General features: G+C 38.5%; 1 protein-coding gene and 1 long non-coding RNA gene across 2 annotated transcripts; both read left to right on the forward strand.

Moving 5' to 3' along the window:
• The first annotated feature begins 4,900 nt into the window (after positions 1-4,900).
• Positions 4,901-80,386, forward strand: ACVR1C (activin A receptor type 1C). The gene is made up of 9 exons (XM_040644727.1): positions 4,901-5,235; positions 44,133-44,363; positions 65,568-65,807; positions 70,370-70,600; positions 73,127-73,294; positions 74,645-74,801; positions 76,565-76,689; positions 78,859-78,989; positions 80,222-80,386. Exons 1-9 carry the CDS (start codon positions 5,163-5,165, stop codon positions 80,345-80,347), a joined length of 1,482 nt encoding a protein of 493 aa, XP_040500661.1. The 5' UTR covers positions 4,901-5,162; the 3' UTR covers positions 80,348-80,386.
• Positions 80,387-97,716: 17,330 nt separating this feature from the next.
• LOC121106046 lies at positions 97,717-118,150 on the forward strand. Its single transcript, XR_005838745.1, has 4 exons — positions 97,717-97,879; positions 116,145-116,253; positions 117,184-117,280; positions 117,744-118,150. It is a non-coding gene; the product is annotated as an uncharacterized LOC121106046 (long non-coding RNA).
• Positions 118,151-144,179: the final 26,029 nt, after the last annotated feature.

Genomic DNA, 144,179 nt, shown 5'->3' on the forward strand with positions numbered 1-144,179 from the left:
TATAAAGGGATCATGATATGAAAATGCCTGAGAACCAGCAGGCTAAAGAATTTAGCCTTGATTCTATATGCAAGGGTAATCATTAAAGATTTGAGGGCAGGGGAAAACATAAGCGGAGTCATGTTAATAGAAAGTTATTCTGATGGCAGTCTCGAGGATACCTGATTATGGAGATAACATGAAGTTGTGGAGGTGATTTAGTTAGTGATTTTAACAACTCAGGTAATGAAGATGCTAGGGGCCTGAACTTTGGAAATAACGGTGTGAACAACAATGGACAACACAAAAGGAAAACAAATGTGATTTTATTATTGACTGAACATGGGTCGCTATTGAAGAGAGGAAAGGAGTAAAAGATAACTGGTTTTGGAACTATATGTTTGGAAGAAAGGTCTTGCTTCTCCTACCATTTTAAGTGGAGGAAAAATGACAGTGCCTTGACATCTGATGAAGATTCATGAGGTAAGCACTGACGAATAAAAATATGATGGAAGCCACATACGTAATTCTAGATTTCCTACTAGCTTCATTAAAAGGCAAAAGGGGGAAATTAATTTTAATAATATATTCCATTTAACCCAATATATCCAAAATACTATCATGCCAACATGTAATTCACTTTTAAAATTATTGAGACATTTGGGGGTATTAAGTCTTTGAAGTCTTGTGTATATCTTATACTCACAGTGCCTGTGAGACCCGACTAGTCATACTTCAGGTACTCATGAGCCACAAGTGGTTAGTGACTATCACCTTCAACACAGCAGCTTTAGACTACTCTTCTGCTTGAGTCAAGGTCGTCAGAACATCAATGCTGATTTGGCTGGGATTGAAATAACTGTACTGGTTTTTCATTTGTTTGTTTTTGTTTTTTGGGGTTTTTTTTTTTAGTTATTTACTCAGGAAGGGATGGATTTGTACTAAGTCCTATAACTCTCTCACCTCCTTGTCACCTCACTCCAGTAGAGTATAATTATGGCCCCTTTCTAAGGAAATGCACCAAGTAATAGTGGTCTGCTTACTTGGACCTGAATCTCTGACCTGCATTTTACTGACAGAACCCGTACTGAATGCAGCTAATCAGCCCAGCACACTGACATTGGTCAGTGGAAGGGAAAACTGAGGCAAAGTTTGAGTTATGTGGAAAGACCATATGAATAGTATTAGAAGGATAAGGAAAATCAGTGAAAGGGTGCAGCCATTTTGGAAGGTGGTGAAAACAGATAATGTAAGTACTTAAAGACTTTAAGCTTTTAGCAGTGACAGTAGAGCAAAGAAACTGTTTGATGCCCCATTATCATGTCCACAGAGGTGCCATTATTTTTCTTCTTTATGAGACCTGAGCTATCCCATGAGGTAGACGGGTTGAAGGTACATACCGTAGAACCTTAAGGAAGGTCTTAAAACACATGACTATTTTCATAGAATGGGATGAACAATCAAAAGGAGAAGGAGGAGAATAGAAATGAAGCTGGGGTTCCCTAATAGAAAGCTTTCTGGGATTACAAGAGGAGATGAGTGGAAATGAGTGTGTCATAGGCTTCTTCAGAGAGAATATGAGTTTAGAGAAGGAAAAATGCAGTAAAATGAGAGCAGATTAGACCTTGATAGTATATAGCAAATTATCGTAGTATGCCTCCTCACCATATGCTCATTCCATGATAAGTTCATGTTCCAAGATGAAATGAAAAATTAAGATGCATGGCATTGGAGATTCTAGAAAGGATAACAAAAAAAGAAACATGTATGATAAAAAAAATCCCAAACAGCCATACCCAACAAGTAGCCATTTTCAAGGTTCAACTATTATATACATTTGTTTGCCTTATTAATTTGGAATTTTAGTCTGCAAATGTATCAAGTCGTTATAATTTAAAGTTCCTATACTTGTTTCCCTTGGTTATGTAAGATTTATCCAACCAAAGTCTATTTTTCTGGTGGGTTATGAACTCCTTGATTATTGCTGTTGTTTTCTTTTGATTATGAGAATCCAGGAGTCATGATGTAATGTTGCTATGGTAATGAATATGTACAAATAGATGATTAAGGGTGGGGGGGAAGGTTACATCTTGAGAAACACATTTGCATATAAATTCTTTCCAGTGAATTAAAAAAAAACCTCACACATGATTTTTTTCTGTTATGTACAGAAAATATAAAAGATGTGTTACATTATATCATATCTTCAACAATGCATTGTGTTGCTTATATTAAATGACAGGAGTCACTCAATATCCTCCAAAGAGTATTTTCTTAATAATAGTTCATACAAAAAGGTATTGGATTAAGACTGGATTAATTTCTTTAGGGGGGGTTGTGTGTGTGTGAATAAAGTATACTCTTTTAAGTAAAAAATGGGACACTTACAAGGATTCAGTTCTTTTCCTCGTTGCCACAAAGGTGGAGTTAAGGACTCAAGCATATCAGAAATACTTATAATTACCTAAGAATATACTTTGCCAGGTATTGGGCTTCGATACATTTACAGTGACTAACTCCTTACTTCAAAGCTTCTATAGTATTGATGCTGGAAGAAGAACATGTACAAGAGAACAGAGGGAAATGGTATTTGAAGATGAAATTTAAAATTCTTCTACAAATTAAGTACTTAGCTTTTGACATACTAACCTTTGTGTGTGTGCGTGTATGTCACAGAACTTTGTGCCAAGAATTCAAAAGATCATGATTCTTTTATTGGCTGGCCATATGTTGACTGGCAAGGCACCCAACAACTCTTTTTTTTTTTTTTTTTTTTTTTTTTAAATACTGTGCCTAAGACCAACGTGAAGATCCTTGCCATTAGGTGAGGATTCATTAGACCAGCACTGCCCAATAGATATATAATGCAAGCATATGTAATTTAAAATTTTTTAGTAAGCACATTAAAAAGTGAAAAAAATAGGTGAAATTAACTTTAGTAATATATTTAGCCCAACACTTCCAAAATATTATCATTTCAACATAAAGGACATAAAAGTTATCAATGACATATTTCACATTCTATCTTGTACTAAGTCTTTGAGATGCAGCATGTATTCGATACTATAGCACATGTCCGTCTGGATTAGACACATTTCAAGTGCTCACTACCTACATACGTGGCTAGCAGTACCATAGCATGTGGCTACTGGATACCATAGCAGTCAGCGCACCATTAGGCAGAGGACAGTGTTGAGTTTGTTTAGAATATTAAAATCATTCAATATTGGACTTCTTCGGTAATAACCTTGCATTTTTTTAGGAGATGAGAGCTTTCTGACGTGCAGGGATGTTGCTTACTGTATTCAAGAGACAAAGTTATTATTGAAAGTAAATACCTGACAGTATAATGCCTGATGTTAACGGTGCTTTCACAGTCACTTCTCACCCCCCAGTCATGGTTCCGAGGAATAGGGATGAAGTTCCATGTACTTTTGAGGAAGCAGGTGCAGACACTAAATCCTGTTCTTTCAGCTCCAAATCTCATGATTCAATGGTAGATCACAATGTAGGGTTCAGTTATCAAATAATGAGCCAGCCAAGTCAGCCAAAATATAATGTGTCCTAGCATTTTCTTGTCTTTTTTTTTTTTTTTTTAAGCATCTGTTTTGTGGGTGTCTGGAAGGGTTCAGTCTTGTCCCACATCTCCATTTTTTTTTTTTTTTTTTTTTTTGCTTGGATCCAGAATAAAATTAGAACAAAGTCTTTTTACACTTAGGAATGTTTTGATTCATCCAAGGTGGCGATGGTGGGGGTGAGAACCCCAGGACTGTCACCAAATCCAACAAACATCCCACCCCCACTACTGTGATCTTTTGATGGTGAAATCAATTAGATACATTATTTCACCATAGGACTTTCATAGACCTCAGAAAGAACACTCTATTTAGAGCTGAGGTGGGTGAGGAAGCAAGTAATACCTCTTACTCTCAAGCAATTAATTTATATGACAATCAATTTTCAAGAAGCCCCCCATCAGTGGCAATAATACCAATATTGGCTTTTGGACTTTGTGTGTTGTTCAGGTTAAAATAATCCCATTCACTTTAACGTATAGGCTACATATATGAACTGAATTTGGGCTAATTTCTCTTAATTGGTAACATCGCCCATATATTTTCAATCACAGCCCACATGGGAAGCTCACTCATTTGATAAGGGGGCTCCAGGAATTAAATTCAAGCAAGTTTCCAATACATTACTTTAAATCACTCTTCGCCTTCCCTTAATCCATGAGTACGATTCCCCTCTTCCAGCCCATATTTCCATTGCTGAAATTGTTGCAAGGTATCTTCCATAGGACATAGGACGGGTCCTTTGCCTCCAAACCTGGCAGATGACCACATCGCCTGGCGCAGGTCGTCCAGCTTTGGTCGCCATTCCTGGGAGGGCCGGGAGGGTCACTGGAGGCATCAGGTAAGAAAGCTTATTATTAAGCTCCAACTATGGGTAGCCAAGACAGTCGGGGAATTGGTTATTTCCAGGGCTGAACAGAGAGGGCGCCCTTCCACAGACGCGTGCACAGCCAGGACATGGTGGTGGGACGAGCCCCGCAGGAATACCTGGGGGTGTCTCAAGGTTCAGTCTAGTTAGAAAACCTTTAGGCCACTGGACTACAAACGAATGTCAAGAGATCTGGACGAGTGAATCTTCTGTAGGAGACAGTACAGCGACCACCAGGAAGCAACTGCGGCAGGGTTTAAGTTTTCCTAAAGCCTCAGTGGGGCTTTCCCTCGCGTCCCGACCCTTTTACCAGCTCTCGGGTCCTGGGGGTTCCGCGCCACGCAGCCCTCTCTCTTGCCCCCAGCTCCGGGCGCTCTCATCGCCTGGCCTTCGGGGCGCCTTCGCCCGCCTGGCCAGCAGCGCCAGGCCCCGGGCGGCTGCGAGAGGGCGCAGGGGGCGGAGGCGCGGCGGGGGCGGGCTCTGTCCCCCCCCACCCCCCTTTCAGCCGGCTGCTGGGGCCGGTGGCAGGAACGCCGCGCACCGCCAGCCGCGGGGGGCGAGGGATGGGGGAGGCACAAGAAGGGGGTGCCCGCATGGATTAGAGCCAACCGCGCTCTTCAAAAGGGTGACGGGGCTGTGCTTCCCTCCCGCGTCCCGGGAACTTCAAAGCGGCCCGCGCTGCTCCGACCGCCTATCTCCGCTCTGGGACCTCGCAGCCCCGGCGCGGCCGCCTGGTGGCCATGACCCGAGCGCTGTGCGCGGCGCTCCGCCAGGCTCTCCTGCTGCTCGCCACCGCCGCCGCGCTCTCGACAGGTACGACGGGCGCTCCTTCTCCAGCGCAGGCGAGGGTGGGAGTCGGAGGCGGTCTGCGGGTGGGCACGCGGGTGGGGTAGAAGGTGCTGCGAGCACGCTGACTTTCCACTGGGCGGAGTGGGAAGCGCCAGTTGGATTGAGGGGGCGCGGGCTAGGGTGCAGCGTGGGCACTTGACGTCTGGTAGCCATAGGATTAGACAGGTGTGTTGGGGACGAAGCCACCAGGAGGAGCGAAAAAGCGACAGGGACGTGGGGGGTATGGGTAGTGGGGGTGAGGTGGGTGACAAATTTGGGGGCAGTTTGCAGCGGAGGGAGTAGGAGAGTGTGTTTGTGGGTGTGCGCAGGGCTGGGGAGTTGAGTGGCACCACGAGTTCACGCTGCAGGGGCTTCGGGCACTCTCTGTAGTGGGCTCGGGAGAGCTGAGCAAAGATTGTGGCATGGTGGTGGCGGAAAGGTGGGGAATGGTGGTGGCGATTCGGTCTGAGTTTTAGGAGGCGAGGGATATCTCAGAAGCCGCTGGTGCCAAGCTATGTAGGCGAGAGAGGGAGCTTAAATCTGCGTGGTTTGCAACGCACATTGCTTTCGAGGTACGATCTTTTTACTAAGAGTTGCAGGGGAAAAGAATTCTGGCAAGCGCCCCAGCGTTTTTAACAGGTCTGTGCCTCGATAGGCTAAATAGAGCCCTCGGCCCAAGCTAGAAACCAAACATTTCTTATAATGTTTACTAGAAACTGGGGCAAATGCATCTTCGGTAAAATCATAGTGTGCTATGATGGAAAACCCTTTAGTTCTAAAACTGTTTTCGTTATAACATTATCTTAGGATATGGAGAGCAGCAGCAGATTCCTTGCTAACTCATTCTTTAAACATTTCAATCAGACGTTTAAGACATTTGCATACAAAAACCTGGTGTTTTTCCATAGAGCTGTACTTTGTCCGAAGCTGATTTTTATGCATTTTTGTTTTCCCAGATGACAATCTGTTTGACATTAATAGCTATACTCCAGGGTGGTAGTTTTCCTTTTAGTGACATGTGCAGGGGAATGTTTTGAATAGTATGATTGCTGTCATGTGCAGATTTCGTGTTTCAGATGGCCTGAGAGAATCACTAAACACAATATTGAAATGAAAATTGATTATTGGAAGTGATTAATTTATACAATCTGAGGATTAAAGCATTTTAGTTATCTTTGGAAAAGCACAGCCTTTGAGGAAAGCCATTACTCAGAGACTGTCCAGAGGATAGGGGATAAAGTGAAATATTTGCATTCAGAGTTAGTAAATTCATCAATGGGAAGAAAACTGACAATGGGAAAGCATAAGAAATGAGCGGAAACTCCACTAACTCGGAATACTGAAAGTACTCTTGATGAATTTAATAGAATTTCCAAAAAGATGAAAAAAGAATTAAACAGCCTTCTAGATATCAGTTTTGATTAGGCACCTGTGAAATTGCCTCCATGGGCTGTCTGTACAACCCTTTTTATTTTAGGGAGCTAATAACTTTGCTGCAGACATTTAAAAAATACTCAATTATTTTTTATCTAGCTTGAAAGTTGTGTTTTGTTATATGTCAGAATCTTGCAAAAATTTCAGAGACCCTGGGCATAGCAGTATAGGAAAACATGCCAGGCTATGCTCTTTAAAAAGCATGGAAACTTTTGACATTGAAATGTACAAAAAAGAAAAGAAAAATAGATCATCCGTTCATATTTGATTTTTCCCTCAGAATATGAAGGCTAAGAAAAATGACTGATGTGGAAATAATGTGTCAATATAGTAGAGAAGTACTTATCAAAATTGAACTTTTACAATAAACTTTTCTGGGTCAAATGCAATCACTTTCAAATCTCTTTTAAGAACATTATCCCTCTTTGTGTCCCACAGAAACAATGTCTATTGCTGTCTACTTTCTTGAATCTTAACTTTTATACCCATCTTTGATTATTTGGTAGAGGGAATCAAGGTAGTTTATTTCTTTATTTCGTGTTTTAAATTGTTTTTCTCACCTGGTTACCTATATCATTTTTTATCTAGTCACTTTTATAAATTACATTGTTCATCATAATGGTCAATTTTGAAAATGTAGAAGTCGCTGCCGCCACTATGACATAGCTGGGTGACAGAAAACACCGCCTTCCAATCTGACCCTGCTGAGCACCAGGCCTAGGACTTTCAATATCTGAAGACATCGATAAACCAATAATCCCTTTTTGCTTTGGCTGTTATTCCACAGCATCTCTGTCACCTAAGGCATGTCATGCATTAGCAGTAGAGTAGAAACCATTGCTCCTGGAGGAGAATCTCAGAGGGTAACCGCTGATGGAAAAAAAATGAGAAAATATTTATTGGGCCGGGCTGGCTAAAAAATTAGGCTGCTCGGAGTTACTCTATTTATCTAGTTTCTGGGTTCCTTGTTATTTGGGAAGAAAGACCTGACATGACCTCACATTTATCAGATATACTAAACAAAGAGTTGGCACAAAATATCCTGGAGTTCTGAAGTTTGAAGCTGTGATTGGGATATTAAATGGATTTACACACTGTGCATTCTCTATTAATTTTATGAAACTCCTTGGTCTTCTGGTTGGGAATGGATTATTAAGAGCCTGGAAATCTACCAAAAAAAAAAAAGGAGTCCCAGGGGGTGTCTGGGTGGCTCAGTCAGTTAAGTGTCTGCCTTTGGCTCAGGTGGGATCGAGGCACACCCCCCCACCGACATCGGGCTCGCTGCTGAGCGAGGAGCCTGCTTCTGCTTCTCCCTCTCCCTCTACAGCTCTCCCTGCTTGTGTGCTCTCTCAAATAAATAAATAAAATCTTTTTTTAAAAAAAAAAGAGTTTGGAAAACTAGCTGCTGTTGCTCTAAAAGTGGAAAGGTAACCATTTCATTTAATAACCAGGGTGGGGGTTTCAGATAGGGAGTTGTTTTCACTGCACATTTTAAGGTGTGTTGGAAGTGAAAGTGAAAGCCTTGGGCTGGTTGAGTGTACAAATGCAGTAGATGTTGCCACATTTGCCCTTCTTTAAGCAGGGTCATTTATTGGTTGGTTGACACACATGTGACAAGAGGCAAATGGTTCCAAGGAAGAGACTTCTCTGGCCCCGGAGACACTCAGCGCTGAAGTCCTTGGGGGGCATACTTCTTAATTAACTGTAGTGCCCCAACCTGTTATCTAGCCTCAAGTTTACAGAAGTATCAATCAACTAGAGTTCCTCTGATTTTCTATAATCCTACACAAATACATGTAAGGTGTGAGAGAGCAATAGTGGATGATTCCAAATTTTTGATTCGAGCCCTGGAGGAATAGTACCCTTATGTGCGGTCAGGCTGACGACCACAGGAGGAGCGGGTCTGACCCTGGTTGGGGGGTTGGGTGGGGATGGTGGCCCAGAGCTGGAGCTCAGTTTCGGTGTGGAGAGCTTCAAATGCCTAGTACACACCAAAGTGGAGATACCAAGTAATTGGTTGCTTGGGCCTGGGGTTCTGGGCACAAGTCTAGACTAACGCTAAAAAATTGAGAATCAAATTAATTGCTGTTTGATTCCGATTTAACTGGCTGTTTTGTACTTTTACCTGGCAACCCATATAAAAGAAATATTGTGATGAGCTAAACTGCTCATGTTGCCGGTCTGCCCGGTTCTTAGATTAGAAAGAGAAGCATAGACCTCATTTCTAGTCCTTGTCTCTTACCACTTGTATTCTAGCCCGGCTGCCGTCCCCGTATGCGTTTCTGAATCGTCACTTCCAGCACTTTTCAGCCATGCATTGCATGGCTCCAGTGTTTCCGGGTGAACAGAGAGAGACAGCCTTTCCTAATCTTACGTGGGTTCTTGACTTGAAAGGGTTGTGAAAAAGATTATAACTCTCTAGACTCCTTGGAAATGATTGGTAGGTGAAAGCAGTTGGTTTTGCCCAAATTTACTATTTTCTGAATGTGATTGTTATTTTCAAATGCATTTTTAGAGTATTTGCCTTTTGAATAAGCATCCCTATGTTTCTTTTTAGGGGAAATGCTTCCAGGCAGTAGCCAAGATGCAGTTCATTGTATTTTTCTTGGCAGTACTTGTATCTCTTACTGTAAATAAGAGAAGTTTGGGGGAGTAGAGAATGGACAGAGTCAGAGCTGGGGAGGCGGTGTCCCTCACAGGACCTGTTCATCTGAGACAGACTGAGGTTTTAGAGCAGGTTCCTAAGAGAGTGATTGCAAGTCCTTTGGGACACGGGCAGGGATACATTAATTTCAACTATGGACTCTTTAGTTCTTGCTCTTAGCTAAGTCTTGGCCAGCTACCAAATTATTAGTATTGGCTTCATTTTGAGATTTGTAGAGGACAGTGACCTATAAATGCGCAACTCTATGCAAAGATCATTAACAAGCTCAAACAGGTATGTTCACATGTATATAAAGAGTTTATTTTAACTAATAAAATGAGAGTTAATTTCTAAATGTAAATGGAAAACAGAACTGAACAGCGAAAAAAAGGATAAATTCTAAGCACAAAGAATGTACTGTGTATTATTTCTTATCACTTACATCTGTGAAGCCACCTCTGGATTTTTCATTGCTTTGACCTTCTCTACCTTTAAATTTCATGGCTGATTGTCAGAGCTCAAGTTTTATCCTTACATTGTTTAAGAAACTGGGATGATAAAGGGATATATTTATAAGTGAAGCAGAATTTCCACTTTTCCGGAGAAGCAGGAATACCTAAATACTGTCCTGTCTCAGCTGTGCCTCTCTTCAGTCCAAGAGGGATCCCTCGGTGATATCCAGAAAAGAGAGGCAAAATAAAGCAAAGTCACTGTTCTTTTGCTTACCTGGTACTTTGTCCCCAAATTGCACGACAGAACTCTAACCTACTCCTCTTTTCAAAACTTGTAACAATTAAACAGCCTAAGGATAAAGGGGAGGAGGCTGTGATACATCAGAATTCTGGATCCTGACACTGATTGAAAGGCTGCGTGATGCCTGCCAAGCGAAGCCAAGATGGTGGAGTGGGGGACCTCTTTCTCCATTACCTCACTTTGGTCCAGCCCTCGTGGTGGCTCTGACAAGTTTCAGGCAATAACGTCAGGGGCTACTGCTCAGGTACGAAAAGGTGGAGAGTCTTTGGAGAGAGGTGGCTGGTTCTCTTCTACGAGGAAGCAGGTCCTGCCCTTCCCACATTTGTTCCCTCTGTAGAAGACGGGACTGTGGTCATGAACCTGGTGCCTTTCACATTCTTTAAAAGCTACATCCCTAAGGCACATGGGCCTCTTGATTCCCTGGAATGGGGACAGTAAAACCACTACTCCTTACACTTAGAAATCAAGTAAAAAGTAAAAGGGAGGGAGGAGATGAGTAGGAGTGTGAAACAGGCATGAAGACTTTATTTCCATAGAAGCCAACACCCCTATTTCTGAGGGGATGCTCCCTTGCCTTGTCCTGTGGCTCTTGCATTCACTTGTTCTGATTGGCCAACGAGAATCATAAGGTTCTACTCTGTCCTCATTATTTACTTTTTGTCCTCCAGAATAATTTCCCTTTTCTGTTGTTCTCTTCTGTTTTGTAGAGTAGGTATGTGAATATACTGTTTCTTTGGAACTGTTTTAAATTAATCCCCTCAAGAATTCATGGGTGAATCATTCAGTATGACTCAAGAGCTTGGCTTATTATTTTTTAAAACAATTTAAATTTGCCAGTGACTTAAGGATCCCAAATTAGATCAATCTACTTTTTCATTAAACTTTTCACATCAAGAAAATGATTAGGATACTTTAGTTTTGGAAGTGAGACACATATATTTTCTTCTAATTTGTTTTATCATCCTTATCTCATTATAAGGTACAATGATTGAGAAAGACGCCATATCTCTGTATGTTGATTGAGTTCCTTTTAAATTTTTCGTTTAATGACATGATTGACTGAGATAAGTACTCCGTGGTCAAAAACAGGATTAGAAATAAATCTAACCCATTATGGTCCAGACAATGAGGATTTTAATGCAAAATGTTTAGTTTCATAAATGCATGCTTATCCAAGAGATGTTAACTCAGAGGGTGGTAATCCAGATTAACACAGCTTTAAGGAACCAGATTGTTTTAAAACAGAGCCAAAATATATTAAAGAGTATTAATGGATCACATCTCATAATTTTATCTGATGACATTTTTCTGGCCTGCTCCCCTAGAAGTGTGTTTATTTCTTCTCTCCATCCCCATTATTGCTCTTCAAGAGTAAAGATCTGCTCTATGAATATTTGCCAGCTCTAATAATCAGAGTGAGACTTTGTTCTCACTCAAATTCCACCCATAATCTGTAGTGTATATTTCCAGGAAATAGATAATACATTGTACATTTGAAACACTAAATAAAGAATAAGTATATGATTAGCAGAACATTTCTTACAGGATAATAAATGCGTAATTAAATGAATGCCTCTTTCTTTTTTAATTGTTTTCCTACAGCTATTCTCTAGCTGTATATTAACTATATTAAAAGGTATTACTTTTTGCACAGAGGAGAAAGTTGACTTCATTAAGACAAATGGACTTCTTTAAAAGAATGAGATTTATTGTGCCAAATAAAGATGAAGATGCTCTTTTAGAATTGCTTTTACTGTACTCTGGTTTAGATATTGCCATTATCATAAAGTTTTTCCTAATATTTCTTTATTATGTTTTTAATATCTATAGGATTTATAGTGCTGTCTCCTCTTATATCCCTGACATTGGAAATTCGAATTTTCTTTCTTTTTACCTTGATCGGTGTAGTTGGAAGTTTATCAGTTTTATTGAATTCTTTCAAATAAATAGCTTTTGGTTTTATTGATTTTCAGAGTTTTTTTTCTTTAGTTGTTTTCTACTCTTATCTTCATATTTCCTTCCTCTACTTACTTTGAGTTTAATTTATTCTTTTTTATTCTAGCTTCTTAAGTTGGTACTTTAGATCAACAGTGGGTAAACATTTTCTTAAAGAATCAGATAATACATATTTTAGGCTTGTGGGCCAAACAGTCACTTGCAATTACTTGTTTCAGCCATTTTCATATAAAAGCAACCATAGACAATGCATAAACAAATAGGTGTTGCTTTATTTACAAATGGGCCAGCTAATGGGCCATAGTTTGATGACCTTTTCTTAAATCATTCATTTAAGACCTTTCTTCTTTTCTAATACAGGCATTTAAAACTTCAAGTTTTCTTCTTGGCAGCTCCTTCAGCTCATCCATAAATTGTGCTATGTTGTATTTTAATTTTCAGTGAGTTCAGAATATTTTCTAGTTTTCTTATGATTTTCTGGGACTTGTGGGTTATTTAGATGTCTGTTTAATTTCCAAATATTTGGGGAATTTTCAGGTTGTTTTTTATTGACTTCTAATTTAAATCTACTGGGAGTGAAAGAACATAATCTGTATGATTTTAATTTTTCTGAATTTATCTTTTTGTTTTAGAGCCTAGCATGTGACTGACCTGGTAAATGTACTACATGTTCTTGAAAATAACATATATTCTGCTATTGTTGAGTGGAGTGTTCTATAGATGTTATTTAGGTCAAGTTGTTTCACAGTGTTATTCAAGGCTTCTATATCATTACTGATTTTCGGTCTCCTTGTTTTATCAAATACCAAGAGAGGATTGTTGATATCTCCCATATACATGTGAATTTGTCTGCTCCTGTTTTTAGTTTGTCTGATTTTTGCTTCATGCATTTGAAAATTTTGTCAGTGGGTACATATACATTAAGATTGTTATGTCCTCTTAATGAATGTTTATCATTAGGAAATCTCCCACTTTACCCCTAGTGTTATTTATTCTTTAGACACATCTCTCTTTATCACTGGTAATCTTTGCTTTATTTAAAGTTTACTCTGTTAACATTAATATAGCCATCCCAGCTTTCTTATGCTTAATACTTGTACATCTCTTTTTTTTTTAATGATTTTTTATTATATTATGTTAGTCACCATACAGTATATCCCCGGTTTCCGATGTAAGGCTCGATGATTCATTAGTTGCGTATAACACCCAGCGCACCATGCAATTCGTGCCCTCCTTACTACCCATCACCGGTCTATCCCATTCCCCCACCCCCTCCCCTCTGAGGCCCTCAGTTTGTTTCTCATAGTCCATAGTGTCCCATGCTTCATTCCCCCTTCTGATTACCCCCCCTTTCTTTATCCCTTTCTTCCCCTACCGATCATCCTAGTTCTTATGTTCCATAGATGAGAGAAATCATATGATAGTTGTCTTTCTCTGCTTGACTTAGTTCACTTAGCATTATCTCCTCCAGTGCCGTCCATGTTGTAGAATATATTTGCAAATGACACTACAGATAAAGGACTGGTATCCAAGATCTACAAAGAACTTCTCAAACTCAATACACGAGAAACTAATAAACAAATCAAAAAATGGGCAGAAGATATGAACATCTCTTTTAATATAGCTACTCCTGCTTTCTTTTGCTGAGTGCCTGCATATCATAGATTTCCCATCCTCTTATTCTAAACTTTTATTGCATATATATATACACACACACACACACACACACATATGTATATGTATATATACTTACGTGTATACACACACACACACACACAAATATATATATTTAAATTGGGCTTCTTGAAGAGAGCATATGGTTAGGTTCTGCTTTTTTATTCAGGCTTACACACTTGTCTTTTAACTGGAAAATTTAGACCATGTACATTCAATGTATTTATCAATATGGTTTTGTTTAAATCTGTCATCTTGTTGTTTTTATGTCTCTCCCTTATTTCTTTCTATTTTTGTCCTTCTTTGTTTTAATTGACAAAAGTTGCTATTCTGTATTATTTCCACTATCGCTTTATAAGCTACATCTCTTTGTATTATTTTAGTTATTGTTCCAAGCTTTATAATATCCATCTTTATCACAGTTTAATATAAACACCTTATTATCATATTCTTCCATTTTCCTCTTCTTGCCCTTTGTGTTATTAATTTCACGTGTTTTACTTCTAAATATTTTATAGACCTTGAAAAAAAATAGTTCTTATTTTGGCTTAAGTACTTAATTACCTTTAAATGAATTTAAAAAATGAATGTAGGAATTTGCATTTACCCACATATTTATGATTTCTGTTCATCACTCTTCATTATTCTGTATAGATGTGAATTTACATCTGGTGTCTTTTTCCTTTAGCCCGAAGAACATTCCTTGTAGTTCAGTTCTTGTGACAATAAATTCTAATGCATTTTTATTTTCTGGAAAAGATTTATTTCAAAAGTGTTTTTCCTCAACATTTTATTAAACTTTTCATCAATTGACTACCTCACACCGGTCAGAATGGCTAAAATTAACTCAGGAAACAATAGACATTGGCAAGGATGTGGAGAAAGGGGAACCCTCTTACACTGTTGTTGAGAATGAAAACTGGTGCAGCCACTCTGGAAAACAGTATGGAGTTTCCTCAAAAGAATAAAGTAGAACTACCCTATGACCAGCAATTGCACTACTAGGTATTTATCCAAAGGATATGTAGTGATTCAGAAGGGAACCTGCACCCGAGTGTTTATAGCAGCAATGTCCACAATAGCCAAACAATGGAAAGAGCCCAGATGTTCATCAACAGATGAATGGATAAAGAAGGTGGTATATGTGTGTGTGTGTGTGTGTGTGTGTGTGTGTGTGTGTAGGAATATTACTCAGCCATCAAAAATAATGAAATCTTGCCATTTGCAATGACGTGGATGGAACTAGAGGGTATTATGCTAAGCAAATTATGTCAGTCAGAGAAAGACAAATACCATATGATCTCACTCATATGTGGAATATAAGAGACAAAACAGGTGAACATAGGGGAAGGGAAGGAAAAATAAAATAAGATGAAAACAGAGAGGGAGGCAAACTATAAGAGACTTAACAATGGGGAACAAGCAGGGTTTTTGGAGGGGAGGTGGTTGGGGGGATTGGGTAATTGGGTGATGGGCTAAGGAGGGTACTTGATGTAGTGAGAACTAGGTGTTATATGCAACTGATGAATCACTAAATTCTATCTCTGAAACTAATAATAATAATAAAAAAGAAAAATTTTTTAATCAACTGGAATTGAAAGAAATTTAGTTACCATCCATCCATATATCCACCAACTAGATCATACCCTTGTGCTCGCTTTATCACATATATATCCATTTATCTATTCCTCTATTCATCAAAAATATATTATTTTTTATGTGTTTCTAAATAAGCTACAAATATTAGGACACTACCCTCTAAATACTTCTGTATGCATATTACACAAGTGCAACATTTGCTAACATTTTTCTCTTTTCGTGAAATATTTAAATATAATAACATTCACAAATCTTACATGTGAATTCATGGTGTTTTGAGAAATTCATTCCCTTAATCTTTTCAAGATGTTAATAATAAACATCACCACAATAAGTTTCCTCATGTTCTACCCAGTCATTCCTTAGTGCGTATTTTATCCACCATAGATTAATTTTGACTGTTGAGTGTATTGCTTTGTAAATGCCAATTAGGTAAAATTTGTTGATCGTATTGTTCACATCATCTATATTTTTACCGGGAGGGGTGTTAAAAATCTCCAACTATACTTGTGGATTTATCTTTCTCTCCCTTTAGTTCTGTCAGTTTTTATTTCATATATTTTGAAACTCTTTTATTAGATTTACACACATTTACAGTTGTCATGTCTTCCTGATGCAATGACCAATTATTATGAAATATCCCACTTCATCTCAGTAATAGTTTTGTTTTCATGTCTATTCTGTGCAATATTATATATAACTACACCAACTTTTTTATGCTTCATATTTGCATGTTTGTTTTCCCCATACTTTTACTTACACCCTATCTGTCTTTATCTTGGATGTGCAACTTTTGTACATAGCATATAGTTGGTTCTTGATTTTTGTCCTTAAACTATATAATAAACATCTGCCTTTAATTCAGGTGGGTAGGCCATTAACATTTAGTGTAATTATTGGTATGGATTCAAGCCTACCATGTTGCTGTTTGTCTCTCTTTTTATTGTTTCTGTTTCCTCTTTTTTTTTTTTTTTTGCCTTTTTTTGGGGGGGCTAGTCACTTTTTTTGAGTATTCTGTTTCATTTCCTTTTTGATTTCTTAACACTCTCTTTTAAAAATTATTTTTTTAGTAGTTGTTCTAGGTTTACATGTATTTTTTCTTAATTTAATGTTCATTATGAGTCAATATTGTACTGTTTCATACATCACTTTACACGTAACATTTCATTTTGCTGACTTCATGTCCCTTTTTATCCCATGACACCTCCTTTACATCTTCAGTGTAAAGACCTTATAATTGTATGATTACATTTATCAGTTGTGTAATTATATTGATATAAACCAAACATAATGAGACACACAAATAATCAAAGAAATAACTTGACTTGCAAGAGACAGGGCACTCATGATTTAGGTATGATGCAGATGTTAGAGCTATCATATAGGGATTTAAAATAATCGTGATTAAAAACTGTAGAAGAAAAGGTGGAAAATACACATGAAAATATGTGGCATTTTAACAGAAAGAGAATGCAAGAAAATGTCAAATGGAAACGCTAGTTATGAAAGCATGAGATAAAGAATATTCTTGATATGCTCGTCAGTAGATTCAGCACAGCCAAAGAAAGAATCATAAACTTGAAGATAGACCAATAGAAATTACCTTATAATTGTGTAATTACAGTATTACAGAGTCATTACACTAAAATGGGAAGTGTCAGGAGATAAAAAGGAAAGAGTGAAAACGCCCAAAACAGAGCATCCAAGAAGTGTGAGACAATATGAAGTGGTATAACATATGTGTAAATGGAATCCTAGATGGAAAAGGGACAAAATGGGATAGAAGAAATAGTTGAAGTGATGTATTGGTTAATAATTTTCCAAATACAATGAAAGACATCAAATCATAGAGGCTCATAGAAGCCCAAGCAGGTTAAATATCTCTTTTCCTAAACCCCACACTGTTAGACACATCATATATGAATTGATAAAATTCAGATAAAAGTGTAAATCTTGAAAGCAGTCCAAATAAAATAGACCTATTATGAGGAATAAAGTTAAGAATTACAGCAGGCTTCTCATCAGAAACTGCAAACAAGAGAACAATAAAGTGACAATTTAAAGTGCACAAGTATAAAGCAACCAAGTGTTCCATACCGCATGAAGTTACGTTTTTTTTTTTTAAAGATTTTTATTTATTTATTTATTAGAGAGAGAGTGTACAAATGGGGGGAGCAGAGTGAGAGGGAGAAGCAGACTCCCTACTCAGCCAAGGAGTCTGACACAGGGCTCAATCCCAGGACCCTGAGATCATGACCTGCACTGAAGTCAGATGCTTAACTGATTGAGCCACCCAGGCACCCCTGAAGTTATCTTTTAAAATAAAGGTGAAATGAAGACATTTTCAATAAATAAAAATTGAGAATTACATTACTCCTAGACCTGTACAACAAGAAATGTTAAAGGAACATTTTCAGACAGAAAGTATACAGTATCACAGACTTAAATGCATACAGAGAAATAAATATTTCTGAAAATAGGTAAAATGAACATAAATATAAAATATATTTTCCTTAACTTTAATCACTCTAAAATAGCATTGACTTTCTAAAGCAAAAATAATAGCAATGCTTTTTGAGTGTATAGCATAGATATAGATAAAATGTATGATAGCCTTAGCACAAAGGATGGGAAGGAGGAATTGAGAATATGCAATTGTTAATTTTTTTACATTACATTTGAAGGATTATAGTATTATTTGAAGTTATTCTATGATTAAAGATGTGTATTGTACATCCAAGAGCAACCCCTAAAATATTAAATTATAAATGCATAAATAAGAATATAATAAAGTACATAAAATGGAAGAAAAAATTTTAATCCAAAAACATGATAAAATGGCAAAGGTGCACCAAAGGTGGAACAAATAGAAAGGAACCTGTAAAATGGTAGATTTCAATTCAACCATATCAGTACTTACATTAAATGTAAGTCATTTGAATACACCAATTAAAAAACTGAGATTATAACTCTAACTATATGCTGGCTATAAGAAACTCACTTTCAATATAAAAGATGCACTTTAACTATAAAGACACAAATAGTTAAAAGTAAAGTTATAAGAAAAAGTTATACCATGGAAACACTGATCATAAGAAAGCTGGAGTGATAGATTAATAACAGACGAAGTAGACTTTAGAAAATAGAATGTTGCAGGGGATATTCTATAGTGATTAAGGGATTACTTCATCAGAAAGATATGATTATCTTAAATGCGTATGTACTTAATCATAGAGCTTCAAATGCATGAAACAGCAATTGATAGAACTGGAAGAGGAAACAGACAAGTATATAATTATATTTTGAGTCTTCAACACTTCTCTCTCATAACTGGTAGAATAAGTGGGCCAAAAATTAGTAAGAATATATAAGATTTGAGAAACGCTTTAAACCAGCTTGACTTAATTGACATTTATCTAACATCCCAACTAACTACAACAGAATATACATTCCGTAGAATGTTAATCAAGATAAACTATAATGTAGGCCATAGAAGAAACCTAATACGTTTTAAAAAATTTAGAGTACGCTGAGTATTTTCTCTGAACATAGTGGAAAGAAACTAGAAATCAACAGCAGCTTATCTGGAAAATTACCAAATATTTCAAAATTAAGCAACAAATGTCTAAATACTCATGGATGTAAGTAGAAGCAAAAAATATATATATATATATATGTATACATGTATATGTATATATGTGTGTATATACTATATATAATATGTATATATATAGTACATATATACATATAGTATATACATATTATTTTTAATTGAAAGAAAATGAAACTATAACACAACAAAAATGGATTTAAGTAGAAGCAAAATATATATATTTTATATATATATATATATAATATATATATACTGTGTATAGTAAAATACTATATATAGTATATATATTATTTTTAATTAAAAGAAAATGAAACTATAACACAACAAAAATTGTGGAATACATCTAAAGCAGTGATTAGAATGAAATTTATAGGAATAGCAAATGAACTCAAAGCAAATAGAAGGAATAAAATAATAAAGGTAAGAGAAATCAATGAAGTTGAAAATAGGAAAACATTAAAGAATACCAAGAATACCAAAATATTTTTTTGGGAGGGAGTTAAGATGACGGAGGAGTAGGGGACCCCTTTTTCAGCTGGTCCCCTGAGTCAAGTTGGATAGGTACCAGACCAGCCTGAACACCCACGAAATCAGCCTGAGACGCAGGAAGATACATCTGGATCTCTACAAATGACCATCTCCAGTGCTGAGTATTGAGGTACAAAGCGGGGAGCCGTGAAACCTCGCACAGATATCGGAAGATAAACAGAAGGGGGAGGGAGCCGCCGTGTTCGGGCGCCGGGAAGCAGTAGCCACCTGAGCGGGGGAGTGGGTGGGCTCGCAGACGGCACCCGCAAGAGAGCAGACTGAGACCGTGAGCCGGGGAGTGCACGCCACCAGACTGAAACGGAGCTCCGGTGCGCTCACTGGAACCAGACTGAGACTGGGAGCTCCGGGAGTGCACAGGGGGCGGCTGGCGGTGTTACAAACGCAAAGGACAGAGATGCGCTGGCCCTGGAAGTGAGGGCTGGGACGCCGGGGGTGGGGTGCACATCCTGGGACGCTGCAGAGTTGAGCAGCACCAACAGAAACAGAGTTAAAGTGGCCAGAACATCAGTGAAGAGCGGTCCGCGATCCCTCTGTTCTGAGACAGAGGCTGAGATTCGGCCACTGCTGCTCTGACTCTCAGAAGAGGCACAACAAACCGCCAGAGAACAAAAGCCTGGAAATACGGGCTCACAGGGTGTGAATCCCCATCCCCCCTTGCAGGGGACGCGGAGACTTTACCCAAACAGGGTTGCTTGAGTATCAGCGCGGCAGGCCCCTCCCCCAGAAGGCAGGCTGAAAAATCAAGAAGCCCACATCCCTAAGATCCCTATAAAACAAGGGCGCACGGCCTGGGTCCCGGTCAATAATCTGGGCTCTGGACAACCCCGCAACTTCTCCTCATCAGAATGACGAGAAGGAGAAATCCCCCCTGGCAAAGAAAAGGCAATGAGTCTGTGGCCTTTGCCACAGAACTAATGGATATGGATATAACCAACTTATCAGAAATGGAATTCAGAGTAACAATGGTAAAGATGATATGCAGACTTGAAAAAAGTATTAACGAAAATGTTAATGAGAATATAGAATCTCTAAGGGCGGAAATGAGAGCGAATCTGGCAGAAATTAAAAATTCTATGAGCCAAATGCAGTCAAAACTAGAGGCTCTGATGGACAGGGTGAATGAGGCAGAAGAACGTGTCAGCAAATTGGAGGATGGGTTAGTAGAAGAGAAAGCTAAAATAGAATCTGGACTCAAAAAAATCCATGCTCAAGAATGTAAGTTACAGGAGATTACTGACTCAATGAAACCTTCCAATGTCAGAATCATCAGCATCCCCGAGGGGATGGAGAAAAACAGAGGTCTAGAAGAGATATTTGAACAAATTGTAGCTGAAAACTTCCCTAATCTAGCAAGGGAAACAAACATTTGTGTCCAAGAGGCAGAGAGGACCCCTCCCAAGCTCAACCATGACAAACCTACGCCACGTCATGTCGTAGTGCAATTCGCAAATATTAGATCCAAGGATACAGTATTGAAAGCTGCTAGGGCAAAGAAATTTCTCACGTACCAAGGCAAAGGTATGAGAATTACGTCAGACCTGTCTACACAGACCTGGAATTAGAGAAAGGGTTGGGGAGGCATTTTTAAAGCTCTTTCAGAGAAAAACATGCAGCCAAGGATCATTTATCTGGCAAGGCTGTCATTCAGAATTGATGGAGAAATAAAGACCTTCCAGAATCACCAGTCATTGACCAATTTCGTAACCATGAAACCAGCCCTACAGGAGATATTAAGGGGGGGTTCTATAAAGGTAAAAAGGCCCCAAGAGTGTAACAGAACAGAAAGTCACAATCTACAGAAACAAAGACTTTACTGGCAACATGACATCATTAAAATCATATCTCTCAATAATCAGTGTCAATGTAAATGGCCTAAATGCTCCCATAAATGCCACAGGGTTGCAGATTGGATAAAAAGACACGACCGATCCATTTGCTGTCTACAAGAGTAGACTCATTTGAACCTAAAGATACATTCAGACTGAAAGTAAATGGATGGAATACCATCTTTCACGCCAATGGACCTCAAAAGAAAGCTGGGGTAGCAATTCTCATATCAAACAGATTGGATTTTAAACTAAAGACTATAGTTAGAGACACAGAAGGACACTATATTATTCTTAAAGGATGTATCCAACAAATGGATATGACAATTATAAATATATATGCCCCCAACAGGGGAGCAGCAAGATACACAAGGCAACTCTTAACCAGAATAAAAAGACATATAGATAAAAATACGTTAATAGTACGGGACCTCAACACTCCACTATCAGAAATAGACAGAGCACCCATGCAGAAAATCAACAAAGAAACAAGGGCTTTGAATGCCATACTCGACGAGTTGGACCTCATAGATATATATAGACACTACACCCCAGAACCAAAGAATACTCATTCTATTCTAATGCCCATGGAACAGTCTCAAGAATAGACCATGTTCTGGGTCACAAAACAGGTCTCAACCGATACCAAAAGACTGAAATTATTCCCTGCATATTCTCAGACCACAACGCTTTGAAATTGGAACTCAACCACAAGGAAAAATTTGGAAGAAACGCAAACACTTGGAGACTAAGAACCATCCTGCTCAAGAATGATTCGATAAACCAGGAAATCAAAAATCAATTTAAACAATTTATGGAGACCAACGAGAATGAAAACACAATGGTCCAAACCCTATGGGATACTGCAAAAGCAGTCCTAAGAGGGAAATACATAGCCATCCAAGCCTCACTCAAAATCTAAAATGCAGTTTTTATATTCTCACCTCAAGGAGCTGGAACAGCAACAGAGGGACAGGCCTAATCCATGCACGAGGAAGCAGTTGACCAAGATTAGAGCAGAAATCAATGAATTAGAAACCAGGAGTAGAGTACAGCAGATCAACAGAACTAGAAGCTGGTTCTTTGAGAGAATTAATAAAATTGACAGACCACTGGCAAGACTTATCCAAAGGAATAGAGAAAGGACCCAAATTAATAAAATTATGAATGAAAAAGGAGAGGTCACAACCAACACCAATGAAATTGGAAGGATTATTAGAAACTTTTATCAACAGCTTTATGCCAATAAATTAAGCAATCTGGAAGAGATGGAGGACTTCCTGGAAACCTATAAACTACCAAGACTGAAACAGGAATTAAGCAATCTGGAAGAGATGGAGGACTTCCTGGAAACCTATAAACTACCAAGACTGAAACAGGAAGAAATTGATTTTTTAAACAGGCCAATTAATTATGAAGAGATTGAAGCAGTGATTAAAAACCTCCCAAAAAAACAAAACTCCAGGCCCGGATGGTTTTCCTGGGGAATTCTACCAAACATTCAAAGAAGAAATAATACCTATTCTCCTAAAGCTATTTCAAAAAATAGAAACAGAAGGAAAGTTACCAAACACCTTCTATGAGGCCAATGTTACCTTGATCCCCAAACCAGGCAAAGACTCCATCAAAAAGGAGAATTACAGACCGATTTCCCTATGAATATGGATGCCAAAATCCTCAACAAGATCCTGGCTAATAGAATCCAACAGTACATTGAAAGGATTATCCATCATGACCAAGTGGGATTCATGCCTGGGATACAAGGGTGGTTCAACTTTCGCAAATCAATCAGTGTCTTAGAGATTATCCAGAAGGAAAAATTCAAAAATCATATGACTCTCTCAATAGATGCAGAGAAAGCATTTGACAAAATACAGCATCCTTTCCTAATTAAAACCCTTCAGAGTGTAGGGATAGAGGGTACATTCCTCAATCTCATAAAAACCATCTATGAAAAGCCTACAGCAAATATCATTCTCAATGGGGAAAAGCTGGAAGCCTTTCCCTTAAGATCAGGAACACGACAAGGATGCCCACTCTCGCCACTATTATTCAACATAGTACTAGAAGTCCTTGCAACAGCAATCAGACAACAAAAAGGGATAAAAGGTATCCAAATCGGCAAAGAAGAAGTCAAACTGTCTCTTTCGCAGATGACATAATACTCTATATGGAAAACCCAAAAGAATCCACTCCCAAACTATTAGAAGTTATAGAGCCATTCAGTAATGTGGCAGGATACAAAAATCAATGCTCAGAAATTAGTTCCATTTCTATACATGAATAATGAGACTATAGAAAGAGAAATTAGGGAATCCATCCCATTTACAATAGCACCAAAAACCATACGTTACCTTGGAATTAACTTAACCAGAGACGTAAAGGATCTATATTCTAGAAATATAAATCACTCTTGAAAGACATTGAGGAAGACACAAAAAGATGGAAAAATATTCCATGCTCATGGATTGGAAGAATTAACATAGTTAAAATGTCCATGCTACCCAGAGCAATCTACACTTTCAATGCTATCCCGATCAAAATACCGAGGACATTTTTCAAAGAACTGGAACAAATAGTCCTTAAATTTGTATGGAAACAGAAAAGGCCCCGAATCTCCAAGGAACTGTTGAAAAGGAAAAACAAAGCTGGGGGCATCACAATGCCAGATTTCGAGCTGTACTACAAAGCTGTGATCACAAAGACAGCATGGTACTGGCACAAAAACAGACACATAGACCAATGGAACAGAATAGAGAACCCAGAAATGGACCCTCGGCTCTTTGGGCAACTAATCTTTGATAAAGCAGGAAAAAACATCCGGAGGAAAAAAGACAGTCTCTTCAATAAATGGTGCTGGGAAAATTGGACAGCTACATGCAAAAGAATGAAACTTGACCACTCTCTCACACCATACACAAAAATAAACTCCAAATGGATGAAAGACCTCGATGTGAGACAGGAATCCATCAAAATTCTAGAGGAGAACATAGGCAGCAACCTCTACGACATCGGCCAAAGCAACCTTTTTCATGACACATCCCCAAAGGCAAGAGAAACAAAAGATAAAATGAATTTATGGGACTTCATCAAGATTAAAAGTTTCTGCACATCCAAGGAAACAGTCAGAAAAACTAAGAGGCAGCCCACGGAATGGGAGAAGATATTTGCAAATGACACTACAGATAAAGGACTGGTATCCAAGATCTACAAAGAACTTCTCAAACTCAATACACGAGAAACAAATAAATCAAAAAATGGGCAGAAGATATGAACAGACACTTTTCCAATGAAGACATACAAATGGCTAACAGACACATGAAAAAATGTTCAAAATCATTAGCCATCAGGGAAATTCAAATCAAAACCACACTGAGATACCACCTTACGCCAGTTAGAATGGCAAAAATAGACAAGGCAAGAAACAACAATTGTTGGAGAGGATGTGGAGAAAGGGGATCCCTCCTACATTGTTGGTGGGAATGAAAGTTGGTACAGCCACTCTGGAAAACAGTGTGGAGTTCCCTTAAAAAGTTAAAAATTGAGCTACCCTATGATCCAGCCATTGCACTACTGGGTATTTACCCCAAAGATACAGACGTAGTGAAGAGAAGGGCCATATGCACCCCAATGTTCATAGCAGCATTGTCCACAATAGCTAAATCGTGGAAGGAACCAAGATGCCCTTCAACAGATGACTGGATTAAGAAGTTGTGGTCCATATACAATGGAATATTACTCAGCTATCAGAAAGAACGATTTCTCAACATTTGCTGCAACATGGACGGCACTGGAGGAGATAATGCTAAGTGAAATAAGTCAAGCAGAGAAAGACAATTAGCATATGATTTTTCTCATCTATGGTATATAAGAACTAGGAAGATCGGTAGGGGAAGAAAGGGATAAAGAAAGGGGGGATAATCAGAAGGGGGAATGAAGCATGAGAGACTTTGGACTATGAGAAACAAACTGAGGGCTTCAGAGGGGAGGGGGGTAGGGGAATGGGATAGAGTGGTGATGGGTAGTAAGGAGGGCACGTACTGCATGGTGCACTGGGTGTTATACACAACTAATGAATCATCAAACTTTACATCAGAAACCAGGGGTATACTGTATGGTGACTAACATAATATAATAAAAAAACATTAAAATAAAAAAAATTTAAGATCAATAAAATTGATTCACCTCTAGCTAGATTTACCAAGGAAAAGAGGAACAACTCAAATTACCAATGTCAAAAGTGAAAGAGGGGATGTCATTACACATCCTACATACATAAAAATTAAACATTAGGAAATATTTCAGAACATCTTTATGCCCACATTTAGAAAACTTAGGAAATGAACAAATACCTTGTAAAGTACAACTACCAAAGTCCCCTCAAGAAGTAATAGATACCCTGGATATTTTCTATTAAAGAAGGCTCTAATCGCAGATGGCTTTACTAGTGAATTCTTTTTTTTTTTAAAGATTATTTATTTATTTATTTGACAGAGATAGAGACAGCCATTGAGAGAGGGAACAGAAGCAGGGGGAGTGGGAGAGGAAGAAGCTGACTCATAGTGGAGGAGCCTGGTGTGGGGCGTGATCCCAGCATTCTGGGATCACGCCCTGAGCCGAAGGCAGACGCTTAACCGCTGTGCCACCCAGGCGCCCCTTTACTGGTGAATTCTGTCAAAAAAAATTTAGGAAGAGGACACCTGTCTGACACAACTAGTAGAGCATACAACTCTTAATCTCAGGGTCAGAAGTTCAAGTCTCACAACGGGTATAGAGCTTACTTTTTATTTATTTATTTTTAAGATTTTATTTATTTATTTGACAGAGAGACAGCCAGCGAGAGAGGGAACACAAGCAGGGGGAGTGGGAGAGGAAGAAGCAGGCTCTTAGCAGAGGAGCCTGATGTGGGGCTCGATCCCTGAACGCTGGGATCACGCCCTGAGCCGAAGGCAGCCGCTTAACGACTGTGCCACCCAGGCACCCCAAGAGCTTACTTTTTAAAAAATTAAGAAATAATGTCTTGTCTACACAAACTCTTTCAGAATATAGAACTGGAGGGATACTTATTGTTTCATGTTATAAGATCAGCATTGCTCTGAGACTAAAACTAGGAAAAGACATCTTATTGAAAGAAAACTACCGACTTATATCTGTCATAGAGATGCAAAAATCCTCAATAAAATATTATCAAATCAAATCTAACAGTATAAACAGAATATTACAGGATACTACATCATGATCAAGTGGAGTTTATTTTGGAGAATGCAAGGCTGGTTCAACATTCAAAAATCTAATATTCCTATTTACTATTTCAGTGGACTAAAGAAGAAAAAAACATATGATAGTATCAATATATGCATAAAATTGATGTCAGTACTCAACATCTTCAATAAAAACTCGCTAAACTAAGAATAGAAGTGAAATTCCTTAACATGATAAAGAGCTTCTTCAGAAAACTTACAGCTAACATCACACTTACCTATAAAAGACTGGATGTTTCTCACTACAAATGAAAATAAGGCAAAGATATCTGCTCTTACCAATTCTGATCAATGCTGCATTGAAAGTCCTAACCAACGCATTAAGAGAAATGTATAAAAGCCATACGGTTTGGATAGGAATAAGTAAAATTTTCTCTATTCACAGATGATTTGGTTTTATATAGAGAAAATGCCAAAGAATCTCCAAAAAAGGAATTAGAACTGATAAATTCTAGTTCAAACTCAAGGTTGCAAAATATACATTAATACACAAAATCAGTTTTTTTAATGTATACTAGCAATGAAAAATTAGAAATTGACAAAAAAAAGGGAGCCATTTACAATAGCACCTAAAAACCCATGAAATACTTAGGTGAAAATCTAACAAGATACATGGAAAGTCTGTTGAAAGCTATAAAACACGTTTGAAAGAATTTAGGCAATACCTGAATAAATGGGATGATATACCACCTTCACAGAATCAAAGTCACAATGCTGTTAATATGGTAGTTATCCACCAATTTGGTTTATAGACTCAGTGTAATTCCAGTCAATGTTCCAGTTAAAATTCCATCAGGAATTTTTGCAGAATTCACCAAGCTGTTTTTAAAATTTATGTGGAAAGGTAAAGGAACTAGAATAACCAAGTCAATTTTGAAAAAGAAGATCAAAGTTGTCATATTTACAGTAACTTATTAGAAAGCTTATAAATCTACAGTGATTAAGACTGTCTTATTGGCAAAAGGAGAGGCACATTGATTAATGGAATAGAATACAGAGACCAGAAATAAACCCATACATATATAGCCAATTGATTTTTTTTTTTTTACAAAGGTACAAAGACAATGCTATGGTGAAAAGATAGTCTTTTCGACAAATGATGATGGAATAATTAGACATTCATACTCAAAAAAGGAAAGAAAGAAAAGTACCTCAAAACATGCCTTGCATGTGTACAAGTATTAAAATTGATCATGGACCTAAAAATAAAATCTAAAACTATAGAAACTTCTAAAAGAAAACATAAAAGAAAATCTTTTGATCTTGGTTTAAGCAATATTTCTTAACTGTGACCACCAAAGCACAATCCATAAAAGAAAATAGTGATAAATTAGATTTCGCCAAAATGGAAAACTTACATTTTTTTTTGAAAGATGCTGTTAAGAGGATGAAAAGACAAGCCACAGCCTGGGAGATAGTATTTGCATGACACATATTTAATAAACACTTGAGTCAGAATTTATAAAGAATTCTCAAACTCAATAATAAGAAAGCAACCTAGTAAGAAGGGGGTAAAAGAGTTGAACAGAAATAAACACATCAAAACTGCCCAGTGTCATTAGTCACTGCGGGAATCCTTATTAAACCACAGCAACATGCCACCGCGTATCTATTCGAATGGTTAAAACAAACAAACAAACAACAACCAAAAAAGCTCAAGAAAACAAAGATGACAGTATGCAGTGTTTGTAAGAATATAAGTAACTGGACTCTCATCCATTCATTACTGGTGAATATACAGTGGGATAGCCACTTTAGAAAAAACACTCCAGCAATTTTATATAAAGTTAAACATACATTTTATATAAAATATAGTAATTTCACTTCCAGATACTTAGCAAAGAGAAATGAAACTTATTTCCGACAAAGATCTGTATATTAATGTTTATTGCAAGCTTATTGCTCATTAGCAAGAACTGGGGCGGGGGGGGGGTGGCGGAAACCCACATGGCTTTAACTTGTAAATGGATAAACAAACTTTACGTCCATTCAGGGAATACTGATGTGTGCAACAGTATGAATGAAGGCCTTAAGAAGTGAATGAAAGAAACCAGAATCAAAAGCCTGCATTCATTTGACATTCTGGAGAAGGCAAACATCAGGAACAGAAAGTATCCTTGCTTGCCAGGGGCTGAAGTGGCAGGAGGAGTTGTCTAAAAGAGAGTCTGAGAAAATCTGGGTGGAGGGGTGATTGAACTGCAGTTGTCAAAACCCATAAAACTGTACAGTAAAAAGGATGAATGTTACTGTATGTAAATTCAGTCTTCATAAACTTGCTTCTCCTCCTCAGATTGGAGAGCACGTCTGAGAACTAAGAAATCTTGTATAAATCAAGTAGTCAACCGATAATGTTTCAAATTGGTTAATTAAGAACAGCAGTGTATTTTTAGAGTTAATGTCCTATGCTAAATGTCCTGGAGAACAACAACAAAAATAGTTAAAAGTGCCTTTGTGAAGTGAGACTGGGGAGAAGTGGGATAGATGCTATTTTAATTCTTCCTATACTATTTTTTTTTTTTTTACCATATGCACTGATACGGTTATACGAACAGAAGATATTTTAAAATTACAAATAATTGATTTGATTTTGTTGTATAAAAAAGGGATTTCTGTTAAAATGTTTTTTTTTGTGTATCATCCTCAGTCTGTAAAATGGCATAAAGTAGATAGAAATGAAATCGAATTAGGATAAATTAGACTGTGTTTAATTCATTAGCCTGGAGTAGTAGTGATTTCTTCCCTGGGCAAAGGAAATTGCAACTAAGGGACATCGTCCATACCTAGATAAAGCCCACTGTAAAGATAGCATTACTCACCTGCTCTTTTAGGTGAAAGCATTTGGTTCGACTTGAAAAGTCATTTGTCACCTACAAGGGAGCACTTATGGGCTGATTGGGCTCTTTTTGTGGGCTTCCTGTAGCATTAAACTTGCTTATGGAGAATTTTGTTTGCATCAGCAGTCTCTACACGGGCTCATGAATGCATTAACAAACCCCATTTTGCTGACTTAGATGAGAGGTACCCCTTGTTCAGTACAGTGCCATGCACACAGTGGGCAGTCAGTATTTTCTTGATTGTCTTCTGCACAGTTAGGGAAAGTCACTAAGGGTGTTCTGACCCTCTTCCGAGACAGAGTTAAAGATGAGGGGTAAAATTATGGAAAGATCGTCAGGCTAGCGAGTCTGTTGGTTTACATTTCAGGATCAGGTAAGTTTCCAGCGTCAAGTGGGAGTCCTCCTGTAATAATCATGTACCTGAATTTTCAGAGACAACCCTGCTTTCAGATATGCTAGCCTATTTTCAGACCACAAATTCCAGTGTTTGGTCTGGAAAATAGAGTTGCTGTAAGCTGTGGGGTAACGTGGCAGTGGGCATGTGGGTGTTCACCAGGCTTCACCGTCAGTTGTATTTTAAAGGCCTATGCAGAACTGCTGATGGACGATATCCCTATGATTCCCAAATCAAATCCCTGTGAATGAAATACTTCTACAGAGTAAGACAGGATTTTAACCAAATACGATAATCTTAGTGTCGTAGTATTAATATGTGTTCATTATAGGAAATTCAAGAAAAGTGTTGAAAAATGTAAAAACCATTTTTAGTTTTTAGCTCGGAGGAAATCACTATTAATATTTAGATGTATTTCTTTCTAGTCTTTATTTCTGTGCAATGTATGTAAATTGAGATCATACCCTATATGGTTCTACTTTTCGTTTAATATTTACAGTGAGCAATTTCCATTCCCTTTAAGTATTATTAAAAACAGGACATTATGACATCATATATCTTGTCAAAATTTACTTACACATTTTGATTTAGGGAGGTTTTAATTATTTCCAATTTTTACTTTTGTGAATAATAACTGCAACGGAAATTTAATATAAAATTTTGTTTTCCTTCTATTTTATAAAGAGGAAGTGGAAATACAACCACAAAGAATATAAACATTTTTAGGACTCCTGAGACAAACATTTCAGATCGTACTCCCTAAAGTTTGTGCCAAGTGGTGCTCTACCAGCTATGAATAAAGATGAAATCCCACTGACAAGCCCTTGCCAGTTTTGTGTGTTATAATTTACAAGATCATTTATCTGATAAATGGAAATAATGTATTGTCATTTACTTTGTTCATTTTTCCATTGACATATCTGTCCTTCCCAGATTTATTTGTCAGACCCAAGAAATAATTGATTGAGAAGGGAAAAAAATTAACGTAGTAACCAATATGAGAATGAACATTCTAGATACTTCCACTCTTTGATTATGCTCAGATGCCAAAGACTTTTTTTTTTTAAACAAAAATTTTTTATTTTGTTTTGGAGCTGCCAATTTTATCACCTTGAAGTTGTGGTATTACTACCAAAAAGAAAGTTAAAGCCAGAAATGGTTGTCAAAACACTGAGAGTTATTTTTAGGGCTGTGTGGTTTGGGCCTTGAATGTTGAGCTCTAAATATAGCTTATAATTTGTAGTAGCAGGAGCTTAATTTTTAGTTTTTGTTTTTAAACATCTGCTGTGCATGAAATGTTTTATCTAAACTATCTCTTAATCACATAAAAACGCTGTGAGATAGGGATTATTATCCATGTTTCACCAGTGCAGAGTCCTATTTAGAGAGGCGTAATAACTTCGCAGGCCGTGAGGTGGGACGAGCAGTGACTCCGGATTTCAGCTCCGGGGAGAGTCTTCCGATACACAGGATCCTTGCTGAAGTCTGTTGACAGTAAACTCAAATGAACAGAACTACAAAGAGAAGCTTTTTCTTTGTTTCTTTGCTGTAGTTTTGTGTTGTTGTATTGTTTTATACTTGCTTAACATAAGAGAAGCAGCAAAAATGAGACAAGACAACGTGCCTTAGACTTCCCTTTTGTTCTGGCTAATATGAATTCTTTGAGACTTCTCTGAGGTCCTCTAATTTCTTATTGTATTGCTTCACTTTTATGTCTTGAAATATAATTGTATAGCTGCAATAAACACAGTTATTTTGTTTAGTAATGCTTTGATAAACAAAAGAAAACATAATTCCAGAGAAACCCATATGACCCACCTTCTGAAGCAGCTATGATGATCCATAGAAGTCTGAGATTTATGTATATATTTTTAAGTTACAGATTTAAAAATTTCTTTTCCCATTCCTCAGCTCTTAGTCCCAGGTACCTTCTATGAATAGAGGGGCAGGCGATGCTGCCTGTCTTATGCCTGCATAATATGAGTTCTTCATACTATCTAAGCCAATCCTTTGAGTTTTGGGGTCAATGTCAGAAAGAGGACCAATTAGGATCAGCATTTAGGAAAAAACTTTCCTTCTAAATCACTTGCCCTCCTCTTCCCCTTTCAACTCTTCACTTACCAATCTATTTTTAGTTAGATCATCTTACTTTGGAGAGTTTCCTTTTATTTCTAGATTGAGAATTATCTATGCCTTACCATATCTGATCATATAAATGAATAACTGTGGATCATGATAAAAATTTCTGACAAGTGAACCCCTGAGAACTCAAGGACTTTAACTTTTCAATTTTCTTTGCTGCTTTCATTCTAAACTTCAGATAGTTTTGTCTCTTTTTCTATCTGCATATTCTCTTAGCCCTGTAGTTTGACTACTATTGATTACTTGTTTCTTTACTGATTACTGAATCACCTCCCTTAAACAAGTCAGAGCTTCCTTAGCTTTAAAAACTTTTGTTTTTATCATTAACTTTTTGTGCTTTTTTTCGTCTCTGCCAAATAGATTGACCAAGTCATGTGCTCCTGTTTTCCTTACATCACCAAGTTCTTTGTGTTCCTCTCCCATTTGTTTTCTATCTTTTCTACCTCATGGAGATTGGAAACACAGAACTAGACTTCTATGACTTAATGGACCTCCAAAGTATGAACTCAAGATTATTCACTTCAGTCCGTACTAGAATGATACAGTATTTTCCTGAACAATTTTCTTTGTGAACTCTGATTCCAGGACAACAACTTCTTTGTTCTCTGGATATCAAACACTTGTGTCGCTCTTTCTGATACTACATGGCAGCCATGGATGCATTCATTTCTTTGGGTCATACAACTTTAGAACAATTGGAGATCATTAAATTGAATTCTTTCTTGGACAGATCAGTTGAGGACACAGAAGCCTCAAAAGCCACATAAATAGAACGAGGATTAGAACCTCAAGTCTTCTGGAGAACCTGGGTGGCTCGGTTGTTAAGCATCTGCCTTCCGCTCAGGGCGTGATCCTGGCATTCTGGGATCGAGCCCCATGTCAGGCTCCTCCGCTGGGAGCCTGCGTTTTCCTCTCCCACTTTCCCTGCTTGTGTTCCCTCTCTCGGTGGCTGTCTCTCACTCTGTCGAATGAATAAATTAAAAAAAAAAAAAAAAAGAACCTCAGGTCTTCTTACTTGGACCCTAAATGCACCAGACTGGATTAGAACAACTGCACTGTTCTTCTCTTTACCCAGGTTCATTTCTCCATGCAACACGATAGCAATTTCTGCATATCACTACAAGATGTTGCTGAAGATTGTATCTTATAGAAGTTGGCTATAATTGGTCATAATTTCCCATGAGAATAATAATAAAAATGGTATGCTCCTGATCAAGAGTTTATAATCAAATAAATCATAGATATGACAAGCAATATATTGAACACAGGTCTGTAATGATCCAGAAATTGTATATCATCCTCCAAGTCTTGTAAAATAGACCCTGATGAGCAGATTGATCAAATATAGTGCTAAGCTCTGTGCCCCAGTACTGATGGAGGCATTGCCTAGAGTGAGCTCATTGAGTTGAGGCCAAAAGGCCCAGTAGCCCATTCATTAAACAAGGAAGCCCCTTGTTAGCCAGACCACTGATCTGGGACTATTAGCTTTCTTTGTAGCTTGGGGTGGATGGCTATTATTATTTAGCTTTTTTAGTTTTCCAGAATATCCATGCTGAGTAAAAATAGCACTATGGAATATTGCCTTTTCCATTTTAAAGAACATTCCAATATGGGTTATGGCCATTGATTGTGAACGAAACAAAGTACAGGAATAGGTTGGGCACTCAAGCTCCACTTTCTGATACAGTCAACCTCCAGATTAACAATTTGTTTCAGAAAAAGACAAAAGAAATGTAACACTATAAGAAGTAATTATATTTTTCAACATTTGAAATTTTAAAAAGATATCCTTGATCTTGGCAAAGTCAGTCTATAATTCCTTTATGTTCTTCCATACTTGGTTGGTATTATAATAACCTTTCTTTTTTGAAATTATGGTAGTAGAGGGTTCTTCCCCTGGTCCCCACTGTTCTTCCTTGGGGAAAGCAAAAATTTACTGCAATCCTGGTTGAGTCCCAAAATTATTTTTGAAATTTAACTGGTTGATGAAATCCCCAATCTGCTAACCACTATCAAGTATGATTTTATGTGAATATCAACAGCTATATTGCCAGGAACTGACAGGTCTGGAATGCACTCATGCTAGAGCTTGGCTGAAAGAGTCCCGGTAACCCCAGCAGGTGTGGGCAAACGGGTCAGATGAAGAGGAGGCAGAAGCCCCGGGGCCTTGTCCTGGGGAAAGCTCCAAGCCCCATCGTGTAACTCCAGGGAAGGCTGAGCTTTTCCAATCAGCAGCTGAGTCATGGGGCCCTGTGAGGCTATGCCTGGAATGTTGAGATGTTTGGGACTGGAATTCCATGTGGGAGGTGGGTATGACAAGAACACATCGCCAAAATGGGGGCAGGTTAAAGCCCGTACACATCAGCCCCACAACAGAAGACATTTCTCACTGTCTTTTGGTTGAGGACTACCTCAGTTTCCCCCAGGCTGGTGGGGGCTGGCTGGAGGATCTTTGATGACTGCTGAGAGGGTATGGTGGGACTATGGAGGAGGGGAGTGGGCTGGAGATGGTGAAGAACAATTGTGCTCCTCAGGACTCACCTCAAAGAAAATTACCTGCCTGCTCCTGTCCCCTCTTCCCCAGGTTGTATTAAGCAGTAGTCAGCCTTTGTGCCCCAACACATTGTGCACACATCCCTGACTGTCTTACCACGCTATCATAATGTGCTTTAACTCTACAATTCCTTTAGGGAATGGTCTTTTTTCTTTTCTTTCCTTAGCTCTTACCGTGATATTTGACATATATTAAAATATTTGGGAAGGTAAATTTTATATGTCAACTTGGTTAGGCCATAGTACCTGCATATTTGGTTAAACACCAGTCTAGATATTGTTGTGAAGGTATTTTTTAGATGAGTTTAATAGTTAAAGCAGTAGACTTTCAGTGAAGCAGATTATCCTCCAAAGCTGGGTGGGCCTCATCAAATCAGTTGAAGGCCTTAAGAGAAAACAAACTGAGGTCCCCAGAAGAAGAGGGAATTCTGTCTGCAAACTGGCTTCAAACTTGAATTGCAATATCAGCTTTTCCCTGCAGCCTACCCTGGAAATTTTGGAATTGTCAGCCTCCAAAATCCAGTCAGCCAATTCCTTAAAATAAATTCTCAGTGTCTCTTTCTCTCTCTCTCTCCCCGTGTGTGTGTGTGTATGTATGTATACATATACATCCTACTGGTTCTGTTTCTCTGGAAAACCATGGCTAATACAATATTCTTTAAATAGTAATTTAAAGAAATTTTTTAACATCTGGAAATTTACCATAAAGTAATTCACTTATCCCCTGTCAAAAAGATTTATTTATTAAATTTATTTATTATCTAATAACACCATCAAATCCACGTAATTTTAGGGGTTAGGTATATTTTAAAAAATCATAAACTGAATGGGGTATTTCCTAAGCTTGAAGGCAAAGGAAGAAAGTGCTAGGTAAAAGATTGATTGATACAATTTCCATCTGTCACATTAGTTTTTTTGATAGCTGTAAGTAAAGGTCCATAGAAACATATTTGGAGAGGATGTTAACAGTAGTCATTTTGGGGATATGGGATTAGGAGTGATTTATTTTATTTTACTTCTTTATATTATATGTATTACTTGACTTATTTTTGACAAGGGGCAAGTATCTTTTTTTTTTTTGAAAACAATGAAGATGGTACATTAGGAAGAAGCAAATAAATGGGAAAGTGGGAAAAGTTATATGTAACACATATGGCAAAGGATTTCTGTCTTTATAAAGTGCTCTTTCAAATTGAGAAGAAATTTAAGACTTATCAAAGAGCTAAATGGCATAGACAAAAAATTCACCCAAGAGAAATCCAGAGGAAATATTTGAAAAAAAAGATCAATCCCAATCATAGGGAGATGCAAATTGAAATAAGATGCAACTTCTATCCATCATTTTATTAAGGTTTTAGTGAGAATATCTAATGCTGTTAAATGTATGTGAAATGGGTACTTTCATATAGGGCCAATGGAAATCTTAATTGGTACAACTTTTCTAGAAAGCTATTCAATGGTGTCTATCGAGAAGGTCTGATGTTATAATTCCACTTTTGGGACTCTAGCTTAGGAAACTAAACTAAAGATTAATCCACATAGATATTCAACACAGTGTTGTTTAGTTGCAAAAATTAGAAACTTTAAAAAAAAAAAAAAGCCTGCTATATCTAAATGTTCTGTAACAAATACACTTCAATATGAGCTTAAAAAAAGAAAAAAAAAAAGGAATTCTACTGAGTGAACCAGGAAGCATGAACTCTATAAAGTTTTCTCATTGTACTGGTGACTGATAATTTACCCATCTATTTAGTCATTTACCCAATAAACCTTTTTCAAATTCTTCTAAAAAAAATGGAAACAAGTGAAATGCCTAAAAGCGAGAAAATGCTGGATATCATTCAGTTACACTAATGGAGGGTCTATAAGTGCCATTAAGTGACTATAAACAGGAGATTATAAAAGCTCACGATATAATGCTGACAGAATAAAAAGGAAGCACATAAAATTGTGTTTATAGGTAGAATTCTGTAGAAACCTATATAGAAAAAAAGACTGGAAGATAATATACCACAATGAGAGTAGTTACAGGATTGTGAGTCTTTTTATGTGTTTGACCATTTTGCATTTTTCTGTACAGTTGTTTAGACTTTTTAATTTAATACATGTTTCTTGGTTTTTTATCATCTGCCATACTCTAGTGTAGGTGTTGAGGATGTGATGATAGATGAGGCAGGAAAGGTCCCTGCCTTCATGGACTTTTCATTCTAGTAGGGCTGATACAATAAATCAGCTAACTACAGATGGCAGTATATACCAGAAAGGATGGGGAGCAGATCACTTGTCAAGAGGAGTCTGAAGATTTCCGTGAGGTGGGAGAGAACTTGTTACCTAGAGTCCTGGAAAGGAGACCAGTGTGTCTGAAGGGCTGTGTGATAAGAAATGAGGTTCAGTGGGGCGCCTGGGTGGCTCAGTCGTTAAGCGTCTGCCTTCGGCTCAGGGCGTGATCCCGGCGTACTGGGATCGAGACCCATGTCAGGCTCCTCTGCTGAGTGCCTGCTTCTTCCTCTTCCGCTCCCCCTGCCTGTGTTCCCTCTCTCACTGGCTGTCTCTCTCTCTATCAAATAAATAAAATAAAATAAATCTTAAAAAAAAAAAGAAAGAAATGAGGTTCAAGAAGTGGGAAGAACCCAACCCAGACTGACTAGCCTATGAGGTCACAAATAATGACTGTGGATTTTGGGTTTTTTCTAGATGTACTTAGAATCCATCGAACATAGCTCTTTTCTTACCTAGAAGACAATAAGAAAAATCCCAAGACTGAGAGAACAGTTTGATGAGGAGCCATTTAGGCTGGCAGCCCAAGAATATAACTTCTCATATTAAAGGAGAATTACATGGAGGGTGGCAGAGGAAATGTGTCTTGTGATTGGGAACACTGTTCTTCTTTGACAGGATGCTTTGACATGGGAGACCCCCAAATGAGGTCCTTTTCTTCCATCCATGGCTACCAAGACTTAAGCTGGCCAGAGGACTGCAGGAAGTGTGCCCTCCCTGAGGAAACAAGGATATGCTCTAGAGGATGTCACACTGTTCCCAAAAGCAGTCATCACACAACTGTCACCCCTGCCAGCCTGCTGCTAACTGCCTTGAATTCCAGAGGAGGGAAGGAAAAGGTTGTCCTCTCCCCAGCCTAGGATTCTTCTGCGTGTTCATGCTTTCGCAGGGATATTTTAAGAGAATCCACACAAATAATATTGTCATCCCCCCTTTTTAGATTAGTTTATATCCCTTCATGGTTGACTTATTTTTGTACCATACTGCACAAGCTTAGGGGTTAATGTCATTAATAGTAGTTTGGGAAAAGTCCTTCTCTGACAAGTGAACTTTTCAGTTAATAACTATGCTGATAAGCAAAAATGTTAAACTGATCATTTTTCTCTGTTAAGAAGTTTTCAAATTGCACCAGCGACTTTTTGAGATTATGCCATAGGACATGTCCTTTCTTTCTCTAGTCCCCTTTTGGAGGCTATAAGTAAATAAATAACATAATTCTGACCAATTTTAAACTCTACTCTTTTTGTCAGACATTTAAACATTACTGGGAAATGTTTCCATTTCTTTTTAGGAGAATCAGATTGCTATGGTGTGGTGCTCCTGAATAGCTTTTCGCCTCGTGTGCCATTTCTGTGATGGTGTATATATCTGTGATTGAGGGAGTAGGCAAGACTCCAGGTGTCGGGCCCAATTCAGAGAGGTGATGAACTTCCCCTCTCTTCCTAAAAATATTGTGCCGAGATTGGAAAGAGTGTTAGATTCTCATGTGATACAGGATAAGATTAATCATCTTCAATATCAACTGGAAAAAGTTTGTTGGATTATAAACTAGTAGGATCTATTCATCCACTGAAATATCAGTGTGGGAATTTGGGGGTATAAACCTGTCCTTTGGGTGCTCTCTCTTTTTATCTATTATACATAAGCTAACCCTGTAGTTAGTTGTATTGAGAATCGCGACAAGGGCTCAGAGCAGGAAAAGACTATAATGAATCATGGAACATTACATCAAAAACTAGGGATGTACTGTATGGTGACTAACATAACATAATAAAAAGTTATTATTAAAAAGAGACTATAAAACTGGGGTCTTTAGAAATCTTTTAATCTGCTTCCTGACCTTATCATATTTCAGGTGAGGAATCTAAGATGTGGAGACATTATAGTATTGGGTGGTTTGTAGGGGAGGTGGGCTGAGCCCTCCGGTTTCATCTAGTGTTGCCTGTAGACTGAGGGCATTCAAAATGACTAGTCCTATAATTCAAAATGTGCTGGACTCTTCCTAATTTGAGCCCTGCAGCTGGAAGTGAAAACATTTCTCCTGGATGGAATCCCTCCTGTGAGAGTGGTTCCTTTCCTTCTCAACTATAAGGATGAGGCCTTCCTGAACAGGAACCATAATTACCACTTAACACAAAGGAACAGTTTTATTTTGTACTGGGTGTATTCTCATATTTTAGGAGTTCTGAATGTCCTTGGATACAGCCTGGTAAATAGAATTTCTAAAAGTTGCGTCTCTATTGAAAACTCCTTTGGGCAAAGAGTTTACTTTCATATTATCCATATTTTATTAATGCTGCTTTCTTTGTCTATCCTATTTTTCCTTACCATGAAGAAAAAGAAATGATTTGAAATGGCCCCATGACAAGAAAATCAAGTGTTGAAAGGGAATAGAAGGGAAGCTAGGTCTTTGCTTATTTCCTTTGACCCCGTCTGACTTTCCTTTACACACACTAGTGCTAGTTGTCCTGGTGTTCTTTTCATATTCAGCACATGGATGAGCTTGAATTGTTCCTTTGTTAACTCAGAAGCCTGCAAATGATGAAAAGATTATATATTCAGCAGGTCAAATTTGAGACAGTTTGCTGAATTAAAAAAAATGTGTTCAATAGCCTGCTCTAAAATTAGGGAAATTGAATCAACTGATGTCTGGAGAAGAGGAGAGGGTATGTGTCAGAAATTTGTGTAAGGCACGGGGCAATAAATATTTTAGCATGTAGACCCAAAATATAGGCAACCGACTTACTGAAAATAGCATCTAATTCAAAACAACTAATATTTCCCAAGCAAATATTTGGCTTTTTAACTCTTCTTAGCACATAAATACAAATTGATCAATTTGGTTATTTTTCTGTGGTCTGATGGTTTTTACATTTCTGGACACCAGGGTGTGCTTGCCATCACATGTAAATATGGATGAAAATTTATTTTCTGGGTGATTAGGAATGTGCACATCCTTTGGTTTCATGTGGGTAACAGATGTCTTGTGAGTAGCAGATGTCTTGGCTTTTACAGACTAATTGGCAAAAAGGGGGAAAAGGGGCTAATTAAAGGGGTGGGAGGAGACACAAGAAAAGTGCAATCTTTCTTGTGGGGAAAACTCTAATAGACCTCCTTCTTCTGGGTAATTACCTCCTTCTTCAACTTCATTTGCTATCCCTTTCCATATGACTCAAGTACATTATAATGGGAAAGTACAAAATAAAGAAACATAAGGCTGGACTACTGTCTGCTAACAGCCAGATTTATCCTGTCATGGAATATTCTAGTATAATTGACTCAATTAACATCAGTCTTTTAAAAAACAAAATATGAAAGCATAAGTCTAATCACTAAGGGCAACTTATGTTTTAATTGGCAGCACAAGGGTTCTATGTTGAGGGTGGTTGATATAAATATAATTTAATTATATACCAAATGTGACCATATAGTGGTTTGGTGGGAAATGAAAAATGCAAGACTGAATATGTTGTATGTTAGCTATACATCTTCGGTTCCTTTTAGTTTGCTGTTTGTTCTCCATCAGTGCTATAGTACTGCCAGTTGACCTGGAATAAATGCGAACATTTAGCAGATGTTTGAAGCTATTATCAACAAATTCTCGGTTTTGTCAGTGTTTTCCATTGTGCACCATTTAAAGCAAGGTGGCATTTACTGTGTCTTAACTATGTCACCTTGGTCTGAATTAATCTTCTGATTGGTACCTTTTACTTAAAACTGAAGGAAATTTTTATAGCTTGTTAAACAGTCAGTGAGTATCCACATTATTCCTTGATAAGAGCTATTATGTAATCATTTTCATAAGGAGCTAGTAGTCTTTCCAAGAAAAAGTATCAGGTTGGGTACGTAGAGGTTCACACTTAATACAAAACTTAGACAACCTGAAAGGTAAGGCTATTTGTGCAGATGCACAAACATGATAATTGACTTTTATTTAACCACCTGTCTTCTCGGAAAATAAGTAGGTGTTTTAAAAATACCAACTGTGTTTTAAAAGGTAATTAGGATAATACAGATCAAAATCTCAATTGTCAATTGTCAATCATTAACTTCTTTCTGTTGTATTAGAATTATATTTTATTCAATTGCTAGAAACTGGTGAGGTGGGAAAATGTTTTATGGACTTGTCTTAAAAAATAAAAAATATATATATAAGCTTTGGTAGGATAGAAACAACATTGCTTGAGTAGTCTAATAACTGCTGCATTAATTCAGTCACTTGATCTTTTTGAGCATTATTTCATTATCTGTAAAATGGAGATGGTGACAACTAACTCCCACACTTACACTGGGAACTATACGTAATGATAAACATGCGTGAAACTTTGTTTGTTGAGTGCTTTATGTCTGTCTTTCTTCAGTGGACCCATATTCCATAGTTAGTTGCCTTGATTTCTAGGCTAGGCTTTTCTTGCAAATAGAAAATTCATGAAGACTCTGATGAGGAGTCTAGTATCAGAAGACTTACTCTTTCCAACTTCAGCCCCTTAAAATATGAGGGTAAAGAATAGCCACAGTAGATTAAGTTTCTTCAATGTCAAAGAGTTTTCCATATTTTGCAGTTGTAAATTTACATGAATTATAAAATCATAGAGTCATAAATGGTGGCACTGTATGAGGTTTCAGGATTTGGGGATCCACTGCCCTGACCCTGGTTCATTTCCCATTTTCGAAGAAGGCACTGAGGCCCTGTAAGGTTAAATGTCTTCTCTAAAGTCAATGAGCAAGTTAGTGACAGAGGTAGGACTGAGACCTTCTTTTCCTGAGTTCTTTATTTGGACCATGGCCAGACACCACCCTGCTGTGTGACTATCTAGGTTCTAACCTGGGCTATTAAATGAAGGAGAGCGTTTAACTCATTCCACAGGTGGAAGGGGATGCATTTCTTTGTTACGTCTTTTAAATAGTCTGTACGTCCTGTTCATTCAGCCATTCCTTTTATGGATTATGAACATATTTCAATTGTTAGCATAAGACAACCAGCTTTACATCTTCCAGTAGGAGAAGTCATAGTTCCTGATGTTTACGTAGTACTTCCTGTGTACTAGACATTGTTATAAGAGCTTTACATAGATAAATTTATTCTTCATAACAACAGTATGAGGAGATATATTCTTCTCTTCATCTTTCATATAAGGAAATGGAAGCATAGAGGGGCCAAGTAATGGCCAAGATTCAAAGCTAGTATAACCAGGATTGAAGGCCTTTGTCAGATTGAAGTTGAAATGTTCTAGAGAGAGGTTTCGCTGTCAGAAGACACCTGAGTGGATGGATACTCACTAATGAGCTCTCTTTTATGTTAAGAAAGTGATTTAAACATTTTTCAAATTACCTGGGTTTTATATATCTAGCTCTGCTGAATCCTAATCAATGTAGATGACAAGATTCTACTATAGCACATAAATATTAACAAATGAGTACAGGTGACTGTTGAACAACATGCATGTTGGGGGCACTAACCCCTCACACAGTTGAAAATCTGCTTAATGTTTGACTCCCACAAAACTTTACTAATAGCCTATAGTTGACTGGAAACCTTACCAATAACATAAACAATTAACACATATTTTGTAAATTACACGTATTATATACTGTATCTTACAGGAAACTACAGAAAATAAAATGTTATTAAAATCATAAGGAAGAGAAAGTACATTTAGAGTACTGTACTGCATTTATTGAAAAGAAATCCACTTATAAGTGAACTGGTGTGGTTCAAACTCATGTTGTTCAAGAGTCCACTCTAGATTTGTTTCTATTGATCACCCTTGGAATAAATGGAGGAGTGAGCTATTATGCTTGGTCCAATGTTGTTAACAAAAGAGTATTTTATTTTATGACTGTATTTCTTTTAGCCCGTAGTAATAAACATGTTTATAGGGAGGGTATTTTACCAATCAAGAGAAACTACCAAAGAAAAGATAGTTCTTATTGATCAATATGTAATTTGTTCTTTCTTACACACTGAGTTATGTGGGAATATTATCCACATTTGCTCTTATATTGGTATTTGAAGTTGAGTATAAAAATTATCATTTATGTATCAAATATTGTACAGTTACAACATCAGCTCCGATTTCATTAATTAACAATTTAAAGACTTTAATCTCAGTAAAAAATGATTTTATTATAAATCTTGGTACATTCAGATAATTGTGGGGAGTAGTTATGATTTAACAGAAAGCTCATTAGAATAATAATACAAAAGTCTTATTTAGTATTGTGCTATTTAAAAACAATGCAATTAAATAAAATTTGAATAAATTGTCACAACCACTGAACTTCATGCTGATAGATACTTTACATAACAGACAAATTCTGCGCCACTTGGAACATGTGAGTTCATGTGCGTGTGGGGTGTGTGTATAGTAAGTGGGGAAGGTTGAGGAAATTTGTGCAGTGGACAGATTAGCAAAGTCCAATTTTTGAAAGTTTTATTGATGTAGATATATTAAATTCTACTGTTGATGTGTTTTGCTTCATGGAATAGATGTGTTCATTAAGAAAATTGCCTGAAGGTCATGGTCTATGTTCAAATGACTCTTATTCTACAATGCATTTCTTAGTGAAGAGGGGAAAGTGTGATGGCTCATTTATGGCTTAAAGGTAATAAGACAATAGCAATAATATGAACATATCATCGAATAGAAAGGTAAAGAATCACACTGGTGTTTTTTAGAGCTGTAGATTCCTATGGTTACATTTGTGTTTAGCACATTCACTTAAAAGTTGAAGGGAGAAAGGGTAGATGAACAGAGCCCACTGAATGGTTTGGTTACCCAGCTCTCCAACCACACCTTACAAGGGATGCTGGACAGCGCCCCTTGGGGGCTTGATTTATTCCTTGATTTAGGAATAGGCCAATTGAGTTTAAGAAGGAGGGAGTTAGACCATGGCCGAGAAAATTGTTAGAACGTATAGTAGCAACTGAATAAATTCACAAAAATACAAGCAATAGTAAATGAAGATTGGGCCACTGGTTTAATAAAACGCATGACTGAGAGGTACTAAAAGCAGGAGCATATGTTTATCCAGTGCTGTTCATTTAAACTCTTCCTCAATTTTTATTAAGATTGAATTCTTATATTCAAGTATTATGAAATAAATTTGCACAATATTTTCTATATCTTTATTTTTTAAAGATTTATTTATTTATTTATTTGACAGAGAGAGAGATAGCCAGCAAGAGAGGGAACACAAGCAGGGGGAGTGGGAGAGGAAGAAGCAGGCTCCCGGCGGAGGAGCCTGATGCGGGGCTCGATCCCAGAACACCGGGATCATGCCCTGAGCCGAAGGCAGACGCTTAACGACTGAGCCACCCAGGCGCCCCAATATTTTCTATATCTTAAAGCTTTCTGCCTTACACTTTCCAGGATTGAAGTGTGTATGTCTTTTGTGTGACTCTTCAAACTTTACCTGCCAAACCGAGGGAGCATGCTGGGCGTCGGTTATGCTGGCCAATGGAAAAGAGCAGGTGATCAAGTCCTGCGTCTCTCTCCCAGAACTCAATGCTCAAGTCTTCTGTCATAGTTCCAACAATGTTACCAAAACGGAATGCTGCTTCACAGACTTTTGCAACAACATAACCCTGCACCTTCCAACAGGTAAGGCATTCCTCTTTGTTCATTCCCAATTTAATTTTACTAGTGGGAAATTACAATCATGGTAGAAATCAAGGTGTTGGTTGTTACTTTAAATAAGAAAATCCGTTTTACGGTTCTCTCCTTTTTTTGACTGGTGACATTCTCTAGAGCCTGCATAAGGTTGATTTTTTTTTAAAATGACATGAGACTATCAAAACATTGACAACAGCATAATAATTTGGAAGACATTTGTCCATGTGAATTGTATTTTTTGAAGTGATTAATGGACCTAAAGTAAAATGTCAGTTTGTATGGAATCTTGTAAAGGAAAGAAATTAAAATGTATACCAAGAAAAAAAAAAAAAAGAATAAAGAGCAAAACTAAAAACAGGAGATTGCTGAATTTTATGGAGACAACATCTTTTTTCATGGTCACCTTCCTCATGTCTTCTTTGCCTGCCCGCACTCAAGTGCAAGCCCTCGTGAGCAGAAAGATGGAGGCAGAATGGACTGTCATTCTTCATTATTGTGCAGATATATTCCTGCCTTTGCCCCAGTTTCATGCTGTTTTATCCTAGTTTACAAGACACCGAAAATCTTAATCTCGTTTTTTTACCGGTAATTTGGAATCTGAAAGTTTGGGGGATGTTAGGGGCAAGTAATTAAAGTCACAAGCTAATTTATGACATGAAAGTACTCTGTAGTGAATTTTCTTTAATATGTATTAATTCAGTAATAATTCAGTGCTTATTGATATGTTAATATCTAAACACGGATGCATAGTCTGCCTTACAAAGTCACATTTTAAGGTACCGTTGTCCAGTCTCAGGTGTTCCTCTATCATCATATCAATATTTTACTCTAGTATTTTTAACCTTTTATTTTTTCTGTGGGTTCACTGTCCTCCTTTTCTACTGAAGAACATTTATTTTATGCAGAAATGTGGCATCACTACCACAAATGAAAAACCAGTTTACTTATCATAAGTAGAAGACGACTATGTACTTAAACAAACATAGCCTCTTATTGCATTCCAGTTAAGTATTTTGTTTTTTCTTTTTGTTTAAAAGAGAGAAGAATGTGATGTTCGAGACATACTAGCACAAAATAAGGCTTTTTTTTAAAGATTTTTATTTTATTTTATTTATTTGACAGAGAGAGACAGCCAGCGAGAGAGGGAACACAAGCAGGGGGAGGGGCAGAGGGAGAAGCAGGTTTCCAGCGGAGCAGGGAGCCTGATGCGGGGCTCGATCCCAGAACCCTGGGATCATGCCCTGAGCCAAAGGCAGAGGCTTAACGACTGCGCCACCCAGGCACCCCCAAAATAAGGCTTTTTGATCATCAGAAACACTAAGAGAACTAGAGAAAAAATTATCATGTAATTCAATGTTATTTCAATCATGTTTGTTGACCACACCAAATCATCTCAAGAGCCCTGAGAATCATTTCCTGTGCCAGCGCTGGGACTTGTCCCACTCTTTGGGAAACACTGTTCTAAAGCATGACACTACCTATTCTGACCTCAGAAGTCATACCTGGCATATTTCATCCCCCAGGGTTACTTGCAGTCTTGATTTTTAGACCACACTGATTCTCCCTGTCTCAGATTCCATAGGCTTCCTTGGTTTGGTGGTGGAGATCTGGCATTTATTCTCGGTACTTTTCTTCCCTTGTATTTTCTCCCGTGGTTATCTGTGGGCCCAAGACAGCCTGCAGTGAAGGCTCCCTATATTTGATGCTGGTCTTCCCATGACCAAGATCCAGAAATTAAGGAGGGGGACATAGGTCTGCATTAGCCCGTGGCCGTGGCATCTTGGAAGTGGCTTGCCAAAAATGAATTACTGACAAGACCCCATGCTGCCGGTCTGTATGGACACAAGACAGTACCTTGACAGCAACGAAAGGTCTTGGAGGACAAAATGTTCCTATGCGGTTGGGCAAATTAAGGATACTTAGTGCAGCTAGAATGTGGGTCCTTTCCATCCTAACTATAAACTCTGCCTAACTACCGAGAAGCTTATGTTCTACCCTCAAGTGCATGGAGAAACAAGTCTTTTTTTTTAAGATCAATTTTATTGAGGTGTAATTTAGATATAATAAAATGCACACATTTTGAGTATATGGTTTGATAAGTTTTGACACACACATACCCCCTGTAACCACCACCACTTTTCCATTGCCTCAGAATGTTCTCAATCAGTCCCCATTTTGACCTGGGCTAGACTGACCTATTTTCTATCCCTGTAGAGTAGATTTATTTTTCCCGGAGTTTCACAAAATGGAGTCCTTATGGAAGATACTCTTTTGTGTTTGGCTTCTTCCACTCAGTGTGTTTTTGAGATTTATTCATGTTGTGGGGTGTATTAGTAGCCTGTTCCTTTCTTACTGCTGGGTGATACCCCATTATATGGACACACTACAGCTGTTGCTGCTTTACCCACTCACCCCCTGCTGAGTACTCTGGTCATTTCCACGTGGGGGCTGTTAACAAAGGTGCTATGAACGTCTATGTACAAGTTTTTGGGTATATGATTTTTGTGTGTGTGAGAAAATACCTTAGAGTAGAATTATAGGATCATATGATGAGTATCTATTTATTTTGCAAATATAATCTCCCGAGTAGTTTTCAAACTGTGCTGTTTACATCCCCAACGGAAATGTATGATAGTTCCAGTTGGTCCCTATTTTTATAGTCACCTGGTATACTCAGTTTTTTTTTAAATTATAGCCATTCAAATGATTGTGTAGTTGTATTTCATTGTGGTTTTAGTTTGCGTTTCTCTGATGATTAATGATGTTCTATTATTTTTAGGTGCATATCGGACAGTTGTGTATCTTCCTTTATAAAGTGTCAAATCTTTACACCTTAAAAAAAAGTGAATGTGTCTTTTGCAGAGTAAAATTTGAAGAAATATATATTTTTATTGTTATGTTTTATATGTTTCATGTCTTAACTGAGGATGTCTTTATCTATCCAAAGGCCATAAATATTCTCTTTTATATTTTCTTCCAGAAATTTTAACATTTCAGCATTTACATTTAGGCCTATATTCAGTTTAAATTTAATTTTTGTTACCTAGTGAGGTTTAGGTGAAATTTTATTTTGTGTATGAATCTGAAGTTGTTCCAACATCATTTATTGAAAAATCTATCCTTTCAATTACCTTGCCACTTTGAACATAAAGTGACTGAAAATATATGTGGGTATGTTTCTGGCCTTGTTATTCTGCTTGAGTGTTCTGTATGTCTCTATTTATGTCACTATACAATTTTCTTTATTATTGTAGCTTTAGAGTAAGTATTAAAATCAGGCCGTGTGACCTCTCCAACTTTGTTCTTTTTTAAAATTGCTTTGGTTATTCTGAGTTCTTTGCATTTCCATTTAAATTTTAGAATCAGTTTGACAGTTTTTACAAAAACACATGCTGAGATTTTTATTAGCTACAGTTGAATATATAAATTATTTGAAGAAAATGGTCATGTTAACAATATTAACCAGGAATATAGCACATTTTCCCATTTATTTATTTTTCTTCAGTTACTCTTAGCAATGTTTTAGAGTCTCATACATATTTCCTGGAATGTATCTCTAAGTATTACTTGTTTTTGGATGCTATTGTGAATGGTATTTTTAATCGTTCAATGTTAATTGTTAGTATATGAAAACAAAATTAATCTTGTATATTCATCTTACTTCCTACAAACTTGCCAAAATGAATTATATTAGTTCTGGTAGCTCTTTTAAACATTCTTTGGCATTTTCTACATACACGATCATCTTATTTGTGAATACAGACAATTTTACATCCTCTATTCTGATCTGTATGCATTTTATTTCTTTTTCTTGCTTTTTGCACTGGCTGGGACCACTAATACGATGATGTAATAGGAGTGGTAAGAGTGAAGGTCCTTGCCTTTTTCCTGGTCCTAGGAGTGAATGCACTTTTAACAGTAGGTTTTTGTAGATTCTTGTTATCAGTTGATGAGATTTGTTTTTATTCCTAGTTTGGGGAAGGTTTTTTAATCCTATACGATATTAAATTTTTTCAAGTATTTTCATGAATTTATTGAGATTATAACAAGCTTTTTCTTCTTCAATCTATTGATAGAATAGATTACATTAATTGCTTTCCAAATATTACTTATAACAGGGAAGATATGTATTTGGTCATTAATTAATATGTCTACGAAAAATGCTATGTGATATTTATTGAATTCAAATTTCTTGACTTAAACTGAGAATTTTTGTCTTCTAGTGACATTGTATGGTCAACTGACATGAAATTGAACAGGATTGTATGTGTAGTCATCTTGTGTCGGGTTGTTCTGTCTGTGAGGCAGCACTAAATGGTTATTAGCTGCATTTGGAACAGCAGCTGTTTGGGAAGGAACTTCCAGGCTGAGCACTGACACAGTCGGTGCCAAGAACTCCACTGTTTCCGTGTCGTCAGCGAGTGTGATTGCGATCCATCCCCTGCTCTGCCTAGCGGAGATTTATTAATTTCAAGTGTGGTTACGTATATACGACATACATAGAAACACTCTGCAGAGTAAACAGTGTGAATTTCTACAGCGTTAATGCTCCAGCTCACATTGGTGGACAAAACAGAGAAGAAAAGGGAGGGAGGTCACCAGAGGAGACTGGAGAAAATCTGGACTTCCCTTTCTGGTTCCTCTGAAAGCCAAGTGGATCCTTGCCTTTTTGGCTCTCTCACCATCACCCCAGACTCTGGAGCCATTTCTGGGTAGTGACTTGATGGAGGTGTAGTAACCAAGGCTTGGGATCTTTCAGCCGACCCTCTTTTGTCCTTGAGTCCTGTGTGTAATGATTGGGCTCTTGCTTTGTTTCTCTGTGACAAAATTCCTACCTTTCAATACAGCTCAGGACTTTCTGTCTCCCTTCCTCTCTCTGCTTGTGCAATTGTAACTCAGCAATTGGAGAATAGTAGGCCCTCGCTCTTTCCCTCCTAAAAATCCTTTTAAAGTGTTTGGCTCTAATTCCTAAAGCCTTAGACTAGTGACTCTTATACAGATTTCCACTGAGACACACAGAAAGAAGTACATTTTATACAATTTCTCTCCACCTACATGCACACACAATGGAAATAAGAATTTTACAGAATATTCTTACCCTTAAAATGTGTGAGGTGCCCTATGAATTTTCCTTAAGTAGGAATGCTGGTCAGACCCCATTAATAGGTTGTTCACAGTTTAAGAAACTCTACTTTAGTAGCTATTTAAAATGTGGTAATTTAAAATGGAGCAAGGGCACTTATTATTTTAATTTACTAGCACAAAATTCTAATAAGAATCTCGTTAACCATTTTAATCTAAGATGTTTTCTTTCTAAATGGCCTTTAAAAACCTTTTACCCATTCATTTTTAATACTAAGTTGTATTAGATTTAAGTTGAATTAATTCAGATAATTGTAAACAAGATTTGATTTAGATCACACTAAATTCAATAATTTGCCCTTAAAAAACATACTTTCTTCTTTGACATTGCACATGGGTTTAATTTTTAGGAGTTAATCATTTTTGGGATAGGAGCAGTTTTATCATTTGATAGAGATATAATATTAGAAAACTTGCTTCTTTCTCTGAAGCTTATTAAAGTTGGTATCTTTGATGTCACTGGAGTGACTTCCGAGTCCAAGCATTATCACAAATATTTAGAGGTTTTTTTTTTTCTATGTCAAACTTGAAAGGCAATATCCATTTCTAAAAATAGCGATTTATTAGACTAGTACTTTGAGTTCACATTTCTACTAACAGCAAATATGTTGTTTTCATGAAACAAGTATAGTACTGAATATTTAAAAATTGAGTATAGACTATGCAAATCAGTTAAACAAGAGACACACATACTTTATGTAGTGTACGCTGTCTAATTTAGTCTTCCTGTTTATTTTTAGATCAGATAGGAATGGCTATCTTCAATTCCAGACATATCTGCTTACCTTTCTGGGCAGTACTTTTCTTGCTCTGACTCCACTCAGACTCCAGCTCTGACTTTAATTTGGTACTCCCAGGCTTCAGGAAGCTTCCTGCCCGGCAACTCCTGCAGATGGTCCCCTCTCAGCTTCCTCTGAGTTTAGGTGAAAAGCCACTGAGTGGGAAAAATTTACCTTCAGAAGTAAATGATAAATTCTTAACTCTACAAGAATATCTCCATTTCAAAAATAAAAGATTTATTTTCACAAATTGGTGTGCACTTGGTAGGGAGCTGGGGGATCGGGTAGGGTGAACAGATAATGATAGGTTCCATTCACATTGGAAGGTGCTTGGGTGTGTCTCTACGATGGGTTCTGTCTTCAAGCCTTCTAATAGGTTCTCTTCAGTTCTTTTCACAATTCCTTCAATGAGCTTGTGTGAGCTGGGCCTCCTGTTTCTGTTCTGTATGTCTCTTAAAATCTTTCCCCCATATTTTCTAGTGTTTGAATCTCTGATAATTTTAATATCTACAGTTCCTGTGAATTTGACTATGCTGTTTTTTATTTTGTTGGTTCAGTTTGGTGGCTACTTACCTTGTGTTTTGTGATTTTTGAATGTGAGCTCATGTTTTTGGAGAACCGTATCTGGAGGACACTTTTGGAGCCTGTATTTAAAATATGTTCCTCCAGAGAAGATTTACATTAGCTTCTGCTAGGTATCTGGGGATCCTACCAACTGAAACCCATTCAGTGTTTTGATTAGGTTTATTTCAGCCAACATATAATATGAATTCAGGCTCTAAACCTGCCTATGATACACACTTGGTGTGAGAAAGTCTGGAATTTGTATATATATACACAAATCAAAGTCAAGGTTAAGACAGACAAATGGACAAGTATACGCCCTGTCTCTCTCTACAGAACACTTTCTGTTTTGTTTATTTTCAATGTAATTACATTCATAGTTGCCTGATTTATATGAGGGTCTCTGATCTGGCCTTTCATTGTCTTAGGAACCATATTTTATCTCCTGATCTTGTGCTACAGTCTGGTAAGCTAAGTGTGTAACCACCAGGAGCTGGCAGATGCCTCCAGGGTAAATAGCAGCCCCAGTGCTCAAGCACCTCTCTGGATTTTCACTTTTTTTGTGGCTCTGAGCAATTCATTTCTTTTCCCACCAGCTTAATCATGTAATAGAAAAAAAGTTTTTCATTTATATTTTATTCAGCGTTTTTGTGTGTGCTGTACCAAGAAGGGCTTCTGTGGACATCTAAAGTGTAACTTGGCAGAAATGGAAATTCCAGGATAATTTATTTTTGAAATGATGCTGGCATAATTATCTATCCATCTGGAAGAAAACAGGGCTGTACCACAGTGTCATACCATATACAAAAATAAATTACAGCTTGATTAAATATCTAATTGTGAAATATAAAACAATTTAAATGTCAGAGGAAAATTTAGAAAAAAAGATTTTTATGACTTTATAGTATGGAAGCTGTTTTTAAATAAGACAGGAAATCCAACTGTTATAAAAGGAAAAGAGATATAATTGCATGCAAACTAAAATAAAAATGAGTAATGAAAGATAACATAAATAAAACCAAAGATAAGTTAAATATGGGATAGAAATATTTGTAGCATGTGTGACTAGAGAAAAAGTTAACTATGAGAAGGTAAAGAGCATCTTGTGTGTGTGTGCATGGGTGTGTGTATGTATGTGTGCGCAGCAAGAGAGTGAAAAGAGAAGGCGAGGGGGCGCTAAATGAAAAAGTGGGCAAGAGACACAAACAGAAATTTTATGGAAGAGAATATTCTTTTTCTTTATTCATTTTTGAAAGAGAGAGAGAGAGAGTGATCACAAGGTAGGGGGAGGGGCAGAGAGAGAGGGAGAAGCAAACTCCCTGCTGAGCAGGGAGCCCTATGTGGGACTCGATCCCAGGACCCTGAGATCATGACCTGAGCCGAAGGTAGAAGCTTAACCACTGAGCCACCCAGGTGCCCAGAAGAGAATATTCTATGTGATCAGAGTATTGAAAAGATGTTCAACATCACCAATACCTGGAGGAATGCAAATTAAAACAACCATTTTTCTTTTCCACCCATTAAACAATTTAACGTTTGTCGGTCAAGATATTTTCAACTAAAAGTATCAGAAACTTAGATAATAATGTCTTAATAAGGGAGTTTACTAACTAAATATGATCAAAAATCTGGAAGTAATTGGTTCTATGATTTATTAACAAAAAGACTCAACAACGTCACCAGCCTATTTCCAGATTTCTTGTTAGGTGAATTGGTAAACACCCTTATTATTAAGATAGTGTTTTCTAACTTTCTGATACTTTTTTCTGACAGTCTTTTCCTCGTGTGTGTCTGCTTTGTCTAATATGGAAAACGTTGGGTTTTATTATCAGGGATCTCAAGGTTGAAGGATGACGGAGGTCAAGAAACATGATTTGCTCAAATTGGATCATCTAATAGAAGCCACCATGTTGAGCAGAGATAATAAAAGTCTCTTTGCTTATTGCAAGTTTAAACAAGCTATAAGTCCATCTCCTTCTAACCTCATGGAGGAGGTTTGGGCTTCTCACTAAGCAGAGCAGGAAAAGTGAAAGACAAACAAAAAATCTGTTCCTGAAAAGCTATGCACATAGCCTGGACATCACATGGATTTTAAGCCTTTGCTCCCATTGCCTGAGTGGTACAGGGACTCTCCAGAGGACAAACTTTCTTTAAGGTAGTCCCAGACTATTAGTTCCCCCAAGTCGGGCAGAAGAAAGTACCAGCTGTCTAGAGAAAGGGACTTTAATGTTCGGTCTCAAGCAGATAAAACAGACACTTGTTCAAGAACGTGAGCAGTACATAGTGAAGCCTAAGGTCCCCAAGCACACAGGGATGCAAGGAAGCATGCGTGAGCCAGCAGAAAAGAGCACACGGCAGAAAGATCACAAAGGTTTCAGATATCGGAATTATCACCAAATAATTAGAGACCAACTATTCTTCTAAGTTTAAAAATATAAGGCAAATTTGGAAATATTTTTAGAGAAGATTATTAAAAAGTGACCTACCAGGTTTGAACATTAACAGAATAAAACTTTTTAAAATTAAAAATATAACAAAAATTGAAAATTAAATGGATAGGTTTAACAACAATTAGTATAAGGAGAGAATTAGGGTTCTGAAATACAGGTCAGAAGTTATTTTGTATGGAGTAAGACAGAGAATACATAATGACAAATATGGAAGAGAGGATGACAAATAGAGGAACACATAAAAAGGTTTAACATGTGCTTTGACGTAGTGGTCCATAGGAGAGGAGAGAAAGATTTGGGCAAAAGCAGTCTCTGCAGAAGTAACAGCTCAGAATTTTCCAGAATTGATGAACACCAATCTATAAATCCAAGAAATTCAATCAATATCAAGAGGAGAACTTGAAAGATAGCCAAACTTTGACATAGCATAGTAAAACTTCAGAACACCAAAGACAAAAAGAAATCCTAAAAGTTGACAGACAAAAAGGTAAATGAAATTCAAAGGAATCACAGAAGAACTGACATTATCTTTTCAATAGCAAAAAGTAAAAAGAGAAAAAGCGAAACTACTTCTTCAATATTCTAAAAGGAATTAACTGGTAACCCAGAATTCTACCCAGCAAAAATACCTTTAAAGAATGAGGTTAAATAAAAGACATTTTCAAAGTAACACGAAGTGAGTTTCACATTATCAAAGTCTTTGATAAAGGAAATTCTAAATATGTACTTCAGGCAGAAAGAAACTATACCAAAGTTCTGGCATGCAGGAGGAATGAAAAGCAAAAAAAGTGATAAATATGTGACTAATTCTAAAGAACATTAATCTACAACAGCAGTAATGTCTTGTGGGGTTTTAAGAAAAGATAAAATGGTCGTTCGATATAAAAATAGCTTACTATACGTGTCAAGAGAGAGGTAAATGGAATTAAAATTTTCTAGGGCCTTATTTCCTTTAGGAGGAGGGTAAAAATATTGTTAATCCTTATGCTTTGAAATGTCCCTATTGTCATCTCTAAATTACTTCTAAAAGAGTAGAGTGTCACCATGTCCCTTCTAATCTACAATAGGAAAAATAGAACAATAAAAACTATCCAAAAGAAGTAAAAGAGAGAGAAGGAGAAAGAAGCACACAACAGATGTGACAAAAAAAAAAAAAAAGCATCCAAATGTCAGGAATAATTAAATGAAAATAATTTAATGTAACTAGACTAAACTCTTTTACCAGATTGGAGAAAACAAATCCAATTAAATGTTGTTTTAAAAATTCCTTAAAAATGAAAGTTTACAGAAATGTTGAAGTTATTTTGATGGAAAAGATATGCCATACATATTTTAAAACAAAAAAATGTTAGCTTATTTATATTAAGAGCAGACAAAATTAACTCTAAGGCAAAAAAAAAAAATTCCTTGAGTTAAGAAGGGTCACTTTATAATGATTAAAGTTTCAATTTACCAGGGATTCTTAGTAAATTTAAATTTCTATGTACTTAAGAATGGGACTCAAAAATGAAGAAAATATTTCGAGATCTATGAGGAGAAATACAGAAGTCCACAATCTCAGAGGGAGATTTTAATATGCCACGGTCTTGGTATCGATAGAACAAGTAGATAAAATAAGTGAGACTATATAAGGTTGAAACAAGATGGTTTATGAACAATCTAATTTTTAGAAAATTGTAATTTACCAAGTCTGAATAGTCTCACGACAATAAAGAACCTGAATCAGTAGTTTAAAAAAGGTAGTAAGAAATATTTCCAGAAAGAAAATTTCAAGACCCATGGGCTCTACCAGAAAATTTTGATAAACTTCCAGGAGCAGATAACTCTCACACAAACTCTTCCAACTTTAGACAAAGAAGAAACACACCTTCACTTATGTTATGCATACTCTTGATATCAAAACCCGACAAAGACAGTATGAGAAAAGGAAAAGCCACTCTCATTTATGAACATGTATGCAAATACTCCAACTTGAGCCTGGAACCATATATGAAAAGGGATTCTAGGAACCACAGTACAAGGGTAAGGAATCATTATTCCTCAAATCAGGGTAAGGGTTACACCGTTGGTGAAGGAATAAGGTTGTGATCATGTGGGGTATCCCAGAGTTGGGGGGAAGGGGGGAATGAGTGGGGTGGTGATGAGTGAGAGTTTATAATTCTTTTTATACTCAACCTATATAATGTATGTACTTTTCTGTATATTCACTATATTTCACAATAAAAGAAGAACAAAACGTAAGTTTCAAAGTAATGTTTGGGTTGAGGTTACACATTCTTGAACATCTGAGTTGGTATTAAAGTGTTGAATAGCTCTTCAGCTATTATGTAACTCTTTCGTTATTGTTTCTTGTACAGTACTGACTTGTTTCTTTGCACATATGTTCTTTTTCTGACAAAAAAAATCTAATAGATCAAAGTTTACTATGCCTGTAAATAAGTGTCTCAAAGACATATTGTTTCCTCTAATACCCACTCAGTAGCAGGACCTGAACTTTGAGCTGGTGATACAGCTGTCCGCCTATTTTCAACTACTCTTACAGGTAAGTGTGGCCGTATGACTAGGTTCTGGCAAATGAGATGAGTGGCAGTGTGTTGGGGAACTTCTGAGAAGACCCATGAAAACAGAATGGGCACATTCTTATGTCACCCTCCATCCTGCTGCCTGGAGGTAAAGGCTGGTGTGTTAGTGGCTGCCTTGGACCATGGGGGTATACCACAGGGGTGGCCATGTGGCTGCTGACCGGAGCCTGACTGAAAACTTCGTGGAGTCACCCTGCTAACCTCAGACCACCCATCTTCTAGTTTCTTTTCCATGATTGAGAAAAAGGAAACTTCTGTCTGGTTCCCTCTGTTATTTGTAGCTAAACCCAATTCTAGGGAACATAGGAACAACAAAACAAGTCATCCAGGGTTCTCCCTGCTTGTGGATTGTATCCGGTTCACAGGTTTTTTTTGACCTATGGTTTCTGGAAAAGGAAAGAAACATGAATTTCTTTACATTGTTAAAAATTAAGAGTCTCGATATAAAACTTGTAGATTATCTGGCTTGTCTTGAAAAATCAGATATGGCATCCTTGAGATCTTCCTCATTTATCTGTTGTTGGAAGCTAAGAAGTAACACATTCTTCCTTTGTGGATACGGACATTCCCTGTTGATTCGTTCGGTCAGTATGTAGCAAGTTGTTGTTTGTTTGTTAGATTTTATTCATTTATTTGACACGGGGTCGGGGGGAGACAGCAAGCACAACCAGGGGGAAGGCTAGGCAGGGGAGAAGCAGGCTCCCTGCTGAGCAAGGAGCTTGATGTGGGGCTTGATCCCAGGACCCTGGGATCACGACCCCAGCTGAAGGCAGCCACCCAACCGACAGAGCTACCAGGCGCCCCGTAGCAAGTTTTTTTTTTTTTTTAATTTTATTTATTTATTTGTTTATTTATTTATTTGAGAGAGAGAGAGAAAATGGGGAGGAGCACAGGGAGAGGGACAAGCAGACTCTCTGCTGAGCATGGAGCCCAACTTGGGGCTCCACCTGTGGCTGGATGTGGGGCTGGATGCGAGGCTCGATCCAGGACCCTGAGATCATGACCTGAGCCAAAATCAGGAGAGGGCTGCTTAATCGACTTTGCCACCCGGGCCCTGCAGTATGTAGTAAGTTTACCTAGAGTTCCCACGATCAATAGTTTAGTATATTTCTACTTCAGCATAATTGAGTTATTCTGTTTAATACAATTTTATATCTTAGATTTCTCCCTAATTATTAAACGAATGTCCTTTCCTTTGTGAAGGAATCGCATTTTGTGGCTTGATTCTCTCATGGTTGGATTGCATTTCGGTTTGTAACAAATGATTTCTTTTGACTCTGGGTGACATCAGAGACATGCTCAGAGAAATAGCTCTGATGTCAGATAGCATGGAGCACTCTAAAACTTTCCATGAAAAGTCTTCCAGGATAAGGTCAGGAAACCAGGGCAAGAGAAGGTGGTTATTTACTGGGTTAATTTTTTTTAAAGATTTTATCTATTTATTTGTCAGAGGGGAGTGTTGTGAGCATAAGCAGGGAGAGCTGCAGGCAAGGGAGAAGCAGGCTCCCCGCTGATCAGGGAGACCAACGCAGGACTCGATCCCAGGACCCTGACTGAGATCATGACGGGAGCTGAAGGCAGCCGCTTAACCTACTGAGCCACCCAGGCTTCCCTACTGGGTTAATTTTGTTAGGAATTGCTATTTAGTTCATACTTGCACTAATTACCCCTTTCATATGGAAATCAGCTATTCAACAAAAACATCCAAGTTCCACGTATCTTTGTTCCCATTTTGCTACCAAAACATGCAGTGCTTGCAAGGGTAAATGTACTAATAATTTCCTTTCAGATTTCATACACTATTTTAATAATGCTATTGTATTTTTTGCTTTCCAAATAATTGGTTTCAGTAAAGACAAGACACGGGCAACATGAAAATATTGGGTGCTTTATTAACCTCAGTACAATTTCCACCTTCCTGTTCTATTCTCAGTTGTGTAAAGAGAAAAAGGGAAATTGATTATTTATATCAGTCAGGGTAGGTAAACAATGCATATTGATTAGGTACATGTCTAAATTAGACTTTCATGTGAACCAAACTGAAGGATTACATCTGAAGGAAGATAAACTGCCAAAACATTGCAATTAGATTTATCAAAAATTAATAATTTCAAAGGATGCTATAATTATAAAAATTGCAGACTCTGCTCGTATTATTCTTTTGGGACTTTAAACGTCTTGTGATCTACAATTCTTTAAAAAATTGTTGTTTTCGAACTTTCTTATGGTTTTCTATTTTAAACCAATTCATTGCTCTAGTCAGTGTAAGGTGACATCTACCTGCTGAGAAATACTCACGGGACCCCTTGTGGAATTGTTCTGCCATCACATGAACAAATCCATTTATAGCTCATTCTCTGAGGATTCAGTGCACACCTGACAGGTGTGCCAGACAGGGTTTTTTTTCCCCCTCCATAAACTGCAAGGTGCTATGATTTTTATACTTGGGAAAGTGCTATGAAATAAAAGCATACAAAGTAGGCAAACATGTGCTTTTAAAGTATAATGTAGGATGCATTTCCTATCTTGGGAAACAAGTACACTGATTTCAATTATGAAATTTTGTTCATAGGGATGTAATGGGAAATTGGAAGTAAAATTTATAACCAATTCTAAATTGAGGATTTCACACAATGTGAGCCCCTACTCTCTCAGTTATGTAAATACTATTACCTGTTTGCTGAAATACTTTTTGGGTGATTATCATGTACAGGACACTGGGCTGGGTCAGAATAGGATTATGTCACATCCGTCTTTTCCAAGTAAAAAGCTGCTTTGTGTGAGTGTGTTTGCTGTGAAAGAAATTATAGCAGCATGAACTTCAGGACAGAGAAGGGTAACTTCTCCCTCGTGGTCAATGTTTTTAAATGCCTTCTCTGAACAAGGCTTTGCTATGAGCTGCGGAAACAGTGATAGGAGATACGGGTGCTAGTTCCAAGGATCTTTCATGTTTTCCATGTAAAAGTTGGCTGAAGAAAAACAAAAAACAAATCCTGATATACTCCTTGAGTAGTTACTATCTAATTTCTTTACAAATGTGTATCATTTGAGAATATATGTTTTGATGACAGATAATAAACTAATCTCTGGGTGCATGCACTGAAGTTAAGAAAAACTATAGAGCTGATTTAAATTCTCCTTCCTGGGGCGCCTGGGTGGCACAGCGGTTAAGCGTCTGCCTTCGGCTCAGGGCGTGATCCCGGCGTTCTGGGATCGAGCCCCACATCAGGCTCCTCCGCTATGAGCCTGCTTCTTCCTCTCCCACTCCCCCTGCTTGTGTTCCCTTTCTCGCTGACTGTCTCTATCCTGTCGAATAAATAAATAAAATCTTAAAAAAAAATAAAATAAAAATAAATTCTCCTTCCTAAATTTCATTAATCTCCTCTCCGCTGGAGTCAAACTTCTACAGACCCCATGCCAAAGATGATATTCTTCCATCTCACACTCCTAATTCCTTAACATATAAAAACATTATTATTCTTAAATTCAGACAAAAGTGGACAAGAGAAGACTTGAAGATACCCACTGTTCCTCACGTACTCCCAGAAGCCCAGCAACCCAAGGAGAACTGCCAAGACATACTTATACGTGTGGTGTGACCTGTGTACTATGAAGTCATGAAATTATTCCAGGAGAAGACAGTGGATGGAAACATCCATTCGTAGACTGAGCACTGAACCACAGAATGGCCCCATCAGTAGCTCATCTGATTCAGTTAAAAGGCAGAAATACTTCTCATGTTATTTCTGTCACCTTTGTTGCTCTGTTGAATCTCTAGATTAGATGATATTCTTTTCTTTTTAAAGATTCTATTTATTTATTTACTTGACAGAGAGAGACAGCCAGCGAGAGAGGGAACACAAGCGGGGGGAGTGGGAGAGGAAGAAGCAGGCTCCCAGTGGAGCTGGGATCACGCCCTGAGCCGAAGGCAGACGCTTAACGACTGCGCCACCCAGGCGCCCCTAGATTAGATGATATTCTGCCATTATTCACTCCTTGAGGTTCACGTTGATCAGAAACAACCTGTTCGACGTGATTATTCTTGCTCTGTGGAGAAGGGTGACCATTTGCTCTTCCCTCTAGTGGAGTATGTTGGAGGGCTCTCACTGAATTCACTTCTCACTGGATTATTCTGATGACGTTTACTAGGATCACTGAAGAAGTAGGAAGCTAGGACTACTCCAGGTAGTGGGGAGCTGCCTGCAATTTGTGAGTGTGGAATTACGTAAGAGTGTTAGACAAATAAAACCGGTATCTTTGACCTAGCACCTGAGACCTGTTCACTTCACGCATGCGGACTTCCCACATGGTAAGTGCGGTTCCCGGTGGTTTCATATTGGACTGATTGAGCATGAATGGAATTCTTCATCATGATCTTTCTCTTACCTCCTGCTTCCCTTGCTCTTATGTAAAGTTGTCTTCATAGTTTTCCTTTCAAAATTGTTTTGGAACTGTTCCCTAGATGGGCCATGTATTCCTTAGTAGAATTTAAATTCTATAAGGTCGTGGATTGTGCCCCACTTTCTGGCATTTGCGCTAGAGAGTCGTTCTTGGTGCAGCGTTGTACAAAGCAATCCACTTGTATCGAGTCTTTTGGTAGAGCAGTAAGAAACCAATTCAAAATGTATTTTCATTGCCATCAAACAAATGGTTGAAATGATGGTATCCACATTTAAGGATGATTTGAAATGGGCAGGTTAAACGAGGTTCATCATGAAAATTTGGGAGACTTCTCAATGCTTAGCATGTCATTCTGGTTTTAGCAAAAGACATTATTCCTGTTAAGCTAATTAATAAGGTAGCTTTGAATGTCTTAGAGGCGATGCATTCCTTTGTTTCAACTGCAGATATTACTTCCAGTTTCCCCCTAGAGACCTGTGAGCTAAACTAAACAAAGACCCTTTCATTGCTGCACAGGCCTGTGTCCTAGAGGGTGTATAGGGTAGGTGGAAGGACCACAGTGTTCAGTTGGCCCTGGTGGCATTTCTTCCATGTGCCGGGATAGAAGCAGACCCATCAGAAAGCATCTCCAGCAGCATCATCTTTTTTGGATGGCTTACTACCTGAGAACATGGTCCAAGCTAGAAGAAGAAACGCTTCCCCTTGTGGGGTGAATGGTTGGAGAGGCAGTTGAAGACTTGATATTTATATTGTCATGGATACAATCTTGCAAGATGGTATCTTTTCACTCGGGGCAAAAATTTTAATAAAAGGAATAAGAGTGGTTTTAATATTAAATTAGTCTGTGGTTTCTTTAGGGGTATTTCAGATCCTCTTCAATTTCTGTAGGCTACTTGCTACAGCAGCTTCTGGAAAGGAAGCACTAATCTTGTAAAGTTTTACAAATATTCACTTTGGATGGAGACCTCTTTTCTTTGTCTGAATTTGTTTTTTAACAGTTGTCCAGCCAGTACATATGTCTTCAATCACTCTCAAATTGTTTTTTTCTATTTTTTTTTTTTTTTTTTAGAGAGAGGGTGGGAAGAGGGGCTGAGCGAGAGGGAGAGAGAGAATCTTAGGCAGGCTCCACGCCCAGCACAGACCCCAACTCGGGGTTTGATCTCACAACTCTGAGATCACGACCTGAGCTGAAATCAAGAATTGGATGCTTAGCCGACTGAGCCATCCACACGTCCCTTCTCAAAGAGTTTCTATTCCTCACTCCATTGTAATGTCTTTGTTTCTAGTCGGTTGAAGGTCATTCAAATATAATGAAGAAAGATGTCTTTACATGGTACGTAGACATTTTCAAGATTTCTGTGCCAGTGGTCAATATGGGCTATTTGAAGCAATTGATCTAGTTCCTAGCTCCACTTAGTTCTAAGGCATCTCCTACTAATAGCATACACTAAGGAAACATAAATTAATTTAAAGGTCATATAAATCTCGTAAACATCAGTAATTATAAAAATTACTTTTAATAAGGAAAAAGAAGAGGTCAGCAGAGGAGGAAACATGGGGGTCATAGGGATCATGCCCATATTATCTTTTTCTTTTCATATTAAGGATTGCTTCCCTAAAGCTGAAGTAGGGCATGGCAAGGAGGCACTGTCCTGGGAGAAGCTGAGTCATTCAAACTCGTCCTGAAATTTATTTGAGGAGTGGCAGCGACCATTAACTTTCACCATCAACAGTTCCATTCAGGTCTCTAGGGGAAGTTGCAAAGTTCACACACACACACACAAAATGTTTAAAAAAATTTTCCTCCTTCCTTCCTCCTTTCTTCCTTTTCTTTTATTGTTTTGTCTTATCTTACTTTCTTACTTTCTACTGCCTTTCACGACTCTCTTCAGCTGTCCAGTATCTTCCACCCCATTCGGGTCAATGTGCTCTTCTCCCTGCCTTGTTACTACTTCCCTTCCCTGTGTGGTCTTGGTTCAATGTATTATAGAGCTTATATAGGGGAGATATTTGTGACCTAGACTCTCACCCATCTGGGCTAGTGCTTTTCTCTCTGCCCCCCCCCACCCCATTCTATTCTATTTAATTTGCTAGGGAGTGAAATAACATGAATGAACAATGCAGCATTCCCCAGACCTCATTTTTGGGATAAACATATTCCCCCATGGAGCTGCTTATAATATGGAGCATGCATTTCATTTGGCACAGGCAATCTCAGATTGGAAATTGTTGAATAACGAGAGTTCTCCTATGATCGAGAATGCTAGAAAAAATAATGTGCTCATCAAAGGTAACTTATTAAAATGTATTCTTAACTGCACTACTATCTCCTTTTGCCATGACTCATTGGGTGTAGACTACAGCTTTTCTTCATTTATCTCCTGTAGAGATTACAATCAACATTTGGTTTAGAAGATAGTTTTACAAATGTTTGCTTTAAAAATTGCTCAGTGTTTAAGGAGCTCTTTCCGGATGCTGTTGCTAGCCTTTTTCTAGCTGAGTAATCTTTTTTTATTACTAACTCCTATCAGTAAATTTGTTCACAAAAGTAGAAAACATTGCCCATCTGTAATAAACATCTCTGAGAGCAGTAACCTTCACTAGAGCAGTACGCTTTTACAAAGAGTATTCTATTTTCAGGGTTGCTGACCTTTCGCCTCTTTATTGGTTGCCATAGTGATGATCTGAGCTCTGCTTAATAGAGCTTTACTAAAATGAAGACAGTCGATAAGCTTTTTAACTCTAATGTTTGTATTGATAGCTTCTGATAACATATATTGAAATAAGATATATCCATATCAATGTATCTAATAGTGGAATTTTATTTTTTTAATTTTATTTTTATTTTAAAAACAGATTTAAGTAGATATCTATGTAGGTTGCAAGAGATTAAGTGCTTTGTGTGGCTTTCATAGAATTCCTAAAATACCATTGTGAGGACCTAAAGATATAGATACAACTTGAAATGTAGATTTGAAAGATCATTGTGAAATGGATAATAAAATCCTTTTATAACAGCAAATGGTAGAAGTTCCAAGTACCACGGTTAATGATTTCTGAAGCAAAGTCAAGTCAAAGAACTCTTTTAGCACCTTGTCATGAGAACATTCAAGGCCAAGTTCTCCCCATATGCACCTGTACAACTTCTGATGACTTCAGAAGAATCCTGAAACATTCAGGAGTAGGAAAGTTGGAGATCTGCCAGAATTTCTGGGGCAAAGTAGAAGAGAATGGATTGTTTGTTTCCAGAGTTCACTTAACCATTTTAACTCTTTTACTTATCGATCATAAAAAAACTTTTTAGGATTGTAATGATACTCGTATGAACACGTTTTTGAGGAATTTGATTCCTTTTCCTTGAGAATTAAATATTCATTTTGCATTTGTATTTATATATTCCAGTTGACATATTGTAAGTAAAATGTAAATGCATTTAATATAATAAGCTCTCCAGGATTGTCATTGCAGAGAAAGAAGTTTGAGGGATGGCTTAATTCATAAGGTCCATTATCACAGTCATTTGTTTAGAGTCTAAGGTGCAGGTGTTGCGCGTTGCTCTCCATGCGTGTCTGCAGCCCGCTCTCTGGATATGCCTCGTCAGCTCCGGGAGGGTGTAGTCTGCTCCAAGCATTATAGCCGCAAATGGAGAAAGTATTCGCTCACTTTGCTTCTCTTTCTCCAAAGCCTGTATTCTTCTAATTCTCCTTGATGTCTGAGAAGCTAAGACTGCAGAATTCTGTTCCTATATCCTATCAAATACTTCCTAAGGCTTATTAAAAACAAAACTCACCATCCCTAATGATAGGACACGGGGATAAAATTAAATTGATCCCAAGGCTGCCTTTAGTGAACAAAGAGAAAATGAACTATGTGCTCATTTCAAGTGTCAAAATAATTTCTAGAAAAATACAGAAAATATCTGTCATAATAGATTTTTCATGGATCACTATTTTCCCTAAATTAAAAAGATTTCTTAAGTGCAAGAAGAGCTTTGGAAGAATTGGCTATCTGTATTTTAATATTAGAATCCCAAATTATATCCTTATGTTACTTGGTTTCAGTTATCATGTTTATTTTTCTAAAACTAAAGATCTTATCCCTTACTTATTATGAACAAAACTAGAGGAACTTTTAGTGGTTCGACCGTTCAAGAGCTGTCTATTAATCATCTCCAGTTGTAAACACTGGGGATATAGCTGAGAACAAAGCAGACAAAATTCTTTCTCTCACAAAACCTACGTTCTTTGGAGGGAATCCGAGAATAGAGAAATAAATACACGAATATACAATGTGCCAGGCGGTGGTACAACCCAGGAATTAAAACAAAACAGTAAAGTGGTGTAGAGAATGAACGGGGACAAAGAAGGAAGTACTACTATTTCAGATAGGGTTCAGCCAAGCCCATCCTGTCCCCGCCCCCCCCCCGGATGACCTCATGGGTCTCTTTGCTTTTACACCTGCGCCCCTCTGCAGCCCCACGGAATAAAAGGGAGATCACATAGTTAGTTCACCTGCTCCAAGTCCTGAGACAGCGTCTACTTGGAATAGGATACACAGTCCTTCATGCTCTTCTGTCTTCTGCTTTTCTCCTCATTTACTGCACTTCGAGGCATGGGTGGTTCCTGAGCAGCCCGAGTGGGCCTCATCTCGGGGGCTGTACACTTGCTTTCATGTTGCCCAGAGCGCACCTGCTTGGGATCCCTGCCGCCTCCCAGAGCAGCCTTCGGGAGCGCTCTGTCTAAAGGGGCATCCCGGCATCACGCACTTCCCCTCTGCTTCAGCATAGCGCTTAGGGCCTCTTACTTGGGCATCACATATCCATCTGTTGAGTGGGCGTATGAGAACATAAGCACCACGAGAGCAAGGATTTGGCTCTCACGCACCACTGTATCCCCAGCACCTGGAATAGTGGCAACATATTGCAGGAGCTCAGTAATTATTTGTGGCATGAATGAATGAATGTGCTTCAAGGATGGACTGCTGAAAAATGGGGAGAAGATAGTAGAAAAATGTCAAATGCCTTGGAGGATTTAAAAAGGATCCCATGCACTGGTGCTTTCCATGATCTTCATTCTGGCTCCCATTGTCACCTGGCATAATTATTCCGGGTGCATCCTGACCTCAACTCCCTTTCCCCATCTCTGCTTATCCCCTAGAGAATCTTTACCAACTCACCGAAGTGCAGAGTGTGAGATTTTGGTGATCACATTTCCAATTTCCAGAGTATCTTAAATGGCTTTATTTATGGTCATGTTCTTTCTTTTTTAACTGAAGCATCTCCAAATGCCCCCAAACTCGGACCCATGGAGCTGACCGTTGTTATTACTGTGCCAGTTTGCCTCCTGTCCATGGCAGCCGTGCTGACGATCTGGGCATGCCAAGGTCGACCATGCACAAACAGGAAGAAAAAGAGACAGAATGTGGAGGAACCCCTCTCTGAGTGCAATCTGGTAAATGCTGGAAAAACTCTAAAAGATCTGATTTACGATGTGACTGCCTCTGGATCTGGCTCTGGTATGTGTCCGTTGTGTCCATTTTGCAGTAAGAAAACTCTTATTTAAAAATAAATAAAAACAATTTCTAACAAAAAGGGCCCAAACATTATGAATGGCATCATTTAGAATGCTTGCTGTGGTACGTGGGAAGTTTTGGTATAGAAACTTGTTTTTGGATTTGATGAAGAGAACCGAGTATCATGGCCGAGTGAATTAAGTCCTCTCAGTTGCCTTTTCTGCCTCTAGGTTTTCAGATTCTCATTTTTACATTCCTTCAGAATTTATTTCTGAGGCTAGAAGCAGTTTCTCTTCTCTCCCTTCCCCCCGTTATGGTTAGTAATAATCATTGTTGCTCTCCTTAGTAATGTTTCATGGGCACAGAAGTTACTGTATTTAAGGAGCTGAGTTCTGGGCGAAAGATGTTAGTTAGGCTAAGTGGTATTCTCAGAGTGTCTTTGCTTGTGGTCATGGAAGTCTTCAGAATCCGAAGCAGCCCCTGGGATGTGTGTGTGAAGTCAACAGGGAGCCGACCTGAAATTAGAATCGAGAGTATATTCTTCAAGCACAGAAACAGAGACGATGGGGAGCAGAGAACAGCCAACAGCGATGACTCCTGCGCTGGCTGGCGCTAGGGCAGTGCGATAAGTCTCTTCCTCTTTAACGGCACTCCACAGCCCCTGGTGAAGCGATTCAAAAGACCAGGCTGTTTGATGGCCTTAATGAGTCTTTCTCATCCCACAAACCGTATGAGGGCATTTTGGGTTTCTGGCGACAAAGCAGATTTCTCCGTAATAACGAACTTTTCAAATGGCCTTTCCTCATGTATATGTCCAGAAATCCTGTCGGCATGTGGTACGGCAGAAATATGAACTAAGGTAAGCCTAGGTGGGTCACTTCAGGAGCCCCTGGGTCCCCTCTCGTTTTGGAAGGATCATTAAGGATGATTATCCCAAACAGGCTTTGAGAAACTTCCCAGGCCGTGGCCGTTAGGGGCATCCAGACAGGCACAATGAACAAGGGCAGATGACAGAGGGGCAGTAGCATCTATATTTAACATGAAGCAGATTTAGACTCACCGAAGAGTCCAGAGAAGAGAGGCCTAATTAGGTCATCCACAGAGCCCAGAAGGTTTGTGCTTCTGGGGGCAAGATCACCTGCTCTGTCGTGGACCAAGGTCTCAATGTTGATGCCATCACTGCACAAATGAAGTGGCATGTTTTCAAAGGAGGCGCACCTAGAAAAATGTCTCCAAACTGCAAAGTTCACAGAACTAAAATCCAAATTAAATTATTGCATAGAAAGCTGACATTCTTCCTTTAAAAATAAAGCTGTTCACATTCAGTACTCACTCTTCCTTGACTATTACATCCTGGGACCCACTATGTCCTAATTTCTTGAGCACTGGTGACATTCTAGGCACAAAACATGAGCACAGAGAGCTCTGATTTGTGCTCAGTTCCTGGAAACCTCATATAATTTCTTGTTGAAGTTCAAGTGATTAAATAACCGTCTATGTAATACTCTCTCCAAACATTTCAGTTCATCTAAAGATGTGAAGTAGAAATGTGTATTTCACAGCTACTCCTTGAATATATTTAAGATGACTAAGAATTTCCCTTTCAAATAAAAATAATAGAGATTTTATAACAGGAGACTGGATATTTAGTTTAAGAAATAAACATGAGCCAGGACATGAAATAAAAAAAAATTAACATTAAGATTTTTTTTTGGTGTCTTTGTGCATCTTTAAACCTAAGTCTGGGTTTATTGACTGCTGGACTCTCATCTTTAGATTATTCTAAGATCTTTCTTAAAGAGAAAGCTGTATGTGTACCCAAGCACAGATGATTTTTATCAATGACCAATTGGAAAGAGTTTTAAGCACTTTTTCTTAAAGTCGGCTACATCCATTTGGCAGTGAGCACCGGCTACAAGTACCTGATGGCCGCAGTGCCTTTGGTAATCAGAGAGAATGGGTGTAGCTGCAGCAAGGTTTGCATCATGAAAGCTTGTTCATGCGGAGGAAATGTGGTTCCGCTTCCCCTTTGCTTCTCTTAATTGACCAGTAAACTTTAGGCCAAGGCAGTTTGGTAGATGTTGAGAAACGAAAATTGTGAAGTGTATCCTTGACTGGGTCAGGGACACATTTCAAGGAGATAGAATACCTGCAAGAAAGAAAAGGGGACCGATGTGCTGCTGGACGATTTCTGAGAATGGATTGTGTCTCAGGTGGCTTCTGAGAGACTGGGTGGCTGCTTTCCTGTCCCAATATAACACTTCTGGTGGGTGGTGACATTACTGAAAGTTGCCTTCCCATCAGACATCAGCTTTTACAACCCCTAGTTTAAAAAAAAAAAAAAGAAAAAAGTAAAATGAACCTATAGGGAGAAGCAAAGTCTGTGTATCTTCAAATGAAATCTCTGAGTGTACAAACAAGAGCTAGATTATTTGGAGTTAGTTGCCTTGAAGGATACCGAAGCAACTTGCCCAGAGTTAGTGTCTCAGCTTTAACTGCTGTGCTGAGGACTTTTGATGAGCTGTCTTACTCTGTTCACGGTCTGTGGCATTGGTCGTGTGCTGGATCAATTTGCCGTTTGAAAACAGAGGCTTCTCGAGCTCTCTAGTCAGTTGTTAGTAGCGGTTGTTGATGGTGATGTTTGGGTAAGTGTGTGCATGCAAGACAGGGGAGGGAGGAGAGAGACTGAGATTGCAATTTGGCCTGATAAATGTTACACAACTTTGATTGTGTGGTCCAGTAGTAAACTTGGCCATAGCCTACGAGAACCAGCCCTTGGAGTTTGCTGCTGGAATTCTTCCCAACAGGAGAGGACTGCAGGCATGTCCACTGAATGGTGAGAGCAAGAGTTTGGACTAAACACCAGCATTTTAGCTGTAGGTCGGCCTCCCACTACAGCCTGTTTCTGGGCGAGTCTTCGATTACTGCTGGGCCCCGATTTTCTCATCCCTAAAATGATAAAGTTGAACTAGACGATCTCAGAACTCTCTGGCTGTGGGGCCCTATGACTAATTGTTGAGATCCATAATAGCACCCTTATAGTCTGTGCTTATTTAGCCACAGTGGGTGGTTCTCATGAAGATGAGAACATCTGAATAAACCGTGGCTCATTTCAGGAGCAGAGGCCGAAGCCTGCAGAGCTTATGGGGCTGTAGCAATGAGAGTTTCCGAGCCATCTGAGTGCAGGGATAAGAACTAAACATGACTTTCCAGAGTAAACTTATACTGTTACCTCTTTACCTATTTTCCTCGAATTAAAAGAGTGATAAGTACCCATCGTGGAAATTAAGAAAATGTATATTAAAAAGAAGAATATCACAATTCCCCCTGATTCCACTAAATAGGAGCAACCATCATAGCATTTGGCAAATTTCCTTTTCAGTCTTTTTCTTGTGCATATTTTGGATAGCTAGGTACACTTTAGATGGGTAGAATTTACTGTGCTATTTTCAGTTAACATTATAGCAAAAGTATTTTCCCATGTCATTAAGAAATACCTCCTCATAAACAGCATCGTTATCATTTGCTCTAAGTAATCTGTTGTAAGATAGAATATTAAGGGCAAACCATTACTGAACATGTAATATGCCAGATAGAGTGCCAGGTGCGTACCACGCTTATTCATTCTTATATTACCCCTATGAGATAGGTACTGTTAATATCCCTTATTTTTAGATAAGGAAGCTGAAGCTCAGAGAAGTTCCATTATTTGCCCGTGGTTACCATGTGTCACAGCTGAAATTTGAACTGAGGTCTTTCTTATCTGTTCTCTTAATCGCTGCACTATGTTTAACAGTTTTTCTATTATCAGATACTTTCCCTTCTATTTCCTGCAAGTAATAGTATTAAATATTTTGACATAAATGTTTCTGTGTTTTGCATTAAATCTTTAGGCTAGAATTCTAGAGGTGGGGTTATTGGTTCAAAGACCTACACTCAGAATATATTTCCCTTGATTTTTTTAATTTCACGAAGAATATCCATTTGATATTTTCTATGACAATGCCTTGCTTTTTTTAGTGTAACATGATTACCTCACTTGGTTATTGAATCTGGTTCTTCACTTTGCAATTTTAATTTGGTTTTTGAAAAAATTCACAAGGAATTCTTCTGCTTCCCCAGTTGTATTAGTAGCTGCATTTTATTTTAGAGGCTGACAGCCTCTTTTTTTTTTTTTTTTTTTTAACCTTGTGTATTTAGTAACCTGATTGGCTTTTGTGGGCAAATCAGGGAGATTTGCAGCAATTCTGGAAAATCAGGTATCTGTAGCAGCAGGCTATGTTCAAGAAATTTTTATTTGGGAATGTGAGAAGAGAAATTCATATTAAGAATTTGCAGTGAGTTTTTTTGTTGTGTTTTCTTTTGTTTTTTTGTTTGTATGTTTTTGTTTTTGAGCATGGTTTGGCCTGAAAGTTTGGTACAATGATGCTTATTTCTTCAAAATCGTTAAAATTATGAAAGTACTTCAATGTTTGCCTTTTTATGTGAAAATAATGGTCACCATGACAGTTCTTTCCTGACACTTCCGTGTTTGTAATCATCAATTCCATCTTTTCTTTGGTTAGGTCTACCTCTGTTGGTTCAAAGAACAATTGCAAGGACCATCGTACTTCAGGAGATAGTGGGAAAAGGTAGATTTGGTGAGGTCTGGCATGGAAGATGGTGTGGGGAAGATGTGGCTGTAAAAATCTTCTCCTCCAGAGATGAAAGATCTTGGTTTCGGGAGGCAGAAATTTATCAGACGGTTATGCTGAGACATGAAAACATACTTGGTTTCATTGCTGCTGACAACAAAGGTATTTTCAATCTAATTGGGTTCAGCAAGTAAACATGTTATGTCCATCATCAGATCACCATAAATAATTTCTTTTAATAAAACACATAAAAGTCTAATTTCTTTACTGAGGATAGAAAATGCTTTACCTCTTCTCCACAGATAAATGTACAGAACCATACAATAAAGTCAGGGCAAACGAGTGATATTAAATCATGATGACACCATAGCCAGGTTGATATTTAAAATATTTGGTGACTGGTATGGCACAGGAATCAACCAATCAGAACAGAAGCTTCAACTGGAACAGAGTCCTGGGAGAACCCTGCCATGCTAGCTTTTATCCTTTATTTGCTGGTTCATGAAGAGATCTGGAGGCATCCTGTCAGGGGGTGGGGTAGGAGGTGGGGGAGGTTGCTTTGGGTGTCTAGGGCGAAGGGATGGCATTGGAATTTTGAATAGCAGCTGTGAGCCAATGAGGACAGAAGTATTTCAATATTTTAATAACTGGTACAGACATACCAGTATTGCTAGTTGAATATTCACCTTTGCTAGGACTGTACTTCTCATCTGTATGAATAGGCTTCAACTCCAGGACTCAAATTCTCTATGAACATTATCAGAATGGCAGCAAGCAAATCAATTTTAGTGAAATTTTCTATCAATGTACGTTGAGTATGAATTATATTGAGGTTTAACATCAACAACCTCAAACAGTATGACTTTTTGAGATTTGTGGCGCAAGACAGAGCATCAATGTTTTGATATTGAAATCGATATTCATAAAATACGGTATAAATACCCGAGTAATCAGGGACTGGTTATAATTTGTGGATTACCTATGCTTAGCTTTCTTCTTTTTGCATAGCTTTTACTTATTTAACTGTGCATTAGTTCCTATAACAAAGGGAAATGGGGCACAAGGATGAGCAAAAGATGATGCAGTCAAGGTTTTTTGAATTCAAATCAGTAATACTCATGAAGAACTTTGGTGAGGTAGAGATTTTAACTTCTATCTAAAAAACAAATTATTTTTATCTATTATAAGCTTGATATTACTAATTAGATGACAAAAAAGAGGCTTAGAATTACTGTCCATTTTGGCCATTATTATGTTTGCACATGGTATCTGTTTTCTGATTTACTCAGGTACAAACTGAGTAAAACCAAGATGAGCTTCAAACAAAAAAGGTTCTTTCCAAATTCTTAATTCTATATACTTTGAAAATGTATCCAGACTATTGAAAAGGAGACATTTCTTAGTAAGCTAAGAACTTTTTCGTTTTCTTCCTAAGCTTGAGCTCAAGTGTACCTATGATTAGATTAATTAGCATTGTTGTCAAAGCAGTAATGACTTTAGTTATATGGATCACCTTGATGGGGCTAATTTAATCATGATGTTTATTTGATTATAAGACAATAGGCCCAAGGGAGATCATCCTTGATTGCCTTTTCTTCAGTTTAACTGGTCTACCTCTGTCACTGGCTTACTTATCAGTGGCTTTGTGCATGATTTCAAATGACCTCCAATATCGCTTTCATCTTCATTTCTAAATCTTTTGTGGTATTTATAGTTCCAGTGGTTAGTCAACGGTCTGACAGAGACGTTGATATGAGAGGGCAAGAGAGCCACTGGCACTGAGCAAGGAGAGAGGTAGAATAAGGGTTAGTTTTATACATGGTTAGTTTATTACTGAACTTTATCATGTTGATTTTTGTATTCCTAGGAAATTTTATCACTACCTGGATTTAGAAATTAAATATTTGGATTAAGAGTAACTCTTGTACATAAGGCATTTAATAGAAGAAGTCCTTAGCAAATGTTCATTATTGCTTCCTTTCTCTGAGAGTCAGAACTGGTCAGGACTGCCCAAGGCTGTTGTAGACACTATTCGAAAAGCTAAAGCTAACTCCAGGGACTCTAAGACCTGGAGAAGTTTTAGGCTAATTTCTGTTCTGCTAAAAATATTTTATAAGCTGGATTAGCTTTTGGTTGAATGAAGTAAATTACTTGAAAATGTCTAGTAACTGTATTTGGCTCTTAACGTAAACTTTTAGGGAAAATCAGTTTCGTATTTTGAAAGGTGAACAATGTGAACATTCTTAGAATTTTAGAGCTTTTATTACAGTAATAACACTTTGTGTAAATTTGTTGCATTTCTGGTTTGTACTGGAACGATCTTTCTTAAAAGCTCAGAGTAATTTATAGCACCACAGTGAGCCTAAACGCATCTGTCAGTAGTTTCTCCTATAAAGTGGTACTATCAGTATATAAAGAGAATAAGAAAGGGGTTGTTCACTTAATCAGAATCACTCTCACAGCTCCCGTAGTGCTGGCGGGTACATACAACAGGCTCTAGCACAGCAATATCTTCAGGGATTCAGTGAGAAATTTTACTTTGCTAATTTGGATTGCCAGCATCCTCACTAAAGGAATTAGCTTTGCTTTGTGGATAATACAGATTTACTTCAAATACATTTGCTAAAAAGCTTTTAGTTTCTTTCTCAACATATATTTACAGCAATAAAACGACTTTTTCCCATTTAGATAATGGAACTTGGACTCAACTTTGGCTTGTCTCCGAATACCATGAACTGGGTTCCTTATATGACTATTTGAATAGAAACATCGTGACCGTGGCCGGCATGGTCAAACTGGCCCTTTCGATAGCTAGTGGTCTGGCCCACCTACATATGGAAATTGTTGGCACACAAGGTATGTGTTTTCTTCCTAAATTTTTTTCTGCTTGGATATGAAGATAGAAACACCAAGTTGTGTTTTAGTGTTTAGTTGCATTTTAGTTTATTACAAACAAGTAACAAATGTAAGAAACACTAAGGTACCTTATAAAGCTGAGGGTATTATCATAATACAGCCAACTCTCATCTATGTACTCTTCATTTTGTATATTGACCACAATAATAATTTTACACCTGGTGGCTCCAGCTTTGCCATTTAGCACACATCCCTGGGAGATCTTGCTTTGGTGGCAAATGCTCTATAAATATAAATAATTTAAATATTTACCTTTGATAGCTAAAATAATTGGAGATGGTAATGTGAAAATATTGAAAAAATATTGAAAAAAATATTTACATATAATGTACTCAAAGGCCAAATAATACCCACTGTCTTTTCTACTTATTGTGTTAATAGAGAATTCGCTCTAGAAAGTCATTAGTCCAGTCAGGGCAGTGGTTCTCAAGTTTGGATTTATGATCCCTTAAACTCTTAAAAATTATTGAAGACCCCAAAGGTTTTTGTGTATTTGGGTTCTATCTATTAATATTTATTTACTCTAGAAACTAACACTGAAAAATTTAAAAAGTATTTATTAATTTACTTAATAATAATAAAATATTAAACAAGCTTTAAAAATTTGCATCTTTTTTGTAATACAAAAACCAATCTAGTGAAAATATGGTTTCGTTTTACATTTTTGCAAATCTCTTTAATGTCTGACGTAATGCCTGGATCTTCATGCATGTTCTTCATTCAGTTGTTCCTTTGTGTTTTGGCTGGAGTATGTGAGGAAAAGGTAATATCCCACAGATACGTATTTGGAAGAGTCTCAAAGACTCCCAGGGATTTTGGGGTCCCTTTTGAGAACTGCTGGTCTAGGGTAGTAGAAGTTTGAAACTTACTTTGTAAGAGAATACTTGCTATGTTCTTATGTGGATGGAGCGATGCTAATTCCTCCGTGTTCAGGCAACGGAAATTTATTAGTGGCCACTAAGTGCCACCTAGTGTTCTAAGCGTCAAAGTCATGCTGGTGAAGAACACACAGGCACTGCCCTTAGGCAGCCTACAGTCTAGCTGGGAGCAACAGATAATTAAACACCGATGTGAATGAACAATATAATTTAGACAGTGATAAAGGTTCTGAAGAGGGCAAAATGACGTACTCTGTGGAGACTGACAGGGGATGTGGAATGTGTGGTCAGGAAGACCTGTCTTCGGAAGTGACTTTTGAGCCAGCTCTTCAATGTGATTCCTTTTAGAGAGTGAGTCTTCTGTAACAACAACAACAACAGCAAATGAGTATTCTTTTCCTATGGTTCGTAGGTAAACCTGCTATTGCTCATCGAGATATAAAATCAAAGAATATCTTAGTGAAAAAATGTGAAACTTGTGCCATAGCCGACTTGGGGCTGGCTGTGAAGCATGATTCGGTACTGAACACGATTGACATACCTCAGAACCCTAAAGTGGGAACCAAAAGGTACGATCACTCACTTTGGTGGCACTCTCGGACGTATGACTGCCCCGTAAACGTGAAATCCTGGGATGAGTATGTAGGTTTTTTGGGGGTGGGGGTGGGAGTCCAAATGGAAAATCATTAGGCCCAAGAAAGCAAGCAGTCTTGTCTGGGTCATTGAGAAGTCGGTGACAGAATGGGTATAAAGCAAGGACAGTTTAGTCATATGCGCAGTAGCCATTTGGGTGGGGAAGCCAGTAGAGAGGGATGGTGGAAGAGATGGTGATACGTTATTTTGAGTGGGCCAGTTTCTAGGAATACATTTTCCTATGGATAGGTGGGGGGAAAGATGTCATCAGTATATAGCTCCTCCAAAGCCTTTCTACTCACAAAGGAGCTGAACTCAGGCTAGTTTGTTCAGCATTCTAAACAATAGAGGCAGAGTCAATATATTGAGCAAGGTAAGTGAGGGACTCTAAATACAGACGTGTGCTACTGCACTCCCTTAATATTTCAGAATATGTAACAATTTTTGTATTTACTATAATTGTACTTATCCTTAAGTCTCGCAAATTGATGCGTATTGAGATAGTAGGAGTTTGGACACAAGTCCCGCATTCAAGGAACAGAATCTCTGAAGGTTCAGAACAAGTGTGAGAGAAGCAGAACATACTACATATATATTACGACAGGCCCATTAGTAATGGGATTTCTAATGCTTTCTTGTTCTGGCCAACCTGTGGCCATGCGGCCATCATACTTCCACTTCCTTTTATTTGAATATCAGGATCATGCTGTTTTGACATAATTCCTGAGTCCTTGACCTTGCAGTCAGAAAACAACCAAAACATTTTCCTGGAGTTGTCAAAGGCTCTTGGGAGTAGAGGATTTCTGGTAGAGTTGACCTCCAAGCCATGTTTGAGATTTCAAGTCCATCCCTCTGAGTCCTTCACTTGGTTCCCTAGGAGAATTTAATGAGGTCCCAGGAACACTTCAGGGCAGTTTATTCAAACTGGGCGGCCCTACGGGACTTCTCTTCTTTTTCCTATAAAAAGTAAGCTTCACTTGCCCTTCGGACAGTCTCCATATCATTGACCCCTAGGAAAGTCTTGGATGCTGGCCTCCTTCAGAAGATCTAAAACTTTTCAGAGTTTGGGAGGGTATTACATCCTCATCTTAATATTCTGGGAAATCGTCAGAATCCCCCTAGGACAGCTAGACTCTGGCAGATCCCATGGACTATAGATTTCTTTGGTTTAGTCTTATTCAAACGAAGCTGTCATCTTCTTGTAGCCAATATTTAATGTGTATATATTTCTGGAAGCCAATGTATAATAAAATTGTTCATTCAGAGAAGGGGTTTATGGAATGCTGCTGAGCACTGTGTTAGAGTCGTGGGCCCACCATGATGAATAAGAGATGCTCTTTGCCCTCAAGGAGCTTTCCATGGCAACATTTGTTGGTGGAAATTGAGTTCCATCTCTCCTATTGAGTGCTTTGTGTACTGGATTTCCCTCTAGCTTGTCCTTTGCAAGTATTTGGCTCTTGGCACCTGTTCTTTGACACACCGAGTAGGTTGACCTCTAGTTTTATTTAAAATGTTTTCAAAATTATAGTTCAGTCAATAACTGTATTACTTAAATGTGATTTATTATAGTGGCTTAGATCTACTTTTAAAATTGATGTAAGCTATTAATTTATATTTTATGTGAGGACTTAGTAAGACAGTATTTTACTGGATTGCTGTAAAGTCCTACAGAGGATCTGAAATGTGCATGTTTTTGAAGGTATATGGCTCCTGAAATGCTTGATGATACAATGAATGTGAATATCTTTGAGTCCTTCAAACGAGCTGACATCTATTCTGTTGGTCTGGTTTATTGGGAAATAGCGCGAAGGTGTTCAGTTGGAGGTAAGATGTTGAAGATATTCTTCGTATATGTCTTTCCTTGATACCCTGAATACAAGGTATTTCTTTCTATGTATTTTTTTCTAAGCACTATACTGAATCGCTTGTTAATATTTAAGAATATATCATTCGGTGATATCTTTCCAGTGGCAAAAGTGGAACACCCTACACATAATGATGATTTTGTATTACGATTACTGCTCAGGTGTGGGGGGTGACAGTTCTCCTGATAATTCTGATTTTCTCAATGATGCTTTGTGAAGCACTTGAAGATTTTCTTGAGTTTGCATGCAGTTAGCTGTATCCCTACTTTCTACCAGAAATTGAACCCAAAGATGTTAAATGATTTACCGAAAGCCACAGGACTTGAAGTGTTCTAGTTTTCAGGCTTTTCCTGTTTTTGATTGTTTGTTCGTTTTTGTTTGTTTGTTTTTTGTTGCTGTTGTTACTTTTTCCCTGTGATAATGAATGTAAAAGGGAGAAAGTGGAGGGCAGAGGTGAGCAGAGACTAACTTCTTGACTCTACTGCTCCTAGCAGTTTAGAGATTAATAATGAGAGGAGGAAGAGATTAAAAAGATGAAACCTTACAAATGCAGCCTATGAAGTTGTGGCATCCGTGGAGAAAAGTTAACTACTGGTAGAAAATGGATTAGAGTTTTTACTTCCCAGTGAGACAGACTTAACACTAAGCCATGGTTTAGCAAATTCTTGAGTGTCTGACTTTAGGAAAGTTACTTGGTCTCACTTTCCTCATCCGTAAAATGAATAATAAAACTGACCCCTTGGGCTTTGAGGATTTAATGGATTCATTTGGTTAATTAATTAGTGCAGAGCATGGTACAGAGTAAACATTCATTAAAAGAGCTGTCATTATCAAACCACTGTCAATTTTTGTATTTTGTATTGATACCATTTTGCTTTCACCAATTTCATTTTTTAAAAAATGAATAAAAAACTTTTGAACTTACAAAGGTAAAATTCTTTTGAATGAGAAGACATACTTTCCCCCTTTTATTCACAGGTAAAATAGTAAACCATTCAGGAAGATGAAGCTATTTATAGCAGCAGTAGAATTACAGTGGAATTCTTGAGCCTGGGATTGAGTTCTAGATCTGCCACTTACGAGTTCTTTGACCTGGAGCAAATTGAGGACTCTTTGTGTCTCAGTTTCCTCATTCTACAAAGTAGGGATAATATGATACCTCTTTTAGTCAGTGGTTTTGAGGAATAATTAAAATTTATAAAGGGCTTAGGACAGTGTATGGTAAATAGCAAGCTTCAAACATGTTTGTAATAATTTTTAAAATTTCGTATTAATATTTTTCTAGATCAGCTTTTAGGTTATTGTCCTTAAATTTTCTTCAACTGTTGAAATAGTAAGTTAGTTAACGTAATATTAGGACATATTTTAGATATTTTAAATTGAAAGGACTGTTAAAACAATTTTATGAGGAAGTTCTCAAGTTCAGGGAATATTCTGATAATTAAGGTCAGGTCTTTGTATTTGAGACTTTTTAAATATGAACCTTCATGTTGAACTGTCCATCCTCAGTACCTTCGCTGCTTCGTTGGCACATTCTCAGGCACAGTCCTTCTAAAATCCAAATGTAAAACTCAACTTTTAAAAGATTGCCTATCAATTTTCAAAAAGAGAATGCTGTTCTGTTTTGAAAAGGTTATTTAATGGAGAAACATACTTCATTCCCAAATGAGGCCATGCTATACATTTTGCAATTAGGCATTACTTTTGAATTGTACAATGGTATTCTATATAAATCAGAATTCACATAATTTTTATAATATAAATTATATTTTTATATCATTAAGTTATGTAAATGTAATTTGTTTATATAAAATTATATATAATATGTAATTGTATAAAATTATGTTTTATAAAATATATAATTTTATGTTTTATATAAGATTTATGTAATTATCAAAATTATGTACATTTTCATAATACACATTTTTTAAACTCATGTAATCACTTTTCAGCTGAGTGCTTTATACTTATATCCTTAGTTTTATAGTGATACAAAATTTTCATAATCCTGACTTTCCAGTTTCCCGGGGTGCCACTTGTGCCTAGAGGACTTAATTGGTATTCTTTTGAAATAAGCATCTTTGTTTATTATTCACACTGGGAAATTTATTATGCAAATTTCTGATAGGAATTGTTGAGGAGTACCAGTTGCCTTATTATGACATGGTGCCTTCAGATCCCTCAATAGAGGAAATGAGGAAGGTTGTTTGTGACCAGAAGTTTCGACCAAGTATCCCAAACCAGTGGCAAAGCTGTGAAGTAAGTCTATGTTCCTTTTTTGGTGGGGGGTGGGGTGGTTGGAGGGCAGGGGTTAGGGAAAGGGGCAGAGGGAGAAGGGCAGAGAGACTCTCAGGCAGGCTCCATGCCCAGCGTGGAGCTCAAGGAGGGACTCCATCTCTTGACCCTGAGATCATGACCTGAGACAAAATCAAGAGTCGGACACTTAACTGACTGAGCCACCCAGGCGTCCCAGGCGTCCCAGGCTATGTTCTTATACATGTTTTATCTATTATAATTTTGAGGTACTATCAGGGAAGATTTTCAGAGACCATATTGTTCTTCTGTCTTAATCTAGGCATCCAGTTCACTCCACATATGTAAGTATATGACCTTGTATCAGTCTTCAGAAAGCTTGCATTCCTTTCAGCCGTATGTTTACAGAATCCCAAGATAAAATTCTTCTGTGTGCTTTGGCTTTGGCTGCGTTTCTTGTCCTTCACGTGTGGTTCATCAATTCTGAAATTCTAGGCTGTGAGATCAGCACATGTCATCAGACTGGCCACTTGCTTCAGTGATTTCTTGTATCTCCCCGGATCCATGCATTCTCTGTTTGCCCCTCTGAGGATGTATCTTATTTATTGAGCAGGTCACTTATATTGTTTTAATTCAGAATTTTTGATATTGACACCCACATCATTATTTTATTGTGGCATAATTTAAATGTTATAATGCACAAATCTTAATATACAGCTTGATGAATAACAAAAAAATCATGCAAATATGTACTTACCATCCAGATCAAGGAATTTGCAACTCATCCCATATTCCTTTTTGTCTTTCATGTCCCTTCTCAGAAGATTTTAAAAAATAGCTACTCTACCATATTCCCAGAAATCAGTGGGTTGAATTTTCAACTTAAAGTTAGTCTCCAGGAGCGCCTGGGTGGCTTACGTCACGATCCCAGGGTCCTGGGATTGAGCCCCGCATAGGGTTCCTTGCTCCCTCTACCTGCCGCTCCCCCTGCTTGTGCTCTCTCTCTCTCTCAAAAAATAAATAAAACCTTTTTTTAAAAAAAAGGTTAGTCTCCATAAGGTTAATATGTGTGTGTTGACTGGATTTTTAAAGAGGTCTGGTCCTGATCTTCTGATACTGTTTTAAGTTTACTGTTTTTTCACCAGGGCTTAGCATCAATTCCTGGGTTTGTGGTTATGCTTCTCTTGGACTGTGTTCGTGTGACTAGCTAAAGTGTTTAATATTTTTCTCTCTTCAAGGCACTCCGAGTTATGGGGAGAATAATGCGGGAGTGTTGGTATGCCAATGGGGCAGCCCGCCTAACGGCCCTTCGTATTAAGAAGACTATCTCTCAACTTTGTGTCAAAGAAGACTGCAAAGCCTAATGATGATAATTCTGTAAAAAAGAAATCTCTCACAGCTTTTTTTTTCTCATTTTCCCTCTTTATGTGAATGTTTTTGCCTTTTGTTGTTGTTGTCGTTGTTCTACCTCAAAGATAATGCAGTACAGTATTTAAGAGCCCAAAGGCAGCATGGGAAAAATAACTCTGAAGTCAAGTCCAGGCAGGAATTGACTTCATTCCCATCTCCGTGTTGTCTTTAATTTTATTTTGAAAAGCAGCACATCAATTCATCTTTTTATTTAACAAGGAAGATATTACAAAAATGTAAAATAAGCTATATAAAAATAATACAAGTCATTAAGGTTTTATTTTACTTGAATCAAGAGCACATGAATGAAGAAAAAGAAATGTGAAAGCATTTTTTTTCTGAGATGAAAACACTTTCATTAAAAATGTGAACTAGAGCACGTTACGGCTCAGCAGAACTTTGGATTGTATAATGTGCGATTTTCTTTTCTTTTTTTTTTTTTAATGAAGAAGGATCTTCGAAAAAATTGCATATCGCCCTGAACTTTGGTGTCTAAAACACGTAAAAAGGGAGCCGCTCAGTGGGAAGATGGAAGTGAGGTACAAGTAGCCTTACTTGGCCTCCCCTCTTCTTGCTGTCCTGCTCGTCATACTCTGTGACCACAGCAGCCCCGAAGCAGTATGGAAGCCACTACAATTGTTAATTCCTATCATTTACAAATGAGACAACCGACAGCTTGAGACATTGAGAAATCCCGAAAGTCACATAGCTAGTGGTGGAGCTGGCACTAAGTCTAAATCCTGTGATAACCCACACTGTAGACTTAGCTAGCTTCCTACTTTCGCATCAATTCCCATATAGTACTTTTCTTCCTATGCAGAAACAACAGCTTTCATGATGGTATTCGCGGTTTAGTCAAACAGAAGACCAGTTGGGTCATTCTGTACCATCATAATGGACTTGCATGAACTCTGAGGACAATATCCCTTGACATTTTCCTCACAGAAATTTCATAGTCTGCTTATTTGTCAGATAAATATTAATGTTTTCTGAATACTTCCAGAGATTAATCAGGCATAAAGATCCATTGTTAGAAAGAGGTTTTTAAGATTTATTTCAGAGGTCCCCACTACTTTTGTACATACACACTTAGAACAGAGGGAGGAGGAAAGTAGAAGATATTTTGAGAAAAAATAAGAGAACTCTTCAGTAACTGTAAATAGCTATTTCCCTACCCTTTCAAAATGAGAAAGTAGGTGCAAAAGAAGGCTCATGATACTTTTGCCTTTATTCTACTTCCGTAGAGACAGAAGTGATGAATTCTGAATAATATGTGGAACATTGAGTCTTTCTTTCAAATCTGTAATTCTGCTTTGGTAAAGGAGATTTAACATGGTACCTTTTGTTGGTCTAAAACACTGTTTCCTAAGCTCTCTTCCTTAGAACACTCTTCTGTTGAGATGTTCCAAGACTGAAAGCATTCTTTGATAGATTCTTAGAAACTGATCATGCACATAGCATAGAACACATTTTAGTGTTCTATAAAGCATAACTTGGGTAGCAGTGTTTGAAAGGACATATCTATGTATTTTCATGCAGAGCCCAGTGTAGCGATTATAGTTCATTTCGCTATGGGAATATATTACTGAACCCATCTTCATTTGCCTAGGATGAGATCATTGAAGGCGAATATCTGACAGCTGTGGTACTCTCATTCATGCAGTTATCCATTCATTAAATAAGATAGGGGACCCCACATCTTCATTGCCACAATACTGGGGCCAATAGAGAACAGATGGATAGGTTCTGCCCTCAGGGATTTTAAAGACTAATCTGGAAATGGGAACAAGGATGTAGGTGTCGGTTTGGGGGAAGGAAATAAATTGACCAATAGGGTACAAAGTAGGAAGTCTTGAGTTCCATAAAACAGTAGGTTCTAGAAGTTACTTTCAACCTGTAAAACATTTAGAAGTTATCTTTATTTGGCTACTGCAGAGAATCTAAATTATATAGTCAGTTTTTTTAAAGTTCATATGTGAAGGGATTTTAAAAAGAGTTTATGTGAAGGGGTGATCTTGCTTGTGCTTTTTACCTTAATTTCTCATAGGTTGTTTTTGAATATATGAGAATGAAATTATTTATTTACTGTGGCTGTACCATAGTTAAGTGGTTGTTCAAATAAATAAGAATAATATTTCCTGTTTTATTCACTTATGTTGGGTAAATACACTTATTTAAGTTTTGAGAGAATGTTTTAACATCTCCATTTTCCTTGACACTATGTTTTATGATTTATTTGGATGTATCCAAATAGAACTCCATATTTTTATTGGTTCAACTTTTACTCTAGAGAAATTTGTACATTTTGAGATGTTTTTCTTGTTTTCGTGTTAGTTTACTATAACTGCTATCTGACTGGTCTTACATCTTAATTACCAAACACACTTCTTAAGAAAAGAGGTAGGTTAACAAAAATGATAAAAAGTGAAAAGTTCTAATTTTTCTTAACTCTCAACATGATTATAAATAGAAAATGCTCACAAGAACAGGATAAAGCTTAGAGCATAAAACAAATTTATTGTATATACCTATACTGTTAAACTTCATATTATTTGTTTTTGATGGAATGTCATTGTGTAATATTATTTCTTTTGAATTGTGTTATAAGCAAAAAATATTCTTCTTAGGCTCAATGTGTCAGTGTTCTTTGCTCCTTTCAAATATTTTGACTTTGAGTATAATATAAAGCTTGGGAAATTGCTATTTATGAAATGTCAGTACTGTATAAAGTGGTGATGGGGTTTCTATGCACCATCACTTTTTAAAATAAGGGAAACATTATTTGTTGTCACTATTACGGCATGAACTTGTTGCCTTTAAGCTACACGTTTAAGTGTGTAATTGGTACGAATTCTGTTGTGTGCTTTCTTCTCTGTCTAAAATATTTGGCATGTCACATCTAGAATTCTTAATTTATGTTCTGACTTGAAAGTTAAGTGAAACATGACTGTGTTGTACACTATTTTAGGCATAGCACTTGCTTTTCATCTTTATACTTTCAATTAACTTTGCATTTTAAATTTCCATGATTGTATGAAAATAGTAACCTGGTTGCAGTGTCTGAAGACTTCAAAATCAGCTTTTATTTTAAAATGAAGATCTACAATAGATTCATTAGGTTACAAGTTCCATAAGAATTTATTATTCTTAATACTTCTACTTTAGTAGAATTATTAAACAAAACTACTACTGTGCTGGAATTTTGCCACCATGTGACTTATTGGGGCAGAGAAAACTCAGGGCTGTCTTAGAGTTTACGCAAAAATACCAGGGAACGTACTGAGCAAATCATCGGAAAGCAGGGAGCCCACGTTTGCCATTGTACAAAGTTCAACTTAAAATTGCTTAGCAGGGAATAATTTTTGATTATTTATTTAAAATATATATGGAGATTTTTTAAAAAGATTTTATTTATTCATTTGAGAGAGAGACAGAGGGAGCACGAAGGGAGGGGAGAGGCAGAGGGAGAAGCAGACTCCCCACTGAGCAAGGAGGCCGATGCGGGGCTCGATTCCAGGACCCTGAGATCATGACCTGAGCCGAAGGCATGCGCTTAACCGACTGAGCTACCCAGGCACCCTGAAGGTGTTTTTTATTTCAATAAATTTATTTAAAGTATAGATATTTTATTTCCCCTCAGGAAATTGAGAAAGTAACACTAACAAGTGAGTCAAGTTGATGGCGGTTGATGTCTTCAAGAAGTATCTCTTGAAGGAAATTTACAAATAACAGCATTTTAGGTTACTTGGAAATATTGAAGAATTCACGTCTTAAAGTGGGGTTATTATGGTTTTTGAAGATATTCTAAATATCTTTTCTCTTGTGAAACGTGCTCCTGCCGTGTTTGACACTGCTCTGCACACACTATTTAGTGAAGACAATCATCCCTCTGCTTCTGACGGCTTCTTCTACACAGAAGAAAAAATGTTGGTTGGAATACAAAAGTTTCATTAAAAATGTTAATATTAAATGGAATTTCCATAATAGGCAGTTTTTCAAAGCGTGTCAATGCAAATTTTCCAATATTTGACACTCTTTTTTCTCTCTGGCTTTGCTTTTATGTGTCATTATTTTTCTCACCTCCTTTTAAAATATTCCCTACTGTCTTCCAAAAGTATATTTAGTCCTAATTTTAAAAAGCAACTAGATGTCATTTAGCTTAATCATGCTAATATTTAGCCTTCTAATGAAAGAGAATCCCTTGGTGGTCTATGTTATTTCAGATGTGTCACAGACAAAACCAAAAAGCAGAATTTGGAAATTGTGAAGAAAGTAATAGGTTTTATAATTCAATTCCCATATTTTATAGATGGTGAAACCAAGGATCAAAGATTAAGTGACTGCTCATTATTAGCAGAACTGATAGGGAAACACAATGGTGACACCCACCACAGGGCCCTACCATATTCAGCATTTGCTAATTAAAAAATAATTAGCATGCATCTAAACCTACCTTGAATGTACACTGATAGAATGCATCATTTAATGGTGTTGATCAAATCTCACTTCTCTCTCTTTTTTTTTTCCTGCTAAAATAATTTGCTCACTCCTGGTGGGGTCAGTTAGAAGAACTGAAACAGGCCAGGGAAAAGTTGTAAAATATTTGTCAAGCTAGGTCGACAACCACTGAAGTGCTGAATAAAATTTAGGAATTGTGAGAACGTAGAATTTCTTTGTGCAAGTAGCAAGTAACGATGAGACACTCCTGGGAATGGGAGCGAGAGAGGATTGGTCATTGAATCTCAGACCATGGCTAGGAGCATATTGTCTTCTCTCTTCTCAGCTTCTCACTAGTTTATCTTCTGCATTCATTTTCTTTCGGTTCATAAAATTGAAAAAGAAAGAGAGAGAAAGAAAGAAAGAAAAAGAAAGAAAGAAAGAAAGAAAGAAAGAAAGAAAGAAAGAAAGAAAGAAAAAGGAAGAAAAAAAGAAAAAGAAAAAAGAAAGAAAAGAGAGAGAAAGAAAGAAAAAAGAAAGAAGAAAGAAAGAAGAAAGAAAGAAAAAGAAAGAAAGAAAGAAAGAAAGAAAAGGAAAAAAGAAAGAAAGAAAGAAAAAGAAAGAAAGAAAAGAAAGAAAAAAAGAAAAAATCTTTGTCGGGTATCATCAGTTCCAATCACTCTGTAATTTCTGTTCTTCTAGTCTTCTAGCCCATGTTCAGATTGCTCCACGCTGAACTCCCTGGCAAGATTTTAATTTGCCATACCCACGTGTGAGAGGTTTCGTCTCGTGCCTTTTCCAGTGATTTTTCATTTGGCACAATAAAGAGAAGATTTTTTAATGGCAGAGAAGATTTTCTTTTACATTTTAAGAAGACTACCAGTCTAGTTACATTCTAGCTTTTAGCTGACATATAAGGAATGTCTACTTTTGCCTTAATGCCAAATTCCACTTCAGAGATGATGACTTGGACAGAGAATGTGAAATTTTTGTCTCCTAATGTGATAGCTAAATTTATTTCTGCTGTTTCATACAATCGTTTTGTTTTGCTTTGGCCATCTTTTAAAACTAAGCTGCTGTGGCATATGGTTTGTAACATAAGATTGTATTGAAATGAAGTAATCATCCCCTTTTTAAACTCCCTCGATTAAGAACTTCCAGGGTACTTCTTAATTCAGTTATAGATTAACACCACATTTAGGAGAATATGCACACTGTCTCATCCTAGATTGTAATATATTCAGATATGACTGTATTTTCTTACCACTGGTCCCAGTTATTGTACAAGAAAATTTTCTCTGCAGATCTAACAGTTTTAACTGCAAGATTTGTACCATGGGCTACACTAACCTGAATGTGAACAGAACCACTAGGAATCTGAATGTGTTAGGAAATTGGCCTTCTATCTACCGAGTGTCACCAGACCTGCTGGGTCCGTGGTGTGTTCTGCACCTAGTCACTAGTACTCTCCCCTGAGGGGCAGATGGGAGCGGAAATCTAACCTGCAATGGGCCCCTCCACTCAAATATTTTTATATTTTTCAGAAAAGCATCTTATATGCTGTGTATCTTCAGAAAAGGAGTCTTGCTTGTACAACCTCAGAAAATGAGGATTAAACTTTCAAAATGCTTCTTGACATCTGCAAATTGATTAGAGAACCTAGGGGGGGAAATTCCATAGATTTTTATCCTAGCATTTCCAAGAGAGTGAAACAGATTGCGTGTTTACACTGTCCATTTAATTTTTCAACCCAGATAATCTGCAGCAAGACACACGGGCCCTCATTTAATATCTCCGTTGCCATCTGCAAACCCGTTCATTGACTTTGCCTAGAAAAAGATAAATACGTTACCTCTGCAGTGTCTCAAGTCTGTCTAACTAATGCAGGTATAAAATGAGATTTACCAGTAGCTCCACTTCCTTCAATAGGTTAAAGACAAGTAATTCAATATTTTCCAAAAATCCAACTCTTTTTTTCCTATTTATATAAGGTGTGTTTGACCCAAAATATTAAATTCTGGTTTGTTTCCACAATGACTAGTGTCAAGCTCTTGAACTCTTCTGAACCTAGACTGGAGAAAATTATTCAAACTTAATCTGTATTTCAGGTTTTAAAATGTCCTAAATACAGAAAATTAGATTCATATCTCAAAAAAAAAAAGGAATTTTGGATTGACTTTCAAAGTACTAATACTAATTATACTTTTCTTTTGGTAGTGTGACTTTTCTTATACCTAAGAACATATTACAAATGTCAAAACCATTGCATTTTGACATTGCAAAACATGCCTTGAACTCTTGAACTACTGTGAAAAGAATCACTGTTGTGAAGACTTATTGTAAGCTGGCTGATATTCATAGGTATGTAAAAAGATATTACCCTTCAACATACAGGCCCAAATGAATGTATAAAAGGATTATGAAGAAATAAACTAAGTTTTAAAATGAGAATTGGGCAATAAATTGTATAAAAAATGCAGATGGCAATTTTGGTAGTTACAATTTTAATTGTTGAAGCTGAAAAGAATTCCAAATTCCAAAGAGAAATGAATCATATTCAGATGTTTCATTAACTTCTAGGCTATGGAAAGATGCATTTTGTAGTAATACGTATACTTATTTTCTTTAGAAATAATAGTATTTTAGAATTTAGTAAGAACTCAGTGATAGCCTTCATACCAAAATGTTTAACTTTACCAACAGCAAGTCATAAAAGTATTTATTTTAAAGCTTTTGAAATATTATTGCATAACTTTCAGCTGCCTCCCATGTAAATACTTATCTGCCTAAATGTTATATTTTTATGTATGCATTTCTGAAAATGTATTGTTTTGTAAAGTGGCCAAGTTAATAAATCAATCACTCCTTGCACTTGTTTCTGTGAAGCATATAGAGCTCTATTTTAAATAAAAAGAAAATGTGTCATATTTTGCTTTCTCTGTTCTATTATTTTAAACGTGTCTTTATATTTGCATGCAGTAAATGGAGGGGTTTTGGAAATTCGAATGTTGGCTCCAATGGGTACTGGACTTTTTCTTCCTTCCTTCCTGGAAGAGGCACTGGCTTCTTCAATAGCCATTTCTCTGTGCGAAACTTAGCACAATAGTCTTTGTCCTATGTTTCCTGTGGAGTAACCATGACTTGTACTTATTTAAGCATTTATTGAAAGACTTTGGGTAGGCCTGCTCTCAACCCAAACATAGCTTCCTTCACATTTAGATAAAATCTTGAGTACTCGTGTGGTCTATAAGCACCTTTAGGATATGGTGCTTATAGACAACTTTCCTGCCTTTATTTCTGGTATCCCCCCACCTCCAGCACCAACTGCCCTCCAGTCTTCTGTTCCTTGCTATTCCTTGAACTTGCAACATACCTGCCTGTCCCAGGGGATTTGTTCTATTCCCTCTGCCTGGACTATCCTTCCTGCTGATAGTTGTATGGTGTAGGTCACTGTCAGAATACCATCACACCAACTGGGTCTTTTTTGCCACGCTTTCTAGAGTAGTACCCTTTATCATTCACTGTCCACTTAGCCTGTTTTATTTTTTCTTTATAGTACTTTGCACTAACTGGCAGTATCTTATATCATATACCTTGAGCACTAATATTAGGGATCTTTGCACTTAAGTTTGAAGATGTAATTTTAAAACATGAAGAATTATATACTGTGCACAGTGAGAAGTACTCTGTGGCACTCATTACCCATCCATTCCCTCCCCCATGTCTGTAATAAACCTTAAAGGTTAGTTATAAACCCAATCAAGAATAGGTTATCCAAATTCATACTGTCTGTTGCAGAACGACATGATGAAAAAATTAGGTTGTGGGGCGTTTTTGCTTTCTTGTGTACTTAAGTACACACATGCAGACTCAGACATGTGTGTGGTTTATACTTTCAACCCTACAAACTTGGGTGTTTTCTGGGCCTTAGCATAGAGAGGCAAAATACTGCATTGGTTTTGCTTTTGGTGTGGGTTCTTCAGTTCTTTTACTTCATTTTTTTTTTTCATGTTGAGGGCAGTTTTATTCATGTGTCCTCATTGCATTAAGTAGGTACTAACCAGATTCACACTCAAATATTCTTCCCCAAAAATCATTAAGTCGTGTCTCATTTGGCTTCACAATTAGCTTCTTCTCTGAGTTGTAGAGAAAAGCAAAAATACTCATCTTTTGTCAATCTGGACTGTGAAACCCAGGCCTGAAAGAAAACAAATACTTTTGCTTCAACAGGCCTGGTAGTGGTGGGTTTTTTCAGCTATAACTTTGTAATAACCACTTAACATTTTTATTTTTTAACACTAAGGTGTGTAAAGTTGATGAACACTCACAATGAGGAAATAATTTACCTAATGAGTGAACTTCAAAGTGGATAGTCAACTTTTCTTCCCTTAGGATAGACTCCTTGAAATTGGGGGATAACGAAATCCGGGCTGTTTGATGGGGTGTTCTGCAAGTGTGACTTTAAGGAAATGCTCTATGACTTTGAGCATATGTTGTGGTTAAAGAGTGTTTGAACTTTGAATAGTTTCTTTAAAATCTATTTAATGAGAAAAAATTTTCGATAGAGAAGTTTTTGTTTTTGTGAATGCTATGTGTAATAAAATTGTAATTATCATCAATCCCTCCTATAGTTAAAATAGGTTCAAATTCTTTCCCTCTCGAATGTTAGTCAACAAATCTTTATCAAACGTTGCTGCAAAGTGCATAGTATCATTGCAGGGTTTTCTATCCTTGTTTTCTTGCAGGTGCTACTAAGAAAACAATACGCTCCCGCATTTCAGAAGATAATCTGTTTAAGGCGTAACCACAAATAACCTACCTAGCCTTAGAAACTAGTAACAGAAGACACGTCATAAAGAAGAAAGTTATTAAGGCTGAGTGTAAATACAGACATTAAATGATAGCAAAGACATAGAAATGAGGTATGAGTTAAGTTGGAATATTCAAGAAAATTAAAGAGTTGATGCTGTAGGATGGGAAAGATTTTTGTTAAGTGGAACAGACAGTGAAGTCCCTGGTAGGAAAAATGTCTGAAACAAAGACAGAAATGCTCAAGGCCCTGAGTAACCATAGGAGTAGAACGGAGGGTTTTTATAAGGTTTAGATTACAGCATTTAAACTTGATCCTGCTTTTGACGGAGACGGAAGGTTTTAAAGCACCAATGATAATGGGAAGTGGGACGCGCATACCTTGAAGATACTGCGGGTTCAATTTCAGACCACCGCAATAAAGCAAATATCGTAATAAAATGAGTCAAGGAATTGTTTGGTTTCCTAGTACATATGAAAGTTATGTTTACACTATACTGTAGTCTTTTGAGTGTGCAATAGTATTACGTCTAAAAAAACAATGTAAATACCTTAATTAAAAAATACTTTCTTGCTAAAAAATGCTAACCATCATCTGAGCTTTCAGCAAGTCCTAGTTTATGACCACAGATCACCATTACACATAGAGTAATAATGAAGAACTCTCAAATATTGCAAGAATTATCAAAATGCGGCACAGAGGCGCAAAGGGAGCACATGCTGTCAGGACACCGGCACCGACAGACTCGCCATAGGGTTGCCACAGACCTTCAATCTGTAAAAAGCACAATATCTGGGAAGTGCAGTAAAACCAAGGTGTGCCTGTATTTCATAAAGGAATTTAAAAAGTTACTTTCTTAGGACATAGAGCAAAGATTCCTCCATTACCTTTCCTCCCTAACTGGTGGATATTTAGAGAGAGCAGACAGGTGAAGAAATTTCAGATGAGCTGTCCAGTTGGTGTGATGGAGGTGTCTCTATATGGTGCTTTTTTCCACTTTTTCATGTGTCTTAAAAGCAGACTATATTCACAAGGAAGATAAAAAAGAAATGAAAGATTATGAAAGATCTCATCCTTAAGAATTTAGTTTTATTGCACATATGAATTTTATAACACACACACACACACACAGAAACAAATCATTTAAAAAGGTCTTCCTCGTAATTCCATCTCCGCATGAAAAATTTCCAGGTGCCACTGAACTGTGTGCAGTACATTTCAAATATAATCAAATTGGGTTTAGAAATACTAATGGTGATTTCATAGAAGAACCCTTGCTTCAGCAACTTAGGAAATTACACTTGATTTTCTTTTGAGTGTTACTCAATTGTGCTTGAAATTGTTCGTTTGAACTCTTCTAAACAAGAAGCAGGTGGTTAAATGTGGGCACTGTTTAACATTTACACAAAACATTCCAAACACAATGCACTTTTGCCCTTTGAATGTCAACCAGCTTTCTTCTCTCTCATAGCCCGTCCTTCCTTGGCCGTTTCATTTGACCTCACTACATCCCTGGAAGGAGAATTGGTTCAAAAGTAGTTACCTGCTAGGAAGCATCAGGCTATTTTTATAATCTTCCAGCTAAAGCTTTTAATGTGGCAACTGCTGGTTACTGAAGCAGTTTAAGAAAAAGGAACTGCTGAGTTTGCCTTTTTTTTTTTTTTTTTTTTTTAAATAGTAAAGCGCAAGGTGACACAGAGATATAAGTGAACCAGAACCGGGAAATAGAGCCGCGTTTTCTGCGCAGAGCAAAAGCAAGACTGCAAAACACATTTCAATTCTATGCCGCAATCAAGATCTTTGCTTTTCTACAAGACATGAACTAGTTCGTGAAATGCACTTTTCTCGAAGTCAGCTTTTCCTTTCCCAGAAAGACGTGGGCGACATCATGAACTTCTTACTGAGAATCCATTTGCTACAAAGTACTGGGTAAATACCCCAAATTTACAGTCAGGTAGGAAGATGACATTCAGAACCATAAACTTGGCTATTTCTTTACTTCTACTTTCTTTCCTGAAACAAACTTTTGTAGAAGTGGGGAACCATTTTCTGTCCCCGTCTCCTTTCTGCCCGTTCACTTCCTCCATCCACCGCAGTGAAACTTTTGCTCTCATTACTCTCCTATCTGCCTTCTCTTACAAATGACATTATATAGATTAGGGCATCATTAATTTAGCATAGTCTACCTTTAATGCTCTCACACCGCATTATATATAATGTAAGAATTTTCCAAAACGCATTTTCATTTTCTCCCTCTTGTCCTTTGTGCTTTTGTTATTAACAGTTTATGTTATATATATGTTATATATATGTGTGTGTGTTATATATATGTTATAATTTCATAATACATTGGATTAATTTTCTTTAAACTGTGAATTATATTTTAAATAATTAAATTAAATTTAAAAATTTAGTTTTTGTTCTTTAAGATTTTATTTATTTATTTTAAAGGGATGGAAGGGCCAAACAGGAGGGAGAGGGACAAGCAGATTCCCCGCTGAACATGGGGCTCCATCTCATGACCCTGAGATCATGACCTGAGCGGAAACCAAGAGTCAGCCGCTTAACTGACTGAGCCACCCAGGCGCCCCTAGATTTGAGTTTTAATCTGATATTATGTTCTTCAGTCAGAAGATTCTCCTTTAACATTCCTTCTAGGGCACCAAATTTCCTCAGCTTTTGCTAATCTGCAAATACCTTTTATTGTTGAAGAATATTTTCACTGGACATAGAATTCTAACACCAGCATTTTTTCTAGAACTAGAACGAACAATCCTAACCAGCCTTAGGATTAAGCTCCTCTAGACCTGCCCTAACATAGGTTAAAACACAGAGACTTGAAAGAATAAAACTATTCTAAATGCCTTCTAAATCAGACTTCAAATCTCCAGCGGAAAATGACAACAAAATCCAGAGCCTGGATTTATCTATAACAGAATTTCTTTTTTTGTTGTGAGTCTTTTTTGTCAGTTTAAAGCCATTGTTTTGTTATCTCCCTGTTTGCATCGTTTCTGATAAGAAGGTCAGCACTAATTCTTGTCTTCCTCTCTGAGTTGTGGCCTTTTCTATAAGAAAAAAAAATTTTCTCTTTTCACAGGTCTTCAGCAATCAGATTATGATGGGCCTTGGTGTAGTTCTTTATTTTTATTTTACTTTTATTTCAGTGAATTTCTTGGATCTACCAATGTACAATTTGCATCGAATCTGGAAAATTTCTGATCCCCACAAATTCTTCTGAAGTTGTGTACCCCATGAACTGTCTTCCCTTTCGCGGAGAGCTTCAAATACACGAATCTGAGATATCTTGGCATTGCTCTGCTAGTGCCGAGCTTGGCTCCGTTTTGTCTGCTGCTTTGTTTTCTCTCTGTGCTTCGACTTGATTTATTGTGGTTGCTTGTGACTTCAAGTTCATTACTCCTTTCCTTTGCATTTTTCAATCTCCTGATACGTCCTCCTGGTGAAATTTTCATTTCAAATATTTTTTTTCACCTCTAGGAGTATCATTTAGATCTTTTTTTATACCATATCTCTTTTCATTATTCACGTGTACTTTTAGTCCCTAAATCCTACAATACTGTTATAAAGTCTTTGTCTTCCTCGAGGCCTGTTTTTTGAATTGCCTTTTTTCTTGTTTATGGATCATATTTTCCTTATTTGCATGTCTAGTATTTTTTTTTTTATTAGATGCTGGACATTGTATAGGTGGAATTACTGAGTCTCTGGATTTTATTGTCATTTTTCCCTGGAGATTTGAAGTTTGATTTAGAAGGCATTTAGAATAGTTTTATTCTTTCAAGTCTTGGTGTTTTAACCTTTGTGAGGGCAGGTCTAGAGGAGCCTAATCTCTAAGGCCGGTTAGGATCGTTTGTTCTAGTTCTGGGAGAAATGCTGGTGTTATTTTGATCAGGATTACATTGAATGTGTAGATTGCTCTGGGCAGCACAAACTTTTTTTTTTTTTTTAAGATTTTATTTATTTATTCAACAGAGAGAGACAGCCAGCGAGAGAGGGAACACAAGCAGGGGGAGTGGGAGAGGAAGAAGCAGGCTCATAGCAGAGGAGCCTGATGCGGGGCTCGATCCCATAACGCCGGGATCACGCCCTGAGCCGAAGGCAGACGCTTAACTGCTGTGCCACCCAGGCGCCCCTGGGCAGTACAAACATTTTAACAATATTTGTTCTTCCAATCCATGAGCATGGAATGATTTTCCATTTCTTTGTGTCTTTTTCAATTTCCTTTATAAGTGTTCTTTAGTTTTCAGCATGTAGATCTTTTAACTCTTTGGTTAGTTTTATTCCTAGGCATCTTAGGGTTTTTGGAGCAATTATAAATGGGATCAATTCTTTAATTTCTCTTTCTGCTGCTTCATTATTGGTACATAGAAATACAACAGACTTCTGTACAGTGATTTCATATCCTGCGACTTTGCTGAATTCCTGTATCAGTTCTAGCAATTTTTTGGTGGTTGTTCAGGTTCTGTACATAGAGTATCATGTCATCTACAAATAGTGAAAGTTTGGTTTCTTCCTTGAGGATTTGGATGCCTTTTATTTCTTTTTGTTGTCTGATTGTCGTCGAGGCTAGAATTTCCAGTACTATGTTGAATAGCAGTGGTGAGAGTGGACATCCCTGTTGTGTTCCTGACCTTAGGGGAAAGCTCTCAGTTTTTCCCCATTAAGAATGATATTAGGTGTGGGTCTTTCATATATGGCTTTTATGATGTTGAGGTATGTTCTTTTTATCCCTACTTTCTTGAGGGTTTTTATCAAGCAAGGATGTTGTATTTTGTCAAATGCTTTTTCTGCATCTAGTGAGAGGATCATATGGTACTTATCCTTCCTTTTATTAATGTGGTGTATCACGGTGATCAATTTGTGGATATCGAACCATCCCTGAAGCCCAGGAATAAATCCCACTTGATCATGGTGACTAATCCTTTTAATGTACTGTTGGATTTGATTAGCTAGTATCTTGTTCAGAATTTTTGGATCCATGTTCATCAGGGATACTAGTCTGTAATCCCCCTTTTAGCAGGGTCTTTGTCTAGTTTTGGATCAAGGTAATGCTGGCCTCATAGAATGAGTTTGGAAGTTTTCTTTCCATTTTTATTTTTTGGAGCAGTTTCAGAAGAATAGGTATTAATTCTTCTTTAAATGTTTGGTAGAATTCCTGTGGGAAGTCATACAGCCCTGGACTCTTGTTTGTTGGGAGATTTTTGAATACTGATTCAATTTCTTTGCTGGTGATGGGACTGTTCAAATTTTCTATTTCTTCCTGTTTCAATTTTGGTAGATTATATGTTTCTAGGAATTTATCCCTTTCTTCAAAATTGCCCAGTTTGTTGGCATATAATTGCTCATAATAGTCTCTTATACTTGTATATCTGTGGTGTTGGTTGTGAGCTCTCCTCTTTCATTCATAATTTTACTTATTTGGGACCTTTCTCTTTTCTTTTTCATAAGTTTGGATAGGGGTTTATCAATTTTGTTAATTCTTTCAAGGAACCAGCTCCTAGTTCCATTGCTCTGTTCTAGTGGTTTTTTATTTGTTTTTTTTTTTTTTTAATTTCTATATCATTGATTTCTGCTCCAATCTTTATTATTTCTCTTCTTCTGCTGGTTTTAAGCTTTATTTGCTGTTCTCTTTCCAGCTCCTTTAGGTATAAGGTTAGGTTGTATATTTGAGACTTTTCTTGCTTCTTGAGGAAGGCCTATATTGCTATATACTTCCCTATTTAGGACCGCCTTTGCTGAGCCCAAAGGTTATGGACCATCATTGTGTTTTCATTTTCATTTGCTTCTATGTATTTTTTAATTTCTTCTTTAATTTCCTGGTTAACCCATTCATTCTTTAATAAGATGGTCTTAACTTCCATGTATTTGTGGTCTTTCCAAATTTTTTCTTGTGCTTAACTTCAAGTTTTATAGCATTGCAGTCTGAAAATATTCATGATATGATCTCCATCTTTTTTGTGCTGGTTGAGGCCTGATTTGTGACCCAGTATGTGATCTATTCTGGAGAATGTTCCATGTGTACTCAAAAAGAATGTGTATTCTGCTGCTTTAGGATGAAATGCTCTGAATATATCTGTTAAGTCCATCTGGCCCAGTGTGTCATTCAAAGCCATTGTTTCCTTGTTGATCTTCTGCTTAGATGATCTGTCCATTGCTGTGAGTGGGGTGTTACTATTATTGTATTATTATCAATCAGTTTCTTTAAGTTTATCGATTGATTTATATATTTGGGTGCTCCCAGGTTGGGGGCATAAATATTTACAATTATTACATCTTCTTGTTGGAGAAACACTTTCATTATGATATATGGCCCTTCTTCATCTCTTATTACAGTCTTTGGTTAAAATCTAGTTTTTCCAATGTAAGTATGGCTACTCCAGCTTTCTTTTGATGTCCATTAGCATGATAGATGGTTCTCCATCCCCTCACTTTCAATCTGGAGGTTTCTCTGGGTCTAACATGAGTCTCTTGTAAGCAGTATATTGAGGGTTTTTTTTTTTTTTTAACCCATTCTGATACCCTATGTCTTTCAATTGTGGTATTGAGTCCATTTATATTCAGAGTAATTATTGAAAGATATTAATTTAGTGCCAGTGTATTACCTGGAAAGTCACTAGTCTTATAGATTGTCTCAGATCCTTTTTAGTCTTTATTGCCTTTGGTCTCTTTCCCACTCAAAATGTCCCCTTTAGTACTTCTTGCAGAGCTGGTTTAGTGTTCATGAACTCCTTTAGTTTTTGCTTGTCTTGGAAACTTTATCTCTCCTTCTATTCTGAATGACGGCTTTGCTGGGTAAATTATTCTTGGCTGCATATTTTTTCCATTTAGCATGTTGAGTATATCATGTCACTGTTTTCTGGCCTGCCAAGTTCTTATGGAAAGGTTTGCTCCTAACCTTATGTGTCTACCCTTATAGGTTAAGGACCTTTTGTCCCTAGCTGCTGTCAGAATTCTCTCTTTATCTTTGTATTTCGTAAGTTTCACTGTGCTATGTCTTGGTGTTGACCTGTTTTGTTGATTTTGAGGTGAGTTTTCTGTGCCTCTTGGACTTAATTGCCTGTTTCCTTCCCCAGATTAGGTAACTTCTCAGCTATAATTTGTTCAAATAAACCTTCTGCCCATTTTACTACTCTATTTCTCCTGGGACTCCTAAGATACAGATTTTGCACATTTTGGAATCACTGAGTTCTCTAAGTCCGTATTCCTGATCTGGTAGTTTTCTTTCCCTCTTCTTTTCAGCTTCATTATTTTCCATAATTTTATCTTCTATATCACCTATTCAATCCTCTGCTTCGTCGATCCTCATAGTGATTATATCCAGTCAGTTTTACATCTCAGTTTTAGCATTTTTTAAATTTTGTCTGATGAGGTTTTAGGTCTTTTATCTCTGCAGCCAGGGTTTCTCTGGTGTCTTCTACAGTTCTTTCAAGCCCAGCTAGTATTTTTATGTCTGTTGTTTTAAATTCTTGTTCAGATATATTGCTTATATCTGTTTTGAGCAAATCCCCGGCTGTGATTTCTTCTTGATCTTTTGGGGAAAATTTGTTCATCTTGTCCTTTTGTCGAGGTTTTTGTCTTTTGTGTTTCATGAAGACATGTTATGTTTCCTGCTCCTGAGAGTAATACTATATTAGCAAGTGGTCCTACACTGTCCAGGGCCCGGTGCTTCAGGAAGGGTTTCTGCTGTATGCTGTGTGCACTCTGCTGTTGTGTTTTGGCTGCTCTTTCCCACAGGTCAGTCCTCTGCAGAGTTCCTCCTTGTTTGCGTCAGGGAGTGTGTGGACCTTAACTAGGTGTGCTTCGATTTGTTTGTTAAGCCTGATTTTTTAAAAATATGGCCTGATCCAAGAAAACAGAAGAGGAAAAGGAACAAAAAGCAAACAAACAGACAAACAAAAATCTAAGCCTGATTCCAAAGAATAAGAAAGAGATAAAAAAGAAAAGAAAAGAAAGAAAGAAATGAAGTCTGATCCAAAAAAGGAGAAAAAGAACTAATATAACAAAATAAAAATTATTTTGAAAAAGGAGAAAAAGAAACAAACTAACAAATGAACAAAAAAACTGTAAAACTGTAAATCTGATACCAAGGGAAAAAAAGAAAAAGAAAAGAAGAAATGAAAAGAAAATAAAAATTAGAAAGCAAGCCAGCCAGCCAGCCAGTTTGGTCCTATTTCCAGCAGAACTGAAGCTGATGCTTTGGCTCATGGCATCATCAGCAGACCTGGTACGTGTTTTGGGGTGGGGGGGCCTGTGTTGGTCTTCTGAGGGAAAGGCCGGCTGGGCTGGCTTGGTAAGGATTCTCCTGCAGAGCAGAAGGGCATGGTTAGGTATAAGCGACTCCAGCCTCTGCTGGAGGTGCTGTGTTTCTCTCTGAATTCTGACCGTGTTCCTGGTGGGTGGTGGTGGAAGATGGCCTCACTCTGCCCTCTCATCCCCAGGGAGGAGAACTCACAGCTGCTGCTGCTCAGGAGGCCCTCACAGAAAAGTGAACAATCTCCCCTCCTGTGTCCCAGGCTTTTGTCAGATCCTTGCCCTCAACCTGTCTGTGCCTAGGGCATCAGCATGCCATCGCCATCGTTCTGTGTTTTATCTCCCAAGTGGCTAGGATTCAAAACTCCAAATCTTCAAGGGCCTGGTAAGGCATGGACCCACTCTCCCCCCACAGAAGAGAGCCTTGTGGTGTGGCACTGTCCTGTCCCAGAAAAGCAGTCGCATGGTGTGTGCATGGTGGCTGGAATCTATTGTGACTCACAGCGCAAGGCTGCAACCAGGTTACCTGCCCTCTGTGGGCACCTCTGGTCCCCTGCTGCTGAACAGCTGCTCAATGGTTCGCAGTGGGCCCTTTGTCCTTGGAGAGGCAAAATGCCCTCTTCCAAATGTACTCCAGGAGGGGGAGAGATCTCTTCCTGTGAGACCCAGGGGATCCCCTCACCACAGCATATTGTGTAAAACCTATGCTCCATTCTCTTTCCTGCGCTCTCCCTTTCTCTCTGGCTTCTTTCTGTGAAAAGGGCTCTCTCCCCTTTACAGCTCTGTGGCTTTTCTCTCCCCCAAGTCACAGCTCTGAACCTCGTATCTGCCACATTCTCTCCCTCCAACTGGGCAAGTTGTTTCCTTAATCCTCTGATCAACTTCCTAGATGTTCAAAATGATTTGATGTTGATCTAGCTGTGTTTGAGGGATGAGGCCAGCCCAGGGTCCCCCTATTACTTTGCCATCTTAACTTCTCCCACTATTTCAGATTTTTAAATGTTTATGGCAAGAGGACAATTACAGTACCAGATAGTCTGTTATGGATGGAAGCAGACATCTCTTTATTTTTAAAATTTTTAATGTATTATATTTGTTTTTCCAATTTTTATCTATTCTATGGACTCAGTTTATTAAAACTGAATCAGGTCAAGTGCAAGGGAATAAGTACCTAGTGTAAAATTTTGGACATGTTCAATTCGTTAAAATGTGTTTGTAATATGAGGAGTGACTGGGGGACAAGGAATGAGAGAAAGATCACAAGGGCTTCATGATCATTTGTTCATACTGAGGGGTTGGTGTAAACAGATGATGGGAGATAGTGAATGATATTAACTTTGGAGGAATGGGATACTTGTATGCAGTGCAAACATGTCCAGAATTGTACCTGCAATGTTCAATTTCATCATAGACAGCTTGAACATAATATTTTGTATGGTACCTATATTACTTGGATCTTTAGTGTTAGTTCTCTACAAATTTGCAATTTTTACAGAACTCTAGAACAAAACCATTGATTATTATTCTAAATGAATGTAGGTAATTATATATACTCTTGACACTTTCATCTTATTTCTGACAGTTATCATTTTTTTCTCCTCTGGAGTGGTGGGGGTTGGAGTGGCAGGTGCCTGACATGGTTCTTAATGTGACACTTATGCTCCCTTTTATTATTTCCACTTTTTCTTCTTCTCCTTTCTGATTGTGTGTATTCTTTCACTTCCTACCTTTTGTTACTCAAAAAGATATTGGGATATTGGGAATTACAGTGGTGAGAATTGGTATAGAAAAGAAAAGGGTTTTGATTCATTCGTTCTTCCTTCACATGGCTTGGTCACCCTGAATCATGATCCACATAAATTTAGCTTAAAGTCTTTTGAGACTAGATTCCGAAACAAGAGCTTGTTTATTGAAATCTGAGAAAAAACAACTCTAGGGGCAGGTTGACCTAGTCTCCAGTGGCTTTCAGAAGTATCATAATATACCTTCTTTCATGGACATTCTAATGAAATAGGAATGCTGAATTACTGAAGATTGATTTTGTTTTCAGTTGTGAGAGCTTATTTAGGGGCAAGATGGAACAAACAGACAACATGTGTTTGCTTAAGAATATACAGTGCAAATTGACTGGATTATAAAATGATATAAAATTTAACTTTTGTTTTATCAATGTTCCTTTCTCCTTCTGCAAATTTCTCCATAGGAAACCTCTGTAAAATTGGTCTTCAACACTGCAGGAGATAGGTTCTTTTTCCAAAAAAAAAAAAAAAAAAAAAAAAAAAAATTTTTTTTTTTTAAATAACGTACCCTATGATACAGACCATAGCAATAGTTTTATTCATGTTTTTTTCCTGGTCATTGATATTTGAAGACCCTAATGGGCTCTCTTCATATTAAAAGATATATGTACACTGATACACACTAACCAGATTTTACATTCAATCCAAGTTATCTTTAAAAATCACGGATATATCCCATGTTAAGGCCATGTTTTGAGTGAAGATAGAAATGTATATTTTGCCTGAGACAGGGAACTGACATGTGTTGAACATCTATTTTTTATGTAAATTATTTTGCTTAACTCTTTTGAGGCAGACTGTATTTTCCAAAACTAGTGGGATATTTTTTGGTTTCTCATGCCCTTCCAGAAACTTGTCATTGCCCCATCTATGGAATCTATTTCTCTGCCACTTGAACTTGGGGCCTATGTAACTATCTCAGTGAAAAGACAGCAGCAGAAGTGACATACATGACATTTGAGGCTAAGTCATGAAAGGCAACACATATTCTTCCTGGCTCACTATTTCTCTCAAAATATTCACTCTTGGAGTTCAGCCACATGGTGGAAGCTTAGGACACATGGAAAGATCATGCGTAGGTGTTCTGGCCAACAGCCCCAGTAAAGCAGCTAACAGCCAGTATCAACCACCAGACACGTGAATTAAGAAGCCTTCAGATGATTCTAGGATCCAGTCTGAGAGTCATCTGTAGGCTTTAGGTCTACTAGCCAAGGTACCAAACCCATCATGGAGCAGAGGAAAAGTGTTAATTCAGTCCTCAGTCTTTGGATGCCGCTACTAAGGCTGAGTTGAGCAGAGATGAACAACCCACAGAGTCTTCTTCAAATTGCAGGTTTTTGAGCAAAATAAACATCAGTCTTTTAGGCTATTAAGTTTTATGGTGCTTTTATAGGCAGCAGTAGATAGCTGGAACACATTTCAATTTCGGGCAGTAAAGTGCAGCCAAAATTAAACTTAATATAAGTGGTAGCAGCTTTAGGACCAGGAGGCAGGCAGAAATGGGAAACATCTTTAAAAGTGTTAGTAAAATCCTAAAGGGGTCAAGGAGACCATTAGAGGAAGCCTCATGAACCTGGAAAGGCTGTTGTTAAGGACTGAAAAGAAAGAGAGGAAAATGGAATTGGAAGCTGGAGAAAAGGGGACTCTTGTTATACAGTGATAGAAAGTTTAGCAACAATGTCTCCTGCAGTAAGGTGGAAAATAAGAAACATACCTATTTTCTAGCTAAGAAGATTTGCAGAAAGAGGGTTAAGAATGCTTTGCCACCTGTCTGTTTCTAACTGCCTGTAGTAAATGTAAGGGAGAGAGATGAGCTAAAGAAAGAACTGTTATATATAAAGTCTCCAGGACTTGCTGGGTTGGAAAAGAAAACTGTTTCTCATTCCCAGCCTCTCCAGATGGCAAATGATACTAAAATTAAGATGTGGCTTCTGAGCAGAGATCAAATCCAGGGTGCTGTCAGGAAAACATGGTCTAAATATAAAACCATTTGTTAAAGCTTCATAAAATTTTAAGATAGTGCCTTATAGACCACTTCAAATAGACAAAAGTACCTCTAAGGATCTTAAGGGGTGCCTTATCGATTCTTTCCATGAAACAATAGGGCTTCTAAGAATCTTAAGGTTGATGTCTTTAAAGGGAGCCCAAGTTAGAAAAAAAGGCTTATCTCAATGAGATCTGGACATATTACTTCTGTATAAAGGGGTGGGTTATAAAATGATTCATAAGAAACCCACAAATTGTTTAAAGGAATTTTGTCTTCTTGTACTAAAAAGGATAGAGACAGTACAAAATTAAGAGGCGTTTGTATCCCCAAAAATCTGTGGGCAGGAAGCAGTTTAAGAAAATCACTCAACTGCAAAGATGATCTACATTTTATGGAATAGAAAAGATAAGGTAGTGGGTTGAAAGAGCCCGAAGACAGAACAAAGAGCCCTGGAGACCTCTTAGGTGGTAAGACTGAGCCCTGGTCAAGGAACTGTTAACTGTTTCTGGTTGTATTTTGGAATGAACCAGTGACAGCCATGTTCCATTCATTTTCCCCATTTTGAATGTGTGTACGTTTAATGGTTTTCTTCCATCTATCACATATTTATTGTATGTCACGTGTGTATGTTGAATAGAGGAATCATCTCTTCAGCTCACACACCTATAGATTAAGAGGAATGGCTCTCAAGGCTAAACCCAAGGAATCACACCCAAAGAACTTCATCTGATTTAGATGACAAGATCCTGGATCTCAAACCCAAGCCTGACCAACCTGAGAGAGGGCTCATGGCAAAGAAACTGAGTTTATTTTGCATATGGATGAGATGTGAATCCATGAGGTCAACAGTGGACTGTGGCAGATTTTAGTTTCCAAAAAACAGCCTCCACAATATTTCTGGTCCTAAATGCTCTTCTCAGATGTTGCCATTTGCTCATTAAGGAATGCATACCCATCTCCTGAAATTTGAGTAGACCTGAGTGACTACATCAGACAATAAAGTGCTGCAAAAGTGATGCTGTGTGGCTTCTGAGGCCAGAGCATGAAAAGAAATAGAGCTTCAACGTTTCTTTCTCTTGAAATGCTGACCTTTGGAATCCCGTGCTATGAGGAAGGCCAAGTAATAGGGAGAGGCTGTGTGTAGAGGTTCTGGCTGATAGCACCAGCTAAGGTATCAGACAGCACCCTGAATCAACTGCCAGACTTGTGAGTAACTCAGCCTTTACATGATTCTGCTCCCAGCCTTCAAGCTGCCCTAGCTGACACTGAGTGAAGCAGAGACGAGTTATCCCTACCAGACTTTGATTATCTTACAGAATTATGGGCCAAATAAATTTTAAAATTTTAAGCCACTAGATTATGAGGTGATTGTTATACAGCAATAGATAACTCGAACACCTAGAGTACTTTAAGCTGGGTAAGATCAACTACTTCCCAGATGAAAAAATATGCTAACAGTCACATAGTGTGTAAGTGGCAGAGCTGAGCTGTGGATTCCAGGGTGCCTGAATCCACAGTTTAACTTTTTCCACTCTTTGACCTACTCCTGTGAGAAGGCAGAGGTTGACCAGACAGACTTTGAGCCGAACTAAAAAATCCATTAAGTTCTAGCCTGAGAAGATTGAGCCCAGTAGAAGGGAGATGAGATTTGTAAGCTGCCAAGTGTACAGGCCTTCCTTGAAAACAAGGCACACTTTGCAGTCAAGAAAATTTATGGTCAAATTCTGCCCTTATATTTATGAGTTTTGGTGTGACCTCGAGAAAGCTATATAATTTCTCTGTGTGCAAGTTTCCTGAGTTGAGAAATGATAATATAATATCTCCCTTGCAAAATTGTTGTAGGGATTACAATCTTTGTACGGCAATACGAGAAATTATTATGCGAGTCTCGATATCTGAGTGCAGTCCTCTGGGAGTCCTGTTGAAATATGGGTGGCACACATCCATTGCTCTCTGACTTCAGATCACAATGTCAACATTGAACTTGGCTATTACTTCTTTTCCTTTTGGAATCCTGCTGCCACCTGCCATCTCTTCCCCTAGTTTCAGATGCTCACTGCCCTCAGAGCCTCTAGTTATCAGGAGTCTGCCACTTCCCTTACTCCCCTAAAAGGTTCTTCACATCTCCTTCCCTTATCACAAAATTTCTGCCTTGAATTTTAGCTAAAATCGATTGTTTGTTTAATGACATTCAGGTGAAATGAGGCTTAACCCCATGAGAACTTTGCACTTTAAAAGAACAGCTCATTAACTACTATGAATCTTTAATTGTTAGAAGTAGTGGGAGAGACGATTTTGTTCCCAGAGTTCTTTGCCTACTCTCTCTTTCCACCCACAATAAGCAAAAAATACTCCTGAAAACTACTTTGTAGCCTCTCTGCACCCCTTTTGGAAAACACTCCATATCCCAACAGGGCCCAAAAGAAATGAATTGTTGCATGGGGAGAGAACTGAGACTGGCAGCAAAGCACAAATGAACTTTATTTTTAAATTGCGACAATTTTTTTTCTACTTATCCTCCACAAATAGTGGATGGAGTTCAGTAGGGGAGGAGGCTACTATTTATTGATCGCCTTGACATAGCAAGTGCTTTATTATGTAGCTCTCATTGAATGCCATTGTCTGCTTGTGTATTTACTTTCTGGATTAGCCAAACTGTATTTTCTTAGAAGTATATTCACTATTAGTAATTATTTGAGTCCTATGAGACACTCAAAGAAAAAGAAAGAAGAAAGAACGAACGAACGAACGAAAGAAAGAAAGAAAGAGAGAGAAAGAGAGGAAAAAAAGAGAGAAAGAAAAGGGTAATTGTGTTTTTCCTTTGACTATGGCAGGGTGACTTTACTCCATTCTGTTTGACAAAAGCATTTCTCTATGCTGAGCTGTAGAGGCTCATGAGGTAGAAATTACAGAGACTGAAGTGTATAACTGGAAGGTTTTTGAACAGGCATTTGATTCACTCCTTAGGAAATATGCAAGAGAGGTTTTTACAGCTCAGGATAATGAGGGAGATGAAGAGAGGGAATAGGAGTAGATAGAGCTTGTATCACACACAGTTTTATTCACTGATAGTGTCCTCAAAATATTAAAAAAAAAAAAAGACCAAACCAAAAAAACTTAAAAGGCATTATGATTTAATCAAGATATGGCAATATTTTGGCCTAAACAATATTGAACAGTCCCATCCAAATTTCTGGCTCCATTTCCAGTCAATAGAAAGTTGTTAATTTCATTGCATTTCCTTTGGATTTATTACTTTGAATTTTTATTTTAAGTGCTCTGTCTTAAAATAATTAAACCCACAATTTTATTATAGTAACTTTATATTTTCTTTAGCCTTAATCTGGCTCCCTATGACCACTAATTTCCTCATCCACGGCTCATCTCTCAATTAATGTCACTTTAGGGTGCTGATATGTATTCTAGTCTCAAAGTTCCCATGGATGGCTCTGTTTCAAAATTTTCTGGAGAGATTTGAAAATTATGGATTTCTAAGGCCCATCAAAGTTAGTGCACCATAATTCTTTTCATACCTGTCCCTTCCTTTCTATTCTCATTACTACCTAATCCACATTTTCACTTGCTGGGTTGGCAATTATCCATCAAGTGGTGTCTCCAAGAATGCTTTTGCCAGATTAATATTCCTGAAAGGGTACATCACACATGTTGTTCCTATGTTCAACAACTGTTAATTTATCCCAGTTGCTCTCAGGAATACAATTACCTTCATTCTGACATTTAAGGCTTCTACCACTTGTCTTCTACACACCTTTCCAATGTATGTCAGTTTTTAACTGACTTGAGTTCTCACTAGCACATAAGTTTAATGAACCTTTCTTAGTTTGGACTGCTATGCCAAAATACCATAAAGTGAGTAGCTTAAAAACAAAACTTTTTTTCAATTCTGGATGCTGGGAAGTCCAACATTAAGGTGCTAGTAGATTCAGTGTCTGATGAGAACCCTTTTCCTGGTTTGCAGATAGCAGCCTTCTTGCTGGAAGTTCTGGTTTCCCTTTCTCTTCTTAGTAGGGCATTAATCCCAGCACGGGGCCTCCACCCTCGTGACTTAATCTAAACTGAATTACCTCCCAAAGGCCCTGCCTTCTAATATCATCACAAACATTCAGTCCATAACACTATCCTTCCTATTAAGAGGCTTTCTTCCCATGAGTCTTTCGATAACTTAAATTATTTTTTAAAAACTTTATGTTGAAAAACCTTCAGACTTACAGAAAAATTACTACTATAAGAATTCCTAATTACCCTTCATTCAGATTCCTCATGTTAACATTTTATCACATTTGTTATATCATTCTCTGTCTCTCTTTCATATATATGGCAGATATGATGCTTTTTACGTCTACCTACTCAGTTATGTATCTCCTAAACACAAGGGCATTCTCCTAGATAACTATGGTACCGTGATCAAAATAGGATATTACCATTGATACAATACTATCCTCTAATCAACAGAAAACAAAAAGGCAAGACATTAAGTAGAAGAAAATATTGGCAAAATATACACATGCAAAGACCTTGTATCGAGACCATAAAAAGAACTGTTATGATTCAACTATAAGAAGATAAATGCTCTTCTCCCCACTGGGCCAAAGACTAGCACACCTCACAGAAGTATACTGACGAATGGTTAATAAGTGCCTGAAGAGGTACTCAGTATTAGAAATGCAAGCTAAAACCACAGCGACACTACTACACACTCAGCAAAATGTCTAAAAACATGAAGATAATATAACAGCCCCAAATGTTGCAAAACTATGAAGTGTTGGAGCTATCATGCATTGCTTATGGAATAGAAAATCATTCAGTCACTTTGAAAAACTGCTTGGCAATTTCTTAAAAAGATAAACAAAAAATTTTTCCTGTGAATTATCAGTTTTACCCCTCTTTAATTGAAAAATGAAAACATATGCTCACAAGAAGATTGTACAAGTATACCGATAACATCTTTAGGTATAAAAGCCAATAACCAGAAACCACTTGAATGTCCATGATTAGGAGAAGAGATTAATCGTAGTCTATTCGTACAATGGAATAAGACAGTGAAAAGAGACATGATTCAACTATATGATCAATCTCATCGACATGATATTGAGAGCAAAATGCAAGACACAAAAGAATAAAAACTGTATGATTCAATTTATACAAGTTCAGAATATGCAAACATAACCTATAGTGATAGAAATCAGAATAGTTCTTGCCTTGGCAAACAGTACACTGACTGGGAAGGGTCATGAGAAAACTTTCTGATGAGATAGAAATGTTCTATATCCTGATTGGAACGTGGGATTTCCAGGTGTGTATGTTTGTCAAAGTTGATTGACTCATGTGGATTTCATTGTGTCAATTATACCCTAATAATAAATATAATACAAAAGATGTAGGCAGGATGCACTTGAATTATAGAGATATGCAGGAACCCAGGTTTACTGGAGGTAGAGCTACTAACATCTCTGGATGGGAAGGCCTGGGTGGGAGCAGAGATTTCCAAAATGCAGGAGAGTGAGTTCCCTACAGCAAGCCAGTGAACTGACTTCATTTAGGGACACAGACAACCTTTGGTGAATTTCCAGGGATGGAACCAACAGAACTCAATTATACCCTATCCATTCCATTTACTGCCAGGCTTTTCCATTGCTCGAACCATTTTGAAACACAAGAGGGCATGGTTGCTCTGTAGTATGTAGTCCCTATAGGTCAGCTATAGAGTAGAGAGCAGAAGGAAGTAGATTGGCTCTTAAGATGGAAACAGAAGATATCTGCATTCACCTTATTTTTACTCAACATCAAAGGGAATCATTTAATTGTCATAATGGTGGCTTGGCCAAGAGATTCTACAGATTGGGTATTGGAGGATGGTAAGTGAGTTGAGGGTATAAGAAATAGTGATTGGTTCTGGAATTCAAGCTGTTTAATAATGGATATGAACACATTATGGGATGAAGGGACAGTGCAATCCTGGTAGTATCAGTGGAATATAAGGCCCAATAGGGTCAAAGGATTTTTGGAGTTGGAGTACTAGAAGGGGTTTTTGCAAATAAAACTATGGAGGGATTTCAAGTAAAAGTAGCAAAAGGTCAAGTATATGTCCATGGGCATCAGTGGGTAAGGTAGCATAAAACACAAAATGATTGAAGAAGAGGAAATCAAGGAACAAAACAATCAGGATAATGGAAGAATTGTTTGTATATATCTTGAAATCATCAAGAATTATCACAGGATGGTGAGAGCGACAGAGAGTGAGGAGCTAAAAGTTTCAAAAGAATGATGAAGAGTAATGAGAGGAGAACCAGAGATGACTGCAATCAGAAGGAGAGGTGGGTGGTATAGGCTGTTAACTTGAGTCATCCTTGATATCTTCTCTTTCTCAGCCCCAGAGTTAACCAATCATTAAGTCCTGTCAATCTATTGCTTTTCTTAATATTGCGCTACTCTAGTCATCAGCCAGATTTTTAAAAAAATCATTTCTCCCTGTTTCAGAACATTTGTTTTCTAATTGGTCTTCCAGTACCTATTCTTGTCAGTTTGTTTTCTTTGCTGCTGTCACAGTGAACTTTTCTCAGTAAATATGATCATGAAGTTCCCCCTTATCTTCTTCTAATCCAGCACTTAAATTTTTTTCAGTGGGTCTCTGATGATTCTAAGATTAGGAGCAAAATCCTTCAGGTCTAAAAGGGCCTGAATGATCTGGCTTCAGGTCTACCTATCTAGTCTGACCCAGCGACATATTCCCCCATCACCTCTCTGTGCATCAGTCACACCTGCTTTCCTGTTCTGTCCTCCAACTGGCCCTTTGCAGATGCCACTTGCTTTGCATGGGACGTGCACTCCTTTACCTCCCCATGTTTCACCAGCTTAATTAAGAGTCATCAGCTGAAGCTCTGTTCAAATATCACCTACCTAAGAAAACCATTCCCAACATTTCCCAGGCTGGGTCTATGCTGGTGAGACCCTTTAAGTATGGAACTGTATGAGTGCTTCTTAAGGAAGACCTCCAAATGGCTATCTCATATGGGAAATATTTAAAATTTATGCTGGCTTCTCCTTTGTTTAGAGTTATGCTCAGCTGGTTGTTGGGATGGTAAGGACCAACAGACATGAATAGGAGAAGACCTTTAAAGAAGTCACAAATGAAGTCTGGTTTAATGACATGGTTTCACAGCACAAGAGTCTAGTGGAGAAAAACTGGTTTAGACAAGTGTGTAACTTTTGCTGGAAGCTCCCTCCAATGGCATTTTTATAGCCCAGTGATTCTAATTCCACGTTGAAGAATACGGACTGATTTTGGGCTGCATGCTTCTGCTCAAAGTGAAACAGGGTCCACTGGATCTAAGCCAGTAGGGGTGCTGCAGTAAAGGAAAGCCCAGTGCCTCCAAGTAGCAGAACGGGCCTTTAATAGTGACACCATGTGGTACCAACAATAGTGTACCAGTTAGTGGTCTTAAACTTGATTTTCATTAGCTTCGAAAACATGCCAATACTGGTGATATTTGCACAAATCTATAAATGTACTTTAAAAATTATTGAATTGTACACTTACGGTGTATGAATTTATGGTGTAAATTATACCTCAATAAAGTGATAAAAAAGTATAAAAAAATGATACCAATGCTTGATCCCATTCTTCAGCCAATTATATTAGAACCTCTGGGGGCAGGACTTGGATGTTATTAGGTATTAAAATCTCTCCAGGAAAATTTAGCAATAACTAACAAAGGTCCATATGCATTTGCCTTTTGACTCAATCCTGTTTTAGAAAGTTATTCTGAAGACAGCAATACAAATAACATGCACAATGTTGTTCATTGGAGCACTGTTTGAAAATGCAAAATATGGAATGCCCATACATAAGAGAGTAGTCAAATAAACTATGGTGAATCCACACAATAGAGAGTAATATGCAGCTATAAAAAAGAATGAAGAAGAACTTTCCAAACCAACATACAGTGGTATCCAAGATATACTTTAGTGTGAAAGATAGCAAAGTGCCAAAGTATATCAATAGTAGGGTAGGGTACCCTGTAAGTCCAAATGAAGGAGATATAAGAACATATACATACATCTGCTCATTTGGGCAAAAAGGAATATGGAAAGAATAAATTAGACACTAAAGTGATGAATTATCTAAGAGGCGAGTGGGAACAGAGTGGAAAGAACGTGAGAGTGGGAATGGGTGGAAGGCATAAATGAGGGCACATATCTAAGCTCACCTTCTTGCATAGTTCTGACTGTTAGGACCAAGTAGTGTTGCACATATTAAAAAATAGGTAATTAGTGTTAACTAGAATATATGGGGAACCCTAACAGAATACACATGGTAACCAATGACTCCAACTGCTGAAAATGAATATCACAGCCATAACAAATGGGATCAAAAGAAACTAATAAGCCTAATACTGGAAATATTTGGCCCACGAGGCCAAAGACACACAAATACGGCACGCTTTTCAGAAATTTGTTTTTCGCAGAGGTTTGTATTCGTAATTCTGAAACTACATATATTCTAAAATTGAATAAATAAGTAAGTAAATTGTAGACAGCGAGAGCCAATTTATTACTGTCAGAGAAAGGAGTTACAAATGAGGAAAGAGGGGAGGCTAGAATGAACCCCGAGGATTAGGATCATAGGGATGAGTTTTAACTAGTGGTGTTCATCACGTCTATAGAGAGGGAGATAGAAAGATACAGATATGCCTGTGTTTGTGTCTACCCGTATATATCTCCTTGCTCTGTTCACTTAGAGGACCTAGAAATAATGACACCCCAACAGCAATGAGTACACCTAATGTCCAAAACTTGGTTTCTAAGTATTAATTTTCAACAAAATAGCCACATCCTGGCTGAGTAAGGTAAGCCTGGATCATCTTGCAGTGCCAGAAAGTAAATGTTCAAAAAATGATGGAAGCCTATTGAAAAGGTTAGATATCAACCTGAAGTAGTTCCCAGTTGCCAAAGCTGGGAATATTGGATTATCATTCATCAGATAAAATAAATATCCAAGTCTGTACTGATAAAATGGATAATTGAACAAATAATTACATACAAAAGAAAGGGCTGTTTTTCTTTTTCTTTTTTTTTTTTTAAGATTTTATTTATTTATTTGATAGAGACAGCCAGCGAGAGAGGGAACACAAGCAGGGGGAGTGGGAGAGGAAGAAGCAGGCTCATAGCAGAGGAGCCTGATATGGGGCTTGATCCCGGAACGCTGGGATCACGCCCTGAGCCGAAGGCAGACGCTTAACGACTGCTCCACTCAGGCGCCCCAGGGCTGTTTTTCCTTACAGTGGAATTCCAATAAGTAAAAGGAAGAGTAGAAATATAAAATTGCCATTTGGCAAATGCCACTGTAATAATTGTTTTAGGGAAGCCTCAATGGATGCTAAAATTAGTGGGCAAACATATAATTAGAAACAAGATATTTGCATAATCTCAGAATATCTCACCACAAGATGCTAATTACAAAGAAAAAAGTAGTGGAGAACCTTAGCAGACACTAACTTCACCAAGTAATCAAAATTAACGTCACCAATAGTGTGACACATTGACATCCTGGACTTCCTAATAGGATGGCCTGAGGAGGGCATGACACCATTTCTGTGGTTTCTTGTCAAAAAGACGTAATTTAACCATGAAGAGACATCAGACAAACCCAAATTGAAGAACATTTTACAAAACAACTGACCAGTACTCTTCAAAAGTGTCAAGGTCATGAAAGGCAAAGGAAAAGAGACGGAGGGCCAGTCCCAGACTGGAGGAGACTGAGTAGACGTAAAGGCCAAATGCAACGTGGGATCCTAGATTACATCTTGTTTGGGGGTTGGGGGAGGCTCTCTGGAGAGCCAGGCAGGACTCGGTGCTATTAGAATAGGTGACTGCTCGAGTAATTGAAGAGATAGGGCCAAAGGCATAATCCAGGAAGTGGTATGAGTCATAGAGTTTAAGAATGGTCTCGTAGCATAGTACTTTTCCAGTGGAGCATTTATCAAATTATAATCCCATGCCTGTTTCCCCTACAAGAATATAAGCTCCATGAATACAGATAGGTGCCCATCTGTCTCATTCACCACTCTATCCCAGGCCTGAATCCATTATTCAGTATGTGCAGAAAAACATACCCTTAATCTCTCTTTGCTGCTCAGGCCCCTGCAAGCACATTCGTCTCTCACCTTTGCTCCAAGAACCTCCACTGGTTGGAACGCTCTGTTCACAGGTGACTGACGGAAGCATCTCGGGCTTTGGAGACTAGATGTAAGTATTCAGGTGCCCATTCTTTCGTACTCCAGCCTACAATCCGCCTCAGGTTTTTCCTCCTTTCCAGGGTCAGCTACTTCAACAGTAAAGAAAGGCCTTTGTAGGGTTGAGCAGTGATTTTCAAACTGTTTTAAAAATTTGTTGTTTTGTAATTATTGATGAGTAGATTGTTTATGTTTACAGGCTCCTTTTCTTTAAAAAAAAAAATCATTGTATAATACCCAGAGGTGTACATAAATCATACGGGTAAAAATGGAACTGCACTCAGTTCCATTGGTTGGAGGAGAGGAGGGGAGGGGAGTGGGCTGGGGAATAATGCAGAGCCTTCCTAACTGACCACCCCATTCCCAGCTGCCACTCCTCTCTGGGAGCCTTTGAGGTACGGGTGACAAACTTTTTGTCCATAGTTTGAAAACTCTGGGATAGAAGATTGCTACGATTTTTCTGCCATCTTTAGAAGCACTGGTTGGTGTCTCCTGTGAACTATGGCGCTCACCCTGCTCCCTTCCATGTTGTATTTACCATGCTACAGCCTGGACTAGAAAGAACGGGGTGTATCTTGTTAGACCCAAGACCTGGTACAAAGACTTCACCTCCTGGTTCATTTAGTGAACGTTTCTTGATGATGATCATAGGACCAGGATTTCCAGAAATTTTCCTGAGATGGCCCCAGAATCGGGCCTGGGGACAAAGAGAGGATTTGAATTAGTGGGCAGAGGTCATTATCTCTTATCAGTGAGGGCTGTGCAGGAACGCCAGCCAGAGGAGGCCATGCAACGGGGAACCATGAGGAGGTTTGGAGGACACAGGAAGATACCATAGGAGCAGGATGGACTGAGGTGGGGGAGGGGCCGACAAAGTCCATTAGTGTAATAGCCCACTGCAACCCAAGACGGCCGAAATCTAGAAACTGAAATGATCACGCTCTGGCTCACATTCATTCCCTCCGGTGGCCTCCCCACAGGTTATTCCCGGAAGATAATTGGAACTGGCTGTTTCCAGGCACCTTAAAGATCAAATCCCAACAAAACGTGGGCAGCCTCCACAGCAAAACTTTCCCCAGCATTCCCCAGTCCCCACCCCGCCAGGCCCTATTCTCGGCTCCAGCCTGAACTCTTTTTCAGCTCCAGCTGAGAAAATGCTGACAGCTCCAATGCGGGAGCGCTCCCCCCGAGGTCCTTGGGCGGGCTGGCCGGCGGCGCCTGCTAGCTGGCTGTTGGTGGGAGCATCCTGCCCTCTGCTGGATTTGGCAGGAAGAATGAATTCGCATTGCCTGCTACGGAATTAATTAGATGAAAAGTTTTTGATTTTCTCTGAAAACAAATATTTGCTTGCATGCCAATGAGGTCTAATTAATCAGGGAGCACATTCTTCAAATGACATGGTTTCTTAGGGGATTTCCAGGTATCCAGGAAAAAATCATTTTCATATGTCTCCTTCCTGCTCAGTAAGCAGGGTGTAAGACAGGCAGTGTGGACATTTTTAAAGAAATGTGAAGAGTCAGAACCACATCTCTAATAATTTTTAATGTATTCATATGGTCCGATGGGATAGAAAGAACTTCAGGAGTCCGGTCAGACTGCTTGGGCTTCATTCTGCAAGATACTCTTGCTGAGACTGAGTCTCTTCAGCTGTCAGGTGTCAAACCCACTTTGAAAGGTTGTCGTGAGTATCAAGCGCGCTAATCACATATACGAAAGGACTTTCCTGTGCTCACTAACGCTGTGGCATTTTATACGCGTGGACTGTGCTCAGGTTCACACAAGAGGAAGCACGCGTGCGCGCACACACAGGCAGATACACACCAAAGAGGTTCACATGAAAGTATCGGGAAACATTGTTTGATTATTGGCTTTTATTGACTTCCTGAAATTGATTTTGGGTAAAACTAGAAAACAGATACCAATATTTCAAATCTAGAGAATGAAAGGAGCCTTCTTAAACATATTGAAAGAAAGCAGGATGCCCTTAACATAATTTTTGTAAGTGGGCCTGGAGACAGAGCAACTTTTTACTAAGTAGTATTTACCTTCGAGCGCCTATCATCATGTTCTGTACAACCCATAAGAATGCCTATACTTCTCACTTTCATAAACAGAAAAATGGCCAAAATGAATTCTAAGGAGAATCTTGTACAGGAATCCAATCCCTCCCTTCCCTCCTTTCCTCTTTTGTTCTGGGTCCTTCTCTATTCCACTCTGTCCTAGTCTCTTCCTGTTTGATTTGAAGCCAGAAATAAGTTCTTTCTATTAGCATTGTCACTGCTGGCGAGGCTGAGCCATTTCTTGTCCCCTACAGCAATTCCATAAGCATACCTACCCTTTTCTCTTCGGTGCTAATATTACCGTGGGAGTAGAATATGGTCCCAGCTCTTAGGTCGTTGGTCATCCAAAGGGTGAAAACTTGAATGACAATGGTGTTCATATTAATGTGGTAGCTCTTTAATAAAAAAAAAAAAGATTTTAACTGAAAATTTGTTTGATTTTATTCTCTTCATTAGCAGCTCTGCTTAATAAAGGGTTTTAGATCTCCCATTTGTGCTTGCAGCTGGGAGTAAACCCAGGGGTAATTGCTCTCCTTGCCAGCCTCAATAAGTGCTATATTGATGTTACACAGAACTTGTAACTTCAAGAAGAATTTAATACTAGTTGCTGAGGATACAAAGGAATAAGATACGATCTTGACACATGAGATATTCAGGCTTTAGATACCTATATCAATAAATATGTGGTAAGGGGGTGATGTGGGAATTGAGGAAGAAATAACCAGAAGTCATCTAATCTTAAAGAATGAAATATTTTCCAGGTGAGCAAAGTGTGCGTGGGGGGGGGGGGGTTTGTGCGGTTGGAGTAGTAGGCAAGGGAGCAGTCTTCAAGGCAGTGTACCAGGTAAGTATGATATAGTTCTATGGAAATCTACTGTCTGTAGAATAACAGGGAGGGTGAGCTTGAGGCTGGAAAGGTAGTTTGGGGCCAGATGAAACCCCTACTTAAGAGGTAAGATATGGAGCTTGAATCCCACTGGGTATGTGTGTTAAACAATACATTTGAATGGCGAATCAATATTATACCCCTATAATATTCCATTAGTCAGGGAAGTGTTTACTAGGGAGGAAAGTTGGGCTTAAGGTGGTATTATAATTCCCTAGTCTTTAAAAATATGTGTAAGTTGCTGCGAGAACTGCACTAACCTCTATGTTCCATACAAACTGGGTTGAATTAGTGACTCCCGGAGCAGACTAGAATCCTTACTTAGTATCTTTAAAACACAACAGCTTAAGTCCTTTTTGATGCATCAGAGAGTCATGCATTTTTTAAAAGTAGTTATGTCTAGTTAATCTTAGATAACCATATACTCTAAAATATCTGGAATCCAGTGCCTGAAGGGAAGGCTTTACAAATGGCATCAGTCATTTCCTATAGCCAACCTGCCATTTTTTTCACATCAAATAAAAGGAGGTCAGGAAAAGACGTGTGGATAAAGGCTCTCTGCTTCACCAAACATGCTTGCTCATCTCACTAATAATTTTTAAAAAGCCGGATTATTTATCTAAACAGCTTGGCGTGATTTTACTGATCCTAATTCTCCTTGTCTCTACTATAGTCATCCCATAAACATCGCAAGAGGCAGGATTGCTCACAATAAAGCTTTGTTTAGGGCATCTTAAGAGGAAAGCACTTTGAATTGATATTCCCATTCCTATCCTCATAATGAGATTTACAGGTGACTTAAAAAAATTTTTCTTTTGTGTATTTGCTCAGCACTTAGCACATTACAGACATTCTGAAGAATGGAGCACATTCCATTAAACAATTTGGACAAAAGTAACGTGTAACTAAGTGTAAGTCGTGTAACCTGGTGCTTAGTGCCCCCACTGCGGCTGTAGGAGCACAGACCGTGTCTGTCCTGTTTGTTCTTCTACCAGTGGTACCCGGCACATAGCAGGTGCTCAATAAACATCTGAGGAATGACGAAACAATGCACAGACTCTCTTTTCGGGTGACTTTGCTTGCCGTGGTTATCCTAAGGGCACAATAAAGTAATACTCCCTCCACGACTACTTGGGCTCATGAGTTAATGTTTGCAAAGCGCTTTGAACTTCTTGGGAAAAAGAATGATGTTTTTGTTGGCACTGTATCATGTTTGCAGTGGCACATGAATTACTCCTCCTTCTCTTCCTCCAGCTGCTCGCACTGTGCCCTCCCCCAGCTCCATGCCAGGCCAGGATCTCGCAGAGGACAGCTGCACTGCTCTTCCTGCCTTCCTCCAGCCCCCTCCAGCCCTCCAGGAGAGGTAGGGACAGAGCAAACCCTGGAAAGATTTCTCCCAGGCCTCTTAAGAGACTCCGGGAAAATGGAATTCGGGTGGATCCTAAGGACTCTTAGAGCAGCTGGGGTAGAGAGGGATGCAGGTTCTTGGCCAGCCGTGGAAGAAGCTGGCAGGTTAGACAGGCCGGTCCGTGAGGACTAGATTCTGAAGGAGAACTAGAGGGCGTCATACAGGCCACTGGGAGTACGTGCCAGCACACGTGATTTCTTTAGTGTATATAGTTTTAAACACATAATACAAAGCCTCGACTAGTAACCTGGCCGAAAATACAGTTTCGTTACAAGGACCTCCGAAGACAAGCCCGATTGCTTTTATATGGGTAAAACTTTCAATTATTAGGACTACTTTCTCCATAATTTTTAAATATTCAATAACGGCAAATAATAGTATTCTATTTCACAACAGATAGAGGCTTCAATGTTTCCCAATGTATTTATGACTACAAAAATTGCCTTTATTTTTAGGAACTCAGTAATTAAGCAGTTCAAGTGTGATTTGGGAAACAAGAGTTTTTGTTTTTGTTTTGCTTTGTTTTGTTAAGAATGTCTGTCCCTTATGAACAAATTCGAGAAAAAGAGGCTTGTGTGTTTTTCGGGTTACAATATATTAACTTTCCACTGATCACACACAACAACTATCTCAAAGTAATGCAGGGAGAGCTGGTTACAGGCAGAATAACCAAATGGGCTATCAGAGGCAGGGTTTGCCTTAAAGGCAGGAACAGCTCCTGTTTTCCACAACTTTGAAGTGACTTGTTTTCCAACCCACTTCATGAGGTTTCCTCTGTGTGTGGAAAACTTTCCATGATATAGATTTATTTTTTTCCATGATACACATTTATATGCTTGTTGCTGTGCATGTAGCAAATATGTTCTTTCTCTATATCATTCCTAGGGACTGGAAATGAATGTTTGTCGAGAAAAACTAACCCGGTTTTCTGTTAAAAAGACCACGTAAACGATGACTCTTTTGCTTCAAAGAAAAATCTCAGGTAAGTCTGGCTTTAGTTGACGGCATGAAGTTAACCAAAAGTCTTGCATTTTGTTTAAACAATTAGGAAAGGAAATTTCTCTCAATTAAATTGGGCTCATTAATCTGAAAACAAACACAGAGTATATTTATAGTTATATAGGCAGGATTTGAAACTCTGAGAGCTTAGTGTCCCCGTAAAAGCCACATGTGAAACATTTATTTGGGAGTGACTCCAGATAAGAAATGCTTTCTTTCTCCACTTGATTCATTGTAAAATGAAGAACCCTGATTTTCCATTTGTTCAGGGCTTGAAAATCACATAGGCGTTATTGACTTTTTATTGGTTTTTCTTCCTCTTTTTATTTGTGAGGTATTTGATACTAGGCAGTTTGCCCATGTCCTAAAATAAACAGATGGGATCTCCCTTCAGGAAAGAGGAGGAGGGCAGTATGAATTAGGGAGAGATCAAATTTCTTTTTCAGAATGTTAGTGTCCTGCGGTATTGGAGGGGGCTGTGAGCTCACCTAGAGAAGCCAGCAGGAAGGCTCGTCTGCCCGGCTCACAGACCAGGAGGAAATCACCGTCTGAGATTTGCCAATCAAAGTTCTATGGTAAGTTTGAATTTGGAATGTGTGGGTTGATTCTCATTTTGCGTTATTTTGTTGCGGTCGGGAGGGGATGAAGTGAACAAGGTTTAATGAAGTGTTATATATTAAGATAAATGAAATATTGAGGGAGTTATTGCTGGGAATTCCTCATTCAAGTGTTTAATGCGTAAGCTGATTGGCTTTTTCGGGTTTCTTTCCAAAATATTTAGGACTTCTACTTTTTGATATTCGGTCTGTCTTTTTTGTTCTTGCTGTTCTTGTTACTAGAATTCTCCTTTTTCTTTTTTTTTTTTTTAAGATTTTATTTATTTATTCAACAGAGATAGAGACAGCCAGCGAGAGAGGGAACACAAGCAGGGGGAGTGGGAGAGGAAGAAGCAGGCTCATAGCGGAGGAGCCTGATGTGGGGCTCGATCCCAGAACGCCGGGATCATGCCCTGAGCCGAAGGCAGACGCTTAACTGCTGTGCCACCCAGGCGCCCCTAGAATTCTCCTTTTTCTAAATAGGGTCCGCGGATTTGGTGGTAGGGATGAATTCTGTAAGGCAGATGCTGAGTTTGTGACAACCTGACTATTTTTGGTCGTAGCCAGAAGGCCCAATAAATATGGGATGTGATATTACAGCAAGGAAAAGGGAAAAGAGAAAGGAATGGACTAGAAAGGTGGAAGTTCTTCTTAAGAGAAAAGAAAAGGAAGAGCTGGTGAGGTGCCAGTTTAAGTTGGCTGAGCCCTGGAGCTCAAACATGTTACCCTAGTGAGGAAGACAGTGTAGGGCTGCTCATGGAAATTCACTGAGAGTGCGTGTGTGTGTGCGTGTGTGTGTGTCCTTAGCCTTGTATCATGAACAAAGAATAAACAATCAAATATTTATTGAACTAAAAAGGTATCTCTTTTTGTAGCTGCTGCAAGAAATAAAAAGGTCAGCAAACTAGTTGCTCTCAGGTCCGTTTTGTGTGATGGGCTTGAAGAAGGTAGGCAGAACCCAGACAGAGGCAGCTGAAACCCAATTGAGTAAGTTGCAGCCAGAAGGTGAGCCGTGAACAGATGACCAAGTGTTCCCTCAAATCATCATTACGGTAGTCACACTTTTAGGTTAGACCCCCAGGGATCAGGGCATTGTCGCCAGGAAAGTTTTGTTAAAGGACACTGGGTGTCAAAGGCACAGGGCAGTGGATCTCAAACTTTTAAGAATGACAAGTGTTCAAGTTCCTGGTTCCTCGGTTTTACTTGAAGTGATTCTGATTCAGGAAGTCGGGGTGGGGGGGTGGGGGAATATCCCTGGGGATCTTCATCTTGTAAAAGATGCGGGTGTGGAAGGGCCTCACTTTTGAGAAAAATGTGTGGGGTTTCTCTAGCTTGTTTTTTTTAATAATAATTTTTTTTATTATATTATGTTAGTCACCATACAGTACATCCCTGTTTTTGATGTAAAGTTCCATGATTCATTACCTGCGTATAACACCCAGTGCGCCATGCGATACGTGCCCTCCTTACTACCCATCACCAGCCTATCCCATCCCCCTAGCTTGTTAACCTCATTGGAGGACTGTTGGTTTGAAGACCGCCAGGAGCCTGGCTCTGAGAGAGACTCATGGCCGTTGAGATGAAGAGGCAGAGCCTTTATCACACAGACCTGGGTTTGCATCTCCTGTGGCTTCGCACAAAATACTTTCCTTATCTGAAATTCAGGTTTCTCCTTTTTAAAAGAGGACAACCATATTGTCTACCTCTGGGATTTACAGAAATAATGCGCACAAGGGCTTAGGAGAGCAGCACAAAATAATGCAATTAGTAAATACTACCTCTCGTGGTGGGGAGAGAAGGGAAATGTCAGTGATAAGTCCTCTATGGCCAGGAAAATGGTTTGGGGCAGACAGAGCTAAGGTGTAACCAACGAGGAGGCTAGTTCTTGGATCTTGGGGGTCCAGGGGCAAGGTCTGAAAATAGAGCATAGAACGGAAAATGCACCAACGTGAGGGTGGGAGACACACTTTCTTACCATTACAAAAGTTTCCCAAGAGTGGTAATAAGCAACCCAGAGGGCACGGTTAATTGGAATTGTAATTGATCCCCAAATAGTATTTAAGTCAATAGTTAATTGATTTTCCTCAAGAAAACCTTGTAAGAACTTCTAGAAGGGAACAAAGTGAAATGCATCAAATTCAGTGATTTGTTCATATCTGCCACCCACTCTACATGGAAGGAGTAATGAATGACAAGAAAAATGGAAAGGAACAGGGACCACAAATCATAAGGCTGTAATGAAATGAAATCCTTTTCTGGTAATTCAGTGTGATGTCAGGTCGTACTGAACCGGCTGGCTCGCTTGCATGTGACTGTTGCCAGGTGCTCTCCCAAGATGAAGCATGAAGGGTAGAGGAAACAGTTACGTGCCTTTCTTCAAAGACAAAGATAAAATTTAGAGGCATTTAAATGTATGCTGTGACTGAAACAGCCAACAAATTAATGGATGGGGGATATGAAGGACCAGTGGGGGTGGGATGTGACCAGACCGTCCCTAGGCAAGTCAGTTAGCCTCTTTGGACCTTATTTCCTCTCTAAGCGCTCTTCTAGTCCTGATGCATTGTGATAAGGCGTAGATGGTGGGACAAATCCCAATGCTTTCACATTTTCACCTGGGAAGTAGTCCCTAAACTAGGGTACCTAAGTTATTACCAAATGCTAGCTATTTTGAAGAATTTTGTTTACTCTGAAATACAAATTTTTCAGTGATTTTCCGTAAACTCAAATTTCAACTGAAATGTATTTTAACCAATGCTGTTATTTCTCTGGATGTAACTGATATCTTCTCAGTAAATAATCATGATAATGCATGGTAATGACAAATACATTATGAAGAAAGACATGCTAACAGTAGCCACCATTTTTTGAGCACTTACGATCTCCTAGGTATCAGGCTTGATATATTTCCTCTTTGACCCTTATACAAATTCTGTTAGGAGACATCATTGTGGCAATTTTCTATGAGGATTTTAAGAAGTCACAGAGGCAGCAAATAGTAGAGTTGGGATTAGAATCCAGGTCTTTCCAACTCTAAAATCCACGTTTCCAGTCCTGTGATACCATAAACCTGCTCTACTAAGTGCATTTGTAGTAAGCCTGTAGAGTTTGCTCCTTGATTCACGGTCTTCCATTATTCAAAAATACAATGAGAAGTGTGTGTTCTTGTCCTCCTCCTTCATTTTTCACTTGTGAGCACTTTAGGGGAGCACTTTTCCTAACAGCAATATCATTTATCTGTCTATCTATCTATCTATCTATCTATCTATCTATCTATCTATCATCTATCTAATTTTTACTTTGAGCACTGAGTTTACTGGCTAGTCTGAACTTGCCAGCAGGCATATACATAAAAGTAACAATTTTTTTCTTCTCCAGTTACTTAAGCTCGGTCAAGTTTCCCCTTTCCTTGGGCAGACACCATGATCTTTGTTTTTTTTTTTCCTATAAAAATGAAAACAAAACACAACTAACTCTGTGCTATAAAAATTCAATCTCAGTCCAATTTAAAAGTATCTCCTTTGACATCATCCATCAGTGTAAGGTCTTAGAATGAAAGGATGGGCTGTAGTGTGTCTCTGGGATACCATCTCTCTCCCTCGCCCGGCTACTACGGTTGGAGGAGATTTGGGGTAGGGAGGAAGGAGAAGAAAAGGACAAGTTTCTCACATTTCATGGTGAAGTTTTCATCCTTCCTCTGTTCAAGATTTTAACTCTTTCTCTGGTTGATGTTGAGCGGTGGGCTGAGGACCTGTGTATGGTAGGCAGCCACATGACAGTTTTCAGAGTGCCCTTCGAGGGCCTCTCCAAATTACTGAAACAGGAGATCCAGCTCCAGGAAGATCTTATACATGTAAGATCCTACCACCCAGCCTCCTGCTTCTGGGTCTGCTCAGTCAGCAGCCCACACTTGGTCATGGAATATGGCGAGATAACACGAACTGGTTTCTTCCCCTGAGTTCGCTTGGCCCACAGACAAAAGCTTGCAAGTTGCCCCAGGCTCTGCCCTCTCTCTTGGGCTCTTTTTTTCCCCTCAGTTCAAATAGATACAGTAAGTGAACTGACAAGGCCACTGTCTATGCAGATGTCAAAGTTAGCCAGGACACGCTGGCATCCCCTTCCCACAGCCCTGCTCCCTGGCTTGAAGAATGGTTCTTCTCTTGGTGTCCCCTGCACTGCACTCAGTGGTGAGCAGTGTGTCCCCGGGGAGTGGATGAAAACCCAGCAGAGTCACTCTCTTCCACCCTTGTCAAGGGCGCCTGACAGCTTTGAAGTCTTGCTGTTTCTCTCCGCTCCAGTCGTGCTTTTAGACCTCACTGGGGAAGGGGAGGGCACAGTTTGGGGTGGCGGTTGAAACCAGCAGAGCCATTTAGCCTTCCCTCAGGGAGCCTGGAAGGAGACGGAGGCTGCGCGTGTTCTCCAGTTTCTTTATCCCAAGGTTGGCGCCCTAATGGCTCATTGCGGGGTGGCAGAAAAACTTACACTTAACAGCTTTGTTACCTTTGTGCACTTCTGGGGGCAAAAAACTTCTTTGTAGAAAACACTGTCAAGAGAATGAAAAGGCAAGCCGCAGACTGGTGGAAAATACTTGCAAAAGACATACCTAATTTAAGATTGTTATCCCAAACGTAGAGAGAACACTTAAAACTCAGCAATAAGAAAATGAACACACTGATGAAATAAATATGCAAAAGATTTGAACAGACTCCTGACCAAGGAAGATATACAGATGGCAAATAAGCCTCTGTATGATGCCCAATATCATATGTCATCAGGGAATTACAAATTAAAACAACAATGAAATACCACTATACACCCATTAGCACAATGAAATCCAAAATACTGACAATACTGAATGCTGGCTAGGATATGGAGCAACAGGAACTCTCATTCATTGTTAGTGGGAATGGAAAACAGCACAGCTACGATGGAAGATAGGTTGGCAGTTTTTTACAAAATAAAAATACTCTTACCCTAAAATACAATGATTGCACTCCTTGATATTTACCTAAATAAGTTAAAAAGCTTATGTCCATAAAAAAACCTGCATAAATATATTTATAACCATTTTATTCATAATTTCCAAGGCTCGGATACAACTAAGATGTCCGTTAGTGGGTGAATAGATAAACTGTGGTATGTCCGCACAATAGAATATTATTCAGTACTAAAAATAAATGAGCTATCAAACCATGAAAAGAAACGGAGGAACTATAAATGCATGTTACTAAGTTAAAGAAGCCAATCTGAGAGGCTACATACTGTATAATTCTAATTTGATGACATTTTAAAAAAAGGCAAAACAATGGGGACTGTAAAGCTATCAGTGGTTCAGGAGGAGGGAAGGATGAAGAGGTAGGGTGCAGAGGATACGTAGGGCAATGGAACTAATCCGTACATATTACAAGGGTGCATACGTGTCATTATGCATTTTTTCAAACTCCTAGAATGTACAACAGTAAGCGTGAACCCTAATGTAAACTATGGACTTTCAGTGATAATGATGTGACATTATAGGTTCAATGAGTGTAACAGGTCCCCTGGTGTGGGGAGGATAGTGGGAGAGACTGCACGTGCGGGGTAAGAGCTATGTCAGAGCTCTATACCTCTTGTTCCGTTTTTCTGTGAACCTAAAACTGCTCTAAAAAGTAAAGTTTATTAAATATTAATTTATATGAAAACTATTCTTTTAAAATAATTTTTTAAGAAGAGTTTTATTTATTTGAGAGAGCGTGAGTGTGAGAGAGGGAGAGAGCAGGAGTGGGGAGAGAGGCAGAGGGAGAAGAAGAAGCAGACTCCCCACTGAGCAGGGAGCCGGTTGCGGGGCTCGATCCCAGGACCCCGGAATCATAACCTGAGCCGAAGGCAGATGCTTAACCGACTGGACCCTATTAAAACTATTCTTCTAAAGAGTCACAGGGAGCCAAAACAGAGAAATCTGCTTTTCAAACGGATAACAGATTTCTTCACATCTGTATGGGACCCAGTAATCTGTTGTACGTTTGTCCGTCCCTTGGACAGAGAATGCCTAGGAAATGACAAATGCAGTTTCATCTTGCACCTCCTCTCTGCATTTTATGCTCCGAGACACTGCTCCTGAGATGACTAGGCAGCAGCACAGGTGGAGGGCTACAGACACCTCTTCCTGGAAGCCTTCTCCTAGATAGTGCAGCCACCTCAAGGCTGCAGAGAACTCTGCCTCAGTTACCGTTCTGAATGATGTAACTCCACAGTGAGTCATGAGTACCTAAAAAAACGACAGCTGGGATTCTGTTTTCTTAGAACGCTCTTCTCTGTTCACGACTTCAGTTGGTCTTTAGTCGGTAGAAGCAGCAGAGAAAGAACTGAAGCTGTCAGGTCCGACGTGGTGTAGCTCTGAGACATGTAGTCTCCTGGGCAAAACTGGCATCTGACCACGGTAATATAATCTCACATTCAGAGTGGACGTCATCCTGTGCCTAGTCTCTCAGACACCCGCTGTCAATATAACATGTCGTACACAACTAATGAAGAGTTAATATTTGACGATTTCCTACATCTGTCTCTAGGTCATGGGGTTAGAAGTGAGTTTAAATTACATATATACATTTTCTGAAAGTTGTTCTTATGATGAATATGCATTGTTTATCATCAGAAAAAAATAAATCTATTTCCATTTGAAAACTTAGAGAACCCAAAAGACAAACAGATAAAGTAGTTATGAAAGTGTGAAAGATGAGGGTTCAACGGGCTTGCCCTGTTCTCATAGAAGGACGGCAAGTAGCCTGCACTTCTCAGGCACTCTCTATGTGCTCTGCGCTGGTCGGAGCTCATTATTTTACAAACCAATGTAATTTCAGAACCTCACGAGGGAACTAACGTTGGTATGCCCGTTTTACAGAGAAGGACACTGAATCACAGAAAGGCTGTCACCAGCCCATTGTTAGCTAGCTAGTAAGGGGCAGAGTTAAAATCTGAGAACAAGCACTTAGCTCCAGAGCGAGATTCTTTATCACTCTACTGGGTTACAAAAAACAAAATAGTAAGAACAACATTGCATTCGCTAAAGATCAGAGCTCTTAGTGTAAAAAAAATAAATAGACTGGAAATAGAATATAGAAAAGCTTAATAGGAAAAATGAAGCACCATAAACCAGTGAAACAGAAGGTGGGTAATTTTACAGCACTATTTGGGAAAAGTAGCTATTTAGACGTTAAAAATTCGGTTTAGCGTACCCCCCTCCATAAAAATAATTATCCATTTTTACCCAATTCCAATAAATTCAGGAGTTAAATCTAAATAGTTAAACCAAAATAACTTGGAGGAAATATAGATGGGTATCATCTGATCTCTGGATGAAAAAGGATTTTCTAAACTTAAAAGCAATTAAGAAAATCACAGAGGAAAATACTGATGGATAAAATAAATATTTTCTGGATATCATAAGACAGAAAGAAAAGATAAACAGAGAACATATTTAAGAAATTGTAATTTTTCATACACACCTGTAAGAAAACCACAAAGGAGAATGGAAGTGGTTAATAAAATATGAAACATACTCACTCTCTAATAATACAAGAAAGGCAAGTTTTCAAAAATTCAAATTACAACAAAAATTAGGTGGCATTTTTCACAGAGCAAGTTTTAACTGGTAATAATCAAGGTTGTCGGGAGCTCTGCAGGGCGGATGGATGGTTTCATGTACAGTCTTTCTAAAAATAATTTACCAAGAGCCATTGAAAGTTTGAAAACAGCCATATTTTTCAAATCAATATTTTTTTATAAGGATGTATCCTAAGAAAATGGTTCTGTGAACAAATATTTATGTTCAAGTTTTCATCACATCCTCATTTCCAATAGTGAAACATTAGAAAGTGCTTAATATTTAATAAAATTGGATTAGTTGGTAATAACTGGAAAATATGGTGTAGCTATATGGTGGACTAACCCACCACAATTACAATCATGCAAGAGAACATGGTTATTAGATATTGCCCGAAGTGTAACAAAGGAGGATACGTAATTATTTATGCAACCAGTTAAAAATAATAATAAAAAAGGACTTGAAAGATCATGATACATATTCACCATGGTTATAAGTAGTGGGAGGGATTTCTATCTCTTACAAGCTGCCTAAAACAGAGATAATAATGGGGAAAAACTTATTTTCAATAAAAAAATAAGAAGTATAGGGCCAACACAGGGACAAAGGAAAAAGGGCAGATCACTGAAAATGGCAAAAATATGATCTCAAATCAGAGATGATGGCAGAGCGGGAGGAAGTCTTAGAGTGAATGAAAATATTGCAACCATTAATGCTTGTGGCCAGCCCCTTCAAAGCAATAGAGTCAATAGAAAAACCACAAGGACAGTTGCTTCTCTCTCTCCCTTTGGTCAGAGCTGCCAATGCATCCCCTGGGATATGTTGATAGAAGCCAGTGTTCCTTTAAAACAAACCAGTTCTCTGCCCAAACTCATGTTTTTACAGATGTCACATAGATTTTTCAATGTTACCTCTAAAATGTCTGGCTAAGATGTTTTTAAAGAATGAGTCTCAGAATTCAGTCTGTAGCATTTCTCTTTGTTTAAGTCTCTGAACTTTCCAATTCATGTTATATTATAAACTGGGGAGGGGAACAGCAACAAAGGTATATGTAATTGGTCTATTAGCTGTTGCCTTCATTTTTCTATAAATACCCACAGAATCGTCTGACTTTTCCCACTGTCATTTCAATTGGACTTTCTAAAATGTCATAGAGAAATTTGAAGCTCTAAATATTTTCTTCAAATGCTTGTCTCTCCCGGGAAGCTGAATGTGTTTATCTCTTGTAGGCTCTGTTCCTTGTCTAGAAGGACTTATTTCCCTGCCTTTTTTTTTTTTTTTTTTTTGGACTTCAGGAAAAGGATGCAGCAAAAGAAATTGTACACATTACATGTTGATTTTAGGCTCCACTAAAGAATATGATTCGAGTTTGCCTCACAAATTGTTGACAAAAAAAATTGTTTTAATATTTTTTAATAGTAATTTTTTATTATATTGTGTTAGTCACCATACAGTACATGCCTAGTTTTTAATGTAAAGTTCCATGATTCATTACTTGCGTATAACACCCAGCGCACCATGCAATACATTCCCTGCATTTTTAGTTCTCATCTTGACCTCTTGGTTCTAATCAAGCCCTTCCAGAATTGGGCCCTAACATGCTTGTTTTCAGCATACGGGATCCCTGGTCCACATTCAGGTTTATGCTCTCAGTTTCTGTCTCCTCCAGTTACTCTGGGATCTCTTCCTATGTTCCCTTGCACTAGCCTGCCTACCACCACCTAATCCCAGATGTCTGCAATGAGTGGCCATGTACGTAGGCATGGTAGAAAAGAATGTTGTTTTTTTCATTCCTTTTTTGGGAGGTATCAATGTATTTGGTTCAAACATGAATGTAATCATTTCTAATAAATGAACAGAAATAAGGTGTATTTAAAGCTGTATTTTCCATTGAGTCATCACTGAGCTGTTTTATATAGAGAACATTTTCTTTCCCCTCTCTTAGTAACATCCCGTGGGCTTCTCCCTCAGCCCAGGATGGGAGGTTCTGGCTGCTGGATCTCAAAAGGTGATGTCGCCGATGCCAAGGCATGAATCATCATGGCATGTGCATTGCCTCACAGCTTTGCTCTGTGGCACCTAGGAGATGATGCGTGTGAATTCACACTCCTCCATGTTCTCTTTCTTTCCTCTCTCATCTCTATTTTCTCTCTAAGGGCAGTTTTGGCTGTCACCAAACACTGTCCCCCAAGTGCCAAATTTTCAAATGCAAATGGGGTTGTGCCTATTTATAGGAACCGCTTGTCTCTTGGGCCAGTTCATCCTTCAGCAAGCACATGCCTACTGGTGGTATAGCTGTGATTTTAGCGGCTGTTTTATAAATACAGAAGTCACGAACACAACTGTAAAATGCTACTTTAAAATCAGAATGTCTGTAGGTAGGTTCAGATGCCTGTGGAGTCACTCAGTCCCTTCAGAAGTATGGAGCCGATTTAGCCTGGGCTTGTCCTCCGTGTCACATATGCCCCTTTGTTTCTTGTTAGAAGTCCTGGTGCTCGTCACCTCGCAGGTAACCCCGCCACTTGCGTCTGCCTCTAGCATTCAGTAATTCGTTCAGCGAATCTAAGGACAGCGCCAATCGCCAGGCATTCTGGTAGGCGCTAGAGACACAAGTGAAAAAGAATTGAGACCCTGCCCTGAGGGAGCTTATAATCTGTTGGAAAATACAGAAAAGAAAGAGCCAGTTAATAATATGGTGTGGTAAGAAAAATCGCCCATGTTGTAGGAACGTGAGTACAAAAGAGGGACGCTAAGAATGGCTTTGGAGAGGGTGGTTCAGGGAAAGTCTCCTAGAGAAGCAATCTAGAACCTGAAGGAGAGGGACCTAAACTGCGTGGGTCTGATGCCTTCAGGTCCCTCCTCCACGGGGGGGGGGGGGGGGGGGGGGGGGGAGGGATTCCAGAAGCACCGGGGTGAGAGGGCAGTAAATCACGGAAACCAAATCTGGCCAGGCTCTGGGAAAACAACAACCATGAATCTCTGGTTTGGGTGGTGTTTTGGTTTGCTAAAATTTAGGGGCATTTTCTCAGTGTTACTAAATACACGTTAAACAAAAACTATATGTAAATGGTGACTTCTTTTTTGTGAACAAAAATCCTGAATCCTGAATGTGTCTTGCTGGATCCCAGGGTTCTTGAGGTGTCCGACTGCAGATCTAACTTTGCGAGAAGTTAGCATGAGGCTCAGACGGACCTCTGAGAATGGACCCACCTGGTGACTAACCCCATTCGAGAGAATCTGTGCAGGCAAGGCTGAAGCGATGCTGCCAGGTCCCCGGGATGCCTCCTGTAAACTCTTCTTCGTTCTCAGCTTCTTTGAACCTTTGTATCCTGATGCTGGCCACATTGCTCTTGAACTTGATATGCCTGTAATGTCCAGGGTCTCCACTTAACTCCTCCCTTCTCATCATTCTCCTGTAGCATCCCAAATCGCCTCAATGTCCCCCCAACCCCCACTGCTAACTACTACTACTACGGCTCTTGCATCAGCAGCCACTGCTTCCCCTACGCTTAGACTCCTACTACTTCTCCTACTTCTACCTTTCCTACTACAACTACTCACACCACTATTTCTACTACTACTACTATTTTACTTTTTAAAGATTTTTTTTCATTTATTCATTTGAAACACAGAGAGAGAGAACGAACACAAGCAGGGGAGGAGCAAGGGTAGAGGGAGCAGCAGACTCCCCACTAAGCAGGGAGCCCGATGCGGAACTTGATCCCAGGATCCTGGGTTCATGACCTGAGCCCATAAAGGCAGACACCCAACCGACTGAGCCACCCAGGGGCCCCCTGTGCTTTTACTGCTGATGCTACTGCTACCACCACTTCTACCCTTCCTCTTCTTACCACTACTACTAAAGCTTTTTGTTGTTGTTGTTGTTGAGTGACTATGTTCTAGGCTCTGTCCAAAGCATCTTTTCATATCTGCAGAACAATCCCACCAACACAAATATATTATCTTCGTTTTGCAGGTGAGGTTACCGAGGCGCAGGGTTTAAAAAACTTTGGTTCATGGAATATTATTCTAAGCTTACAGAACACGTTACAAGTTAATATACACTATGTAACAGCAAAGAGCTATTGAGCTCTGTTTAGAATTCCTGTGATTCAGAAGGTCCACGTGTCCTCTCAGCACCTCCTGGTCTGTGACCTACTGGCAGCAACATGACAAGAACAGCACGGTGGTTTTGACAGTTCTCGCCGCTTTCAAGGTATCTCAGTCTTGGGCTGCTATAAGAAATACCACAGACTGGGTGACTTCACCAACAAACATTTATTTCTCCCAGTTCGCCCAGTTCAGGGAAGTCCAAGGTCACAGGGCCAGCATGGTTGGGTTCTGCTGAGAGCCTGCTTCCTTCATATGATGAAAGATCAGAGAGAGAGGCAAGCTCACTTGTCTTTTCTTATAAAGGCACTGATCCCATCATTAGGGCTCCACCTTTATAATGTAATTACCTCCCCAAGGCCTCATCCTCAAGTACTGCCTCAATAGGTACTAGGGTTTCAATATGTAAATTTGGCGGGGGTGGGGATGTAACATGCAGTTCCTAATACAAGGCAAACAAAGGGTTTTCTTTGGGCACAAGTGGGCCTCATTAGAGGAGAAACGCAGTCCCGAAGACTCCAGAGTCAGCTGTCGGTGAGGAGCCCTGAACACTCCATCCTGGGGTGGGAGTGTCACTAGGAGTTCGTTTTCTGTTTTGCTTTCTTTCTGTTTTTGTTTGTACTGTCTGCTGAGTGTTGGTTGTCATGGGCTTAGAGATGTTATTTCTTGGCCAAAAAGATAATCTGAGATACTGTGGTTGAAACCACCCCACTTGGGGACAGGGAAAGAGGTGCCTGGATTATCAGATCAACATTGTTAACATCAGCGATTCCTACAGAACCCTGCAAAAATATGGACTCTTTGACATACTCTAAAAGTTTTATTATTTTTGAAAAACCACTTTTTTATGGAAAAAGAATTTACTTATTGTAAGAATGCATAACATAAAGAACACATAAACTAATTAGAATTTCCTGCCTATGCGAGGTGTGGGGCTGGGTGCATGTGTGCACTTTAACAAATGGATTAGAAAGGGTAGAAATTCCTTACTTACAGGGGCTGAAGACAGAGCAGGCGTCAAGTTGGTTCTATTCCCATCACTGAAGAGGCACTTTCAGTGATGGAGAAAGAGGCATGGCCTGCATGGCTAAGAATGGAAGGTGCATTCAACCTCAGACCACGAGTTAGTGCGGCTCTATCTCTTGTTGTTTTGAAGGAATGTCAACCTCAGTAGACATCTTCCCCACCCCAACTTTACTGAGGTATAATTGACAAAATTGTAAGATATTTAAAGCGTACAGCATAGAGGCGCCTGGGTGGCACAGCGGTTAAGCGTCTGCCTTCGGCTCAGGGCGTGATCCCGGCGTTATGGGATCGAGCCCCACATCAGGCTCCTATGCTATGGGCCTGCTTCTCCCTCTGCCCCTCCCCCTGCTTGTGTTCCCTCTCTCGCTGGCTGCCTCTCTCTGTCAAATAAATAAATAAATAAAATCTTAAAATAAATAAATAAATAAATAAATAAATAAAGCATACAGCATGATGATTTGACGTATGTACACACTGTGAAAGGGTTTCCTGCCTTGAGTTAATTATCACATCCATCACCTCACCTATTTATTCCTTTCTTTGGTGTGGGAGAACACTTAAGTTCTACTCTCCTGGCAAATTTCAATTATATAATGTAGTGTTAGCGACTCCAGTCCCATGTTATACATGAGATCCTCAGGCCTTATTCAACTAGACTGAGAGCCTTCTTGTTGACGCACCCCTTGTGCTGAAGACTTGTGATAATAGGGTACTTATGAGATACAAAAGAGAATCATTGACTCGTGGCTATCTGAACAGGACCTCCCTTTCACGTCCTTTTCCAGAATGTTGCCATAGACAGAGACAATGAAAAGCAGGGGAAAATGGTCTGGAGGAGGGCTGGGGATGACCAGGGTATCACAACAATCCTGTGTACAATGATGCTGATTATTATTTTTGCTGGTGGCTTGAACCAAATTTCAGAAGTCCCTGCTAAGTGTTGCCACCAAATCTTTAAGGCAATGCTTTTCCCCTTCAGACACTTCACATAGAGCTAATTAGGGATGCTTCGTGTCCCTATCCAATCCCACCCTATGTGTCAGGGAGAACTCCGAGTATGCAGTTTGTACAGTTTGTATACTCATTACAATTCACACGGACATTTGTTCATATTCAGCACCCAGTGATGGAATCAGCAAGATTGGTTTGTTACATAGTCATTCTCTTGGCTTGTTTAATTTTATCCCTGTTTATACCAAAAGGGATTTAAAGTGGCTACATTTTAGTAAAATTGAATAAGTTGGCTCTTGACCACATTTAGCATGATTTCTCTTTTCTTTTACTATTTTTGTTGTTGTTTAATTCATTGTGAGCGTAGAGAGTTCTCTTGCATTGGAGAGGCTGGTGTCATCTCTAAGTAAGGAAAGGAAAATGGAGCTTTAAAACTGTGCCTGAAATGCCAGAAATTTGGAGGAGATGAAACACCTGATTCATAAGAAAAGACATCGGGCCCAGTCACCTTTAAGGAGCTGAAATAATAGTCCATCTGTTTCTAAGATACTTGGGGAAGTTAAATCAAACAGGAAACAACAGAAGTTTCTGAGTCAGAGAGGAACTGCTTGTTACTCATTTGCCTTTGCAAGCACAGTGATGATGCCATTGCCCTACAACATACAGCACTTAAGATAACTCATTGTCAATTATGAAAATACTATGGTGATACTTTCGCATCATGTCATCTCATGGGCAACTTCGCCTTCTCCATGTCTTTTAGAGTACTCCAGCCCTTCGTACCTCTAGACCTAGCTTGTGTTTTCACAAACGTTTCAGAACATGGGGCACTCTGAGGAAAAAGACGTCAACTTCACTCTCTCTATCTTTTGGCTGACCTACCGCATCCTATGTAACTCGAATGGGGAAACTACACATGAGAACAAGTGGAACGATCATGTTCCTCGGCCATAAGTGAGACAAAGCTCAGCTTCTCAAAATACAGGGAAAACTGAACGTTAGATGCAAAATTACTGTAAATACTAATCTTGGCCTCCTGTGGATGGCGGTCATCTGTAAGACGCAGACAACTTGTTACACCCAATGAAAACCATGAAGGGGAAGCAGAGTGGGGAAGTGGGATGGAAAGTTTTCAGTTAGTGGTCTCTTCACATTTTGGAAAAGGAGTAGGTCGATGTGGCATTGGCAGAAGTTGTCACGTTGAAATCACTCAGTCATATGCTCTCTCTTGTAATGTGCCTACGGCCGCTGGTCCCTTTTTACCCTTTCACCTTCACAGGAGAGAGAATGTGTCTCTTCTTAAAGCAGCAGTCTGAGTCTGCAACTTGGGACCCTCCGTCCACATGCCATGGCAACGCTCAGCAGTTCAGGATTGCTTAGATCTTTGTATTCGTGTTTGTCGAGTGCTTCCTCATGTCAGGTACTCGTGCAGCACCGGGCTATTCACAGAACCCTACGAGGCTGGCACTGTTTCCTACAGAGGCCGACACTGAGGCATGGCTTCATTGCTTCATTGCTTTCTGGGCCCATAAGCTGCTAGCAGCAAGAGATTATCTTTCTCCCTCAAATTACTTTATCATTATTTTAGACACTTAAACTGTTTTTGAAGTTACAGAACTAAGTATGTATATAAATAAGGCAAGGCTTAAAACATATGAGGAGATGGACAAAAAGAAGTCTTCCCTCCCTCCCACCTAAGGGCTACTTTTAATTAAACTACTTTTAATTTTAATGTATTCAGATATTGCCTCTGCATAAACCAGGATGTAGACACATATACGGCACATTCATTTTCATTTGTGGATCTCTTTAAGTCCTTGTGTCGTATATACCTTGACATATTATAGTCGTTTGTGAACATGCTTATTCCCCTAAATTGACTGTGAGCCCTGTGAGGTCCCGCTATGCATGCTGTTCTGGTTATCTGTTATTAGGGAACAAGTGGTCCCAAGACTTAGAGGTTAAAACTAACGACATTTTTTTTTATCGCGGATCTGCAATTTGAGCAAGACTCAGGGGAAACATCATCTTTGCTCCACTCAGCATCCGTGGGGATGGCTCAGAAGCTGGGGCTGGAATCATTTGAAGGCTCACCTGCTCATATGTGGGTGTCTGATGCTGGCTTCCAGCTGGGACCTCAAGTGAGACGGAGGCTGGGGCACCCACACATGGTCTTTCCATGGAGCTGCTTGGCTTCCTCAGAATATGGTGGCTGGGTTGCGTGCATCCCGAGAGAACAGGGCACAAACTATATATGTATATTTTTTATAATGTCCCTTTGGATGTCAGAGCATTGTTTCTGCAGTAGCCACAGCCTTACCTAGACTCAAGGGGATAGAAAGTATATCCTGCCTCTCAAAAATCACACTGTAAGGAAAGTGTGTGGGATAGACTATATTGATGAGTCCATCTTTAAAAAGTACAATTTGCCTCAAGTAGCTTTTCATATTACGCTCGTCCCTCTACTATCCTGATTTATCTCATAGCTTTGCATGTAGCAGATGCTCAATTAATGTCCACAAAACTGAATTGTTGAATCCCGGGTAGGAGGAGGAAGACGAAGAAGTTTTCTGCACTAAGCTGGGCTAACAAGGGTGGAGAAGTGGTGGCTGGTGCTCGGGAAGATACTTCCCCATAACCTCAAAAGGAGCATTCAGGTACAAAATCTTACCAGACACAATAGCTAGGGGTTGCTAACAAGCTGCTTATAAAATGACTCCCCTGTGGTAACCAGCAGATGCCTTTCAGCTGTCTTCTTTGTCCAAAGAGTGTGTGAAAAGTGCCATTTGACTGTGCAGGAGAAACTGGGACTAGTGCTGTGCTGAGTTTCATGTGAGCAGGTGCACAAACCCTGCATCCTCTGGGGACCGCAGGCAGCGCCTGAAGCCCTGCCCCTTCCTAGCAAAGCTCACCTGAATTGGTCGAAAGTCTGAGCAATGGTTTGGCAGTGGTTAAATGAGGATGAAAGTGAAAGCCTGGGTAGGAAAGATGAGGCCCAAAGGTCCAGGGTGTGTCCTATTGGCTCTTACACTTCGTGGAAATAGTTATTATAGGTGCCTATGAGAGAAAAGTCTGGTCACGAGGGGATCTGCTGGCCTCCTGGTACCGACACTAGGTCTGTAACGGCCACTGAGGTCTGGCATCAGAGACACATCTTTTGACCAAGCAAAGAAGAGTAGGCTATGCAGAGGGAGACGTGAACACAAGAGGGAAGTCCCTATTCACAGAATTTGTTTCAAAACCCATTCCTATGATGTCTTATTTTGTCTTTTTTGTTTCTCTCTCTTCTCCTCTGTCCTGCCTTCATCCTCTCACACGCGGCTTCCTCACTCAGCCCTTTACCTGCTCTGCTCACTAGACATTGGCATGCTTGTCGTCTCTTGTTGTCATATCACTCAAACCGAAAACCCCAAATCAGACCAGCCTGACCCCTGGGAATAATCTTTCTCCCACCTCCTGCCACGTTCACATGTGCACCTGCGTACACATACTTGTCGTCTCCCTCATAGGGGTTTTCACTGGGGCATTCAAGCTCCAAGGGTTCTGCTCTTCTTCCTAGTTTGGCCTTGGTAGAGTGAGAGCATAGAATCATTGAGGTTCTGTGATGATGTGCTTACAAGAGCTTAGACCAGAGATATAACTTTAAAAGAGTTTGTGCTCATATTTAAGCGCATTTAGAAAAAAAATCTATCAGTGAGACAAGGGCAATATCTTTGGCTAAATGTTTCTGGATACCTGTAGGAGCTTTCTGTCATATTGCCTACGCTGACTTTTCCACCCATATGGGAACGCATTGTATAGTTTGACTCCATTTCCCCTTTAGTTTATTATTTTTAACATGTAAACTCCTTTACTGAAACATTACTTTTGAATAGGTCATTAAAGGCCAGCCTTCAGTTGCCTACCAATCACTGTCCACATTCTTCGTCTACCAATAAGATTCACTAGTAGAGTATGACTCCTTGGTAACCATTGGGAGTGTCTCATACAGGAAAAGGAAGCAACTCAAACAAATTTCATGACAGTCTTTGGACACTCAGGTCAGATCCTCCAGTTGGACATTAGTCTGAAGGGGTGATCAGATTCAAATTATCTAGTCGAGTGTAAGCTACACATTTAGCATGGCTTTCAGAACTATTGTTTTTAGAAAACTACAGAATCTTAGTACTTGTTGACCTCCAGAAATGGCTTCTGTAGTATGGGATAAAGAGAGAACTAGATTTCTCAATGTGATTTAATTTTTGGACCTCAGAGGTTGAGCATGGTTTGCTGGAGTTTGGCTGCAGAGGGGGCAGTGAAATTGGAGTCAGACAGTGGAGCAAAATCGTTAAGCTCCTTGCCATCACTGTCCATGGTATCATCATCCTTCCCATTCCCCCGTATGTCTCAGAGTTCAACTCCCACTCCCATTGCCCCTTACGTCTAGAGTCATTATGTAAGTCCTATTCCCATCCTTCTCCTGTGCTTCTAGCTTCTACTCTTTCCCCTTTTTCTCCATGGACACTGCTCTCGTTCAAGCCTTTATTACCTATTTCTAAAATTATGCACTAGTCAAACTGGACTTTAGCTTTCTCTCTTCCAATTATCTTATAATCAGGTTAATTTTCCTAAATTTCCACTTAGTGGACTTATGCCTCTTCTCAAAAAAGTAGTGATTCTCCTTTGATTATTGAATCAAGTCCAAAGTATTTAGCATAGTTGATAGAGCCCTCACCCATCCAGACCTGGTAAGGTGTTTGGTAGCTATCTCTTATCCAGGGGCCCACACTCCTGAAACACAAGCCTTGTTACCAGTCTCTGGTCACTTCTCTGTGTTTTCTCCTCCTGACGACTCTCTTCGTACTCTCATTCATAAGTAGAATGTTGATTCTTCCATGACCACCATATCCAACTGTTGAAATTATACTAATATCTCTAAACTTGACTTCCTCCTTCAAGGACAACTCCTTCCCCAGCCCCAGGAGAAATTAATCTCTTGGTTTTGTCTTCTTGAAATTCTTTGTACCATTCTCTCTCTTTTATTCTGTGGAAGTGGGTATATTGATCTCTTACTAGATTATAGGCTCATTCTGGGCAGAGATGATGCTTTAAAAACTTCAGCATTGTTTTTCCTTAGCTTAGAGCCAGATATATATAGTAGCTTTTCGCAAAAGGTTGTTGTTTTTAGTTGAATTTTCACAGATTGTCTCTGGGGGTAAAAGTTAAATTTAATCCAGACTATCAACTCAAGTTTTTCTCTATACAAACTGTGTAAAGCAAGTGTGGTGAAAATGTATGATTTGTTTGTTTTCTTATTACTGTGATCATATGTTCTAAGTCAGACATTTTAAATATGATTGAATAAAGAATGCTTCAGGGATATAATTGTTGAAGGACAATAGGACTGTTTCCTCAAACATTGGATGTACGGTGACTATGCTTACATGTTAGTGTTTATTGACTCTTGTAGATACAAACTCCTAATATATAGTAACACCAATAGTTGCTCCCTGGATATGCTGCCATGGGAAATCCTTAAATATTTTGGTATATATACATATCGTATGCCTTTATTTTCCTCATCTCTTTTTAGAGGTGATTCTATTGTGTGGTGTGCTTATGAGACGTGAGACCACCAATGTGTCTTTCCATCTTCAACTATAGTAAAATTACATAAAACTTTATTTTCAAAGAAAAGCTGTTTTAGTGATTTCTTGTTCCAAATCTTTCTTCTCTTGCATTCAAAATGATCACTTTCAGAACCGATTCTCTTTGCACCTTGTAATAATATTTAGTTATCCTGTTTTCAGTTCTGAATAGTGCATCATTTTTCCATCTCTACCTTCAGGTAATGTATACTTTCTTGGGGGTACTGTTATTCATAATGGACTTGCTTTTTCAGTCCCCACCACACATTTAACTATTTCTCTTGGGCACAGAATTTTTTTTTGAAGCCAGTGGGAACTTTGTTCACAGATGAAATATGTGGCAGGAAGGGGGACATTTCCCACCTTCCTCTCTCTCTCTGACTCTTGCATCGTGTGTAACAATGTTTTCCACTCCTCTGTAGATAAGAATCTTTTTGTGAATTTTCTATATTTAACACCAACACTAAATGCTGTTAAGCAACATCAGCCATTCTCACCACATCCACCCAGATTAAAAGTGAGTCAAAGACAATTAGGTTACTCTAGCAGGAACTGTCATGCCACAAACTGATAATTTTTGACAGTATCCTCCAGTCCTTATAGATGCAAACAACGTGCTGTCTTCTGCAAATGCGAGGAGACAGACGAAGGCAATTTCCTTTTTTACCTCTTTAAAAAATTTAAAAGAGAATAGAATATATTTTCTTTATTTCGCATTCTTGATCCTTTGCTTGACTTGTTAGGGTGAGAAGGGTACTCCATGATACTCAGTTCTTATACGTAATCACGGGATTTCATCCAACCCCCTTCCCTAGATGTCTTGCCTAATTTTGTAAAGCTTCAGAAAAAGGGACTTCACAAATTCCTTGACAGTACATACTAAGGTCGAGTGGTCTTTCTTTCTGGAAAATGTCACCTCAAGTAGTCACTTGAAGAGTAATAATAACCAGATAGCTCTTGTCTGGACATCTGAGGATGTCAAGTCTTTTCCTCTTTTAGTCAGTCGAAAGGCTAGTATCAGGTCAGCTCCTGTGCTTTATCCAAACCGTGTCATTCAAGTCTGAGCTTCTTCCTGATTTCTTCTCTGCTTCTTCCAAATATCCACAACTTACGATAGGCTAGACTTGGGGCTCTCTTTACTCTAAAGTTAGTCTACATATTTCAGTGTCTTCTATATGAAATAAACCAAGTGGGGAAGTTTGCTTTTCACCAACCCGTTCAACTCTGGCTCTTCTGGTTAAGGAACTCAAGGCCCAAGAAGAATTACTGCAGTGACAAGTTTTAATAAAGGACATCCTTAGTTCTACAACTTGAGTGTTTTCATATGCATGGGATTAAACACTTGAGGGCAGGCCATATATCTTTTCTAAATATTCAGCTGTAAATTACGGTTAAACTGATCTAAAAGACCAGTACTACCACCCTTCTGCCCCGAGTAATTGTGTTTTAAAATTAATATATTTCTTCTAATTTATTTAGAATAATTTTCTGTGTTCTTGGGCAAACCTAATACGGATATGCTGACATGGGAAGGCCTCCAATGTTTCGGTATATATACATATCTTAAACGTTTATTTTCCTTGTCTGTAAAATGTAGCTGAGGAAGGGGGTATCCTGAGGACTTTTTTGCTCTAATAACATTTTTTAAATTTTGTGATTCCAGGTGAACATTAGTGTGGATAGAAAGGTGATTGGAAAGGGCAGCGGGGTAGAAAGACACGAATTTTAAAATTAAAAAATATTTGGGTGTCAAACAGAACCATCTTCCTCCCTCTGCAAGAGTCTTCCCATAACTCAGGAAGAATCTATGACTTTTCCTCCTCCTGCTGCTTTCTTTCTTATTCTTCTTTGTTTCCTATTTTCCATCTCTTTCCTATTATGTTCTGTTTTCTTTTTCTTTCTTTTCATTTTATTCTTCCAGAGGCAAAAAGGCGTAATCTTCTAAGCAGCACACTTGGAACATTTGGGAATGACCACCCCAAGTTATTATTCTTGCATAGACTCATATTAAACAAAACGACTGTGGAGTGTCCATGTGTACTTTTTACATTTTACTACTAGCACATTAAATTGAGTTTGCATTTCCCTAGTTTTCCACCTGAGACAACAAGGGCTTAAGAGAGAGAATATTTATTAGAGAGCAAGACCCCTTCTATACGCATAGCTTTTTTCCTTCTCATGAAAAAAGGGCATGCTAATTCTGTGTGCACATTTAGTTCAATGGATTTTTATTGCTCTAATATGTTAATCTTATTTTCTAATGAAATTCCAGTTACCGTGGTTGAATCTATATTCTATCACCTCTCCTACCGCACGTCGAATAATTAGGTACAAAAAAGTATTTTAGTTTATTTAATTTAAAAGAACGGGCAAAAAGAAAATCAGCATTTCGTTTAGTGTTGTTTTATCTCAGACTTTTCCAGGTACCAGAAGAGCGAATTTTTTTTTTCTTTCCTATAATTATGTTTTAGTATTGAGGGTTATTTTTTGTCAGAGTATATTTCTAGCAATTTGGTTAAATGTTGTAAATCAGTCAGAGTCTTTAAAAAATTTGTCCTGCCAAGACTGTGAAATACATTCCTACATATTCATTTTTGAATTGATGGACGGCTGACAGGCAGTAGGCAGCGGGATTGAGTAGCGAACGACTCTTGTGTCAGGCTTCAGAAATCGTAGCAGTCTGATCTGTAGCACATGAGAAGGAGTAGGAAAAGAGCAAAAACAGAAATACGTATGAGAGTTTAGTTTAAGTCAGAAAATAGCAGCGAAGAACTATTTTTGTTAAGAGGAACAGAAAAATAGTAAGGTTCAAGAGCTGGAACGTTAGATACCATTATGAGCAAATAACCGATTGCTTTATAGTTTATTGAAAAGGTACCTGCTATCTTATGCCATGTTAAAGTCTTAGAGATTAGTGGAAAGACCATAAAAATGGTGGAAACTTTAGAAGCCTGGACTGAGGCAGAAAGATGAGAAAAAGGCAAAGTAGGTTCTAGTGATGATCTTCTGATAAAAGGCGGTTTGGGAAGTGGGAGGCTTGTGCCTTAGTCTGCAGCTACTCCCACGGGTCCACGGGTCTCTAGGCAAGTGGCTTCACCTCTTTGGGTCAAATTGTCCATAGCAGTAAAACGAGGGCATTGTATTGAGTTACCCTTAAGGTACCCCCAGCTCAAACTTTCTAATGGCTTTCATCTACCAGGAATATAGAAGAAATGCACGGAGTGTATGAAGTTAGCCTTACAAAAAATGTACACCATTTTTAAAGCTAGGGATGAAATAGTCCTAAAATTTGGGATAATTTTATTCCATCTATGATGTCAACATTTGGGTGCAATGCTTATCTTCTTTTCCTTCCCTTTGCAAAGCCCATTGTATCTTGCTTATTCTTAGCAGTTTTCAAATACCAGCGGGGGGGGGGGGGGAAAAGATAAAAAAAAGAATGTAAATAGAAAAATTAATGCCAAGTACAATTTCTTCTGGGGAGTCCACTGGTTTCCTTTCAGCCTGCCCTACTTTTTTCTCAAAACTCGTTTGCATGCCAATTTTGTGTTTCTTTGCAAACCTTGTTAGAGTTTTTGCAAAAAAGCGGAGGCAAAAGGAAAAGACAGACAATTACAAAATTAAATAAAACTAACAGACTACCAGTACTTAAAAGCAAAATAACACAGAATTACATTCCTCTCTGTGCCTAAATCTGTCAGGTGCCCATGCAGTTAAGTAAATAATTAACTACTGCTTATTTGGGGAATGACAAACAGGGCCTCAGAGTTCGGTAAGCAAGGACTAGATGATCTTCAAAATCCCATTTAGTCCATAGTTTCCATGACATGATTCTTGCCCACACGGAAATCACATTTCAAAAGTGACGGAAAAGGGAAATTTACGCTAAGCCAGGTGGTTCACTTGAAAATGACTAAAGCCATTATTACCTCTTAGTATGTCCCTAAACACTTCCAGCATTTTCAAGCGCATTGTTTTTCCTGGGAAGTTCACTGATTTAGGTGGTTTGATTTTCCACTCATTCCTTGGGAGAGTGAACCATGTTCCAAAAGGTAAACCATTAAGCAAAGAAGAGCAAGCAGCAAGTGAGGGATGGAGCAGAGAGTGACAAATCTATACTGGTGTGCGCTTGTGAACCATTAACTCTTTTTTTTAAATAATTTTTATTTTGTTATATTAGTCACCATACAGTATATCCCCAGTTTTTGATGCAATGTTCCATGATTCATTACTTGCGTATAACACCCAGCGCACCATGCAATACGTGCCCTCCTTAATACCCATCACCAGCCTATCCCAGTCCCCCACCCCCTCCCTCTGAAGCCCTCAGTTTGTTTCCCAGAGTCCACAGTCTCTCATGGTTCATTCCCCCTTCTGTTTACCCCCCCTTCATTCTTCCCTTCCTTCTCCTACTGATCTTCCTATTTCTTATGTGAACCATTAACTCTTAAAGGGAATTTTTACGCTTAGAAAAATTCTGAGACGTAAGTTTAATAAACTCATCAGTTAGCAATTACTGGAAAACAAATCAAAGTTAATTGGAGTGAATTACATTGCTCATGTGATCCCTGCATTTTGGAAAGAATATTTCAAAAGTATTTATTCTAAAAAAAAAAATCTACTAGAGAAGCCAACTAGTAAGCCAACTCTCTAGGCCAGGGGAAGGTGGGAGTCAAGAGCCTGCAAAAAAAAGCCACCTTGTCATCCCTGGTTCTGGGAGTAAAACCTTGAGTGTGTTTTCTGGAGTGAAGAGGGAAGGAAACATTCCCTTTTTGGCTACATATCAGTGTGTAATATGCACAGGATTTTTTTGCCAGGTGTATGAGTGAGACAAATATGTAACGCAAACCAACGTTGCCCCTATGATTGCTATTATTTAGGGAGATGAAATGCAGCAGCATGAGAAAGACCTAGGGAATATTAACAATCTGCTTACAGCGAGGGAAAGTGTCGTCCTACAGCCTGATTATGGAGTTGAATATCGTATCATAGATAGGAGCGGCAGATCGATACAATCTGGCTTTTCCTTCATTCACTTTCTTAGCTTGTGGCTAGAAGCCAGTGATATATTTTGCTGTCTTTGTTCCTCGCTCCACACGTGCTCTGGGAAGCAGTAGCGATGCTTTCCTTTCTTTGCCGAGCCATGATCAGTGCTTCTCTGAGGTCCTAGCGAGAATTTTAATCAGTCCTGGCCAGTAATTACTGTCTCTCTCCAGATGCATCTCGTATACAGACTTCATTTTTATTCTTCTCCAGTGGTACAGAGGAGGGTGGTGCTGAAATTCTCCGTGAGATAGAGCTTGTCGGCTGAAGCTGAACCACCAGCAGGGAAGACATAAAATGCTTCCTTTGCTCTTTCCATAAAATGGCATATTTTTCCTTCCTTTTCTCTTTTCTGTAAAATGGTGACAACTTTCTGACACGGCTAACCTTAAGTAGGTATTTTGGTGATTACATTCACCTTAGTGTTTCCTCTCCATGATCCCAAGAATTTTGAATATTTTATCCCTCCGCTTTGCATTTTTTCTACTTGGTCTGAACAAAAGAAATTGGTCAGGAGCAATGGCTACTTTACCCTCTAGCGCACCCTTTAACATGCTAACCGTTCCTCTACCACACTTGTGAGCGCCCCACCAAATGAGCATATGAAATGGCTTGGAATAAAATTCTTATTTTGAGTAATTTTTATCTGTGCTGACTCCCTCCATGTCACCTCAGAAACCTCCATGTGACATCCAATCCACTTAATTATCTTTTCTAAAGATCTTATTTCATTTCACATATATTCGTTCAATTTTTACTAAACTAACATGTTTAAGCCGACAAAGTTGACAAATGTATATAAAATAGGAAGATGACCATTTAAATAAATAACCAGAGTATATGATGATGTGTCAAGGGCAGTGCGAATGGGACAGATACTAAATTTTATAGGAACTCCGTCGTAGCAGTGAGAGATGCTGGCTGCTGTCATCAGGGAATACCTCACAGAGGAGTTGGCATTTGAGCTTAGCTCTTAACAGTGGGGGAAATTTCAGTGAATAGAAATGGGGATTGGGTTTCAGGAAAAGAGGACAGTTTAGACAAAGATGCAGAGGTATGACACTGTTACGTGTAGGTGTAACCTCAGGAGGAAGGCTTTTACGTCTTGGGGCCGCTACATGTATTTAAATTAAAAGTTAAGCCTGGAAAATCAGGTAAGAACTAGATTGTGAGTGATTTTTAATGCAAGACTAAGAAGTCTAAACTTAAATTCAGTAGGCCTACACTCTGACACAATTGAATAAGAATAGTTAGGTTGGGAAGACCATATATAGGGAGACCAGTTGCCTGCCATTTTGTTGTGTTGCATGCTGAACCCAGGGCCTGAGCTTGGCAGAGGCAGGTAGGGGATCAGATGTTAGACATTTTAGAGGCAGAAGAACATGAGATGTAATCAAAGAGAAAAAGAGAAGTCTGATACAAATGAAATGAGAGGCTGTGTTCTGCAGCCCCTAGGCTAGGTGAGTCTAGTTTAACATGCGTCCAGCGTGGAGCACTGAGGGGCTATGATGGGAGAAAAGAGCCCTAGCTGCACTTCTGTTCTAATGCGTATCTTTTTCACAGTTTACAATTCTGATATTAGGATGCTTCTTACCATCTATGGGTACATTTAAGGTGGAAGTTTTCCTTGAAAAGTATAGTAAATCAATGGTACCTATTGTGGTTGATGGCACCTTATCATCATAGAAATAAAGTATAATATGTATATTATTGCTGTATTAAGTTTCCCTTTCAAACTACCCAATTATTTCATGCTCATTACAATTAAGCCAAACAATCCAGAAAACCTAAATTACATTTGAAAATTAAAAACACAGTAAATATTATTCATCAAATACCTACATTGCCCAAAGTAAAGAATCACCAGGAGAATAAATCAACTGCCAGAGCTTTGGGCAGGTTATGAATGTATTCATCAAATGCTTACTGAGAAGCTCTTATGAGAAAGTC

Source organism: Ursus maritimus, unplaced genomic scaffold (assembly GCF_017311325.1).
Source record: "Ursus maritimus isolate PB19 unplaced genomic scaffold, ASM1731132v1 scaffold_1, whole genome shotgun sequence".
Classification (NCBI taxonomy): domain Eukaryota; kingdom Metazoa; phylum Chordata; class Mammalia; order Carnivora; family Ursidae; genus Ursus; species Ursus maritimus.

Excerpts from the sequence above, each read along its gene's own strand:
- ACVR1C (XM_040644727.1), top strand. The coding sequence starts at position 5,163 with ATGACCCGAGCGCTGTGCGCGGCGCTCCGCCAGGCTCTCCTGCTGCTC. Across the intron at positions 73,295-74,644 it reads GGAAATTGTTGGCACACAAG|GTAAACCTGCTATTGCTCAT; the intron begins GTATGTGTTTTC and ends TATGGTTCGTAG. Across the intron at positions 78,990-80,221 it reads ACCAGTGGCAAAGCTGTGAA|GCACTCCGAGTTATGGGGAG; the intron begins GTAAGTCTATGT and ends TCTCTCTTCAAG.